Here is a 135,808-nt window from a genome sequence, read left to right on the forward strand (position 1 = left end):
ACCATAATTTATGGATGTTTTTAAAATTAAAATAAAGATCAAATAAAAATAATAAAAATAAAAAGATGTGTGTAATTGTCAACCGAGAGCATCTCAACGAGGGTTGAACAAAGGAAGGAGATGACCTCTTTACAAAGTAGGGTCCAAGCACCACAGAATGTCCCAAGAGTGCTTACACATCCATCCACCACCTTCTCCATTTGCATTTGCATTGCCTTTACTTGTAATGTCAACTTATACAAGATCTTAATTATTCTATTGTTGGCATGGATCGATGTTCAATTTAAACGAGCTAAACTTGAGTTGAGGTAATCCTAGCTTGAGTTCATATCAAATGAGTCGTTAAAAAATTTTCGACAGAGTCATTTTTTCTAATAAATTTTCATTTTCTACCATGATTTTTCAATTTCTTTAATGATTTTTTTCTTTGATATCACCTCTAATGCTTTCTAACAGCTTTTTTAATGATTAACGATCAGTTTGAGTCAGATTTTCTAAATTTAAGCGGATCTTTATTCTAATTCAATAATTTGAATCCATCCCGTAATTAATTATTTATTGTCTACTTAATTTTTAATTTAAAATTATTTAGTCATATTAAAATATATATATTTATATGAATAAATTCATAAAAAACGCTAAAAGTATAAAATTTTTCTTCGTATCTAACACTTTTCGAAGGATTCTCCGATGACTTACTATCAACTCAAATTGATTTTCTAAAATTGAATTAAACTCAAATTGATTTCCTTTCTAAACTTGAATATAATTATTTACTTCATTTATATTTCAAAATCACCATTACAAAAATATAATAAAAAATTTGAGGGGGATAGACAGCCCCCACTCATAGTGTACAAGATCTTTAATGAACAGAGTTTGAAACTATCACCGGACTTTTAATGAACATGTGGAAGACTGCGTCTAACCAGTAACCAGACCCCTTGTGAAGTTAGTTTGGTTTGGTTCATTAGAATCTCAGATACTTGTCGTTGACCAAGAAAGTCTCTGTGTTGGACAAGATCACATTGCCACCCCCAAGTATATAAATGTTATGGTCCCTCAGTAGTTTGCAAAACTAACACTTAAACCACTAAACTATGAATTTTCCACAAAACATATGTACCACAAAAGTCATTTGCATGATCCATGACCATGATTGTGGTGGTCAATGATAAAGAAAGTCATTGCCTATATCATTTTATAATTAGTAGATGCGTGAATGAATTCTGATATTTTCTACCGTCTAAGATAAATTATATGCAAAAAAAGATAAAATGATTAGTTTATTTCATCAATTAAAAAATCTATATTCACGATATATTGTAAGTCTGACATTATGTTCATTCTCTTCTTAATTTCAGCTTCATGTTAACAAAGGAAGATTTCATTGTCTGAGATCATGCCCTGCCTACTCTTTTCTCTGATAAATTCAAATGTATAGCCAATTTTCTTCAAAGAACAATACCCAGGCTATAAAGATCGAGGGATAAGCAAAAGTGTGTATGCAACTGTTTAGGTGAAGAAGAAAATTCAGGGATCAAGTGAAAACAAAGCAGGACACACATCTATTCCCCCTAAGAGGAATTAGGAGCTAACTGCAGAAAAACTATAAAGGGTAAAGTGCTTCTCTCAAGGCCTAGAGCTTGAAGTCTAAGAAAGATTTTAAATTTGCTGAATAAGTATCATAAATAGTAAATCAACTACCTTTAACTGTTTTATCTCTTTTGTTTTTCTTTGACTTTCTCCTCCTCTTTGTGCTAATCCTTTGTACTTATAAGATATAGAGTTAAAATTGCTTTCAAATAATAGATCTAAAAAGCCCTGCCATTAGATATTGGATCAGATTTAAATGAATCTTTTGAGAATTTGGTGAAGAACTCTTTTTATACTAAATGATAAAAAAGAAACTAGAATATGATAGCAATAGAAAATGTAAGAATAGAATAACAAAGAAAATGGATTCTCATTCATAACAAATATTTCATGTAAGAAGGATGAATAAGCTAGTTTATTTAGCTCCACATTCCTTATTCTATAGATTTACTTTGAGTGTTTATAATTCAAATACAGTTCATACGATTTTATTCATATTTTAATTGAATTAAAATCTAATAATTATATTCTATAAAAAAGCTATTTTTTGGGTAGGCAGAGGGACTAGAAAAACCATATTATTGATGTCAAAAAGATCTGCAATGCTGTAATCCGCAATTTTGAGCACAGGTAAGATTAGTTGTTGCTATTGAAACTAGTTGCTATCCATAATTAATCCAGCTGATATATGCCTAACAAAGGCAAACCCTTTTAATCCCACTAAATACCATTCTACTCTTCACCCACCGATGACAATCCGCCCTTGCAGCGTCAACATTGTCAGTGCTAATTTTTGGGGAGATGTTATTAGTTTCCTATATCTGTGGGCTTTCCGGTTAGTTTGTACAAGATTAGGGGTTTAGAAAACTGTCCCTTTCGCTTTATGCTGTGCATGCTTTTGCTGGGCCCAAAAGAGGCGCAGCACACCAGCTTCTCTTTCTATCTGCTTGTGTCGCTGCACTTGAAAAGATACAAGTGAGATTTAATCTTGTATTATGTATAAAATTTTATATTTATTTATATATAAATTCATGTTGAAAAAAGTACACAAAAGTAGGCACTTAAAGTAAGATATTCATTCAACAATCTTGTCTCTCGTAATCTTCATTCCGTTTGACTCTTATCTTGACATGGGATGGGACCATCTTCCAAAATAAATGGTGTCGTATGGTTTTTGGTTAAAAATGGTGGATAGAGAAGGTTTCATGTTGTGGGTTCGAGAGTAAAGTTGTGAAACGTCATTAATGGAGAAATGGGTTCTTGCTCTTTTCCTGGTTTGGCTGATTCTGCTGGTGCATCCTTTGTCAAAGATCGCTGCTAACACGGAAGGTCCTCACTTTTCTTACTTTGTGCAATCGTTTTGATCTCTTGTTATTATAATTGTTGGGTTTGTTTGAAGAAATTTGTGTAATTTTAGAGTTTTTTTTTTCTGTTATTGATGATGAGTCTTAGCCGATAAATTTATTGATTCTTGGTTTTTGGTATTGTATGAAGAGATTGATTGATATAAATGTTAATTTGGACGGTGATTATGGCTTAGATTTTCTTGTTATTTTACATATATGGTCTTCACTTTTACCTTACTCTATGCTATAATGAGTCTGTTTAGGTGATGGAGAATTTGGTTATTTTTGTTATATCGTGCATTGATCTGGTATTTTCAACAAATTAAGCTTGTAGAAACTTAGATGATGAAGTTGTAATGGAGGGAGCTAGCTTTAATGTCTGGGATATTGATAAAGAGAATATATGTATGTACTAAAAGTCAGAATCATTTATTGTTATGAGAGTTTCATTTTGTTTTATTGCACATCTATTCTGCGTTTTGTCATTTTTACTGTTTCTCGTTTTGTGTTTGATTGCTGCTTTTGCGTTTGATTGATGGAAATTCTTTTGGCTTGTCAAGATTCTATTCTGAACTTATTATCTATTGCTTTGGATATGGTAAAACTGCCTACTTCATAGAATATAAGCTCATTTGAGTAATTGTTGCTTTTTGTATGAACAGGTGATGCTTTGCACAACCTTCGCTCTAATTTGCTAGATCCTAACAATGTCCTGCAGAGTTGGGACCCTACGCTTGTCAACCCATGCACTTGGTTTCATGTTACATGTAACAATGAAAACAGCGTTATAAGAGTGTAAGCAACTCCATTAATTAATATCTCTTTTATGACCACATGTGAGTGCCAAGAAGTTCCTCAAATCTCTTTTTGTCTTTGTTAGTGATCTTGGAAATGCAGCATTATCTGGTGAACTGGTCCCAGATCTTGGCCAGCTTAAAAATTTACAGTACCTGTAAGTCATTATTAGTTGATAAATCATGGATTTGCTTAGATGGGCTATTCCTGCATTCCTTTCTGCTCTTTATGATTGCATCACTATTTGTTACATTGACTTAACCGTAGCTGATGGAGTGGGTTCTTTTTATAACCTCAGTTGATCTTTTCATCTTTATGTGGCCAGTTGTTGTTATTTCAAAACTAAGTGGTGTACCAAAGCTAATACTTTCCTTCTATGGATTGTTACAAATATTTACATGACAGGGAACTTTATAGTAATAACATAACTGGGCAAATTCCTAGTGCTCTTGGGAATCTAACAAGTTTGGTGAGCTTGGATCTTTACTTGAATAGTTTCACTGGTCCCATTCCAGATTCATTGGGCAAGCTGATGAAACTGCGTTTCCTGTATGATCACTTTCCCTTATATTAAGATTATTGTTTAGTTAAGGTCATTCCTTTTCTTTGTTTAGTTCTTTATTCTAAGTTTATTGTTATCTCAGTGGCTCTAACTTTATGCACAAGTATGCAGCATACATATAGATATGTACTAATTGTTTTATGTTGTTAAGAAGATCAGTAAAAGTGAAATGTCAATCATGTCTTGGTAATTTGGCTGTGAGACTACTATTATAAAATTCACACTACATTTTGGATATGTTGAGTATGTGATTATAAATCATTTCCAACATTTTTGACTAAGAGTTTGATCTTGTTAGCCTGATTAAAGTGAGTTAATGCAAAAGGAAAGAGAACAAAATGAAATTTGTCAATGAATTTGGCAATTCAATATTGTGGTTAGAGAAGCCCGTGAGTTCATCAGAACAAGAACTATATAAATATATTGATCTTTTCCATTACTGTAATTTAAATAAAATCTAGTCTTTTGTTGAGTAATAGATTCCAAATTTTAGTAGACCACCATATCATGTAAAATATCTCTATGCATTAATTGACAGCAAGGAAAGAGTTTGAGTTTGTGAGCCTTAGATTAATTTAAAGGTCAATATTGATTTTTTACAGGTTAATTTTGGCAAAACTTTCACAACTAGCTGATAAATTCATCCTACTTACTGGAAATATATAGCTTGCACTTCCATGTACTGACCTGCTAATCTGGACTTGCTGGTTCTTCTTTACAAGGATAGTTTGCATTTCAATGTATGTTTGGAAATTACTTGTGTTTTCTTGGGCATTCTGGATCATATCAATATTATAGAACCTTGCATCCAAAAGCAGAAGTTTTGTAGATGTTCAACTGGATGATCCTTAACTTGCTAATATTCCTTACAAAATTGTTGCACTTAATCTTTATTTTATTTTATTTTTCTTTTTGGTGTATATGCTTGCTTGCACTTGTATGTATATGTGCTAAATCTGCTATTAATAAATAATCCTTGTTCATATTATAACTTAAACTTTTTTCGGATGTCTGTGTATGGATAGCCGGCTTAACAATAACAGCCTATCAGGCCCAATACCTCTATCTTTGATAAATATTACAGCCCTTCAAGTCTTGTGAGTGCCCGAGTAATATATTTTCTCTGTTATTCTTATTCCTTTTTGCCATCAGAATTTTTCTATGATGATGTGACATTCATTTTCCAATGTTGGCTGCAGAGACTTATCAAACAATCGCCTATCAGGGCCTGTTCCAGACAATGGCTCATTTTCACTTTTTACTCCCATCAGGTTTTTCATTGATAAAGGCTATAAGCAGTATTGTTGTTTTATTTATAGTTTTGTTTTCCTTGGATGAATGGTGCAGTGATGAAATAATGGCTTGTTTACCATTGCAGTTTTGCGAATAACATAGATCTGTGTGGCCCTGTTACTGGGAAGCCTTGCCCTGGATCTCCACCGTTTGCTCCACCACCTCCATTTGTTCCAACTGCAACAGTTTCTTCTCCAGGTAGTTGCTCATACCACTGGTGACCTAAGTTTGCTATTATTGTTCTTTTTAAGATTATCATTTTTCAATATAAAATGCTGTTATGAAAGTAGATACTGTGTTGTTAGCATCTGACCTGGTAATGTAACTTCTCTTTTAGTTACATTACATATTCTCAGTTTTGCATTAAAAAATAATAATAAATGGCATTAAAGTTTAAACGTGCTTGAGAGAGTAGTGTATTTGCTTTCTGCTCAAACTTACATGTTAGGGCCAATTTCATTTTCACAAACATGCATTAGAGGACTGAACTTCATTGTTCAATGTCATTTCAGGCAAAAATAGTCCGACTGCAGCAATTGCTGGAGGAGTGGCTGCTGGTGCTGCTTTACTTTTTGCTGCTCCAGCTGTTGGTTTTGCATATTGGCGGCGAAGAAAACCACAAGAATTTTTCTTTGATGTACCTGGTTAGTGTCAAATCTCTGTAAGGAATTCACCTTGATGTTTGATTGGATTGCATTTTTACTTGGTGCATGTTTTCTCAGCTGAAGAAGATCCAGAAGTCCATTTAGGGCAGCTGAAAAGATTTTCTTTACGAGAATTACAAGTTGCAACCGATACTTTTAGCAACAAGAACATCCTGGGTAGAGGTGGATTTGGTAAGGTGTACAAGGGTCGCTTGGCTGATGGCACATTGGTGGCAGTGAAAAGACTTAAAGAAGAGCGGACACCCGGTGGAGAGTTACAATTTCAAACGGAAGTGGAGATGATTAGCATGGCAGTGCATCGGAATCTCCTGCGTCTACGTGGTTTCTGTATGACCCCAACTGAGCGACTGCTTGTTTATCCATACATGGCAAATGGAAGTGTTGCATCATGCCTAAGAGGTATTGTTAGTTCTTACTATATTTGCTTTGTGTTACTTAATATTTCAACTCTAGCTCAGTTGACTTTTCTATAATTGGTGAATTCATGATGTTGTTGTTATGTTCCTGCAGAGCGGCCACCATCAGAGCCACCCCTTGACTGGTCAACTAGGAAGAGAATTGCAATTGGTTCTGCAAGGGGTCTTTCATATTTACATGATCATTGCGATCCAAAGATCATTCATCGAGATGTGAAAGCTGCAAATATATTGTTGGATGAAGAGTTTGAGGCTGTTGTTGGTGATTTTGGTTTGGCTAAACTTATGGATTACAAAGATACTCATGTCACTACTGCTGTACGTGGCACCATCGGGCACATCGCCCCTGAGTATCTGTCCACGGGGAAGTCATCAGAGAAAACTGATGTTTTTGGTTATGGTATTATGCTTTTAGAGCTAATCACTGGGCAGAGAGCGTTTGATCTTGCTAGGCTTGCAAATGATGACGATGTTATGCTGCTTGATTGGGTGAGAACTTTATGCATTAACTCAGATCATTTTTCCATTACACAAATCGTAAAGTATCTTGCTTTTTACAGCAAATTTTTGTCATACTTGATTTGACATGTGTCTGAATAATTGTCAGGTTAAAGGGCTCCTAAAAGAGAAAAAATTGGACATGCTTGTTGATCCCGACCTGCAGAACAACTATGTTGAAACTGAAGTTGAGCAGCTCATTCAAGTAGCACTTCTTTGCACACAAGGCTCCCCGATGGATCGACCTAAGATGTCTGAGGTTGTCAGAATGCTTGAAGGTGATGGCTTAGCAGAAAAATGGGACGAGTGGCAAAAGGCAGAGGTAATTAACCATGACCTTGAACTTGCCCCGCCTGGAAATTCTGATTGGATCGTCCACTCTACCGACAAACTTCATCCTTTCGAGTTATCAGGTCCAAGATAACCTTATAGTTTGATCAGGTACTTGTCATTCATTCTTCTGTAAGTTTGTCATATAAACAGCTTATCACTAATCATGCATATAAATCCTTTCAGGGTTTAATTCAATTTAATGCTTATCATTGAACAATCTAATGAAATAACTTCATTTGTGACCTGAAAGAAGTTGCTTATTTTGGTTTTCACATAACTTGTCCAATCAAATGATAGTTAAATTTCACATTATAGTACATTATATGTCTTAAAACTCTTTTAATAGTGTAGACTAATGTTTTTAGACCCCAATTGGGTGGTGGTTCGGTTAAAGGGTCAATCCATGGGTCGATCGATTGGCTAGTGACATCTCTATGATTTAACCAAAATTTTATAATGGATTTTAGTTTTGCGATGTTAGCATAATGGTTGAACAATCCTAATATTGAAACATAGTTTGAAACTATTTATCATGTTCAACCTCAGGGTAATTCAATCTAATGGTTAAAATGTGTTTTGATCACGACTTAAACTACATTTAACACCGATTCTTGATTGGATTAGTTGGATTAATAGTAAACTTAATAGTTCGTGTCATCAAGTCATGTTTTTGTTGTGTTTGTTTAGATTTCAAGTCAAAGATCTTTAATTCCAATTTGACCCCAAATTCAAACGTGTCAAAAATTTTTAACTTTAACTTAATCTTTTAATATTTAGGTCGATCCAACACAACTTAAATTGACTTAAAATTATTTACTGTTTTCACTATCATAAGTATTTTTAGCGTTTTAATTCTTTTACCAAACTTTTTCAACCTATTATTAATAAAAACACATAGTATATTGTTTTGTATTATTTACAAATGGTTCAAAATTATCTGTCAAAACATTTGAAACACGTCAATGCGAAGTTTGTCATCCTCGACATGTTTTTTATGTCCAACATTAGTGAGGTGAACCATTTTTCTTACCATCCAAATTACTCTTTTACTAATAAATAAGAAAATAAAATATTTATATAAAAATCAAGAATAATATAAGTAATTACAATTATATAAAGATATAACTCTATACAATCGATAATAATTTTTAACTGTTGTTAATATTATCTTTTAATATTTCTATAATTTATCTTTATCAAATTCTATTAAAGTAATATTTTTCTATATATTCAAATCAATTTGAATTACTTTCATATCAACATTAATACTATTTGATTTAGTTTCTAATTGTGTCAGGTTGATCTAAATTAAATTTTGTGTTAAAATATTCAACCATAACTCGAGCTAAAATCTTTACTGAATATATATAATTGTAATTATTCATATTATTTTTTATTTTTATATAAATATTTTATTTTATTATTTAGAAGTGAGAACGAGATTTGGTTAATAAGATTATTAATGTGTTTTGAAGGTCTTGATATGTAATTTTTAGACTATTTATAAATTTGATAAAATATTATATTATATATTTTTATTAAAGTAGCTTAGAATAATTTGGTAAAAAAATTAAGACATTAAAAACACTTAAAAGAGTTTAAATAGTAGACAATTTCGAGTCAATTTGGGTTGTATTAGGTTAGCTTAAACATTAAAAAGTTTCATTAAGGTTGAAAATTTTTTACATAATTTTAATTCAAATTGAGTTATAGTTAGAGGTCTTTGACTTGAAACTTATACTAACACAATATGAATATGATCCGATAATATAAGGTGTTAGACTTAACCCTAAGCAAGTGATGCGAAAAAAATGACAATCAGTAAATTTCATTCTCTAAACGAGAAATATTAATCTGTTAATCGAGACCCAAACTATCACTTTAAAAAATGATCACTTTTGGAATAGATGCTTTTCCAGAAGAAATGTTTGGATTCAAGCTTTTATCATAATTAATAAAATTCTAATTTATCTAATATAATAATTATAAATTCGATTATTATATTTCAGACTATATCCGTTTGACCAACTCAGGCAAGGGTCCGGCTAAAAAAAATTAGCAATGATTTGTTTATATTATTCAAAAATATTTAGAATTTTATTGAAGATTAAAATAATAGAAAAAAGCGAAGTAAGGGTATTTTTGGAATTTAGAAATACAAGTAAGCCCAAAAGTGTCCAAAAAATTCTCAACGAAGACAAAACTCACTTTGTGGTCAAGACAACTCCAAAAGCTTGTCAACCAATGACAGCCCTTAATCCTACCCCACACTCATCTCCAAAGCGCCACGTGTCCTTCTAACCACCACCCCTTTCCCTCCTTTTATTTATTTTCTGATTTTTCATTTCTATTTTGCTCACTCAATTGTCTTCTTCTACCTCTCCTTCTTCCTCCTCACTCTCACACCACAAACTCACAAACCCACTTTGCATTCTCTGTGAAAATCACCATCAATGAAAGATAGGGCTAGGGTTTCATAAATTTCACATCTTTAAGCAAAAAAAAAAAAATTAATAATGGCTTCTTGTTCTGCTTCTTTGGCTTTGCCAGAACTTAGCTTTTCACTATCAAAACCCTCTTCAATTCGCCGTATTTATGTCTCAAAACTCTCTCTGTGTAGACCTTCTTGGGGTGGAAGTTGTATAAGGTATCAAAGATTGAACCTCGGTGGTTATAGAGCTAGAATTCAAGCTGTCAAAGAGGAGAATATTGTGGTTGAGGAGAAGAGAGAGGATGAACTAGTCGAGGACTTGAAGGGCTTGGAATTCAATGGAAATGGAAATGGGGCTGCTACCAGAAGATATGATTTAAATAGTAGTTTAAATGGGTACTCAAATGGGAGTCTAGTGAAGTATGTGAATGGGAATGGACTGGCAGTGGATGCGGAAGTGGTGGGAGAATTTGAAGAGGGAGAGTTGGTGGATGAGTTGAAGGAGAAGATGAAGGAGGATGAGAGGAAGAAGAAGGTGGAGGAGATTGGGAAAGAAGAGGCTTGGTTTAAGAAAAGTGGGCTAGAGAAACAGATTGAGGTATACATATTTTTTGTTGTGAATTGTTACATTATGTTGAAGCTAATTATGCATTGTTTTTGTGTGTTGAAGTAACCTAGATGAATAACTTAGTTCCTGCAGTCGAAGGATTTGATAACAATGTACTTGATCAACTTTGTTATCATTAAATTCAAATGCTTAAGTTAATTGGAAATTAACAAAATAAAAAGGAAACATGAGAATTGCTCCGAGTGTCTTCTGATGGCTTTTAGTTAGGTAGTGTGTAGAAGATAACAATGCGTTTTATATCAGTTTAGTGGAACACTATCTTATGCCAATGCATATTGCAGGTTTCTGTTGCACCTGGCGGTCGTTGGAGTAGATTCAAAACCTACTCAACAATACAAAGGACCATGGAAATATGGGGATTTGTTCTGACATTTATCTTTAAAGCATGGTTAAACAATCTGAAATTTACCTATCGGGGTTAGTCAGTTCTTGTAGATTGAGCTTTAGTTATCATTATAATGTAACTTGACTTGACTTAGATTGAATGCTTTCAATATTGAACAATGTAATGACTTCTCTATTGGCTAAAGAACATCTCTAAGTTTATTGTCCATGTACATATGTCTATTGGTTGAATGAAAAGAGAGGATTATCTTGATATTCTGTTGTCACTTCTGGTACTCTGTACTTAATTGTATGAATATTTTTGTACACAGGAGGAATGACTGAGGAGAAGAAAACCCTTAGGAGGAAGAGCCTCGCCAAGTGGTTAAAGGAAAGTATTTTGAGATTGGGTCCTACATTTATCAAAATTGGCCAGCAGTTTTCAACAAGGGTGGACATCCTTGCTCAAGAATATGTCGATCAGTTGTCTGAACTTCAGGTTAACTTTCTTTGTTTTTAACTGCAAACTTATAATGCTCCTTGAGACTGCTTACTTCTTTCAATTGTTGTATAACTCTACTACTCAAATGTCAACTATAACTTTTTTCAGCATGATCCTTCAGATGAGTTGTATGTTATTTATCTCTTCCCTGACAGAAAAGAAAATAGCTAAATATTTTCTGTTCAGCTTTCATAAGACTGGCCTGTTGGCCTACATTTTAGATTCACCAGATATAATGAATTGTCATTCATTAGAAATGTAATATTAAATGTTGCTATTCTGTGGTAATATTCAAATTTAAAAGTTCTTAAAATAGTATTGTCTTTCGTCAACATGTGTTATCTTTGAAGTAAGTAATAGCCTGAAACCACGGAATATCATTGGATGGAGGTGCCCAAGGTAACTAGTTCCAGATAATTAGTGTTGAAGAAAGTTTGTTCTTTTTTGTGCTACCAATAACAAAGCTTTTTTGCTAGCATAAAAGCCTGCAATCTAGGAAAGAAGAAAGACACTTGGAAAGTAGACTGAAAAAGCTACTATATTTGTCATGGCAAGTAGTGCTAAAATATAAGATTGTTTTTACTTTGATAAGTATTAATTCTAGATTGCACCAAATTTATTTTCCTGAAGGTGAAATGATAATCTCTGAATTAAAGCTACCAAGCACAGAAAAGAAACAAAATTCACTGATTTTGGATATGATTTTGCTTCATTGTCATGTTGTTAGTAAGAAGATACAACAGGATACAATTCATTTCAGGATAATTAAAATACATATTCTTGAAAGGAGATAATTATGTTGAGACTTATTCTTTTGAGTGTACATTTTGTTACTTAAAACATGTCAATAAAAAAAAAAAAAAAGGTTTTAAGCCAAAAGATTTTCATTGCTAATCATTTTTTTATCCTTTAATTCCCCTTTCTAATTTAGGACTGATATTACTTTTTTAGCTTTGTGAATTGAGCTTCACTTTTTGTTGTTTGTCTTCTTTCTCTAAGAGGCTATGTGTATATTTGGTTTAATGCCTGTCTGTCTAAAATTATTGATGCTTAAAGCCCGTAATAAATTACTGACTTTATGCAGGATCAAGTTCCTCCTTTCCCTTCAGAGACTGCTGTATCTATAGTTGAAGAAGAGCTTGGAGCTCCCGTGGATGATATATTTGATCGTTTTGATTTTGAACCAATAGCTGCTGCTAGTCTTGGTAACTTTGATTTCCCCTTGTATGCTTTCTGATTGGGAAAATTCTTGAATGTGACTGCAATCAGATTAAGTGTTCTGAAGTTTTGTAATCATCAATTGAAGTAGCCAAATATTTTTCTTTCTTCTCCAGGTCAAGTGCACCGGGCAAGATTGAAGGGACAGGAAGTTGTTGTTAAAGTGCAAAGGCCTGGTCTCAAGGATCTCTTTGATATTGATCTTAAAAACCTGAGGGTAATTTATTTACTAGTTTAGAACTCTATCTCTATGGTCATCCCTTCATCATTAATGTACTTTCTGGCACTTCAAAGTTGGAACTTAAGTTCTGGCATATAATGACACAGACCCTTGTTGTATATATTTTACTAACAGGTAATAGCTGAATATCTTCAAAAGGTTGACCCAAAGTCAGATGGTGCAAAGAGGGATTGGGTTGCTATTTATGATGAATGTGCAAGTGTGTTATATCAGGTAGGATTTCCAATCAATTGCCTTGACACTGTGAAGATAAAAGAAATAGAAAATTAAAGGTTATCTACTTTTGTACTTATGAAAGTCTAGTGTCTACAATAACTGAAGCTTTCCACTTAGCTTTCGTAGGGAGTTTATTCTTTTTACGTTTTTAATGAGTTTTTCCTATAATATATTATGGTCGAGTTATATTAGAAGATTGTTAGGCTGGCCATGCTTCAAGAAATGACATGTTGATAATGGTCAGTTCTATCTGAAATGAGAATGCTTACATGCAAGAACTGTTAAATTGAAAAGTCAGGAGTAGTTTTCCATAGTTTAGTGTGATGAAAGTAGGTGGAACCCTCTCATGATTAAAATAATTTTGCCCATTTATTGCTTGAAGTTATGAGTACTTCAGTTTCTATTAGTGAGCTGAAAAACATGTAAATAGATAAGCCCTTAATGTTAGTGATAGCTAATAGAAACTAAACATTTCCCAGGAGATTGATTACACCAAGGAAGCTGAGAATGCAGAACATTTCGCTACTAATTTCAAAGACACGGATTACATAAAAGTCCCAACCATAATGTGGGAGTGCACCACCGCGCAGGTTTAAGCTTTGGAAATATTCTCTTTCATTAATTCTTTTTGAGCTCTCATACAATATTTCATTGATTTTTTTTTTTTTTGTATCTCCCTGTAGGTTCTGACAATGGAGTATGTCCCGGGGATCAAAATAAACAAGATACAAGCTTTAGATCAATTAGGTGTTGATCGGAAAAGGTTAAGACAATATCGAAAATATTTCTGTGTGTTATACTATCATTTTACTCTATACATGCTTTCAGCGGTACTCTTCAAATTGAGAGAAAAGAGTTAACGTTCTTGTCACTTGTAATGGTCTGCAGGTTGGGTAGATATGCTGTTGAATCTTACTTGGAACAAATCTTATCTCATGGTTTTTTCCATGCTGACCCTGTGAGTTTCCACTGCTTGCCTGTTATTTTTGGTGCTAAATAAATCTGTAACTGTTATCTGACAGTTTACTTTTGTCATAAATTTGTGGAATTAGAAAATGAAGCCTGAACTCATAGCAGAATACTCACACTGCACAATAATTTTGAGCAAACCATTTGACCCCTTAAGTAAAAATAATACTATTCATATTTGAACATGCCCCTTTATGTGCAAGACTGTAACCCCAGATACAATCACAGACACATATCCGACTTACTATAATCTGTTATACATATGATCATTAGAATAAAAGAGCACCAAGTCAGCTTGGCTTTAATACCATGTTAAGTTTTAGGTCAGAAATAAATAATGATGCAAGTAAATGGATTTTCTGCTGCGAACTTGCTGTGTACTCCTTGTTTCATGATTACATAATGGTCTGATTCACACTGTTGCGTGACATGGCCATTTTATTTATCTTTTTCTCCACATCATACAGCATCCTGGAAACATAGCAGTAGATGATGTGAATGGTGGAAGATTGATCTTTTATGACTTTGGCATGATGGGAAGGTGCTCTCTAGACTTGGTGTTGATTTGTTGGGACAATTTTTTTAGTTAATTTTCTCTGAAGTTTTGTGTGCTGACTTTGATTTGCAAATGTAATTTCTTTCATGGCACCATGCAGTATTAGTCCAAACATTAGAGGAGGTCTTTTGGAAACCTTCTATGGAGTTTATGAGAAGGATGCAGATAAGGTGATTATCTCCCTGTATTATTTGTTCTGCAAGTCAGCCTTTATTTACGTCCCTACGGAAACTTTTACCGTAATGCAGGTCCTTCAAGCAATGATTCAAATGGGTGTTCTTGTGCCTACTGGAGATGTGACAGCTGTAAGAAGAACAGCTCAGTTCTTCCTAAACAGGTGCTCTCATTGGAGATTGAAAAAGTTTTCATGTTCTTTTCAAATGCTCCATCTGTTTTTAGTTATTGCCTCATGAAAATTATTATAAAAGAAGCTTTTATGCTAATGATAATATTCAAAATAGTTCACATAATTGTTGAGAGAATTTGTTAGATAAAGATTAAATACTTATCCCCTCTTTTCATTTTTTCCAAGAAATAATATCAAAGTTATGCTCAGGGAGGTTTTAGCACTTATTTTATATTTTAGCCTCTCTTAACAACAATCTTATTCTTAGCCTATGGCTTATCAAGAGGCTGCCAGTTAACCTGTACTTCAATCTTCCTATGATTGAATGTGATATTATAACTTGTGCTGCTATAAAATGTCACAGCTATGCATAGATCCCCTTTTTCCTTGGTTTGATTGGACGATTTTGGTCCTGCAACTTTGTTCCATTTGAACCCAATTTTATAAACAAATTAAACTGAGAAGAAAGAGCCAACATACACAATACAGCAGCTCCTTTCTTTCAGTCAAGAATTTCTGTGTTCATGAAATTCATAATCGAAATATTGCAGCTTTGAAGAACGCCTTGCTGCGCAAAGGAGAGAGAGAGAAATGGCAACAGCAGAACTTGGATTCAAAAAGCAACTGACCAAAGAGGAAAAGATAGAGAAAAAGAAGCAACGTCTTGCTGCTATTGGTAATTGACTAGTGTGACTTGTATGTTAAAAAAAAAATAGTATGAAAAATTATCAAGCCTTATGAAGACCAGATTGTTTCTTGTTGGTGTTAAGATTGTTGGAGTAGGTAAGTAACTAATTTGTCAGATTACAGTCTGTCCATTACATATGAAGAAGATTAGTTATTGTAAATTAATTTCATAAATGTGCTAAAAGCTATAAACAGACCGGCATTAAATTCATAAATGATGACTGCACATATGTACGATTAGCTTGGTGATGTGTTACTAAATTGTGTTGTCTTCCTCAGTTTAGTTTTCTTTTCTGAATTTTGAGATACTCAACCTCATTGTTAAGGATCAGTTGATCATGAAATATATGTTGATAGTATACAACCTCTAGGTCTGTAGATCTCTTCGATGTGAGGTTGGTTGGCGCTACTTGCTACTCACAGCTTAGTTGCAATCTGCAGGGGAAGATTTGTTAGCCATTGCAGCAGATCAACCTTTCCGATTTCCAGCTACATTCACATTTGTTGTAAGAGCGTTTTCAGGTGTTGTATGAACCTATGTGGATTTGTTGACATTTGTTGACTGCTTTATTCAACAATAATCTCAGAATAGTAACTTTCCTTGTTACAGTATTGGATGGCATTGGGAAGGGTCTTGATCCTCGGTTTGATATTACTGAAATTGCAAAACCGTGAGTGTTCAAGATGACACTGTTCTTTCTAATTCTTTTCATTTGAACTTCTATAAACTTCTCCAGCCTTATTTTCTTGGGTTTATCTGAAATAAATTGCTTCTTTTTGTAGCTATGCGTTAGAATTGCTGAAATTTCGTGAAGCTGGTGTTGAAGTTATCTTAAAGGCAAAACATCTCTGCCTCTACTGTTATTCGATATACTGTTAAATAAGGTTCTGTTTTCATTATCTATCATCTAAACATTACAGGATTTCAGAAACAGATGGGACCGGCAATCCCGTGCATTCTACAATTTATTTAGACAGGCTGATAGAGTTGAAAAGCTTGCAGAGACTATCCAGCGATTGGTAGGGTTTGGTATTACTTTCTGCACTTTTAGTTTAAATGGTTTATATTAGTTGTGTTGTCAATGTGAAGCTTAAGTTGATTTCACCAACTTCTTTGAACAATATTTATAGGAGCAAGGTGATTTGAAGCTTCGAGTTCGAACCTTGGAGTCTGAAAGAGCATTTCAACGCGTTGCAGCTGTTCAGAAGACTGTGGGGAGCGTAAGTCCCAGCTCATTGTATTTGATTAACTTATTCATTTGTTATGAGCCAAAATAACATATCTATGATTATTTCTTTGACTGTTCAACAGGCTGTAGCTGCTGGAAGCCTGGTTAACCTTGCAACAATTTTGTATCTCAATTCTATTCGAGTAAGCTATCCATTTTAACTTCTGATATTATGCATTGTTTTGCCTCTTTGGCTTTTCATCCGTACCTAACATTCAATTTTTTTGGTTTTCTACTGCAGACGCCAGCCATTGTAGCATATACTGTCTGTGCGTTCTTCAGTTTCCAAGTTCTCATCGGAATCATAAAGGTCAAAAAATTAGACGAACGGGAAAAATTCATTACAGGCACTGCTTAGCCATTTGGTTAGTAAATCTCCTTGTGTCTTGTAGTCATGCATCACCCTGGAAACATGAAGCATTTTTACAGATTTTAATGCTTTCTGCAGACTCACAGCCAGCTGCAATAATGGAAGTTCATCTCATCCCACACTCTGGTTACAACGAAACTTCACAGCCTCTAAAAAAGAAATAAAGATGAGATCTAAATACGTTCCTCAACATTAAACCAGGGCAGAACCTCTGAACCTGGATATGCGTTTGAAGGGTTAAACACGACAAAACTAGGAACTTTTGTTATTGAAATAGAGTGAATTCTTGAAATGTAGTAAATGAGTGTCTTAAGGCCTTAGTGTAGAGTTTTATATATCTAACAATCCTGTGGCCAGGTTTGGCAAAATTTGTGTAGCCACACCCATTGTTATTCTGCAAAATGAGTTGTCCATGAACTCTGTATAATGTTGTAATAGGTTTTTTTTCCTTTTTCTCTTTCTGTAAAATCTCTTTGTTAGAAATCCAATTTCCATTAAAAATAGAAGCCAATTACAGATGTTTTAACTACAATCTGTCATGGGCTTTGGAGGTTCGGTACAGCAGGACTGCTTGTCCGACACTCCGAGTAAATCTACGCCCTTTCATAAGCTTAAAGTCACTAGCTTCGTATTGTCTTGCAATCATATAATAATATATATAAATGTATATTTATTTATGTATTTAAATAGATACGTGTAGTATTGTTGCTTTTATTTAAAATTAAGGATGATGATCCTATCGACTACAAAAGTTGTGTCCTTTAAGTTAGTATTAATTGCCAAACCACCCACAAAATTGATGAAGCAATTCTTGAACTTTAGCATCAGAATTATTGATCTACAAAAGAATAATTAACAAGAAAATTGAATAATGCTAAGCACATAAGTCAAATAAATATTAATAAAGAAAAATATAAATTAATTATTGATTAATCAGATTCCACAAGTCATTTTCAATTGTAATACAAATTAATTATTAATTGATTAATTATTATAAAATAATCTCTTACACACAAATCATGTTCACATATGGATCGAATATATATGTTTTCGAATGTTATGGCATAAATTCATGGGCAGATATGATGGACTAAAAATTAGACCTGACAAACAAGTGAGTCGGGTCAAATGTGGGTCAGACTAGTACGAATGAAGGTAAAATGTGTACAAGTCAAAAACAAATCGAGTTATATGGGTAATACTTTTTAAAACCTATATATGATACTGTAGATACAGGTCAACCCATGGGTTACCCATTAATATCAATTTTTCACTATTTTTCTTTTGTTTTTATTATTTTAATATATTCATTTCGTAGTTTTTACTATATTTATTTTCAACTACGTAAGTATTTCTTAAAAGAATAAAAATTTATCTTAAATTATAAAAATATTTTTTATATATTTGAAGAATTTTAGCATTCAACGTGAAATAAATATGTATAATAAAGTGTTTAATGCTCATATTCTTTAAATTTGTTTTCAACACAATAAATTCTTTAATTTTAGGATGAATTTAAGTTTATTTCATGTCAAAAGAAGAGAAAATATATAAAATTTGTATTGGGTGTGTTGCAAATTTGATGTTAAAGAGAAAAAAAATGAATAGGAAAGAAAAATGGGTGCCCTGCGAGCATACTTGATCAATCGGCAAAAATTTATTATCTATAGGTACAAGTCTAAAACAGTTACTGATCCAAAAATCTAAAATTTATGCCTATTTTTAAGCAAGTTATCCACGAGTTATACAAGCAACCACCCATTTTGTCAAGCCTACGAAACATTGGATACTAAATGCATTGAAAATTTTGTGTGAGAGGTCTCCCAATTTGATCAAAATGAATCTTTTACGATCCCATTAAAAAATTCTATTAGGGTTATCTTGGCTCCCTAAAGTTTAAGATAATATTAGAAAAATCGTCAATAATCGCCCATCAAATTTGAAAAATTCATGCCTCTACAATTTTCTTCTCTTTAACTATGAAATCCAGTGGTCAAAATCTAGAGAATCACAAGATGAAAGAAATGATCTTTTATATATATATATATATATATTTATTTATTTATTTATTTATTTATTTATATTTTTAAAGTCATTTACCGTAATTTAACCACCAAATCTAATGGTCGAAATTAACATGATCAAAAAAGTTAAGTGTTGATTTTATGAAATGTGAGAGGGGACACATGATAGTTTCTAATGTTTATGAGGTTTTATTGATTATTTCCTAAACTAAGAAGCCATTTGAGCTCGACTTGGCTAGTCATGGCTCTAATGCTCCAAAAGTCAAGCCAATTGACCCAATTAAGAAGATAATCAACAAACAATAAAACTATATACTCTTAAAATTAGTATCAAATTAGGTACTAACGATGATATATTGTTATACAATTAAATAATTTTAAATTAAATATAAAATAATAACTAATCATATAGTTATAAATCATTGTTGATACATAGATTAATGATATTCATTATAAGTGTACATAATATTACTTATTATCAAATTGTTAATCCTTATGATTTACAAAATCCAAGGACGACAAGGGTAATTTTGAAATTTTAACAAAGTTTAGGGCTTAAAAATAACGTTAATCTTTTTAGAAATTAAAAGATAACCCAGTTACCGTATCGATATGATAATTGGTTTTAAATCAAAGAATTTAAAAAATTGAATTTTTGTAATAAATTGTGGTACATATGTAGAATCAACATTCTCAATAATTTTGAGAATTTTCAAAACTATATATTATAAATAATATGTATTAAATAGTATCGAATTAAATTAGAATATCTTGATCCCTTTATAAAAATATGAACTTCCACATTAGAAAGTGACTTAAAGTTTGTTTAAACATAAATAATTAATTAAACATAAAAGCATAATATTTATTTATATTATAATCTGTTTGGTCCACATGTTTGGATAGGTTTCCTTGAATCAGCTTTTTAAAGTTTATTACTTTCCATTTGGACCCCTCTACCAAACACCACCTTAGCTGGCATTTGGGTGATTTTCTATCATAATTCTTCCGCGTATTTATCTTTTATTATTTATATTATTTTATTTTATTTATAAAAAAATAAAAAAATTTAATAATATTTTATTATCGATAATGATGTAATAAATAATATAAAGATAATCTGGTTACTACCTCTATCTTAGATATTAAAATATTATCAGGTAATATTGATTTTATTATAATTATATCTTTATTTATTAATTTTTAGGATAAAAATAATTTCATTTTCAATTAATATAACAAATAATATAAAAAATATTTTAAAATAATTATACCAAGGGCATTTAAATTAAATAATATACAAGTGTTTTTTTATTACCTCTAATCAAATACAATAATTATTTATACCTACTCGTTTTTACCTAATAATTTATACCCATTAATTATCAAAATAATCTATCTTCCAAGTAATCTTTTAATTTTGGTAATAAAATATTTCTCAAACCAAACGCCCCCTTAAATATTTATTTATTTATATATTATGAATAATATTAGATGTACAATATTTTTATATTAATGAGTACAAACAAATTGATGTGTCATTATGTAATTAAATAATATAATTATTTATTTTATATTTAATTTAAAATAACTCAATACTTTTGTCTGTTTATGAGTAATTTTTTATTTTTTTGATAATTTATTTTTTATTACTATTATTATGTTTTTAGTAACATAACGAATAATATATAAGGGTGAGATAATCTTATTATCATATCTATGTTAAGTGTTAAAATATGACAAAAGTAATATTAATTTTTTAATAATTTTATTTTTTATTTATAAAAAAAAATATAAAAATACACCTCTTCAATTAAAATAACAATTAATATAAATAATATTTAAAAAAATATTAATAAAAAGATGACAATTTGAAAACAATAATTTAATTATTTGACAACTTACAAAAAAATCCTAATATATTATTAATATAGGGAATATTAAAAAAAAATAATTTTTAAAGATATTTAAATAAAATAATTTTTTAATAATTTTTTAATATTATTAATAAAATATAAATTAAACCAAACACAACGAACTAGTATTGATATTATGATACCCGGTCAACGTACTCAAAGCACTTTTGAAATTGAAACTATAACATTAAATTATTCACTAATTAATCAAATATTATATATTTTCGACCATTTGGATAATATTAGGAGAGTCTATTTTGTTGTGATTAAATAAAGTAATAAAGTTATTAAATGTTAAACACATCTCTTTAATGTTATTTGGCATGAGCTTTGTAATCAGGGCTGGATTCGAGTCCGACTCGAGCTCGGCTAAGGCCGGCTCGTTTCAGGCTTGAGTTCGATTCGATTCGATTTGATTCGTTTTTCGTTATCAAAACGACATCGTTTTTAATATATATTGATCAAAACGACGTCGTTTTGTATAAAAAATTTTTAAAAAAAATCTACTGAGTCAGCTCGAGCTCGGCCAAGCCCGGCTCATTTTGGGCTCGACCAAGCTGAGCTCAAACTGGCTCAGCTCGAGTCCAACCCTATTTGTAATGTGCAAGGAATACACGTATTATATTTTTTATTATTTATGACAAACAAATATAAAATACAAAACAGTACAACATAAATAGTTCGGAGTTTCCGGTTTAAACTGAATTTCTTTTGCATCATTACTCATATTTTTTATTATTTAAACTTTTAAAAGTTTAAAATTTTATTTTCAAATCTCTAATTTGTTCTACCTTATATAAAACTATACAGTAAGATTATAAATTCGTGCTACCTAAGACTGTATATATACATGTACATATATGAAATACGGATATAGAGATAAGGAACAACATTAACTCACCAAATTGTTGGCAGAATTGTGAGCACCAAGCACAAGTTCCTGGGCAATATCCTCTTTGCCACCATGAAAAAGAAGAAACATGAAGAGGAGGAGGAAGAAGAAGAAGACAAGAGCCAGAAAGTGAAAGAAATTATTTGGACCTCTCATAATTCTGTTGAAGCTATCAAGTTTCTTTCATTGCACAATCTCCATATTGAAAGTAGAAATAAGATAAATATTATATTAAATTATAAGTTTATTTGTATGAGAGAAATAATGAGAGTTTTAAGCTCTCTTTTGACCTGTCTCCTGATTCCTTGGCAATGAGCTCATGCCTCTAGAAAATGGGTTGGCTAATTTGGTGTTTTATAGCTCAAAAAATATTAGATAAATAGAATAATTTTTAATTAATTAAGTAATTAATTATTTAAAATATAAATTATTTATTTGTATGATAGAGGGACAATGGAGTTGTAACATGTTTGGTCTACAGTACAATTGATTGTTCACATGACTTAGAGCGACCGGTTTGATCAAGATTTAATAATAAATTTGATTTAACTATGGTTAAAATTTTTTTTAGTTATCAACTCAATTGACCCAAGGTTAAATCAACCACTAGGATGAAGCAGTTTGATCATCATGCTGATGTTATCACGATTAAATTTTTTTGAAAAAAATTAATTTAGGCATGTTATATATAATTGTTATACAACTAGTCAACTTGCAAACCAACCCGATGATTCCTCGTCTAAAAACAATGCACTTGTCCTTGTCAAATTTTGACTAAATCTTCTTTTAAGAGTTGTGTCTTGTACTTATCCAAAGTCATCTACTTCAACTTTATTTATAAGATTCTTACGTATGGTCATTGTCGTAATCTATTGTAACCATGATGAGTTTGATTTAGTTAATATTTTATTATTAAAACTAAAACATTGCCATATATATTGATTATTTTAAAAAATATTGTCATGTTTGGATAAACTAATATGTATAAATAATTAATATATTTAGTTTTTAATAATTAAAAAAATCTTAAAATATTATTATACTTAAATATTTTTAATATGTTAATATAAATTTATTAAGTTAGAATAAAATTGTAACAAAATTAAAATTATTTTAGTATTTTTTTAATAACAAAAGAGAAGATGATAATCAAATAAATCCATATATGACTTAACATATTAGTTTAATAATAAAATATTATTATAATATTCTATTAACTGACTAATTAAACAAGATAATATCAGTAATAAAAAATATAATTCCGAATTAATTTCCTATTCTCCAAACCAAACACACCCCACATGTTATTATAATGTTATTGTAACACAAATTTTTGTATATAAATTTTTATTTATTGATTCAATATAATCTAATAAACTTAAAATAAAAGTTACAAATAGTTAAATTCAAGCGTAAGTTGACATTTTTTGACGAACAACATTATGTATATATATTTTTTGTATACAATTTATATATATGGATAATGTATCATCATGTGTAGAGATGATAATTTCGGTTCGAATTTAGAGGCTTCGACCCTAATGGGGATGAGATTCTTTGATAAAAATGGGGAAGATGACGAGGACGAAAAAAATCCTCACAATCGAGAGATTGGGATACATGTGTCTCATCCCTATCCTCATTTTTTTATATTAATATATTTACTTAAAATACTAACATATCATTTTAGTTTTAGATTATTTATGTTTTTCAAATTTATATTATACATATTAAAACAGTTAATATATAATATTTGTAACATTTGAAATAGTGAGTTGATTTTAATTTTAGTTAATTTTGTTATTTAATATATTTATGTTGTATTTAAAGTATATGAAAGAGGGGATTCCCGTAGATAAAGGGAGGAGTTTTTTTCCCAAGAGGATGGGGAAAGAATTTTTTTTTTGCTAGAAAGGGATGAAAAATCTTTGTCATCCCCGTAACGAGGATAGGACTGAGATCCCCTCCTCGCCCCTTCCCATTGCCATCCCTAATCATGTGATTAGAGGTTACTTTATTTTTAATTCAAAATCATCTAATTACATGATAACATATTATCTATATATCAAAATTATGTATAAAAAATATGTACATATAATTTTATTGTTATTTTATATGGTTCATTACATCATTTATATCAAGATTTTTAATATAAATTTTTTATTCAACTAAATATTTGTAACTAATTGCTAATTAGAAGGTGGAAAAAGGTAAAATAGAGCATATTTTGATTATTATTGAATTAAAATGGAAAATATTCTACATTGAAAATGGTTTTCCATATAATGAAATTTTATTTATTTATATTTCTCCACTAATTAAAAAAATATCAAAATTTTCTTCGAGATTATATCTCTTAACATGCCTTATAGGCTACATAGATAGATCTACCTTTATTTATGTATTTTAAAAATTAAATATTAATTTTTTTATTTTTTATACATTATTAATTCATTATAATCTCATTCGCTCCGATGTGTAACTTTAATCTAGAGACAATGGCTCTAAACTTATAACGATTACGGCCTATTATAAATTAATATTAAATATTTACTTATTAACCTTAATGTCGACGTGATAACATTAATTTTATTAATTATAAGTTGATTGTTAATATCATAATATTTTTATTTAGATTTAAAATTAAATAAGGTAAAAAATGTAATCTAACTTTAAAATAGAGTAAAAATTTAAAAAAAAAAAAACGTTTTATTTGGAAAATTAAACTTTAAATATTTTTCTCAAAAGAAATGCCTTTAAAATGTTTTGAAAAAAGTCCATTGCCAATCATACACCTGCGGACGCACACACTGCCACGTATGTAGTTGGTTGGAAGTTTATTGGGCCCCAAAGAGCACCAACCAAACCCAATATGAAGCCCACAAAATTTTAATAAGGAAATAATTAAAAAAATAAATAATTTTAAATTTTGAATGGTTGATAAGATTGTATTTGAAAGCTGTTTTTGAAAATATTTCAATGAAAAAACATGTTTAAAATTATATTTTATCTCATGTCCAAAACCAAAAATTAGAATATTAAAAATCATGGTGTATTATATGTAAATCTGGCTAGAATCGATAATATCCAACTTAAATTTACTCGAGTTATATATAGATTTATTGGAAGATTGTTGATAAAATAAATAATATTACCAATATTAGAGAATTAAATTATCGAAAAGATAAATTTATATTTGATTGTTATTATAAATACGAAAAAAGTTAGGGTTTAAGAGAAAAATTGTAATTGGAATTATAGAAATTGCTCCCAAAGGGAAAAGATGAATGATGTTACGTAAGTGGAGTGGAAAGTGAAAAAAATGAATGAGACACAAACTTTTGGCTGAATAAGAAAGTTTGCAATGAATTGAAAAGAAAGGCAAATACCTAACAAAGCAAACGAGACTTCATAATCACCTACTATTTTGACCCTAGAGTCTCATGAATTTAATTCAAAAGGGACTTAAAATTGACTTAAACTTAAATTAAATCTATAATATCTCGTTTGAGTTTAAACTTATTCTAAGTTAATGGAAAGTATTATCGGAAAATAATTTATAAAATAAACAATATTGTCAAATAGTAAAACGATGTCGTCAAAATGATGAATAGACTCATCAGATAGACAACCAAGTTGAGTAGTAATATAACTTACGCAAGCTTAGATCAAACTCTCTAACTATGAAAGACTTTTGAGAAAGACAAGAAAAACTTTATTAATAGCAAAAAAACGAGGAGACAAAAAATATTGCGTTACTTGTCCCTCGGGAGTACTAATGGATACAAATGAATTGACATGTTCTCATATGATTAAGAAATATAATTATTTATATTATTTCTAATTCAAAATCACTCAATCACACGATAATACATAAATTTACTTATATTTGATCATATTTAATAGTTTGTACATAAAATATTGTTGATAGAATACAATCATAAAGGTATTCACAGTACTAAGTTTTTGAATGTGAGCTCGAAATCAAATTCAAGTTGCACATATGATATGAGGTTTATATGAATTATGAATGAGCAGGGTTACTTCGAGGGGTTTGCTAACTTGGTGGTCAAGTTCTATCTTAAAAAAGTGGTTGAATTTTATTAAATAAGGTTCTTCGTTACGAAAAAAAATTTAAATATAAATTGAAAACAAAGTAACCAAAAAAGTACATTTGAAGAGATACAAAATTTCAAAAATTACGATAAATAAAAGCATATATGGGCCTCCAACTGTAAATACCATAATTAATTCGAAATTACCTTAAAAAATCTTTTGATTATTAATTTGTTATTATAGTTGAACCGTCCTGTGCATCTTCCCTTGGAAGGCATACAAGGCCAACTAACGGCGTTAGTTGAGCTATGTTATGGTACAAGTACGCCCATCATAGTAGATCTATACTTGAATAACGGGTACAAGGTCAAAGAAGATTGATGCGGAAAGTGATTGACACCCATGAGGTTTGGAATTTTGGAGGTTTGTTCATATTATATTGAATGAAATTATGCCAATAAAATTAATTATAATACGGTAGTTTATAATAGAGTGATGTGTTTATTTATTTATTTTTCTTGTTATAAAATCATTAGATACGATAAAATAGATAAATTATCTTAAAACTTATAGACAACCTACTTAAAAACAAGTATAAGTTTGAGATTTTTGAATCTGTATCAGTTTTAAGCTCATATCCATAGATAATGAGTTTTTGTTGGTGGGTTGAGTATATCCACAAGTACCCTTAGGTCATTTGTTATTTTTTTTCTTTTTTTCTATTTTTTTCTTCGTCAACATCAAACTTACAACATACTTAACATAAATTTAATATATTTTTCTTTTTTTAAATATGAAATAAACTCAAATCCACCCTAAAATTAAAAAATTTATTGTGTTAAAAAACAAATTTAAAGAATATGAGTACTAAACACTTTGTTATAAATATTTATTTTATATTTAATGTTAAATTTTTTTTAATTTATAGAAAATATTTTTATAATTTGAGGTAAATTTTCGTTCTCATAGAATATTTATGTACTTGATGAGAAAAATATTGAAAATTACAAAATAAATATATTAAAATAATATAAACAAAAGAGAAACAGTGAAAAATTAATATTAGCGAGTATCCCATAGGTCGACCTGTGCTTGCAGGGTTGGTTACGAGTTTTGGAAATCATGATTTGTATAACTCAACCTGTTTTGTGTTTTACCCTTACTCTTATCGATCCAACTCACTTATTTGCCAGGTCTAAAAATCACCATACTAATGTTATATTGAATTTGTTTGTGCATGTAGTAGTACTCGAGTACTTAGTTATGTATCCAATTGATATATCTATCATATGAGTAAATAATTTTGAATTAAATATAAAGAAATATACAATCATATAATGATATATTATCACTTAATCACATGATGATATATCATTTGAGTACCTATTTAGATAATCAAAACTAGATATACATAACAGTAGTCAACAAAAAAAAAATTCACATATCTTATTGGTTCTTAGTTTGGGGATACTTTTATTAAATTTAAAATATATAAGAGTTGACTGCTTTTGAAACAAATTTGAGGTGCTGTTTGATTTTTACAACTTCTAAAGGTGTTTGGGTTTCATTTGTTAATATTAAAAGTATAGGTAGTTGACTTAATTCATAGAAACGTTGATGGTGTTAAAAGCATTCCAACTTTTGGGGTGCAATTAAAATTATTTCAACTAGTTTTAGACATAAATATTTTTATCAAATTTTATAGTATAATTAGGGTAATTTACTTTACTATTTCAAAATTAAAATACAGCCTAAATACTAAAAAATTAAAAAAATTTATATCCAAAAACCAAAAACTTTTTACATTAAATAAATAAATAATAAGATTGAACAATATTACATTATCTTCCTATTTAAAGTAAAAAAGGAGTCTTTTTGTTTTTTCTTTTTTTAATGATAGAAACCCCCGCTTGATTTTGTCAGATAAGCAAATTGTAAGGTATAATGATTGAACTTATAATCACTATACTAGATAAATTAAAGGCTATTTATCGTGATACATCGTTAATCAACTATAAAAAGTTTTATTAATGCGATGATATAATTATCCGAATATAGTATAAGCAAGTTATGATGAAATAATGATGAAGAGAAGGATAACAAAGCCCTTTCAATTCGGCATTAAAACCTATAAGAGAGACAAGGGCTAGGGATCCTTATGTGTTTTATCCAATCTCGTGTTAAAACTTAATAAAGGAAAAATATTCTTTGCTCTCTCTCTCTAAAACCTTCTTGTCTTACTGGTTTATTGTTTGTGTTTCTTACACACGAACATTTTTTATTGAAATTTCATCACAGTTCTCGTATAATATCTATGAATTGTTACATCATCCAGGCAATGGAAGTTCCCAAAAGATGTAGTGCTCGTTAAAGATTTATGTAAGAATCATATTGATTCTAGAAATATTTTTAAACTAATAATTACCCAACAAATTTATGTTCATTTACAATCCGCATTGATTTGGGTACTAAAAAAAATTTATTACTATTTTGCCGATTATTATTTTATTTTAAATTTTAAATTATTTAATCATATAATAATACATCATCATTATACAAAAAAGAACTTTAGTCTTGATGTGAGAAAGCCAAATTTTGGTCGCAAGAGCACCTTGAACACAAGAAAATCAGTTAACCTCTTGCACTAATTAATAAGACTTAAGTGCATGAGAGCTCAATAAGAAAATAAACCTAATTCATTCAAACGTTCAAAAAATTATTAAGTTTATAAAAAGTGAATTTAAACTAAATTAAATCTAAATAAAAACCAATTTGAACTTGATTTAAATAAAAAATAATAATAATGCTAAGAAGAAAAAGATTCATTCGTGGAAAAAAAAAATCTAGTTTGACAATATTGATAAACACATAACTTGAGCAAAATTGTCGATGCCTTTATAATTTAAGAGCTTATATATTATTTAATTAATTTTTTATTATCTTTTCAAGTGATTTGAGATACCTTTATATATCCAATATATTTTTTATATTTTATTATTATAAAATTTACTTAAAAATATTATAATTGAGTTAAAATTTTAATTTAAATTCGACTCATTCTGGATTAGATCCACAGCCTTACAAGATGGAAATTTCCATGGATGCAAGAAAACAAGTTAGCCTGTCAAGCTCATGTACTGCGTCACAAAGAGCTGATAATCATTAACCAATCAGACAAGAGACAGGTTCTAAAATTCCCCCTCAATGGTAAGTTTTGGTTGAACACAGTGAATGCAAGAAATATCGGCAAACGCCGTCAAATGAAGCCGCCATCATCATCATGATTCTCACAGCTTAACCTTAAGCTTACTCCAACCTGAACCCATCTTTTCTTCTACAGTGAAATGAAAAGTAAAACCAAAAACAAACAAAACGACACAGCACAATACACATTCTCTCTCACTAACACGACGAAACATACATAAAATACTACTAATCTTGTCCTTTAGAGAGTGTAGTTACTCGTACAAAACGCACAAAACTCAAAACCAAACCCCAAAGTGCACTATTCTTATTCTTCTTCTTCTTCTTCTTTTGAGTTTTTGTTGTTAGGGCTGGCATATGAATCTTTAGTGTTGTCTGTAATTTCTTTGTATTATGACTCACTCTTCTTTGATATCTTTCTTCTTGTTGGTCTTCTTGTTCTTGTGTGTGGTTTCCAGTTCTCGGGGCTCCGAACTGGAAACTGGATCTCTGCTTGAGTTCAAGAAAGGAATTAGCGATGACCCACTTGGGAAAATCATCGCTACATGGAAGCTTTCTTCTCTATCCGACTCGGATTCTTGCCCTGACTCGTGGACGGGGGTGACCTGTGATCCCACTTCCGGTTCTGTCATTTCGATTGATTTGAGCCAGATGGGTTTGACGGGGGACCTGAAATTCAACACTTTGTTGAACCTGAAAGGGTTGCAGAATCTTTCTCTTGCTGGGAATAATTTTTCGGGTCGGTTGGTACCCGCATTGGGATCCATGACTTCGCTGAAGTACTTGGATCTGTCAAGGAATAGTTTTATTGGTCCGATCCCGCGGCGGATCATGGATTTGTGGAGTTTGAATTATTTGAATTTGTCTAGGAATAAATTTGAGGGATGGTTGCCGAGGAGTTTCAGGAATTTACAGCAGCTGAGGGTGTTGGATTTGCATTCAAACCAGTTGAAGGGTGATATTGGAGAAGTGTTTAGTGGGTTGAGGAATGTTGAGGTCGTTGACTTTAGTGTGAACAAGTTTTATGGAGGTTTAGGAGGGGTGAGTGTGGAGAATGTTTCAGGGATTGTAAACACAATGAAAGCTATGAACTTGAGTCATAATGGGTTGGATGGGATGTTTTTTCAGAGAGACGTGATGGGTTTGTTTAAGAGTTTGGAGGTTTTGGATTTGAGCGGAAATGCAATTTCCGGTGAGTTGCCTGCTGGTTCATTTGGGGATTTGATGAATTTGAAATTCTTGAGGTTGGGGAATAATCAGTTGTTTGGGATGGTTCCTGAGGAATTGTTGCAGAGTGTGACTCCAATTCAGGAATTGGATCTCAGCGGCAATGGATTCACAGGTAATGATTTGAAATGAAATTTCAATTTGTTTTTTTTTCTTATTTGTTTATATGGATATGGGATATGTTCCGATGTTGAATTTGCTTAGAGTTATTTTATTATACAGAATTCATTTCTGGCTGCAATAGGAATGTTTAATTAAGTTAGCATGAAAGGATGTTGATGATTGGGATCCAAAATTTAGCTTGTTCTAGTTTTTGCCATGTTAAAGTGGTTGTTATGTTAACCCATTTTTTACATTTTGAAACTTAATTTGGAACAATTTGGAGACACATTTTTGTGGATGTCGATGTTTATGATTGAAGACTCGGAGAAATTCGATACAGTAGTATAGATCATTAACATGTAAATAACTTTACAGAATAATTGAAGTTTAGAGAAAAGTGTGTTACACGATAATTAGCATTTTTGGCCTTTGGATCATCTGACTGTCTTATAGGCAATCCTTCTTGTGATGTTGACAATATGGAGGATTATTAACAACTTCTGGTGCTTATTAAAATTCATTATTTGAAAATTTAAAATTTTCAGACATTGGATTGCCGAAGAAATTATGTTCCATGGGTAGATTTATGACACAGAGGCCTGTATGCTGTGCAGAAGTATAGAAAATCATTTTTGTGATACATATTGGCCTTTCAGTGTGTTGTTATTAGGTCTAATTTAGTGGAGATAGTGTTCTGTGGGAGAGAGTTGATTCAGGAGAACTTGGAGTAGCAAAAGGCTTTTAGTATAGACACTTCTAATAATTTGCTTTTTCTTTTTGGCGGTTGAGTTGATTATTTGCATTCTAGGCCACGTAAACATCTAGGCTCAAATAACTGCTGGGTGGATATAAGAGTCACCTTGTAGAAATTGCATAATTCTGAGTTCAAGCTTCGTTCACTTTAGTTTTTGCTTTCAAAGATTTCCATAGCAAACTTATTTATAATAGTTTTATTTTGGGTAAGTAAATGTAGTATTTATAATAGTTTCATTATCATTTTGGTTAATGATAAAATCATTTAACTGTCACTTTCCAGTTGCATTTAGTTATTTTGATTATTTGCATAGTGAATTGGAGGCGACTTTCATTTGTCATGTCTTGACTGTAATTTATTTTCCATTCTTATGTACAGGTTCTATTCCTGCGATTAATTCCACAACTTTGAATGTTTTGAACCTATCATTAAACAATTTATCAGGCTCTTTGCCATCTTCTTTAAGAAGCTGTAAAACACTGGATTTGAGTGGAAATATGATCTCTGGTGACATATCTGTTATGAAGAATTGGGAAACCAGTTTGGACTTTCTTGATTTAAGTTCAAACAAGTTATCAGGAAGCTTACCAAACTTGACTTCTCAGTTTGAAGGATTAAATACACTCAATCTCAGGAATAACTTGCTAGTTGGTAACTTGCCTTCTCTGCTGGAAACCTCTCCAGGATTGGTTGCTGTTGACATAAGTTCAAATAGATTTAGTGGGTCAATTCCTGGTAGTTTTTTCACCTCAAGTAACTTGGTAAGCCTGAATCTTTCTAGCAATCAGTTTGTGGGGCCTATTCCACTTCCAGCATCCAGTGAAAGTGAATTGTTTGTTCTACCTACTTATCCTTTAATGGAGTCTCTTGACCTCTCTGATAATTCCTTTGAAGGAGTCTTGCCTTCGGACATAAGTAACTTAGGAAGACTTACATTACTGAATCTTGCAAACAATAACCTCTCGGGACAGCTACCTACTGCATTGGGCAAGCTTAGTGACTTGGAGCATCTTGATTTATCTGGAAACAAATTCAATGGTCATATCCCTGATAATCTTTCATCTAGACTGGTTGAGTTTAATGTATCAAATAATGATCTGTCAGGCTCGATTCCAAACAATTTGAGGAACTTCCCTCTGTCTTGTTTCCGTCCTGGTAATCACTTGTTAATCATCCCAGGTGACATGCCATCAACAAATGATAATTCAGGTCAGAGTACTTCTGTAGCAAAACATCATAGTTCGAAGAACAGTATTAGAGTAGCAATCATTGTTGCCTCGGTAGGAGCTGCATTGATGATTGTTTTTGTTTTACTGGCCTATCATCGGGCACAACTGCAAGAATTTCATGGTAGAACAAAATTTAGTGGCCAAACTGTAGGGAAAGACATTAAGGAAGGAAGATTACCTTCCCTTTTCAATTATCACTCAAATGTTCAGCGCCCACCAACTTCCTTGAGCTTTTCAAATGATCACTTGCTTACTTCAAAGTCAAAATCATTATCTGGGCCACAAGAATTTGCAAATGAAATAACTGAGCAAACTGAGGGAGTGGCAGTTGGTTCGGCATCTGTGATTCCTAATTTGATGGATATTCATCCTGCAACATCTGGAAGGAAGTCCTCCCCAGGCTCTCCATTGTCTTCTTCTCCTCGTTTTATTGAAGCATATGAACAGCCTGTGAAGCTGGATGTGTACTCACCAGATCGGTTGGCTGGAGAACTGTTCTCCCTGGATGCTTCACTAGCGTTCACTGCTGAAGAATTATCTCGTGCTCCAGCTGAAGTTCTTGGCAGAAGCAGTCATGGAACTCTATACAAAGCTACACTGGATAATGGACATATGTTGACTGTGAAATGGCTCCGGGTGGGACTGGTCAAACATAAGAAAGAATTTGCTAAAGAAGTTAAAAAGATAGGATCTATGAGGCATCCGAACATTGTTCCACTGCGAGCATACTATTGGGGACCCAGGGAACAAGAGAGGCTTCTTCTAGCAGACTATACCCAGGGAGATAGCTTGTCGCTACATCTTTATGGTAAGAACTCTTTATGAACTAATATTTTTGCCTTTTCTTTATCCTTTCCTGCCAAGTTTCTGAGTCACATTTTGAGTACACTACAATTGCTTCATGTAAATCCTGAACGGGTCTTGAATGATTCTTCTTGGTCTTTATACAAGTACTTCAGTACAGTCTTTCCTCTAATAGTGAAGTTTCCATTTGTCTGATGTGATCCAGGTTTCTGACAAGCCTTGAGATTGTTGATAATCAGCCGTTTTATCTTGACTTTCATGATAAGTACTTTTTTGGTCAAAGGGGATTTGGTAGATTTAACTGAGATTTTCCTGTCATAGTTACTTTCTATTAACAGCCCCCATTTATGGACGACACTAAATTTATGCAGAAACTTGGTTTTCAGATGCAAAGTTGTTTCTGAGTAAAACCTACCAGGCCTATTGCTTCTCTCCCTTGCTCAACCATTGTGTATGCAGAAGTTTTTAAATTTGCAATTTGCTTTTCTCTACAGTCTTTTAGTATTTGATCTGTATATACATTAATGCAGAGAGTACTCCTCGAAGATACTCCCCCTTATCGTTCATTCAAAGGCTTAAAGTTGCTGTGGATGTGGCTCGAGGTTTGTTACATCTTCATGATAGAGGCTTGCCTCATGGAAACCTAAAGCCGACAAATATACTCCTGACAGGCCAAGATTACAATGTTCGTCTTACAGATTATGGTCTTCACCGCCTAATGACACCAGCTGGAATTGCCGAGCAGATATTGAATCTAGGAGCACTTGGATATCGAGCTCCAGAACTTGCTATTGCATCCAAACCATCCCCATCATTCAAGGCTGATGTGTATGCATTTGGAGTGATCCTAATGGAATTGCTAACCAAAAGAAGTGCTGGCGATATTATATCAGGCCAATCTGGAGCTGTCGATCTCACCGATTGGGTTCGGCTTTGTGATCAAGAAGGTCGGGGAATGGACTGCATTGACAGAGACATTGCAGGCGGGGAAGAACCCACAAAAGCAATGGATGATTTGCTCACCATATCGCTCAGGTGTATTCTCCCTGTAAATGAAAGGCCTAACATCAGACAAGTCTTTGATGATCTCTGTTCTATATCTTTATGAAATTTTGTAAATGTGTCTTGGAATCACTTTTTTCTTGTTCCTCGACCAAAATCTCGTTCTCTTCTTTTTTTCATCCTTTAATTCTTATTTCAATTAATTGGTTTCTAGCCTACAGAATTTGGGCTAATCATCACAATTTTTCACTGAAATATTTCGTGTAAAGGAACAACTCCATTGATTATTTGACAGTGTTTGAGTTTGATCATCATCTTCAATTCGAAAGGATTGCAATTCTTTGTGTTTAGTTTGATGGCAAGAAATAGCTTTAGCTTTTTCAGCCTTCTTGTACTAGTTTGAGACATTCATGAAGATAGCAATGAAAAAGTGCCAAGGCCATTTGGTTTGAATGCTTTATTCCCATGCCTCAGCATTTCTGGTATTGAAACCAAATCCTCATAATTTTGGTGCATGCTGAATGGAATCTTGTACAGAACAAATTTCAATTGGTCTCTACATGTAAAGAAAAGTGTACTATTTGGACAGTAAATATTTCAGTCCTTTCCCCAAAGGGTAGTTGGAGTAGTGGATAGATTGAAGATTGAATTAATGTCGAAGTGTAAGTATCATCAGTATCTGAAATCTTTATATTTATATATTATAATTAATCAAATTATTACTTATTTTTTTAATGGATAGAATAAGATTTGGTTACTAAGAGTATTAACATTCTGGGTATGTAAGAAGCTCCAGCGTGCAAATCTTCCGCATGGTTCGCCAGTAAGATCCATAAGGAGAAAATGCCATGTTCCTTTGCTCATAAGCCATGTGCTTTAGAGTGTCAACAGGAGGCCTGCTGGCAAAGTTAAGATCATGAGTCTTCAAAAACTGTTCAGCAGCGTGAGGTGATGAAACTACAACAGTCGGAATCAAGCCTAAACGTAGAAAATGGTGGAGCCATCTTTTTTGGCAAGCTCATAGAAATCTCTTGGGGGAAACTTGCCTACCAAATGAAGGCTTCCGAAAATAGGGAACCCTTTTGGCCCTGGGGGCAACCTTTTAGTCTTTGAACTTGTTGCCCGTTTCAAAGATTGCAGAAAGAAGAAGAGAGCACAGAAGACTGCAAGTGATGTCCATGTCAAGGACATGATTACTATGCAATGGTTTTGCAGAGTGACAAGGAGGAGCTGGAGCTGCGGCTGCGAGAGCACTCGGTGGTTTGCTATTTAAAGAATGTCAAGGTTGGTTAACTGATTCTAACAACAATTATAATAAATTTTAGGCTTTTTTTTAATGAAAAAAATCTGTCTGAATTTTTCACATGAAGTATTTCTCTATATCCCAAGATCGCACGTAGACTCTGATCATATCTAAAAGATATCTTTGTATAATTGTTTAAGATCATTGTGGCGCATAACCCTTCAATAAGAGGTTAAGGGATGGAGGACATAGACATTATTTGTAATATTACAAGTGTGTATCTATTTGAGTATAAATAAATACATACTTAATGTATATCATTATATGATTGAGTATAATTTTATCCTTAATTTAAAATTATTTAATTATATAATAACATACAACAAATGTATACTCATTTATGTACTCATAGTTTTATTGTATTTATAATTATGTTGAGCCTAGAGACTCAAACTTTGATCAAATCCATAAAATCCAGCGTAAGCTTGTTCAAGTTCTTATATATTGTTGTGTCATCAGAGAGTTGTCAATGAGATAAATAATATTATTAGAAAGATAAATATTATTATGGGTATAATAAATAGTATCACCAACTAGATAAATAATGTCACTAGATGAACATAGGAGTTGATCTCAAGTCAAGTTATCATCTTAGTTTATATAAATAAGTTTATATAAATAAGTTTATACATTTTGTTTATATATGTAATATTATTCTTTTTTAAATTAATAAATAAAATTATATATACAAATAATTTATATAAACTTATTTGTATAATATGATATAATACTACGTATTGAATCTAGGAGCACTGGGATATCGAGCTTCAGAACTTGCTATTGCATCCAAACCAGCTCCATCATTCAAGGCTGACATGTATGCATTTGGAGTGATCCTAATGGAATTGTTAACCAGAGGAAGTGCTGGTGATATTATATCAGGCCAATCAGGAGCTGTCGATCTCACTGACTGGGTTTGGTGTTGTGATCAAGAAGGTCGGGGAATGGACTGCATCGATAGAGACATTGCAGGCGGGGAAGAACCCACAAAAGCATGGATGGTTTGCTCGTCATCTCACTTAGTTGTGTTCTCCCCGTATGAAAGGCCTAATGTCAAACAAGTCTTCAATGATCTCTATTCTATATCTTCATGAAATTTTGTAAACGTGTCCTGGAATCACCCTTTTCTTGTTCCTCGATCAAAATCTTGTTCTCTTCTTTATTTCATCCCTTAATTCTTCTTTTGACTAATTGGTTTCTAGCATGCTGAATTTGGGCTAATCATCACAATTTTTCACCGTAAAATTTCGTCAACTCCATTGATTATTTGACAGTGTTTGAGTTTGATCATCATCTTCAATTGGAAAGGATTGCAATTCTTTTGTGTCTAAAATGTGTTTATTTTGATAGCAAGAACTAGCTTTAGCCTTTTTAGTCATCTTGTACTATTAACGAAGATAGAAATGAAAAGTGCCAAGGCCATTTGGTTGAATGCTTTATTCCTATCCTTTCAAACCTAATCTTCATAACTTTGGTGCATGTTGAATTGAACTGGATCTTAAACAGAACAGATTCCAATTGGTGTCTCTACATGTAAAGAAATGTGTCCTATTTGCACTCTTCAATATTTCAATCTTTTGCCTTCAAGGTAGTTTAAATAACAAATGTGAGCATATGCGTGCAAAGGGTATACGTTCGAAGTTTGACATACTCATAACAATATTATACTCTTAATTTATCTAATAAAATGGATGTGAAATTGATATTTAAATGTGAGGTTTTCACCTATTTAGTATGATTACCCAAAGTCAATAATGGGTTTAGTAATCATTTTTTTATTTATTGTTGATATACAAGTTGTACTTAAAAAAAGGGGGGCAATATTTCTATTAAACTTTTTTCCGAACAAAAAACCCTAAAACACTTTACAATACCAATATTAGCCTTCCAAAGGTTAGTTGAGTGATAATGTTTCAATTTTTACTTGTTGGGATTAGATTCGAGTCAAATTATTCAAGTTCAACTTTGAATTTGAATTAAACAAATAGAGTTCAAACACGAGGATTGGATTTTATTTTATAAATGAGTTTAATTCAAATTCATCTGAACATTTAAGTCTTAGTTAACTCAAATCAAATCCAAAATTAAATTATTTTTTAAATGAATTTGAGTCTTAGTTTGTCAACCTTAAGACAATTTTAAACTAACGTTTTTACATTCAAATCAATCTTAAGTCAAAGTTTATTTTAACCCTAATCAAAATGCCTTTAAAAACAGCAGCAAACTTGAGGGTTTTATTTATAATTATTTTATTGGGTAAAATATTAAAAAAATAAACAATGAGAAAAACAACATAACAACACAAAAATGAGTATAACATTACATTACTAAAAATAATGGGTTAATCCTGTTTCTTCTTTTTCATTTTAGGCCAAATCGGATTAATTAATTGAATCAATTTAATCAAGATCTAGTAGTTAGTTTGGTTTGGGTTAATATTTAATATTTAATATTTAATTAGACATTTTATCAAATCAACTTTAGATTAAACTGATTGAATCATATTAGGTTGTAATCCAATGCAATTGAAAGCCACAATTTTGCCTGATCAGAAATATATACCATATGCCATTGAAACCACTAGTTGCACCAGCCCCTTGAAAGGGTCAATGCACAATTTTTTAATATTGTTTATTTAATAAAATACATGTTTTAATAGGTATAATCTTTTATCATCAAAACTTAAAATGTAAGATTATAGAAAAGGTGGATATTTGAAAATAAAGAAGAATAAATTGGAATGTTCTTTATTTTAAATTAATTATTAAATAAAAATAAATTTATAATAAAATTAATATTATTTAATAATCTTTTAATATAAAAGTTAAAAGATGATAATTAATTTATACCCTAAAAGATTTTTTTTTATTTATTAATTTTTTTATACCCTAAAAGATTAAATAACCTTTAACCTAACACAAAAGGGAAGGTTATTATTTTAATGCATGTTTTTAATTTTTTTTTAGTTGAAGAAATATTTCCCTTTATTAATAAAATAACCCTTTTTAGGTTATTTTTAAAGACCCTCTAAAATTTATTTTCTAAACCCAAAAAGATTCAAATTTTTCAAACAAACCCCTGAGCAAACCCCTTGAACCCCCTCCTCCCTCCCTGCAAAATCCCCACCAAAATGCAAACTCTCAACTCCTCCTTTCGTTTCCATTTTCGCCTGCACGTCAATTTCCCTCCCAAACCTCTCAAATTCGCCTCCATTTCAGCTCTTTTCTTCTTCTTCTCCTCCTCGCCCACAAAAAAACCCACAAACCCTTTTCTCCAAAATTACCTCGTTCAATCCTTTAATTTTCCCCCTGAAAGGGCCCTCTCCGTCTCCTCCCAGTACCACTACATCAAAACCCTCGAAAAGCCCCTCTCAGTTCTCCAATTTCTCCGCTCTCTCGGCCTCTCTGTACCCCACATTCGCTCCTCCGTTCGCGTGACTCCCAACATCCTCTTCTATGACGTGCCAAAGACGCTGAAGCCGAAAATCGACTTCTTTCGGCAACTGGGTCTGGTGGATTCTCACCATCTGGGTAAGTTTCTTTCCATAAATTCCAAGCTTTTGACTGTTAGTTTAGAGAGAAGGTTGATTCCTTGCATTGAAATTCTCAGGAAAATCTTGGTCGATGATAGGAATAATGGAGATTTAATTAGGGTTTTGAGGAGGTGTAATTGGGTTGCCGCAGCGGACCCCAATTGGAGATTGTTGAATAATGTTTCTTACTTTGAGAGTTGTGGCATTGTTGGTTCTCAACTGTCTATGTTGTTGAAGCGACAACCTAGGTTGTTTACTATGAAGGAAACTAAGGTTAAAGAGATTGTTCAAAGGGTTTTAGATATGGGGTTTTCAGTCGATTCAAGAATGTTGGTTCACGGGGTTTATACAATTAGTTGTATGAGTGTGGAGACTTTTGAGAGAAAGTTGAAACTTTTTAGGAGTTTTGGGTTTTCAGATAAGGAATGTATGGAGATTTTTAGGAAGGCACCTGCATTGCTTAGGGCATCCAGGGAGAAGTTGATATTAGGACTTGAGTTCTTTCTGAATGAGGCTGGAATTGAGAAGGGGGTGTTGATTCATAAACCAACGTGTTTGATGTATAGTATTGTGGATCGAGTTGTTCCTCGTTATAGAGTTTTGCAAATTGTGAATTCGAAGAGGTTGGTAAAGAAGGAGCCAAGTTTTCTTTATGTGTTGAGTTATTCTGAGCTAGAATTTGTTGAGAGATTTGTAGCGAGATTCCCGGATAACGCTGAGGAATTGCTTGTAGCTTACAAGGGTCATATGTTGGATTCTCCTTCATCTTCATCCGAGAAAGAGTGTTGATGCAAGTTTTACAATTTCATTTGGAGTTGATGTTGAAACTGGAGGTTTGTTGAATTGACTCAAAGAAATACTTTTGAGCCTTGAAAAAGAAGGATTTGACATGTATGCAAAATGTGGAAGTATTGATGATGTTCTAGAGCTCTTCCTTGCTATGCCTGAGAGGACTTTAGTCTCATGGACAACTATAATTGCAGGCTGTGCTTTGAATTGATGGAGAGTTCTCAGAAGCTTTGGACCTTTTCTGTGCGATGTTGGAATTGGGTTTGGAAGTCTACCACATAACATTTCTCACTGTTTTTCAAGCTTGTGCTCGAGCTGGTTTCCTTGAGAAAGGATGGGAGTTCTTCCTGGCTGGGCTCTACACACTGTCAGATTTTTAACTTCTCAATTGAATAAAGAAGTGTTCTTCCCACATTTAGATGAGATTTTGCAATATGAATAGCGAAGAAGAACTTTATTCTTTATATCATGCTATACAAATTTTTGATCGTGTCATCCTTTGAAATGCTTCAGTACATAGCAACAAGAAGTTTCAACATTAGTGCATTTGCTATGAATTTGTGGGCCAATATAAGCTCCACAAAGCCTAGAGCACTCATCATTTCGGCATATACATACATATATATATACATACATATATATATATATATATTTGTAACAATTTGGTTTAATAACATCCTCAAGCGATTTGCCTATGTGAGATTTGGCTAGAGTTCTTATATTCTTCCTCTTACTAGATTTGCCCCCCATCATTGTTCAAGAGGACATGTGAAATAACTTTGATTTCACTTGTAAAATTCTGGTCTAATAGTCCAACACATTTGTTAAAATATTATTTGCTTTGGACATACAATGCATTTCAATTTTGATAATTTAAGAATTCTTTCTCATGTTTTACCAATATGAGATTTGTTAAGAGTTGTTACAATATTTAAAACTTCAAATATTTTAGGGACAATTTAATCATAATAATTAACAAATATACCTTCACAGCAACAAGTTATATGGTTGGAACAATGGCTAGTAGTATTTTTCCGAATGTGTGCTTTGCAGAGCTTTGAGCATTCCCCTTCTGAGCAACTCATATGGGATTGCCTAAAATTGCAATCATAAGTCTGACCTTTAATCATCCTAGTTCCTAAAAACTTCAATCAAAATCAATTATAATATGTATATTTTTAATTTAAAGATAAAGAAAGAAAAATGGTGAGAGGGTTACCATAAGAGAAAAGGAGGAATATTACAAGTAATGAGAAACTTGGAGATGAACATGAACCCTTCATTTCTTCTTGTTTGTTTGAGGTTCAACAGAATCTCAATTAATAGCACTCAGGAATCAGGATTTTCTTGTAAGATGAGAGTTATTAACACCATTTGATCGTTGACACTTGGATCATTAGGAGGTATGAAGATGCATGCTGAATTTACCTCCTAAAGCATTAACTGAATGACTTAAAGATTAAGCCTTGTATCTAAAGGAGGGGATAGGGATCGGCCATGTTAATTGTTTCATTTTAAATTCAATCTTGTCCCGTCAATTCAATCAACATAAGAGTTTGAATTTGAAACCCTTGAACCAGTTTTAAGTCTCAGAGAGACCCAATACTATTTTTGGTATCAGAGTCCAACAACAATCTCACCAAAGGGAGCTTTCCAGGTCCATGTCATGGTCAAAACAACAAGAAAAATGACAAAATGAAACAATAAAAATCCTTCTTTTTGCATATGGAAATTATGTTTCAGGTAGAATGCTAGTTCAAGAATGCTTTTTATTAGCATAGGAAAGATATTATTCAGCAGAATGCAATTCTGAAATGCATGAAGAGTAGTTGGGAACATTATCAGAAATTACACAAACCAAATTAATATTTTTTCAGACGGTAAGTGGGAATGCCCACAAGATTATTTGCTCTATGCATTGCAAGGCCAAACACCTCAGTCATGTCCAATTCACTTGGCAACATTCCATTGGGAAGCTTCCAATCAAAGCAATGTAGAAGTTGTGCTAACACTAGCTTCAATACTATGAGTCCCAGTTGCATTCCAGGGCAGATTCGCCGGCCGGATCCAAATGAGAGAAGCTGAAAGTGGCGGCCACGAAGATCGATATCGCTCCCGACAAACCTTTCTGGGAAAAACTTCTCAGAATCAGTCCAGGCTTCGGAATCTCTTCCGATTGCCCATACATTTATGTAGACACGGGACTTTTTTGGTATGTAATAGCCATCTATGGTGCAATCTTCTGCGGATTCATAAGGGATTAGAGGTGATACAGGATGGAGCCTCAAGGCTTCCTTCATAATCATGTCTAAGTATTCCAGGTTCTCCAAATCTGATTCTTCAACCATCCTGTCTAATCCCACAACATTTTCTAACTCTTTTTGTGCTCTCTTCATCACCTCTGGATGCTTGAAAAGTTCCGAAAGTGTCCATCCAATGGCTAAAGCTGAAGGATCTACTGCAGCTACAAGCATATCCTGTTCATACTCATATCAAGGGAAAGAAAATTTGGAACACAAAATTAGGCAGTTGGACTCAAAACCATATTAGTAGAGATGACAATGGGGTGGGTAGGGACTGAATACCTTAATCCCTGTCCCCATCCCCGTATGAAAAACCTTTCTCCGTCCTTGGTACAGGAATGACGGAGAGTTCTCACCCCTTTTTTGTGGGAAAAATCCATCTCAATAGGTCTTATTCCCGCTAGAAAGATAATGAAATATTTATTTGATGTTAAACTTATTTGTAATAATTTAAAAGTTTGAAAAGTAATTCAATATATAAGAATTAAAAAAATATATAAAGGAGAAGAAGAAATGAAGAGAGGAGAGGACAAGTAGGGATATATTTAACCCTGTTCTTGTCCTGTCCTTAATTATGAGATTTTATTCATTTACATTCTAAATTTCATTAGGGATTCCCCTCCCTCTTAATCCGTTTTCATGGTCGAATTGTCGTCTCAAAATATTAGCATTGCTTACCAAGAGTATGGCTTTGACGTGGTCTCTTTCAATTTTGTGTTCAGTTTCTTGTGACCCCATGAAACTCAGCATTACATCAACGAAGTCCTTTGTTCTATTTTCATCCTTGGATTGAACATGCTCATCAATAACCTTTTCAAAGAAGTCATCGAACACCTTGGCAACAGCCTTGGCTCGCTTAGTCAGGCCCTGGAGATCAAGAGAAGCAATCCGAGGAATGTAATCACCCAGGTTAAAAATGGCTGCCAATTTCACCCCCTCTTGAAACACCAAGTTAAATCCTCTCTCATCGAACTCCACATCTGCATATTTCTTCCCAAACACCATTCTGCAAGTCAAGTCTGCACTGACAGACGTCACCTTGGCAGTAAGATCAACAGCAACACCCGCATCAGCAGCCTCTTTTATGCCCTCAATCATGAGCTCAAGCTCTTCCTTTCTCATGCCCTGGTTTGCAACAATCTTGTTCCTGCTGAGAAGCTCCAGCGTGCAAATCTTCCTCATGGTTCGCCAGTAAGATCCATAAGGAGAAAACGCCATGTTTCTTTGCCCATAAGCAATGTGCTTTAGAGTGTCAACAGGAGGCCTGCTGGCAAAGTTAAGATCATGAGTCTTCAAGAACTGTTCAGCAGCCTGAGGCGATGAAACTACAACAGTCGGAATCAAGCCTAAACGCAAGAACATGATGGAGCCATGTTTTTTGGCAAGCTCATAGAAATCTCTGGGGGGAAACTTGCCTACCAAATGAAGGCTTCCGAAAATAGGGAACCCTTTTGGCCCTGGAGGCAACCTTTTAGTCTTTGAACTTGTTGGCCGTTTCAAAGATTGCAGGAAGAAGAGAAGAGCAAAGAGGACTGCAAATAAGGTCCATGTCAAGGACATGATTATAATGCAAATGGTTTTGCAGAGTAATCAAGAGGAGGAGCTGCAGCCGAAAGAGTACTCAGTGGTTGCTATATATAGAATGTCAAGTGATTCTAATAACAATTATAATATAGTTTATACCTTTTTAAATGAAAAAAAATCTGTCTGAATTTTTCACGTACAGTATTTCCCAAGATATCGAGATCGCATGTGGGGTCTGATCATATCTAAAAGATATCTCTATACCATTGTTCAAAATTATTGCGGGACATAACCCTACAATAAGAGGTTAAAGGAGTGGAGTATGTAGACATTATTCGTAATTGTGTTGAGTCTAGAGTTAGCTCAAACTAGGTCGAATTTATAAAGTCCAATTTGAACTTTTTCAAGTTCTTATTTAGTGTCATCTAGAGGTTGTCAATAGGATAAATAATGTCATTAAAAAAGTCAACATTATGAGATATATAATATCACTGATTGATAAATAGTATCATTAGATGGATAAAAGAGCTAATCTTGAGTTGAGTTATCGAATTGAAACTCTAACTAGAGATCAATATGTTCGAATTGAAGATAGATTTGATCTAAGCTAACTTGGATGAGATCCACCCGTTGAGATTTGTTGTAAAATATCTTGCATGACTTAAGATTTTAACTATAAAAAACTTTTTTTTTCTAGTAATATTTCATGTATAACATATGAGTACTGATAGATTGATTTGTTATTATATAACTTGAATATTTTATAACACAAAATAACTTTTAAATAATTAAATCTTCAAATCACTTAATAACATATTAATCGATATACTATGAAATACAATTTATTCATTTCGATGATGAACAATTAATAATAATATTTGTTCAATTAGAATTAATAAAATTATATGTATATATTTTTTATATATAAATATATACACATGAATGTATTATTATATGGTTGAGTAATTTAAATTAAAAATAAAATAATATTCAATCACATGATGACATATCATATATATATATATATATAATATGTACACATAATTTATTTAACTAAAATAATATAATTAAATTATTTATGGTTAGGACAGTTTGTGGTTGTTAATACATTAATTTATTCAAACCCTTTTCTAGAATGTTAAAAAATAAGAGGTTGGAATAATGATATTACTAAAACTATGTGCTCTAATTAGATTTAAATATTCAGAAAATAATTATTTTTTAATTATAATATATTCAGAAAATATTTTCACCTGTTACACTATTTATATAAATAAATGATATAAATTTATCTTACTAACTGAGGTGACAACATATGATCAGATAATATAATTATTTATTTTTTCTTTTATCTTAAAATCACCAATTAAATATTATTGCTTCAGTTTATATAGATAAATTTATATAATTTATTTATATATATATAATTACTCTTTTTTAAATAAATAAAATTATGTGTATAAATAAATTATAAAGACTTATCTGTATAAATATTTTCTCTTACATCAAAATAATTTGTTTATACGTATAACATTATTCTTTCTAAATACAATATGAATTTTTTCACATTTCATCTAAGGTGGGAAAAATAAAAAAACTAAATATTTTCCCCTCAACTACTTAAAGTTGAACCAATAGTGGTGGAGAATCAAGCACACATTTATTTCATTTGATGAATTAAAAATATACCCAATAAAGAAATATAATTGAAATTATATATGTAAATGGCAGTTAATGGTTGAAAAATATTAATTTATAGGACTGCTTTTCTAGAATGTTATGTGTGATAGGCAGTCCAAGGGAGGAGCTGCCCCACTTGAGATTTCAAAATTCAATTTTTTTTTTTTTTTTTAAAAAGACCTCCATGGTTCTACCTAATCAATGAACAACTAATTCTCTTTATTTTACTTTTTCAACTTTTTATATTCTTATAATTTTAATTATTTGTTTTACATTATAATGCAATTTTATTTTCTTTATTTTATTACATTAAATTTCTATGAACTTATATGCATATTTTTTTTAAGAAAATAATTCTAAGACTTTTCTTCATGAAAAATAAATTTAATGAGCTATATTTCACCTTTCTATAATTGTTAGTGTTAAAACATGCACCAATGAAAAGTCTATCAAATAAAAGAGATTCGAGTATAAGAATATGAAAAAATAAAATACATAAATAAATGACAAATAATTTTTAAGTGATTTGATTGAAAAATTATGAAAATACATTCTCGACATTGCCATTAACTTAATAGAATAAGGTTACATTAAGAATGTTAGAGTGATTTTGACTGATTTTTCAATGATTTTTTCACTTATACAAGATATTAATTATTGTTTTCGATTTTCACAGCATCGATTACTTAATAATGAAAACAATTTTATTTTATTTTTTTATATTTACTATAATTAAATTTAATTATTGATATTGTTTAGAATACACGATAATTTTGAAAATTTCATGCTTTTTAGTATAAGAATGAAATAATATTTTATGTACAATTAATTAATTATTAAAAAGTATAAATAAATTGACGTATTATTATATAATTAATATATACCTAATCATATAATAAATATATATATATATATATTATTTTATTGATTTTTTTACTCCATCTCTTACTCAAGTATTATTAGATATATGTTTATAGTTTTAACTTCTTTGTTTTTTATTTTTAACAAAATCAAAACATTTCTTTGAAAAAGAAAAACTAATTTGAAAACCCACCACGGGTGGAAAATTTGGTTAAAGCGTACATGGAGTCATAAGACATACACTAATATATTCTGATATGTTTTTATTAAAGTAGGAGGTCTAATGACAATACCCAATTATAAATTATTATATCAATTTGTATAAATAAATTTGTTAAATTTATTTATACAAATAATTTTATTTATTTTCTAAAATCAAGGAAAAATCATCATTGATTTTCTAGATTTAATTTATTACATATACAAATGTTATCCCCTCCAACTATATAAAATAAAAAAAAAAGGTTCAAAGAGGTACCTTTACAGCTTATCCAATGACAAATTAAATATAAAAATTTAAAGGATTGTAATAAACAAAAAAACATTAATCACATTTTTGTAACTTACAAGTCTTTGATCACCATAAATTAATTACATACCATTCCCAAACTTTGCCCTTAACTATCCAATACTTTCACAACGCTTCTCTAACTTCTTATTTTAATCGTTGAACGTAAGTAAAATAATGTTATGTGTACATATTTTTTAATATATAATTTAATATATATAAGATTTGTTATCATGTGATTCAGTGTTATTTTATTCTTAATTTAAAATAACTCAATTTTCATACGATATATCATCTATGTACTCAGTTTTATATTTAAAAATGTGTGCACACACTTTAATTTAGAACTGACAATTTTTAGTATAATTCGTTAATCTGATTCAATACGACATGAAAAAATTTGGTATGAGTTGAGTTTTTTTTTTTTTTTTTACACAATTTATTTCGAGTTAACCCAATACAACTTGAAACTAAGTTGGGTATTGTTAGGGTTGACACGAGATATGAATGTTTAGAAAAATGCTATTTTAATAAAATTTGTTAGAGATAAATTAAAAAAAAGTTACATCTTTATATAGTTATAATTATTTATATTATTATTGATTTTTATTTAAATATTTAATTCTATTTTTCTGTAGTGAGAATGTAATTTGGTTAACAAAAGTATTGATGTATTTTAAAAATCTTAGTATTTAATTTTTAGATAATTTGTAAATAAAAAAAAATGCTATATTATGTACTTTGTTAATAATAATTTGGAATAGAAGAGTGAAAATAATATATATTTTTGTGTTAATTTGGATTGTGTCAAGTCAATTTGAATATTAAAATATTGGGTTAAAGTTAAAAAATTTTGATATAATTATAATTTAGATTGGCTTAAAGTTGAAAGTGTTTGATCTGAAATTTGAACTAATACGATATAAATATAAACTAACCTAAAAACCCATGGGTTTCAGGTCATACCCGATTCAGATCCATTTATCTCTAATTCATACGTCAAAATTTCAAAATTGGTTCGTCCTGGCTCCCGCCTTGCTTCTTCTGAACGACAGAGACACAAAGAGAGATCTGATCGGCCGGCGGAGAGAGGAACCACCGCTATTTCTCAAACAATTCGCTTCTGCCTACGGCGTCGTCTGAGGAAACGCATGATTGAGAATACCTGGTGTTACTTATCAAGCTTCATTCAAACTGGCTTAAATGGCGAAGCGAAGAGGGAGAAAACCGGTCAAGAAAGCGGTTTCAGCGGATGATTCACACGCCAAAGGCTCGAGAGAGCCCGAAATCGAAGACAAAGAAGCTGCGATTTTGCAGCAAGAAGGTGTGATTATGCGTGCTTTTGCGAATTCCTTCTTTTTTAAGTGCTAGGTCTTCTCTGTAGTTTAATCAAACTTTAATGGGGAAATATATAATTATAGTTTTGTTTAGTGAATAATGCCAGGTGGGTGTTTGCAAAATTTCGAACTTGAGTTCATTCTATGCTGCTCTTCAGTTTGGATTAGTCTTAAGTAATTACTTTTGAATCAGAAAAGTTTAAGCTTAATGATATTATGTTAAGTTACTGCTTCATTGATCCCCGAGTGGTTTGAACCAGAAGGAGTAATACTAGATGACCAAACCTATGTATTGATGGGTGCAAATAAATTGACGTGTCATTATATGATTTGGTGGTGTAATAAGTTTAATTCAAAATCACCCTATCATATAATGATACGTTAGTTTATTTATATTTGTTAATAATCAGTGTTTGTATGTAAACAAGTATTATTGGAACTGGAAATGTCCTTAATTTCATATTATGTAATTACTTTAACCAAAAAAAGCTGAAGTTTTATGATACCATGTTAAGCTACCATTTTGTTGATTTGAGTTCAAAATGTTGACTTGATGCAAGGCTGTTAAAAAGAAAAAAAAAAAAGGTATGATATAATAGAATGCTTCTCACTTCAGATATGCCCCTACATTATGGGAGTTAATGGAGTTTTTTGTTTTTGTTTTTTTAGACCCTGATTGAATATGGATTATGCCTTGATTCTCAGATTTTTCTGTTTTAACTTATTGAAATCAAGCTAATTTTTTTTGGTTATCTACTAGAGTTCCATTATTCTTATCACCATTTTGTTTCAGTTGAACGAGAAAGTGCTGCAGCTAGGGCTATTCGTGATGTGGAGATTGAACATACACTTACTGGTTTGCGTTTACTAAGATCATGTTTAAATGAGGAACAGTTGAAAACCCCTGTTTTGCAATTTTTCAAAGAAAATCTTCCAGACCTTTCAATTGTAAGAAACAAAGAAAATGGGCATTTTGAAGTGCAATGGAATGATAATGATGGTAATTCATGTATGTACAATGCTGATGGAAGAGATATACATACTTCCCTTCTGCAGAGGATGTCCATTGCTTATCCTTTTGGCTCTGCTGCTCCCTCTTTTGGTGGCTATGAGTTATCAACCAAATCAGGTAATGGTGAATTAACAATTCTCATTGATATTTGGAACTGGAATACGGATTGCTTTTGATTTGTCCGTGCTTGACATTGATATATGTTTTTGTGGCAGTTAAAACAAAGGTTCTAGGTGCTGAAAACCTGCAGATCAGAGACTTTGTATGTTCCTTCTTAATCCTTCTCAGAACTAGGATCATGACTCTAATCTCTTCAATTTCCTTAATATTTTAATCTAGAACAAAAATAGGTTTCCTTGACCAATTACTGATTTTTATGTTTTTATTGTTTTTCTTTATAGATATCTAATCAAAATCCCATTTTGTAGCATCATCCAAAGGCCCCACCACACTCGAGAATAAATATTTAAATAGCCTTTTTTCGTTGTAATATTCTAAATTTGCCATTTCTTTTTTCAGTTTCCGGAGGAGCCGAGTGATTCTCAGATGCTTGGAATGCATGATGCCTTTCGAACTCCTGGGGTTTGTAGTTTCTTTATGATGCCATTATTTCGTTGCACAGTTAACTTGGGAGATTAGTTCTTTTTTTATTTTCAGAACAAATTGAGGTCCAAGCAATCTAAGAGACACATCAAAACATGACAAGATTTCAAATTATAAAATGCTGTTTTGGGCCTTGCAAAATTGTTTGAACTGTATATAATAAGTCCCACTGAAACAAACTAACATATATGGGCAGAAACCTTATACTACTAATACTTTTTAAGTTAAACAAGTTATACACGTTTGCTGATTCTCAAAAGTAGGCATAGATTCAAGCTGAACTGACTTGAGTTCAATTGCTAGCTTGGCTTGTTCAAGCTTGAAACAAACAGCCATGACTCAAGCTTGAGTTATGGATATGTGATGTTGTAGAGTTCTAGCCATGGGGGAACTCCAGTTACTTTGCTTGATAGGCCCATGAGCTACTCATATATATAGATAAAATGACCTCGTTTTGCTTTGTGTTATGTTATGTATGCAGTGCAAAATAACATATTATATATATATATATATCTTACAATCAAAATGACTTTGTTTTGCTCTAAATTTATTGAGGTCAATTTCAAGAGCTCGTCTCAAATCTACCCCTACCTAAAATAAAATGATTTCATGATGATTAGCTCTTATTTGGCGGGGAAACATAATCCATAAATAAAGCTTGCATGTTTCAGACAATTTATGAGTGGTTGCAACTGTCTTTAGTTCACTGCTAAAAGCCTTGATATCATAAGCTTTGCTATGGATGATCCTAATAGCTTTTGAGGAATTATACCTGGTATCCAGAGGACAGTTCATTTGTTAATTGACTATAATGGTTGTTGCTATGGTTGCAGGCTACCAGCCAAAGGCTATCTATTGGAATGACCCCGAAAACTTTAAGGTTGCCTAAGCCTGGTGAGATGCTTCTTTCTGTTCATGGTTCACCTCTCGGTGTTTACAAGGAGGAGAACATGGAAGCAATACGGGGTAGGTATTTATATACCAGAATTTGTCTTTCTGAATAACCAAAGTAGTATTAGCTTCCCCCACTAAACAAAATGACAGAGGCCTTTATGTTTCATAGATAATTTGTGCTAGACAATACTATAACTGAGACGGTTTAATGCACCCCTGAAATTTGTTCCGCAGTTTTGTTCAGTTCTGATGCTGTGAATTCTTGATTGCAGAGTCAGACGAGGACTGACTGGCTTCGAGTTGTTCTCTTCTTGATCTTAGTTTATGACAAGCAATGGCTGCCCACTCAAAGCTGGTCTGAATGTCGTTGTATTATTGTAATTGAAATTGTATTTTTATTCTGAAGAGCCTATTATCTTTACACTGATTTTGACCTAAAACTAGTGTGTATCATATTAACAATCAGTTTAAGGACTTTTGTCCGTGATTTAGTAGATTCAGAAGAATTGTAGTTCTTTCGCCGCATGAATACAATTACACTATAGGCATGAAATTAATCTTCTAGATTTGGGGGGTTCAAACAAGCCAAATTGAGCTCAACTTGATGTTTCACCTCAAACAATGAGTTCGGGCATTGCCAGCTCAAGTTCGAACTCTAAAGTAAAAGTATGAGCTCCAATTTATCTTAAGAAATTATAGTTAAATTTTATAATAACAAATCCATACATATCTAATTTAAATGCATAAATAAATATATATTTGATATATGTCATCAAGTGATTATATATTTTGAATTAAAAAATAAAATAAAATATAATCAGATAATAACATATCATATATATACTAAAAAATGTGTACACATAGTATTGTTTTTAGATACTTTGCTTTGAGTACAAGCAACATGAACAAGTCAAAAAGGGAGCAACTCCTAAACAAGCAATAATGCATAGGCATTTCTGATGGAAAATTCGACAGATTCTGCGTTGAAGGCAAAGGATTTCTGGAAATATGATGTTACAACACAGTAATCAACAAGCAGAAACACAATTGTCCGTCAACACAAGATATTCATGTTATATCACATACGAGAACAGAAATGTGAAAAATTGGCTTCTCTATCCTGAATCCTGATCTTAAATATCCTGCGCCTGTGTATTTAGTAGAGAACTAAATGAACTAAACCCTTATCAGTTGGTTCATCAAACATGAAAATTAAAGTCAAGCATAAGAACTCGGTTGGCTGTGTTTAAAATTAAACCCAAATCTTGAACTGAAGCAATTTGATTTTCATCATTACAAAGATATACATACCAGATCATATGGAAGCAAACAATGCGCTCAACAGCCAAGTGATCAGGTGCTAACTTGCCCATCATTCCAGCGCTATATTTGCCTTGAATCTTAGAATCAGTAAAAGATCAGAAGAATGCTTGAATAAGAAAAAATCTCACATCGACCTATGTCTTTGCAAGAGTCCCTAATTTGCTCATATCAGTTTTAGCACTAGCTGATTCTGGACTAGCCATTTTAGATCCAAAAGTTTCCAAAGCCTCCAAGAAAAATCTTTTATTTGGGACTATACCATCTCCCTCCATCCGCTTTAGCAATTTTTGTACTAGATCTTTCATATTGGCTTTGGTATAGGCTTTGTAAAGAAGTCTATATGTTGACGAATCTGGAGTCACCTTCAAATCGCGCAGGTTGTCAAAAAGAGCATCTGCTTCCATAGGCAAACTGTTCATGCAGTAAACATCAAGCATGGCATTCAGTGTTGAAACTTTTATCCCCTTCCCTGACTTGATGAGCTCATCGAATATTTCTCTGGCCCTAGAAACACAGTCACAATATCCATACATTGTAATGAGACTCTCATATGTTATGAAGCTTGGTTTGTACTTCATATCAGCCATCTTTAGGAAAATGTCTTCAGCTTTCCCTCTAAGTCTTGCTTTCCCATAGTTAATGATCATTGAATTAAATGTAGGCAGTGTTGGATTCTCCTTGGAGTGCAACAAGCTCTTAAACACTTGTTCCATCTTGTCAAAAGCTTGCTTCTTCCCATATGAATCAATCAGCAAATTAAATGTAATAATATCTGGCTTACACCGAGCACGTTTCATGCGGGAAAGTATATCTTCCATTTCTCTGATCATCCCGTTTTTCCCATATGCATCCATCACACCATTGTAAGTATAAATATCAGGAGAAAGAAAACTCTCATCGAGTTCTTTGAACAAAGCATTAACTTGAGCAACATTTCGAGCTTGAGCAAAAGCTCTCAAAAGAATATTATATGTCACAATGCTAGGTTGACAACGTTCCATTCCCTTCATCTTCTCAAAATAACCAAGCGCTTTGGCTAATGCCTTTCCTTTATCCTGGGTGTGGAGGTGGGCTGTAATTAGAGCATTATAAACAGAAGTGTCAGGTCGGCACCCACTATTACGCATCTCAGAAAAGAGCCACATAGCCATCCTAGTTTGGCCTTTCTTTCCCATAACCGTTATCAACTTAGAATAAATGCCATTATCAGCAATGTACCAGCGTTGTTTTTGCATCCATCTGAATACCTGAAAGTTCAATATTTACAAACCACAAATGGTTCATTACATAAATTTAGAAATGGAAATGCCAGATTCATAATCTAAATATCTTTGCATTCACTTAAGTAGCTCATTTTTTCCAAACAGATTTATAAAATAACTCAAAATTATAAATTAACATCAGGGGATGACTGATACTACTGTGGAAAAGTTGCTGAACCGGTTATAATAGAAAATCAATGTTGCATATGAGAATGTACGTTACGAACACTACAGAAAAGACTATCAAAATCAACAATCCCAGGACCAGTACAGCGATATGATTCTCGATGCCGTAACCTTTCTTCCTATGATTTAGTATTAATGAGATTATCACACTTTGGAAATGTTACAACACCATAAATCCTAGTACCATTACCAGAAATAAAACTGATTTTCATATCCCAAGCCATATCTGGAGACTCGAATACAATGACGCGTTCTCCTGAGTGACATTTACATCTCACTGTTTCAAAATACTAATTCAATTTCAATCATGTAGCACAAATAACCAAAATTTTCTTAAACATTAAAACAAGCAGTGCAAGAAAACCGGAAAATATCAAACCACCCAGAAGCTGAAACTACAAAAGAAGTCATTTTAGTGCAAAAAAATCAAACCTCAAGGCATTGAAGCCATTTGTCAGCCTTCCCCAGCTCTTCAAAGAGAAGAAAACAATGTTCAGTTCTCACCATCGTCACATACTTGTTTAGCGTCTTCAACAACGGTGTTTTGTCACTGAAGCTCCTCATTATCTCTCTAACCAGCTCATGGGTTTCCGTTTCCTCGCTCGTCCGACCTGACAGTCTCCTGGGTCGCGTCGAAACGCAGGAGATTCGGGCCATAGGGAGCTTCCTGGAAGCAAGCCATGGAGGGGAAAAGGTGAAATTTTGAGAGGATTTTGGGGTGAATAAGGAGGAAGAAGTTAGAGAGGACAGTTGCAGAGAGGGACACGATGACGCTGATGATAAGTTCGGTGAGGGCATGGCTTTGGGTGCTGTTGGAGAGGCTCTGATTGGGGATTTTGTGAAGGAGAGAAATTAAGAATTGTGGAAATTGTGGGGTACTTCGAAAATAACAATAGTTATAGGGGATTGTAAGTAAATAACGAAACTCCCTTGATCTCTGAAGTCAACTGATCAAGTGCCATTACGGGTGTTGTATAATGATAAAAGTAACCTCTACTGATGAATAAAGTGTAAATTTAGTAAATAATAAAATGATATGTATATATTATAAATATATAAAATAATTATATAAATAATTTGTTAATAAATAATTAGATAATTTTAAATTACAAATAAAATAATATTTTATTATATATTTGAGTATTTATTTTATATACTTAAATATAAATGATGAAATACTGGTGAATAAAGAAATAATTAACATTTTTTAATAGACACAAATGACAAAAGTACCCATGATACAGGATGTAAGGGAAATGACAAAAGTACCTGTGACTACAGATAAACTAAAAAATTTAGGATCAAATGACAAAAACTCATGTTGTATGAATGAATTGAGAAAAGACGGGATTGGATCAATGTTTTCATACTTGGATTGAGCATTGGCCTGATCAAATGACCGGTTTGATTAGTTAGACTGGTGAAAGATTAAATAAATATTAAAAAATATTCAACTAAACATAATTATGACTTAGTGGTATATTGTAAATATTTCTTACTAGATGAACTTAATTCGAGTTAGATTTAATAGTTTATGTCTTTGGGTCGAGTCGTCTTAACTCAATAATTGATTTATTTATTCATTCGATGATACTATTTATCTAACCGTTAATATTGTTAATTATTCATACAGTTAACGATACTGTGAACTAGTTTTAATGAGCTTAAGCTTGCATTATATATTAAGACTTTGATTTGAGTTTAAACTGAAACTAAACTTGACTTGACTACAGTTGGATCCACCCCTATCGAACAAGATCCAAACTATATTTTGCGTTAAAAAACTTAATTCTAATATAATTTTTTCATATCGGGTTAATAAGTTGTGAAAAAAAAACATCAACCCTAATTCGAGTCTTAATAATTGCAAAACTTTTTACTATCAAACTTGCCAACTCATATTAAAACAATATATAACCAAACATAATTGTGATCTTTTGCAATTGGTGAGACTTGGCATGAGTTCCACACTTGCAAAGTTTTTCACTTTCTAGCTCGGCAAATTAAATAAAAAGTAGAACATACAATATACTTATCTAACTTCTCAACAAATTTAAAAAAAATTAAAATAATAAATAATTAAACAAAATTATACCTCAGTGATATGACACATAATCTTTGCAATTATTTGGATCTTAGTAATGGCAAAATTTTACAAAACCATATGCTGGCTTCACTATGGTGGTTTGATGATATTAATAGAACAGGTAAATCGTAACTCAGTGTGATTTGCTTGGTTCAAATTGATTTAGATGACATTGCACTTCTCAATCTTAAATAACAAAGGAGCATATTTTTGATTTTTTTTTTTTCCCACAAGGATTCTTCATGTCATGAAATAGCGTTTGGAAGATAGACTTCTCTCAACCCTCCTATTTAATGTGAACTAGAAATGAAGGAGGTCCAACTCACCTTTGCAAATTTCTATCTTTGTCTAATTATTTTCACTTATTTATTCTTTGAAAACATTACTTAATCACATGACACACTATATGTATAGTTAAAAGTGCATGTACACATAGAATAATATTATGTATATATACTTTTGATACAAAATTATGTTATAATATAATTGAATTATGTTGAATTAATGATAAAGTAAAATCTAATCATATGATGAAATATCTGTGTATGTACATAATTTTACTCTTTTTCTTTGATTAGATATTTCAGTTTAGGAATTATATGATTTGGTCTAATGCAATTATGGTTACTTTTTATTTATAATCTTTCATCCATTAATATCTATTTTGATTTTAAATTGAAAAATATCATACATGACCCATAAGTTTTTTATAGTTATGAAACGAATGATGACTTTTAAATAGATCCTTTACTAGATAGATATGAGGCTAGAGTTTAAATTCAACTTCTAATCCCTTGGCTAAATTCAATTTTCAATCTTTTTTTTTGAAATAACGATTTTTATTTACGAAAATGGATACTGATAGAGATGACAATTCAATTTGCAAAATTGGATCTTTGGCTTGTCCCTCTCCGATTGAGAAGGAGATTTTCTAATAAAGACGGGGATATGAATAAGGATGGAGATAACTAAAATTCTCATAATCAAGGATGAAAATAAATATATCTTCGATCTGTCATTTCTCTAGCCTATCCCCTCTCTTGTTTGTCCTCTCCCATACATATTTCATAAATCTTTATATATTAAATTATCTTTAAAAATTTTGAATTATTACAAATATGTTTTGACATTTAATAAATATTCTATTATTTTTCTAACAGGGATGAGAAGGGGAAGGAAAAGTAAATTTTCTCCATGAGGAGGAAATAAGGATTAACCATAATCCCCATATTGGAGATAAAACGAGAACATAAATTATGATATTTGATTCCTATTTGTTGTTACCATCTTTATATAATGAGTGAAAAAAATGAAAATTTCAAATTTAAAAAATGAAAAATTATAGTTTCCTCTAATTTTCATCAAGTTCTTATATAGAAAAAGAATAAGCAGTCGTTGCCAAGTTGGTCATTGTCTGAATGGGTCAATATCGGAGAAAAAAAGTGAATAATGCATTTGATAAAATATCCTAATATTAGATAAAAAATGGTTCTATAAGAAATTTGAGTTTTAATTGACAACACATGACAATGATATTTCAACTTTCTTATTTTTAAACAAGGCATGACAATAATGTTTCAACCTTTTTATTTTGGAAATGATAAAAAGGCTGAAATCATAGTCTAGCAAATTTATAAGAAAAAACATTAAAAATTGAAGGCTCAAAAATCAACTTGGCTTGATTTAACTACAATTCGTTTAGGTAAAACTCGAGCTAAGTTTGAACTAGGAGGATTAATTCATTTTTGAAACTAAGTTAAATTCAAATTGGAGTGAGTGTGGCTTGATCCACCTCACGAGCCATTAATTAATAATTTTTAATATGACTTATTAATTTAACTAAAACAAAAAAAAATTAAGTTATGGTTGAATTATTTAATATAAAACCTAATTCGAATCGTTTTCAAATCAATCCACAATTGAATCAAGTTGCGTTTAGGTTAACATAAAATCAACCCAAAATGATCAACATGCTTGACTCACCAACTTTCTGATATTTCGTAGAAGTTATGCTTTTTGAATCTTCTTTCATATTGCTTGTTAAAAAAGAATTGTAAACGACCTTTTGTCCCACATCTTTTGTTTAGAAGATTAGAATTGTGCTATTATTAGATCGGGTAATCCCAAATAGTGAGAGACAATGATGGAACAGGGAAAAGCTATAAAAGAGTGTACTAGAGTACTTTGGGATTCAATAATTGAAACAAGTTTCGTATTTTCCCCCTTTTGAAAAAACACACAATTGTTAGGAGTTCTGTGACTTTTCTCGGGCAAACAATCACATCATTAATTTGTAAGCAAGTTTGGATTAGACGAAATATTTATGTACATCTTAGTTTGTTCACAAAGTTTATAGTCTGTCCTTACACGACTCTTACTATTGCCCCCGTAGATTTTGAATCTTTTGACATAATCTTCATCCCTTACTAAGGGCTTCCGAACTTCCCTTAGAAAAAGAAGGTGTCAATTCAATATGTAATACGAAATGTTTAAAAAATTATATTGTATACCTGATTTTCTTGATCAATTATAGATGGGACCTTGTAGAAAATGTCACTTTCTTTCTTTGTCGGCTTTAATTTTAGATAAAGAGAATTAGGAAAAAAACAAAAAAAAGATTAGTAGGTTCCTAGAGAAGTCACAATATGTGGTTGGTTGCATTAATTTCTGGTTAAGATATATTAAGTAATTATTTAATCTAAGTTCAATGCCAACCGAGTCCGAATAAGGGTATGTTTAAATCCAAAAAATTTAGTTCAAGCTAACAATACGTAGTTGGGACCACTCCAGCCTGAGTTCTGATCGGTTCAAATTTAGTCTTCGAGTCCAGCCATCATTTAATAGAAATCATCGAGGGTACCTCAACAGAGAAAAGCATTGTGATAATGCAATTATGTGAGTGGTCATGATCGTTGAACTTATCTCCATTTTATCCTTTTCGTCTGTCTTAAATTGTCAATATTTGAATACTTCACAGGCACTGGTTCCATCTCTTTATTATGGTCTCTTAATTTGTCATCTCCATCGGAGAGAAGCAGCAAAGTTTTAGCCTTTAGAAATCAAAAGATTTGCAGCATAATCATGTCTTGGACTTGGACCTCACTTGCTCTTGTGGCCCTCTTCTTCTTCCTCCAAGCTTTGCTGTGGAAAAAAGATACAAAATCTAACCGATTGCCTCCAGGTCCAAGAGGGTTTCCCATTTTCGGAAGCCTTCATTTGTTAGGCAAGTTTCCTCACAGAGATTTTCAAAAACTTGCAAAAAAATATGGCCCCATCATGTTTATGCGCTTAGGCTTGATGCCAACAGTCGTAGTTTCATCACCTCAAGCTGCTGAACAGTTCCTGAAAACGCACGATCTTATTTTTGCCAGCAGGCCTGCTATTGAAGCTTCGAAGTATATTAGTTACGGGCATAAGAGTTTAGCCTTTTCTCCTTATGGGTCTTATTGGCGCACCGTCCGCAAGATGTGCACCTTGGAACTTCTTAGTATGGCTAAGATCAATGCTTTCCAGGCCATGAGAAAAGAAGAGCTTGATCTCTTGATTGAATATGTAAAAGAGGCTGCCGAAGATGGTGTTGCTGTTGATCTTACTGCAAAGGTGTCGTCTCTGACCGCTGACATGACTTGTCGAATGGTTTTTGGGAAGAAATATCTGGAGGAGGAGTTTCATGAGAAAGGGTTCAAGGCTGTGATCCAAGAGTCTTTGACATTGGCAGCCATTCCAAATTTGGGTGATTACATCCCCCAAATTGCTTCACTTGATCTCCAGGGGCTGAGAAAGCGGATGAAGGCGGTTTCCAAGGTGTTTGATGCCTTCTTTGAAAAGATTATTGATGAGCATGTTCTATCCAAGGATGAAAAGAGAACCAAAGATTTTGTTGATGTCATGTTGAGCTTCTTGGGATCAGAAGAAACCGAGTACAAAATTAATCGAGAGCATATCAAAGCCATAATCTTGGTATAGTTTAGTTTCTTTTATATTCTTGAAATATTTTAGTGTTTAAAATGCTTTAAAACTAGTACAAAACGTTGGAACGGTGTTTTAAAAGTATAAAGAAAATTTGACATATGATTATCTTTTTCTTATTTTTTATTAAATTAAAAATTGATTTTATATTTTATTGTATTTCAGAATTTCAAATTATAAATATGATTTTTATCCACTATTTTTTCCAACATCAAAAATTTCTTTCATTTTTAGTGTGTTAAAATTCATCTCTCCATATTTGACTTCTTTAATTGTTGGCCATCACTCAAAAAGTTAATTTCGTCAAATTTGATTTACATCAATTATTTAGTTATAGGTTGATAAAGTTGATTAAATGCACACCATATTATTGCTAAAGTTTTTTTTTTTCAAAGAAATATGCTTGCTGTATTTTTTTAAATAAAATTTGATATTTATAAAAAAAACTCCTATATTTTTTATATTTGTATGTTTCTTCACGTTTCTCTTCTCCATTTTTGAAAAAATACTTCCCCGAATTTCTACGTTTCCTTCTCAGTTCTGCATGTTTAAAGCTAATGATTGTATTCTTTTTGGCTGGATATGATCAGGATATGCTTACAGGTGCAATGGACACTTCAGCTACTGCCGTAGAGTGGGCACTTTCAGAACTCATGAAACATCCTGAAGAAATGAAGAAAGTACAGAAAGAACTGGAAACTGCCGTGGGACTGGACAGGATGTTTGAAGAATCAGATTTGGACAACCTGGAATACTTGGACATGGTTGTGAAAGAAACCCTCAGGCTCCATCCTGTAGGCCCTTTATTACTCCCCCATGAATCTGTGGAAGATTGCACAATAAATGGCTACCACATACCCAAGAAATCACGAGTTGTTATAAATGCATGGGCAATCGGAAGAGATCCAGAAGCCTGGACCGATCCTGAGAAGTTTTGGCCGGAAAGGTTTGTCAATAGTAACATTGATCTTCGTGGTCGAGACTTTCAGCTTATCCCATTTGGTTCCGGCCGCAGAGGGTGCCCTGGAATGCAATTGGGACTCACTGCGGTGAAGCAAGTGGTAGCACAGCTTGTGCATTGCTTTGATTGGGAGCTTCCGGATGGGATGCTGCCGAGTGAATTGGACATGAGTGAGGAGTTTGGTCTTGTGATTCCTAGAGCTAAGCATCTCTTGGCTGTTCCTACTTATCGTCTGAAAATAAATGATAATAGGCTCTGAAAAGGAGTAACATTATGAGGTTCTTAAATTCAGCTTAACTTCAATTTCTGAAACTGTTTTCATTTTTCTTATGTAATGCGATAATCCTGTGTTTACTTTGCATTAATCTAATAGAAAGATATAAGATATTCAAAGAAAACTGTTTATGCTACTTTGTTTTCCTTCTCAAGTCGCGACTTTTTTCCATTTTCAACCTACCGGATAAGTCTCTCTCCTGCACTTTGTTTATGCTTCCGCAGGATGAGAAACTCATGAAAGCTGTGATAGAGTGGATTTGATCCAAGTCAAACCTATAATAGTTTGAGCTTGGATAGAAACCATAATGTCCAACTGGTAGTCAATACCATCGGAGAGCTACTAGTGGGGACACGGGAGTAAGTAATATTATCAGCAAAATAAATAATGTTAGTAATGAATAAAATAGTCAATCTTGAGTTTTCAAGCTGAATGGACTAGCTGATCCACTCCTCCAGATAACTCCACCTTCATAAAACTTTCTCTACATAACTGATAGAAATCATGGTGGCATATGAGAATCAGATGACGGTGATCGATGATCCTTTCGAAATTCTGACTAAGATCAGGCCATCTCTTCAAATTATGGGCCATCATGTTCTTGAAAGCCTAGCTGGTGGAGCCATATGCCAATTTGTGGTCCAAGAACTAGATCTGGAAAGCTTGTGGGGGTTCGTGACCCTACAAAGGTGAATTTCTAGCTGGTTTTAAACTTTATTATACTTTTTGGCCATATGGCTAATTCCCACTCAAGGTTTGATAACAAGCCTAAATTTTATTTACTCCAAAATTAAAATTTTCAGACCAAACAATCAGGTGTAGGACCTGTCCCACTCAATTAAATGACCTATTGTCAGAATAAATTGTGAATAGTATTATAAGAGTGAAAATGTCATATTTTAAAATTTAACATATTGTTTTAACAAGCCTAATTGAGACACCCATTGTCAACATATTAATATAATTTTGATAGTTTAAAAAATGATAATTACACCCTTAACGAACATAACAAAACAAATTTAAAGCATAAATATTATATTATAAACTATTACAACTATAATTATATTTTAAAAATATGTGAGGTGAGTATACTATTTTTTAAACAAGTGGGAAAAATATCAATTTGCCTATAATAGGTTTTAAAAAAGATATTAACACCCCTGTATAGTGTATGTAAAATATAAGACCACAATAAACTAGTGGTTCAAACAATACAGAGAATTCAAATAATGGCAGCATACGACATTATTATAGTGCGATCAACATCATTCCACGGTCCAGGAAGACCAAACACCAGGAACATTATAGAAGTCCAGCAAAATAATCTATGCCAGGGAAGAAAATACAGAAAACATTGGATGACGGTCACCGGAAAATTCGTGTCCACTGACCAAGTTGCTAGCTAAATCATTACGTGTGTGTTCAGGATCAACCCCGTCTGAAAACACGATGAATAACATATTGTTAATAACTTGACGGGCAAAATCTAGAAGGATTTTATTTAAAAAAAAAAAAAGAACAATAACTTCTCTCTAAGATTTGGAGAGCACAGTAAACACCTTCTCTCACAAAGTGTCGAAAGATATTTTGGGAGAATACAACAAAAAGGAAAGAATGATGCTGTGATGGATTTGAAGAAATGAAGATGATATTTATAGGCAACCATGACCTGCAAAGAACAATATTATATGTACATCTTTTGAGCACATAAAATAAGTACACAGATGATATGTTATTATATGATTAGATATTACTTTATCATTAATTTAAAATTACTCAATTATATGATAATATATTATTTATGTGTTTATTTTGTATACCTAAAATATATACACATAACTTTATTATTTTGTCATAGTCTGTTTGTCACGGACCCATAAATAAACTTTGAAAGTCAATGTTAAATAACAATAAAATATAAGAAGTTAATAAAAAATAATAAAATTTTATAAATAATATTAATAGTTTACCTGTACTAAATTAAAAACATGCTTGTAAAATCTTTTGTCAAAGTTTACATGCAAGCCATGTGAAACTGGCTTTCACATTTCATTTCAACACATCAGCGAAAGAAAGCTACTTTAAAAATTCTTAAATAGAATAGAGAACAGCAGAGCATAGGGCATAAATCTAGATTCTGAAGGTGACATATCCTGAAACCATTGAATTATTATTATTTTTTTGGTAAGTAACCATTGAATTATTATGCAAGACACCACTACAACTATACATAATACCATGAACAATGTTATGTACATCCAGTTTTGAGTACTTAATTAGGTGTTCAGATAATATATCATCATATGTGTGAGTGATAAACTAACATTTAATAACATCATGACATATTATCTAAATATCTAATTAAATATTTAAAATTAAGTGTACATAGTTTGACTTTAATACAATAAATTAAGTGTACATATTTACAAATAAATTGTACAAACTTATCTGTAAACAATAAGGTGATAGTTTGTAATTGATCATTTTTTATCTCACTTTAAAATTATCTAATCAGATATTACTACATTAGATTGTCTAAATAAATTTGCACAATATATGCAGATAAGTTGAATCCAACTTACTAGTTTCTTCGTATTGGAGGCTTGTATATTTCTGAATGAGACGACCAAACCAATTATCCAACATTTCGAATGTTTTGCTTTCGTCCATTTCTTCATGTTTCACGCAGCAAAAGAAAAAGCACCTCAAGCAGGCATTTATAACATTAGGAAATCTCAAGTCTCTCTCCACTGTTGTAGCTGTTTTATCTTTGGCGTACAGCAATCTCACTCCACAGTTCTTCACTTTGCTTTTTTTCCTGCAGTTATTACTTCCATGCTCAACAAAGAACTCCATGTAGCCTTGCTATCCAAACTGGCTGTAAGCAATTCCAGGGCCATGATTTCATAGTCATATCCTAAGAATAAATGATCTCCTGATTCAATAGCCGCTTCCAGGGTAACATATTGAAGCCTTTGGCAGGCTATATCCCTTTGGCAGGTTATATACCTTTGGCAGGTTAATCCTTGACAGCGATGTTGTGTTTTCCTGTGCCAAGAAAATCATCAACTTCTAGCCTTATTAAACATATCATTTAGAGCAATGCGATGGGTATTTACTTTGAGTATATAAATGAGTCTACATTTACTATGTGTAATTATATAATTGAGTGTTATTTTATTTTAATTAACTCAAAACCACTCAATTATTTAATAACATATATTTGTATATTCAAGGTTGTCATGCATAATTTTATTATTTTATTTATACGGAAAGGAGGGATATAAACTTACTCCAGAGCTAAACCATAGATCTGCATTTCTCTCAATATTGGTCAGAGTGTCAGTCAGATTCAGTTTCAGATTGAAACAATTGATAAAGCTGTTTCCTCATTGAGAGTTCCCATGCTTAGGCATTGAGTTGGTAAGCCTGATACCGTTTCCAGTGATGTGCAGCCCTTTGCTTCTATACGTAGTGACTTATCTGGAAGCTGGGGTAAGGACTTCAGCTTCCGGCAATCGCTTAAACCAAGCTCATACAGCTTTGAGAGCTCTTTGATGCTCTCTGGAAGTGTCTCAAAATTGCTTCCACCAAGATATAAAAATGTCAGCGAGTGTAATTCACCAAGGTTTTCGGGTAACACTTCGATATAACAGTTCTCCAGATTTAGATGCTCCAGTTTGTGGCAGGCTGGCAACTGGGACAGTAGCGAAACCGGTGACTTTTGATGCCCACATCGCAGGAACGATAATTTCTTCAGGTTGTTCAAACAAGTTAGAGTCAATGAAGGTATATCTGTTATACCAATTCCCTCGACTTCAATTTCCTCCAGGGCCTTCAAATTCTTGAGGCCATCAGGCAATCTGTCGATTTTCGAAGAGCCCGAAAGATAAAGACATTGAAGAGATTTAAACTTACCAATGCTCTCTGGGAGACTCTTTAGTCTTAAACAATTTTTGAGACTCAATTTCAGGAGAGTGGATAGATGCACTAATGGCGGCAGTTCTTCAATTGCAGTTCCATCTAAATATAACACTTCTACACTACCAGGGATGTATGGAACCGTTTCAATCTTTGGACAATTGGAGAGAATAACTACTCGAAGATTTTCTGACCCACCAATACTCTCGGGGAGACTTTCCAGCTTCAAACAATTCTCAAGACTCAATATTTTTAAACTGGAAAGATGCTTCAATAAGGGCAATTCTTTCATTGCAGTTCCATCTCAATATCACTCTTCTACCGTCTCAGGGATATATGGAACTATTTTGAGATTTGAACAGTCGGAGAGGACAAGTTTTCGAAGACATTTCCAACTGGCGTTGATCTGAAGACTTTCAAAGCTTTTACATTGTTGTAGATTCAAGAGGACAAGCTTACTGAGACCACAGATAGACGAGAAACCCTCCTGCAAATTTGTACAACCTTGTAGAATCAAGCTCACAAGATTCAGCCGAATAATTAAACCAGCAAAGGTACCTTAGCTCAGAGAAGTCAGATTCCAGGTCTTCAAAACCATATACCTTGTTACCGCTGGTGAAGCCGTAGGCTTCCAGGAACCTCAGGTTATACATCTTCTGGAAAGCTTTTGGTTGTAAATGTATCTCTCTTGCTTTAGACATATCCAAACTTATGCTTTGAATAACATTTTACCCCTAAAAATAAAAAACACGTTGACAATATATTAGTTTGAACATTATAAGACATTTTACTCGTTGTTAATGCACAGAACTTTATTAAAAATATAAATAAAAAATTAGTGTTTCGACTCTCACCATATTTTTGGTTAAAACCGAAAAGATATTATTCTCACCCCACAACCGAGTACGTTTGCTGGGATCATCAACAGATTTTTGTCAAACAATTTCTCTGCCCATATCTTGAAGTAAATCATGCATTGTTATAATGTTGGATGGGGTAGTGATGAGAGACTTTTGAATGAGAACATTTATACAACTATGTGAGACAAAGCCACAAGAATCCAAGACCTCCTCCAAAAGATATCCTTCACAACCTCTAAAGAAACATGAAATATCTAAAAATACTTGTTGTTGTTTGTAATCTAACCCATCATAACTCACTTTGAAGACCCTTTGGATATCCTTATGAGGACTTTTCTTCAAGTTTTGTAAAACGCCTTCCCAATCTTGCTTTGTCCTCTTGAATAGAGAGGACCCTAAATTTTTAAGAGCTACTAGAACACCTTTAGCATATGCTACTGCCCTTGATGATAGCTTAGAATAATCTTCTGTTGGGCCGCTTTCTCCAAATGCATATTTGTTAAAAAGCTGAAAAGCTTCATCCCTAGACATTTCTTCCATCTTGATTATGTGTATGGGATCCACACCACATTTTATTAGAACTTGCCCATCCCTTGTTGTTATGATTATTCGACTTTCAGAGTCCAGGTAATCAAAATCCTCGATTAAACATTCCATTTGTTCTAACTTTGTCACATCATCGAAAACAATAAGAGCACAACCAAGCCTTCTTTTTTGTGAGGTGAATCCGATATTGGGATTTTTGTCCCCGAAAACTTTAGAACTAAGTCTTTGGCGCAAGTCATTTAAGCCCTCACTTTTCTCTGATTCTTCTCTAATATTCCGAATGAAGTAAGAAGTGTCAAACTTTTTAGCTATCTTTCTGAATATAGCACCAACAAGAGTTGTCTTGCCTACACCTCCAAGCTCCAAATTCCTAACTTGCGAACATTGGACGATAATAAATTTTTAATTTTCTCAATCTTTGAGTCCAACCCTACAAGGTTGTAGTTGTCAATTACCAAGTACTCATCATTCAGTTTCTTCAAAATATCCTCAACAATATCGTTTACAAGTGTTGATTCATCTCTTAAAAAAAAAAAATGAAACAATACTAAAAACAGATAAATAAAAAAGATTGTGTTAAATAAGTGATCAAAGATTTATGAAAAATGTATGGATAGAGTATTAAACTCCTCTATTGCCCTAAATTATATAATATAAGGTTGGCATATAACAAAGAACTGTCATGAAATGAACTAATGTATTTTCTTATTAAAAAAATTAATGTTCAATTGCTCCAAACTTTGGATTTAAACATAAATGATAATCACTAGCAAAACGTACGAATATAAATGAGATCTGCCAACTGATGAAGATCAGTGGTCAACTAATACAAAAGAAATGAAAATGCAGTTTCTTGTAAGGTCAAATAGTCAATATGATGAGTTTTATTATTACAATTTTAATAACAAAACGCAACGTATTGGTAGCAGATTATACAAGGATATGGATATCATTTGTATATATAATATTACTCTTATTTAATGTATTTTATTTTTTTAATTATATGTTAAAGATTATAATATTTTTCTTTCGGCAAAGGAATGCAATTGTTAGTAGGAAACTTTCTTTTTTAAATTAGAATTAGTTTTCCTATCGTTATTGGCCCTGATGAAGCCACTTATAGGCTAAGGTGGACCTAAGCTATCCCTCAATATTTCATACAATTTAATTACCCCACTCAAAAAATTATTTACAACAATATAGTGGTATATATGCTCCGAGTTGATGCAGTTTGAGAATTTTATCAAATTAAACTGAAAAAAATAATTTAAAAAATTTCTAAACCAAGCTAAATCATTTTAGATTTCAAACTAAATTAAACCAAATTAAAAAATATAGTTTGATTTAATTTGAATTATGGTTTAAACTGTAGTTATCAATAACGTACGATACATAATACGTATTTTACGATATGATATGATATGATATGATACAAGTGAAAAATCATATGTATCATAAGATATATCATATTAATATGATATAACAGATATATTTTACGATATAATATGTATTTCTGATATGAATTGATACACTATTTTAAAGAAAAAAAATATGCGATTTGTGTGTTTATAAAAAATTTACAAATGTTAAGATATTTTTCAAAATGATGATGTGTTAATAATAATTTTTTATTATTTTATTAATATTTTATTTTTTAAAATGTGCTTCATACAAAATGATACATAATATATGGTATAAAAAATTATAATTTATGGTTTGAAAATCGCCTAAACCATAACCCAATTTGAAAAAACGATTTGAAAAATTTTTAACTCAAACCAAACTATTTTACAAACCAAACCAAATTGAACTATAAGGTTTTATAGTTTGAATCAAATTATGCACACTCGTACAACAATATGCTAAATTCATATTTGACTTGATTCTGTACTATGGCCTAAAAGAAGCTACATGAAATTTTAGATTAGAAAACAAAATGCCAAATGACTATTTCCCACCTAAGGTCAGATGAAATGACATGATTCTCACCCCTTTAGGTTGAAAAAGTCAATTTCTCACGTATCTATCAAAATCAATTATTAATTTTTACTATTAAAAAGTATTTATTTTATTTTTTTTTCAAGTATTAAAATTGAAGTGTGTTGCGGGGGTGTCAATGTTAATTTTTAAAAATTCACTAAGGAAAAATGAATATCTTCCCTTCCTTATTCAAAAAATTATCATATTTATCTCATATATTTAAAGGGTGGGAATATATCACCTCATCAAATCTTGAGTGGGACACAGTCATTTGGCCTAGATAAAAAAACACATTTGATACAAACTTAATAAATTAAGGTTTTAATAAAGGATAAGTTCTTTATTACCTAATAAATAATATTCTATTTTTATAGGCTTTCCCGTGTCGGTGTGATTTCTTTTATCACGTATTCAGAAGATTATAATTGTATTGATAAAAAAAATATTAATATTATGATTATTAAAAAAAAAAAAAAACTATTTATCAATAAAGTAAAGGTTAAAGCAATGAAAAAAAAAAGGCTATTTGAGACTTGGGAGAATTTATCAATCAGCAAAGGAGAACAGTTTGAACTATAATAAAGACCACAGTGTTATCTGAAACATTATGATCTTATAAAATAAATAAAATAAATTGAATAAAACTAATATGGATAAACCGATTTTATTAACGTATCCATACAAATTGAGATTAAATTTATATGGAAAAGTCGATAAAATTTGTTTATATGTTCAATATTTCTCAAATAAAATAGCCAGAAGTGATAATAAATTAACCATTACCTAGTGTTATTTGAAACAAAGCCACCCTGGTTGCTTGTTTCCGTCAAAGCAGTCTTCCATCTTTGCGACAACCCTGGATCTTTAACCTTAAAACGATCTTCAAGCTGGGAAAATGCCTTTCCAAATTCTCCCTCTTGATGCCTTACATCTGATGGATCTACGCGATAAAAGATCGGAATTACAATCTGACCGTACTTGTTCTTGCATTCAAGGATCTTTTCAAGTTCTCTGAGACACCAGCTTGAAGAACCGTACCCTTCAGAGAAAATGATAACTGAGATCTTTGACTGTTCGATTGCAGTCAGAAGAGCTGGAGAATCTTCTTCTCCTCTGTTAAGTTTATAATCAGTGAAAGTATTAATGTTTTCCCGGTTGAAGGCATCATACCGTTGACTTGTAAAGTTTTTCCGAGTCTCCTCACCCCGGAAACTAAGAAAAACTTTGTACTTTAGTGTTGGAGCAGAAGAAGAAGAAGAAGAAGAAGAAGAAGAAAAAGAAGAAGAACAACGGGAAAAAGAAGAAGAACAGGAAAAAGAAGAACTGGAAGCCATTAAGTTCCAGTGATCAGAGGCACTGCACATGTAAGAGAGTAAATGAGTTTATACTTATATTCCATTCTCACAAAGTCTTTGATTGGTTTCTGTGCATTTCTACTTTCTATTTTATTTTTTCATCTCTTTTCCCGGAAGACACATGCCCTCCACAAAATTTTGAGGGCTAAAGTGAAAGTAACTTATTTCATCTATTGACACAAATCCAAACTCACCACCCATACAAATGGTCATTCTTTAAACATTTATTTGGTTATAATTTTTTAATTTTACAATTGAATAATTCTATCGATTGATATTAAGTGTACGAATAAAAATTTCATTCAACTTGATGGTGGACTGTTAGGCTAGTCACTTTGAAGTTTCCCAATTTGATGTTGGGACTTCACGGAGTGGAAATCTTATATAAACATGATTAAAGATTTTTTTCTATTATTACAGTAGAAAAAACAAGTTAATTATATTGATTGCATGATCCCAATTTAATATAAGACGACTGATTTTTCTTACAAATGAGATCAAACATGAAGATAATCTTATAGATACTCAATAGTTCAACTTCTAAGTAGAATTTACTAATTGTTTTTGAGTTATGGAAAATTTTGTTTTGATGTGAGTCTGATTGTTTTCCTTATAGATTGTCAACAAATAATCGTTTTTGAGTATTGATTTCTTTGATGAAAATTTGAAATTAGTAGTGAAATTTTGGATTAATGTAGAGAATTAATCAATCTTGGAATTCACTTTAAAAATGCAAAGATATTTTAGAACTCAAAAAATGATTTCTACCCCTACCTAAAATAAAACGACTTCGTGATGATTAGCTCTTATTGGCGGGGAAACATAATCCATAAAAAAAGCTCGCATGTTTCAGACAATTTATGAGTGGTTGCAACTGTCTTTAGTTCACTGCTGAAAGCCTTGATATCATAAGCTTTGCTATGGATGATCCTAATAGCTTTTGAGGAATCATATCTGGTATCCAGAGGACAGTTCATTTGTGAAGTGACTATAATGGTTGTTGCTATGGTTGCAGGCTACCAGCCAAAGGCTATCTATTGGAATGACCCCGAAAACTTTAAGGTTGCCTAAGCCTGGCGAGATGCTTCTTTCTGTTCATGGTTCACCTCTCGGTGTTTACAAGGAGGAGAACATGGAAGCAATACGGGGTAGGCATTTACATACCGGAATTTCTCTTTCTGAATAACCAAAGTAGCATTGGCTTCCCCCACTAAACAAAATGACAGAGGCCTTTTTGTTTCGTAGATAATTTGTGCGAGACAATAGTAAAACTGAGACAGTTTAATGTACCCCTGAAACTTGTTCTGCAGTTTGTTCAGTTCTGATGCTGTGAATTCTTGATTGCAGAGTCAGATGAGGATTGACTGGCTTCGAGCTGTTCTCTTCTTGATCTTAGTTTATGACAAGCAATGGCGGCCCACTCAAAGTGGGTCTGAATGTAGTTGTATTATTGTAATTGAAATTGTATTTTTATTCTGAAGAGCCTATTATCTTGACACTGATTTTGACCTAAAACTAGTGTGTATCATATTAACAATCAGTTTAGTAAATACAAAAGAATTGTAGTTCTTTCGCCGCATGAATACAATTACACTATAGGCATGAAATTAATCTTCTAGATTGGGGGTTCAAACATGCTGAATTGAGTTCAACTTGATGTTTCACCTCAAACAATGAGTTCCAGTGTTGTCAACTCAAGCTCGAACTCTAAAGTAAAAGTAAGAACTCTGGTTTGTCTCAAGAAATTATTGCTAAATTTTATAATAATAAAATTATATATATCTTTTTTGAATACATAAACAAATACACATTTAATATTTGTCATCAAGTGATCAAATATTTTGAATTAAAAAATAAAGTAATATATAATTATATAATGACACCTCATGTGTGTATTCAAAAGTGTATACTTTAGTTTGAGTACAAACAACATGAACATGTCAAAAAGGGAGCAACTCCTAAACAAGCAATAATGCATAAGCATTTCTGATAAAAAATTTCTGTCATATTCTGTGTTGAAGGCAAAGGATTTCTGGGAATATGATGTTACAACACAGTAATCAACAAGCAGAAACACAATTGTCGGTCGACACAAGATATTCGTGTTATATCATTCATACGAGAACAGAAATGTGAAAAATGTTAAATATTGAGGTTATTTTTGTATTTTACTTATTCAAGGCAGTTGAACTTTAGAATGTGTGATGATCCATAATTTTTGGTACTTTGCTCAGTCAAGTATGGTTTGCATTTAATGTAAGCATGACTTCATTGTTTTAGTGATGTTAAAAAAGCCTTGTATTATGAACGAAATAGAAGCAGAAAAATACAGCAGAAAATTCTCTCATATCTTCCTGTGTTTTTCAAGTTTTCCTTCACTTTACAACTCTGCTCCGGCGTAACTTTCTTAATCTGTCACTTGATCTTTTCTTCAGCATTTTAATACTCCTGATCTTCTTTCATTCTTATATTTGATAACAAAAAACTGGCTTCTCTATCCTGAATCCCGATCTTAAATATCCTGCGCCTGTGTATTTAGTAGAGAAGTAAATGAACTAAACATTTATCAGTTGGTTTATCAAACATGAAAATGAAAGTAAAGCATAAGAACTTGGTTTTATTTCTAGCTAGTAGATGGCTGTGTTTAAAATTAAACCCAAATCTTGAACTGAAGCAATTTGATTTTCATCATTACAAAGATATACATACCAGATCATATGGAAACAAACAATGCGCTCAACAGCTAAGTGATCAGGTGCTAACTTGCCCATCATTCCAACGCTATATTTGCCTTGAATCTTAGAATCAGTAAAAGATCAGAATACTTGAATAAGAAAAAATCTCACATCGACCTATGTCTTTTCAAGAGTCCCTAGTTTGCTCACATCATTTTAGCACTAGCTGATTCTGGACTAGCCATTTTAGACCCGAAAGTTTCCAAAGCCTCCAAGAAAAATCTTTTATTTGGGACTATACCATCTCTCTCCATCCGCTTTAGCAATTTTTGTACTAGATATTTCATATTGACTTTGGTGTAGGCTTTGTAAAGAAGTCTATATGTTGACAAATCTGGAGTCACCTTCAAATCGTGCAGGTTGTCAAAAAGTGCATCTGCTTCCACAGGCAAACTGTTCATGCCGTAAACATCAAGCATGGCTTTCAGTGTTGAAACTTTTATCCCCTTCCCTGACTTGATGAGCTCATCGAATATTTATCTGGCCCTAGAAACAGAGTCACAATATCCATACATTGTAATAAGACTCTCATATGTTATGAAGCTTCGTTTGTACTTCATATCAGCCATCTTTAGGAAAATGTCTTCAGCTTTCCCTCGAAGTCTTGCTTTCCCATAGTTAATGATCATTGAATTAAATGTTGGCAGTGTTGGATTCTCCCTGGAGTGCGACAAGCTCTTAAACACTTGTTCTATCTTGTCAAAAGCTTGCTTCTTCCCATATGAATCAATCAGCAAATTAAATGTAATAATATCTGGCTTACACCGAGCACGTTTCATGCGGGAAAGTATATCTTCCATTTCTCTGATCATCCCATTTTTCCTATATGCATCCATCACACCATTGTAAGTATAAATATCGGGAGAAAGAAAACTTTCATCAAGTTCTTTGAACAAAGCATTAACTTGAGCAACATTTCGGGCTTGAGCAAAAGCTCTCAAAAGAATATTATATGTCACAATGCTGGGTTGACAACGTTCCATTCCCTTCATCTTCTCAAAATAACCAAGCGCTTTGGCTAATGCCTTTCCTTTATCCCGAGTGTGGAGGTGGGCAGTAATTAGAGCATTATAAACAGAAGTGTCAGGTCGGCACCCACTATTACGCATCTCAGAAAAGAGCCACATAGCCATCCTAGTTTGGCCTTTCTTTCCCATAACTGTTATCAACTTAGAATAAATGCCATTATCAGCAATGTACCAGCGTTGTTTTTGCATCCATCTGAACACCTGAAAGTTCGATATTTATAAATGACAAATGGTTCATTACATAAGTTTACCTATGGAAATGCCAGATTAGTAATCTAAATATCTTTGCTTTCACTTAGTAACTCATTTTTTCCAAACAGATTAATACAATAACTCAAAATTATAAATCAACATCAGGGGATGACCGATATTACTGTGGAAAAGTTGCTGAACCGGTTATAGTACAAAATCAATGTTGCATACGAGAATGTCTGTTACAAACACGACACTAAAGACTATCAAAAGCGACAATCCCAGTACCAGTACAGCGATATGATTCCCAATGCCGTAACCTTTCTTCCCATGATTTAGTATTAATGAGATTATCATACTTTGGATATGTTACAACACCATAAATCCTAGTATCATTACCAGAAATGAATTGAGAAGAGACGGGATTGGATCAATGTTTTCATATACTTGGATTGAGCATTGGCCAAATCAAATGACCGGTTTGATAAGTTAGATTGGTGAGAGATTAAATAAATGTTAAAAATATTCAACAAGATATAATTGTGACTTAGTGGTATATTGTAAATATTTCATACTAGATGAACTTAATTCGAGTTAGATTTAATAGTTTATGTCTTTGAGTAGAGTCGTCTTAGCTCAATAATTGATTTATTTATTCATTCAGTAGCACTATTTATCTGACTACTAATATTATTAATTATTCATACAGTTAGCGATGCTGTGAATTAACTTTAATGAACTTAAGTTTGCATTGGATATTAAGACTTTGATTTGAGTTTGAAGTGACACTAAGCTTGACTAGACTACAGTTGAATCCACCCCTATTGAACATGACCCAAACTATATTTTGTGTTAAAAAACTTAATCCAAACCTAATTTTTTCATATCAGGTTAATAAGTTGTAAAAAAAAACATCAACACTAATTTGAGTCTTAACAATTGCAAAACTTTCTACTATTAAACTTGCCAACTCATATTAAAACAATATATAACCAAACATAATTTTGATCTTCTTGTACGGTGAATATCTTTTGCAATTGGTGAGATTTGGTATGAGTTCTACAGTTGCAAAGTTTTCACTTTCTAACTTGAAAAATTAAATAAAAAATAAAACATGCAATATACTTATCCAACTTCTAGATAAATTAAATAAAAATAAAAATAATATATAATTAAACAAAATTATACCTTAGTGATATGACACATAATCTTTGCAATTATTTGAATTTTAGTAAAGGCAAAATTTTACAAAACCATATGCTGACTTCACTATGATGGTTTGATCATATTAATAAAACAGGTAAATCATAACTCAATGTGATTTACTTGGTTCAAATTGATTTAGATGACACTGCACTTCTCAATCTTAAATAACAAAGGAGCATATTTTCGATTTTTTTTTTTCCCACAAGGATTCCTCATGTCATGAAATAGGGTTTGGAAGATAGACTTCTCTCAACCCTACTATTTAATGTGAACTAGAAATGAAGGAGGTCCAACTCACCTTTGCAAATTTCTATCTTTGTCTAATTATTTTTACTTATTTATTCTTTGAAAACATTACTCAATCACATGACACACTATATGTATAGTTAAAAGTGCATGCATACATAGAATAATATTATGTGTATGCATTTTTAATACAAAATTATATCATGATGTGATTGAGTGATGTTTAATTAATGATAAAATAAAATCTAATCTTATGATGAAATATCTATGTATGTACATATTTGTATATAAAAAATGTGTATACAAAATGTTGCTCTTGCACATAATTTTACTCTTTTCATTTGATTAGATATTTCAGTTTAGGAATTATATGATTTGGTGTAATGCTATTATGGTTACTTTTTAATTATAATCTTTCATCAATTAATATCTATTTTGATTTAAATTGAAAAATATCATACATGACCCATAAGGTTTTTATAGTTATGAAATGAATGATGACTTTTAAATAGATCCTTTACTAACTGATATAAGGCTAGAGTTTAAATTCTACTTCTAATCCCTTGGCCAAATTCATTTTTTAATCACTTTTTTTTTTGAAATAACAATTTTCATTTATGAAAATGGATATTGATAGAGATGACAATTTAATTTGCAAAATTGGATCTTTGGCTTATCCCTCTCCGAACGAGAAGAAGATTTTTTAATAAAGACAGGGATAAGAACAAGGATGAAGATGATTAAAATTCCCATAATCAGGGATGAGAATAAATATATCCTCGATCCGTCATTTCTTTAGCCTGTCCCCTCTCTTGTTTGTTCTCTCCCATATATATTTCATAAATCTTTACATATTAAATTATTTTTAAAAATTTTGAATTATTGCAAATATGTTTTGACACCTAATAATTATTCTATTATTTTTTTAGCGAGGATGAGGAGATGAAGGGAAAGTAAATTTTCTTCACAAGGAGAAAAATAAGGATTAACCATCATTCCCATATTAGAGAAAAGATGAGGACAAAAATTAAGGTATTTGACTCCTATTTGTTGTTACCATCTTTATATAATGAGGGAAAAAAATGAATTTTTTAAGTTTTAAAAATGAAATATTGTAGTTTCCTCTAGTTTTCATCAAGTTCTTATATAGAAAATGAATAAGCAGTCCTTGCCAAGTTGGTCATTGTCTTGAATGGGTCAATATAGGAGAAAAAAAAGTGAATAATGCATTTGATAAAATATTCTAATATTAGATAAAAAATGGTTCTATAAGAAATTTAATTTTTAATTGACAACACATGACAATAATATTTCAAGTTTTTTATTTTTCAACAAGGCATGACAATAATGTTTCAATTTTTTTATTTTGGAAATGATAAAAAGGCTGAAATCATAGACTAGCAAATTTATAAGAAAAATCATTAAAAATTGAAGGCTCAAAAATTAACCTGACTTGATTTAACTCAAATTCGTTTAGGTAAACCTCAAGCTAAGTTTGAACAAAAAGGGTTAGTTCATTTTTGAAACTAAGTTAAATTCGAATTGGAGTGAGTGTGGCTTGATCCACCTCATGACCCATTAATTAATAATTTTCAATATGACTTATTAATCTAACTAGAACAAAAAAAAATTAAGTTAGGGTTGAATTATTTAATATAAAACCTAATTCGAATTGTTTTCAAATTAATCCACAACTGAATCAAGTTGCATTTAGGTTAACATAAAATCAACCCAAAATGATCAACATGCTTGATTCACCAACTTTCCGATATTTTGTAGATGTTATGCCTTTTGAATCTTTTTCCATATTGCTTGTTTAAAAATAAAAAAATTGTAAACGACCTTTTGTCTCACATCTTTTGTTTAGAAGATTTGTATTGTGCTATTATTAGATCGGGTAATCCTAAATAGTGAGAGACAATTATAGAACAGGGAAAGGCTATAAAAGGGTGTAATAGAGTATTTTGGGATTCAATAATTGAAACAAGTTTCGTGTTTTCCCCCTATTAAAAAAACACACAGTTGTAAGGAGTTCTGTGACTTTTCTCGGCCAAAAAATCACATCATTAATTTGTAAGCAAGTTTGGATTAGACGAAATATTTATGTATATCTTAATTTGTTCACAAAGTTTAAAGTCTGACCTTACATGACTCTTACTATTGCGCCTGCAGATTTTGAATCTTTTGACATAATCTTCATCATTTACTAAGAACTTCCGAACTTCCATTAGAAAAAGGTGTCAATTCAATATGTAATACGAAATGTTTAAAAAATTATATTGTATACGTGATTCTCTTGATCAATTATAGATGGGACCTTGTAGAAAATGTCACTTTCTTTCTTTATCAACTTTAATTTTAGATAAAGAGAATTAGGAAAAAAACAAAAAAAGATTAGTAGGTTCCTAGGGAAGTCACAATATGTAGTTGGTTGCATTAATTTCTGGTTAAGATATATTAAGTAATTATTTAATCCAAGTTCAATGCCAACCGAGTCCGAATAAGGGTATGTTTAAATCCAAAAAATTGTTCAAGCTAACAATATGTAGTTGGGACTACTCCAGCCTGAGTTCTGACCCGTTCAAATTTAGTCCTCGGGTCCAGCCATCATTTAATAGAAATCATCGAGGGTACCTCAAAAGAGAAAAGCATTGTGATAATGCAATTATGTGAGTGGCCATGATCATTGAACTTATCTCCGTTTTATCCTTTTCGTCTGTCTTAAATACTTCACTGGCACCGGTTCCATCTATTTATTATGGTCTCTTAATTTGTCATCTCCATCGGAGAGAAGCAGCAAAGTTTTAGCCTTTTGAAATTAAAAGATTTCCAGCATAATCATGTCTTGGACTTGGACCTCACTTGCTCTTGTGGCCCTCTTCTTCTTCCTCCAAGCTTTGCTGTGGAAAAAGGATACAAAATCTAACCGATTACCTCCAGGTCCAAGAGGGTTTCCCATTTTCGGAAGCCTTCATTTGTTAGGCAAGTTTCCTCACAGAGATTTTCAAAAACTTGCAAAAAAATATGGCCCCATCATGTTTATGCGCTTAGGCTTGATGCCAACAGTCGTAGTTTCATCACCTCAAGCTGCTGAACAGTTCCTGAAAACACACGATCTTATTTTTGCCAGCAGGCCTGCTATTGAAGCTTCAAATTATATGAGTTATGGGCATAAGAGTTTAGCCTTTTCTCCTTATGGGTCTTATTGGCGCACCGTCCGCAAGATGTGCACCTTGGAACTTCTTAGTATGGCTAAGATCAATTCTTTCCAGGGCATGAGAAAAGAAGAGCTTGATCTCTTGATTGAATATGTAAAAGAGGCTGCCGAAGGTGGTGTTGCTGTTGATCTTACTGCAAAGGTGTCGTCTCTGACCGCTGACATGACTTGTCGAATGGTTTTTGGGAAGAAATATATGGAGGAGGAGTTTCATGAGAAAGGGTTCAAGGCCGTGATCCAAGAGGCTTTGACATTGGCAGCCATTCCAAATTTGGGTGATTACATCCCTCAAATTGCTTCACTTGATCTCCAGGGGCTGAGAAAGCGGATGAAGGCGGTTTCCAAGGTGTTTGATGCCTTCTTTGAAAAGATTATTGATGAGCATGTTCGATCCAAGGATGAAAAGAGAACCAAAGATTTTGTTGATGTCATGTTGAGCTTCTTGGGATCAGAAGAAACCGAGTACAAAATTAATCGAGAGCATATCAAAGCCATAATCTTGGTATAGTTTAGTTTCTTTTATGTTCTTGAAATATTTTAGTTTTTAAAATGCTTTAAAACTAGTACAAAACGTTTGAGCGGTGTTTTAAAAGTATAAAGAAAATTTGACATATGATTATCTTTTTCTTATTTTTTATTAAATTAAAAATTGATTTTATATTTTATTCTATTTCAAAATTTCAAATTATAAATATGATTTTTGTCCACTGTTTTTTCCAACATCTAAAACTTCTTTCATCTTTAGTGTGTTTAAATTCATCTCTCCATATTTAACTTCTCTAATTGTTGGCCATTGCTCAAAAAATTAATTTCGTCAGATTTGATTTACATTAATTATTTGGTTATAGGTTGATAGAGTTGCTTAAATACACACCATATTATTACTAAAGTTTTATTTTTTTTAAAGAAATATGTTTGTTGTATTTTTTAAATAAAATTTGATATTTATAAAAAACTCTTATATGTTTTATATTTGTATGTTTCCTCACGTTTCTCTTCTCTATTTTTGAGAATATACTTCTCCGAATTTCCGCGTTTCCTTCTCAGTTCTGCATGTTTAAACCTAATGATTGTATTCTTTTTGGCTGGATATGATCAGGATATGCTTACAGCTGCAATGGACACTTCAGCTACTGCCGTAGAGTGGGCACTTTCAGAACTCATGAAACATCCTGAAGAAATGAAGAAAGTACAGAAAGAACTGGAAACTGCCGTGGGACTGGACAGGATGGTTGAAGAATCAGATTTGGACAACCTGGAATACTTGGACATGGTTGTGAAAGAAACCCTCAGGCTCCATCCTGTAGGCCCTTTATTACTCCCCCATGAATCTGTTGAAGATTGCACAATAAATGGCTACCACATACCCAAGAAATCACGAGTTGTTATAAATGCATGGGCAATCGGAAGAGATCCAGAAGCCTGGACTGATCCTGAGAAGTTTTGGCCGGAAAGGTTTGTCAGTAGTAACATTGATCTTCGCGGTCGAGACTTTCAGCTTATCCCATTTGGTTCCGGCCGCAGAGGGTGCCCTGGAATGCAGTTGGGTCTCACTGCGGTGAAGCAAGTGGTAGCACAGCTTGTGCATTGCTTTGATTGGGAGCTTCCGGATGGGATGCTGCCGAGTGAATTGGACATGAGTGAGGAGTTTGGTCTTGTGATTCCTAGAGCTAAGCATCTCTTGGCTGTTCCTACTTATCGTCTGAAAATAAATGATAATAAGCTCTGAAAAGGAGTAACATTATGAGGTTCTTAAATTCAGCTTAACTTCAATTTCTAAAACTGTTTTCATTTTTCTTATGTAATGCAATAATCCTGTGTTTACTTTGCATTAATCTAATAGAAAGATATAAGATATTCAGAGAAAACTGTTTATGCTCCTTTGTTTTCCTTCTCAAGTCGCGACTTTTTTCCATTTTCAACCTACCGGATAAGTCTCTCTCCTGCACTTTGTTTATGCTTCCGCAGGATGAGAAACTCATGAAAGCTGTGATAGAAGTGGATTTGATCCAAGTCAAACCTATAATAGTTTGAGCTTGGATAGAAACCATAATGTCCAACTGGTAGTCAATACCATCGGAAAGCTACTAGTGGGGACACAGGAGTAGGTAATATTATCAGCAAAATAAATAATGTTAGCAATGAATAAAATAGTCAATCTTGAGTTTTCAAGCTGAATGGACTAGCTTATCCACTCCTCCAGATAACTCCACCTTCATAAAACTTTCTCTACATAACTGATAGAAATCATGGTGGCATATGAGAATCAGATGATGGTGATCGATGATCCTTTCGAAATTCTGACTAAGATCAGGCCATCATGTTCTTGAAAGCCTAGCTGGTGGAGCCATATGCCAATTTGTGGTCCAAGAACTAGATCTGGGAAGCTTGTGGGGGTTCTTGACCCTACAAAGGTGAATTTCTAGCTGGTTGTGAACTTTATTATACTTTTTGGCCATATGGCTAATTCCCACTCAAGGTTTGATTACAAGCCTAAATTTTATTTACTCCAAAATTAAAATTTTCAGATCAAACAATCAGGTTTAGGACTTGTCCCGCTTAATTAAATGACCTATTGTCGGAATAAATTATAAATAGTAGAGTGAAAATGTCATCTTTTAAAATTTAACATATTGTTTTAACAAGCCTAATTGAGACGCCTGTTGTCCAAACTAAATTTGACAAAAATTTTTATTAAATTTAATAGTTAGGTGAGAAAATAGTTTTTAAATTTAAAAGTTAAGAATCATCATTTTATCGAACCTTAGAACATAGTCTTTTTGCCTATTTAATTTAATTTTGATAATTTAAAAAATGATAATTACACTTTTAAGAAACATAACAAAACAAATTTAAAGTAGAAATATTATATTACAAACTATTACAATTATAATTATAACTTAAAATAGGTGAGGTGAGTATACTGTTTTTTAAACAAGTAGGAAAAATATCAATTTGCCTATAATAGGTTCTAAAAAAGATATTAACACCCCTGTATAGTGTATGTAAAATATAAGACCACAATAAACTAGTGTTTCAAACAATACAGAGAATTCAAATAATGGCAGCATACAACATTATTATAGTGCGATCAACATCATTCCACGGTCCAGAAAAAACAAACACCAGCAACATTATAGAAGTCCAGCAAAATAATCTATGCCAGGGAAGAAAGTACAGAAAACATTGGATGACGGTCACCGGCAAATTCGTGTCCACCGACCAAGTTGCTAGCTAAATCATTACGTGTGTGTTCAAGATCAAGCCCGTCTGAAAGCACGATGAATAACATATTGTTAGGAACTTGATGAAATCAACTTGCAGCTTAATTTTGGAATAAGAAACAATAATAGGAAACATTGATGGGCAAAATCTAGGAGGATTTTATTTTGAAAAAAAAAAAAGAACAATAAGTTCTCTCTAAGATTCGGAGAGCACAGTAAACACCTTCTCTCACAAAGTGTCTAAAGATATTTTGGGAGAATACAACAAAAAGCAAAGACTGATGTTGTGATGGATTTGAAGAAACGAAGATGATATTTTTAGGCAACCATGACCTCCAAAGAGCAATATTACATGTACATATTTTGAGCACACAATTTTATGGATTATATTAATAATTTACCTATACTAAAATTAAAAACTTTTCAAAGCTAAGGAGAGTCAGCTGATCCCTTGACACCTACTCCTAAATTATTATCTCTCCAATGTTTTCTACTCAATTAATTACCGTACTACTTGTTTCCACCATCTAAATATAGTTTTTGGTAAACCAATATATTACCTTGCCTAAATTCATTGTTCAAAATTGTAGGCCAATTAATTACAATACATGCTTGTAAAATCTTTTGTCAAAGTTTACATGCAAGCCATGTGAAACTGGCTTTCACATTTCATTTCAACACATCAGCGAAAGAAAGCTACTTTAAAAATTCTTAAATAGAATAGAGAACAGCAGAGCATAGGGCATAAATCTAGATTCTGAAGGTGACATATCCTGAAACCATTGAATTATTATTATTTTTTTGGTAAGTAACCATTGAATTATTATGCAAGACACCACTACAACTATACATAATACCATGAACAATGTTATGTACATCCAGTTTTGAATACTTTATTAGGTGTTCAGATGATATATCATCATATGATTGAGTGATAAACTAATATAGATGATATATCATCATATGATTGAGTGATAAACTAACATTTAATAACATCATGACACATTATCTAAATATCTAATTGAATATTTAAAATTAAGTGTACATAGGTTGACTTTAATACAATAAAGAAAGTTCTAATAACTTTAGGAACAACATGTATAAAGCATGCACTAAAATATGAATAAAAACCTGAATTTAAACCTAAATGGATACTCATTATTAAGGTGCACGTGTGTACACATACACACATATATATAATATAATTTTGATGTTATGATCAAATTTTCGGTTCAGCTGGTTGGGCAAGAGATGCCCATATCTATATCCATATCTATGTACGTATAAACATATTAAAGCCCATGCATATTAAAATCCATCACCTTATATAATAAGCTCGCAAGGAGATTTCAAGCTCCAAGTTTCACTCAGGCCCTGGCCAGTCCATGCGCTTGCGATGCTGACGGTGTGCTAAAATTTTGCGCCCGATACACACTGAACTGTAAAATACAATGAATATTTACATCAATACGAGAATGCAAGATCAGTTTCCAAGCATTAAGACTTATGAATGAAAATACAACTATATTTACAAATAAATTGTACAAACTTATCTTTAAACAATAAGGTGATAGTTTGTAATTGATTACTTTTTATCTCACTTTAAAATTATCTAATCAGATATTACCACATTAGATTGTCTAAATAAATTTGCATAATATATGCAGATAAGTTGAATCCAACTTACTAGTCTCTTCGTATTGGAGGCTTGTATATTTCTGAATGAGAGGACCAAGTAGCCAACATTTCGAATGATTTGCTTTCGTCCATTTCTTCATGTTTCACGCAGCAAAAGAAAAAGCACCTCAAGCAGGCATTTATAACATCTGGAAATCTCAAGTCTCTCTCCACTGTTGTAGCTGTTTTATCTTTGGCGTACAGCAATCTCACGCCACAGTTCTTCACTTTGCTTTTTTTCCTGCAGTTATTACTTCCATGCTCAACAGAGAACTCCATGTAGCCTTGCTATCCAAACTGGCTGTAAGCAATTCCAGGGCCATGATTTCATAGTCATATCCTAAGAATAAATGATCTCCTGATTCAATAGCCTCTTCTGATTCAATAACTTCATGCCCTTCTTCATTAAACAAGCAGCCAGCTGAAACGATCTCCTCATTGACTACCAGAAAACAACGAACTTGCAAAGCTTCAGCCTCTTCGTAGTCCCGGAATGATGCAGCAGCGCAAAAAGCAAAACCAATTAAATCATCATTAAGCCAATCTGTTGGAAGCTCTATATAACCTGTCTGACTTGTAAAAGGAAACCAATCCGGAATTTCGCTTCCAGGGTACATATTGAAGCCTTTGGCAGGCTATATCCCTTTGGCAGGTTATATACCTTTGGCAGGTTAATCCTTGACAGCGATGTTGTGTTTTCCTGTGCCAAGAAAATCATCAACTTCTAGCCTTATTAAACATATCCTAAGAATCAAAACAAAAAATGAATTGGATATTCACGTGAGCTTATAGGAAATAATTTTAAAATTTTCAGAAGCTTGCAAATAATAACTTGACTTGCAGAGGAGAGATAATGCAATGATTTGTACAATAGTATTCATGTGAAGATCAATTTCATCTTTAGCATATATATATATATATATATATATATATATATATATATATATATATATATATATATATATATATATATATATATTCATTTTTAACACATCTATTTTAAACATATCATAAAAGAGAGATCTATATTTAACACAGATTTGCACGAAAAAAATTCAACGAGCAATCGGTCAACGAAATTTGTTAGATTTACAAAGGCAAAATAATGGTAAGACAATATGTGAGGTTTTCTTATAAAACAAAAGCATAAATGTATTGTATTGTATCAAAATTAATTCAACTTGAATTCTACATAAATCCATTCAGTTTAATTCTATATGAATTCAATTAAATAAATTAAAATATTGTTAAATATTGTAATTTTAATAATATTGTTAATTAACTAATTGTTGTAATTTTAAAAATGAAAAAAAAAAACCACAAAACTGATTTTGGCTGGGAAGGTTATTCAACCCCTTTAACCCCTTCAATTTTGCTTAACCCCTTTATTTGGTTTAAAGGGGTTGGCGACACCAACCCATTATTTTAAGGGGTTGGCCACCAACCCATTATTTTAAGTGCTCCCTTTTCCCAGTAGCTTTCCATTCTTTCCATTTCATGATTCAACAAGCAATTTTTTAATTAAATAAATATATATATATTTTGTTAGAAATATTTCTTGTTAAAATAAATATTCCTTGGTGTATAAACTGTGATATATATATAACTATTAATTTGTTAAGTGATAAATATTTCTTGTTAGTTTTTCAACATCTACTTGGTATATAAACCGTGATATATAAATAAATATATATATATATTTATTTGGTTAGAATAAATATTATTTTATTAGAATAAATATTATTTTGTTTAAATAAATATTACAATATTTTGGGATTCCAATTGCTTTTTAGGAAAGTATCGTGTAATGAATATAGTTAGTATTTATCCTGACAATTGTTAATACTAACCATAGATATTGTATATTGTACATTATTAGATTTATGAGACGATTCACAATCTATCACCTTATGTTTGTCTAGAAGCAAATGATTAAATCCCTCATATCCTGAAGTGGAAGACAAATGAACTATCGACTTGGGATGACATATCGAAACTTTGGAACATTCCTCTAGTAAGTTGCTCATTGGTTGATTTATGTTTTATTATTCACTCCATTATTTCATTCATTTTTATAAATTTCCTTCATGTTTCAGGAAGGGATTAAAGCTACATTCCGTCTGACTGGGACTAAACATAACTCTGAGTGGTACATCTAGGCTCTGGAGTTTATGGGAGAACAGACTCCGTCGACATCATCAGATGATGAGTCTACAGATTCTAACAATAATGATAATGCCTAGTCGATTCGTCTTGTTCCCTATCAGGCGACCTCTCAAGGGTCTTCACGGTCGTCAACTGCTAGGTCACAAGTCCCCTTTGTCCCTATGGCATCCCTACAAGTACAAGATTTCTCTCCTCATGTTCCTGGGATGTCTCGTGCTAGACAAACATCTCCTCCATGGTGTCATCCTCTCGTACTGCACACTCCCAAGAGTCATATAGGGCCTCTGCTAATATACATGTATCTCCTCCGCAGAGGTTTACTTCCTGCGCTTCCTATCCTCGAGAGTGCAAGAGGGACGAGACTACAAGACACTCAATTCATGGGACATTGTATAGTTATAAAACCATGGCGTCTCCTGTTGCATTCAACCCCTTCATTATAAGCATCACTTTAACTTCTGCTAACGTGTTGGCTCGAAATACCATACATGTCCTTATCAAATCCTGAGAATTCATCATCATCATCACCATCATCACCACCCTCATTATCTTCTACTTTGTAATCCTTATCGATATTGTCGTCATTATCATCATCAACACCATAATTCCCATCAAACTCTTGGAAACTTTATGGATGCGCCCACTCATCTGTCAGATAATTTTCTCTTTCTTTCTCATGAACATCTTCGACTTATTGATTGTCCCTTTTGCCAATTGGACTCTCGGTAACATAAAGTTTATGGTATCCTTGTGAACTTCTTGCTATAACCATCAAAAACTCCACATCATCATCGTCTACGATCTCTATTGGATCCACATCATCTAGGGTAAATACGCACACATTTGGTTGACTTCGATCGAGTCTTAGACGATAGCTAATTCTCGTAATGAATCCTTCAAAATCAACACTTGTGTCAATAGACATCCCTCTCTCATTCCCACCAACATATCTTGTCACATTGTCACCACCTTCAATCCATTAGCCCCCATAACGAATCTTAAATGCAGTTTTTTTCATCTTGACTAGGAATAACCCTAAAAACATAAAAACACCAATGTCTAGGCAAAGTTTGAAATGACTTTCAGAAAAGAACAGTAACTTTGAAATGAAGAGAATCACAGTTAGCTCACACAAACAACCTCGGGTGTGGAGAATGGAATGAAGGAATTGAGTAGAATGGAAGAAAACAGAAAAAAATTAAATTCGTGGGGTTGGCGACGCCAACCTGTTCTTCGTTTGAAAACTTTCCAGACTTGAATTTTTGTATTCTATTAAACAACATTAAATAATTAACATAACATGAAATAACAACATTAAACAACATGAAATTGAGTGGAATGGAAGGAGAAAAAACAATCTTAGGGGTTGGCGTCGCTAACTCAGGTTTGTTTTGCCAACCCATTTTTGGTCTGAAAATTTTTCAGAAATGAATTTTTGTGTTTTATAACCATCGATACAATATTAAACAACATTATAACAACTTTAAACAATAAAAATTGTATTAAATAGCAATATTAAACAACATGAAATTGAGTGGAATGGAAGAAAGTGGGAAAAATATCAGTACGGGTGTTGGTGACACCGAGCCCTACCACCAAGAGGTTGGTGTCGCCAACCCAGGTTGGTGACACCAACCCGTTCTTCGTCTGAAATTTTTTCAGACAAGAATTTTTGTATTTTTTAACCATCAATACAATATTATAACAACTTTAAACAATAAAAACAATATGAAATAACAATATTAAACAATCTAACAATCTAACTACATGAAATCATAATAAAATTAAATTTTACATGAAGTCATGAACATGAATCTGCCATACATTATTTGATTTTCAATTATTCATAAAGAAAACACATAACATATGAGCTTGAATCAAAACTGACCTGAATGTGGATGATTTTGCTATAAAATCTTTGCAACAAATGTTAATTATCTAAATAAATCTAACAATTTTCATCTCTCCTCCCTTGTGTCTAATTTGAATCCTTTATAATGGCTTTCTCACGGGTTCTATTGTTCAATCACATGTGTTCTCTATTGAAGAAGTGTTTTTCCCATGCTGCAGAGATTCCTTCCTCATTGGAAGGCTGAAGAAAAAAATTATCTCTTTCTGCATGCAGGAGTTACATCAATGAGGGTATTTTGGAAAAATGAAATACTATTGTAGTATTTTTATTTAGGTTTTGAGATGGGTGATATATATGTGTACACGGTTAAAAAAAAGGGTAAAAATTTTAATTTTCCCTAAAAAATTTAAGTACAAATGACAAAATCTCATGCTGCATGAATGAATTGAGAAAAGATGGGATTGGATCAACGTTTTCGTACTTGGATTGAGCATTGGCCAAATCAAATGATTGGTTTGATAAGTTAGATTGGTGAAAGATTAAATAAATGTTAAAAAATATTCAACTAGACATAATTGTGACTTAGTGGTATATTGTAAATATTCCATACTAGATGAACTTGATTCGGGTTAGACTTAATAGTTTATGCCTTTGAGTCGAGTCATCTTAGCTCAATAATTGATTTATTTATTCATTTGGTAACACTAGTTGTTAATATTATTAATTATTCATACAGTTAGTGATACTGTGAATTAACTTTAATGAGCTTAAGCTTGCATTGGACATTAAGACTTTGATTTGAGTTCGAAGTGACACTAAGCTTGACTTGATTATAGTTGGATCCACCCCTATTGAACATGACCCAAACTATATTTTGTGTTAAAAAACTTAATCCTAACCTAATTTTTTGATATCGGGTTAATAAGTTGTGAAGAAAAACATCAACACTAATTCAAGTTTTAATAATTGTAAAACTTTTTACTATCAAACTTGCCAACTCATAATAAAACAGTATATAAATAATTGTGATCTTGTTGTACGGTGAATATCTTTTGCAATTGGTGAGACTTGGCATGAGTTCTACAGTTGCAAAGTTTTTCACTTTCTAACTCGGCAAATTAAATAAAAAATAGAACATACAATATACTTATCCAACTTCTAGATAAATTAAATAAAAATAAAAATAATATATAATTAAACAAAATTATACCTTAGTGATATGACACATAATCTTTGCAATTATTTGAATTTTAGTAATGGCAAAATTTTACAAAACCGTATGTTGACTTCACTATGATGGTTTGATCATATTAATAAAACAGATAAATCGTAACTCAGTGTGATTTACTTGGTTCAAATTGATTTAGATGACATTGCACTTCTCAATCTTAAATAACAAAGGAGCATATTTTCGATTTTTTTTTTCCACAAGGATTCCTCATGTCATGAAATAGGGTTTGGAAGATAGACTTCTCTCAACCCTCCTATTTAATGTGAACTAGAAATGAAGGAGGTCCAACTCACCTTTGCAAATTTCTATCTTTGTCTAATTATTTTCACTTATTTATTCTTTGAAAACATTACTCAATCACATGACACACTAAATGTATAGTTAAAAGTGCATGTATACATAGAATAATATTATGTGTATGCACTTTTAATACAAAATTATGTCATGATGTGATTGAGTGATGTTGAATTAATGATAAAATAAAATCTAATCCTATGATCAAATCTCTATGTATGTACATATTTGTATATAAAAAATGTGTATACAAAATGTTTCTCTTGCACATAATTTTACTTTTTTCATTTGATTAGATATTTCAGTTTAGGAATTATATGATTTGGTCTAATGCTATTATGGTTACATTTTAATTATAATCTTTCATCAATTAATATCTATTTTGATTTTAAATTGAAAAATATCATACATGACCCACAAGGTTTTTATAGTTATGAAACGAATGATGACTTTTAAATAGATCCTTTACTAACTGATATAAGGCTAGAGTTTAAGTTCAACTTCTAATCCCTTGGCTAAATTCATTTTTTAATCACTTTTTTTTTTAAATAACAATTTTCATTTATGAAAGTGGATACTAATAGAGATGACAATTTAATTTGCAAAATTGGATATTTGGCTTATCCCTCTCCGAACAAGAAAAAGATTTTTTGATAAAGAGAGGGACATGAACAAGGATGGAGATGATTAAAATTTCCATAATCAGGGATGAGAATAAATATATCCTGGATCCGTCATTTCTTTATCCTGTCCCCTCTCTTGTTCGTCCTCTCCCATATATATTTCATAAATCTTTACATATTAAATTATTTTTAAAAATTTTCAATTATTACAAATATGTTTTAACACCTAATAATTATTATATTATTTTTCTAACGAGGATGAGGAGGTGAAGGGAAAGTAAATTTTCTTCACAAGGAGAAAATAAGGATTAACCATCATCCCCATTTTGAAGAAAAGATGAGGACAAAAATTAAGGTATTTGACTCCTATTTGTCGTTATCATCTTTATATAATGAGTGAAAAAAATGAATTTTTCAAATTTTAAAAATGAAAAATTTAGTTTCCTCTAGTTTTCATCAAGTTCTTATATAGAAAATGAATAAGCAGTCCTTGCCAAGTTGGTCATTGTCTTGAATGGGTCAATATAGGAGAAAAAAAAGTGAATAATGCATTTGATAAAATATTCTAATATTAGATAAAAAATGGTTCTATAAGAAATTTAATTTTTAATTGACAACACATGACAATAATATTTCAACTTTTTTATTTTTCAACAAGGCATGACAATAATGTTTCAATTTTTTTATTTTGGAAATGATAAAAAGGCTGAAATCATAGACTAGCAAATTTATAAGAAAAATCATTAAAAATTGAAGGCTCAAAAATCAACTTGACTTGATTTAACTCAAATTTGTTTAGGTAAACCTCAAGCTAAGTTTGAACCAAGAGGGTTAGTTCATTTTTTAAACTAAGTTAAATTCGAATTGGAGGAAGTGTGGCTTGATCCATCTCACGACCTATTTATTAATAATTTTCAATATGACTTATTAATCTAATTAGAACCGAAAAAAATTAAGTTAGGGTTGAATTATTTAATATAAAACCTAATTCGAATCGTTTTCAAATTAATCCACAACTGAATCAAGTTGCATTTAGGTTAACATAAAATCAACCCAAAATGATCAACATGCTTGACTCACCAACTTTCCAATATTTTGTAGATGTTATGCCTTTTGAATCTGTTTCTATATTGCTTGTTTAAAAAAAAAATTGTAAACGACCTTTTGTCTCACATCTTTTGTTTAGAAAATTTGTATTGTGCTATTATTAGATCGGGTAATCCTAAATAGTGAGAGACAATTATAGAACAGGGAAAGGCTATAAAAGAGTGTAATAGAGTATTTTGGGATTCAATAATTGAAACAAGTTTTGTGTTTTCCCCCTTTTAAAAAAACACACAGTTGTAAGCAAGTTTGGATTAGACGAAATATTTATGTATAATCTTAATTTGTTCACAAAGTTTATAGTCTGTCCTTACATGACTCTTACTATTGCGCCAGCAGATTTTGAATCTTTTGACATAATCTTCATCACTTGCTAAGAACTTCCGAACTTCCGTTAGATAAAGAAGGTGTCAATTCAATATGTAATACGAAATGTTTAAAAAATTATATTGTATACGTGATTTTTTTGATCAATTATAGATGGGACCTTGTAGAAAATGTCACTTTCTTTCTTTGTCAACTTTAATTTTAGATAAAGAGAATTAGGAAAAAAACAAAAAAAGATTAGTAGGTTCCTAGGGAAGTCACAATATGTAGTTGGTTGCATTAATTTATTATGGTCTCTTAATTTGTCATCTCCATCGGAGAGAAACAGCAAAGTTTTAGCCTTTTGAAATCAAAAGATTTCCAGCATAATCATGTCTTGGACTTGGACCTCACTTGCTCTTGTGGCCCTCTTCTTCTTCCTCCAAGCTTTGCTGTGGAAAAAAGATACAAAATCTAACCGATTGCCTCCAGGTCCAAGAGGGTTTCCCATTTTCGGAAGCCTTCATTTGTTAGGCAAGTTTCCTCACAGAGATTTTCAAAAACTTGCAGAAAAATATGGCCCCATAATGTTTATGCGCTTAGGCTTGATGCCAACAGTCGTAGTTTCATCACCTCAAGCTGCTGAACAGTTCCTGAAAACGCACGATCTTATTTTTGCCAGCAGGCCTGCTATTGAAGCTTCAAATTATGTTAGTTATGGGCATAAAAGTATCGCCTTTTCTCCTTATGGATCTTATTGGCGCACCGTCCGCAAGATGTGCACCTTGGAACTTCTTAGTACGGCTAAGATCAATGCTTTCCAGGGCATGAGAAAAGAAGAGCTTGATCTCTTGATTGAATATGTAAAAGAGGCTGCCGAAGATGGTGTTGCTGTTGATCTTACTGCAAAGGTGTCGTCTCTGACCGCTGACATGACTTGTCGAATGGTTTTTGGGAAGAAATATATGGAGGAGGAGTTCCATGAGAAAGGGTTCAAGGCTGTAATCCAAGAGGCTATGACATTGGCCGCCATTCCGAATTTGGGTGATTACATCCCTCAAATTGCTTCACTTGATCTCCAGGGGCTGAGAAGGCGGATGAAGGCGGTTTCCAAGGTGTTTGATGCCTTCTTTGAAAAGATTATTGATGAGCATGTTCTATCCAAGGATGAAAAGAGAACCAAAGATTTTGTTGATGTCATGTTGAGCTTCTTGGGATCAGAAGAAACTGAGTACAAAATTAATCGAGAGCATATCAAAGCCATAATCTTGGTATAGTTTTGTTTCTTTTATGTTCTTGAAACGTTTTAGTTTTTAAAATGCTTCAAAACTGGTATAAAAAGTTTGCACGGTGTTTTGAAAGTATAACAAAAATTTGACATACAATTTTTTTTTCTTATTTTTTATTAAATTAAAAATTGATTTTATGTTTTATTCTATTTCACAATTTCAAATTATAAATATGATTTTTGTCCACAGCTCTTTCCAACATCTAAAACTTTTTTTCATTTTTAGTGTGTTAAAATTCATCTTCCCATATTTAACTTCTCTAATTGTTGGCCATCGCTCAAAAAATTAATTTTGTCAAATTTGATTTACATTAATTATTTGGTTATAGATTGATAGGGTTGATTAAATACACACCATATTATTGCTAAAGTTTTTTTTTCTTTTAAAGAAATATGTTTGTTGTATTTTTTTTAATAAAATTTAATATTTATAAAAAAACTCCTATATTTTTTATATTTGTATGTTTCCTCACGTTTCTCTTCTCTATTTTTGAGAATATACTTCTCCGAATTTCCACGTTTCCTTCTCAGTTCTGCATGTTTAAACCTAATGATTGTATTCTTTTTGGCTGGATATGATCAGGATATGCTTACAGCTGCAGTGGACACTTCAGCTACTGCCGTAGAGTGGGCACTTTCAGAACTCATGAAACATCCTGAAGAAATGAAGAAAGTACAGAAAGAACTGGAAACTGCCGTGGAACTGGACAGGATGGTTGAAGAATCAGATTTGGACAACCTGGAATACTTGGACATGGTTGTGAAAGAAACCCTCAGGCTCCATCCTGTAGGCCCTTTATTACTCCCCCATGAATCTGTTGAAGATTGCACAATAAATAGCTACCACATACCCAAGAAATCACGAGTTGTTATAAATGCATGGGCAATCGGAAGAGATCCAGAAGCCTGGACGGATCCTGAGATGTTTTGGCCGGAAAGGTTTGCCAGTAGTAACATTGATCTTCGCGGTCGAGACTTTCAGCTTATCCCATTTGGTTCCGGCCGCAGAGGGTGCCCTGGAATGCAATTGGGACTCACTGTGGTGAAGCAAGTGGTAGCACAGCTTGTGCATTGCTTTGATTGGGAGCTTCCGGATGGGATGCTGCCGAGTGAATTGGACATGAGTGAGGAGTTTGGTCTTGTGATTCCTAGAGCTAAGCATCTCTTGGCTGTTCCTACTTATCGTCTGAAAATAAATGATAATAGGCTCTGAAAAGGAGTAACATTATGAGGTTCTTAAATTCAGCTTAACTTCAATTTCTGAAACTGTTTTCATTTTTCTTATGTAATGCGATAATACTGCGTTTACTTTGCATTAATCTAATAGAAAGACATAAGATATTCAAGGAAAACTGTTTATGCTACTTTGTTTTCCTTCTCAAGTCGCGACTTTTTTCCATTTTCAACCTACCGGATAAGTCTCTCTCCTGCACTTTGTTTATGCTTCTGCAGGATGAGAAACTCATGAAAGCTGTGATAGAAGTGGATTTGATCCGAGTCAAACCCATAATAGTTTGACCTTGGATAGAAACCATAATGTCCAACTGGTAGTCAATACCATCGGAGAGCTACTAGTGGGGACACAGGAGTAAGTAATATTATCAGCGAAATAAATAATGTTAGTAATGAATAAAATAGCCAATCTTGAGTTTTCAAGCTGAATGGACTAACTTATCCACTCCTCCAGATAACTCCACCTTCATAAAACTTTCTCTACATAACTGATAGAAATCATGGTGGCATATGAGAATCAGATGATGGTTATCGATGATCCTTTCGAAATTCTGACTAAGATCAGGCCATCTCTTCAAATTATGGGCCATCATGTTCTTGAAAGCCTAGCTGGTGGAGCCATATGCCAATTTGTGGTCCAAGAACTAGAATCTGGAAAGTTTGTGGGGGTTCGTCACGCTACAAAGGAGAATTTCTAGCTGGTTTTTACCTTTATTATACTTTTTCGCCATATGACCAATTCCCACCCAAGGTTTGATAACATGGTATATTCCCACCTTATAATTATGAAAAAACCATTGTGTCACTCATCTATCAAAGTTTATAGTTAATTTTATGAGTCAAATGACATTTATGTCATTTTGTCCAAATAGTATGACAAGAGTGTAATTTATTGTTATTTTATCCCTGTAGATTAAACTATTACAACAATAACACTCCTGTTGGATATAACTGTTAAGTGTGAATTAAACCTATTGAACCAAGTCTAATTTGTGTAAGCTCGAGTTTCTATAAAAATTTCAGATTTAGGCTTTGAACATTCCTATTTGACTCTCATATTTTTTGTTCAGGTTTGATTCATCAAAATTTTTAAGGTTTCGGGTCTTTCTTTATAATTTAAAAAACCTTCGAAAACACCCATACAATTCCCTATAGATTTAAAAATTTAACAAATACACCCACATCGACAATTTATTTTCAGGCCCTATATCAAGCCTTGGGGTTGAACAATCTTTGTTCAAACTTTGAGGCTAATAATTAATAGATAAAGCTTTTGGTCTAGGCTCGCCCGAAGCCTAAATTTTATTTAATCCAAAACTAAAATTTTCAAACCAAACAATCGGGTTTAGGACTTGTCCAACTCAATTAACAGACCTATTGTCAGAATAAACAATGAATAGTATTATAGGAGTGAAAATGTCATATTTTAAAATTTAACATATTATTTTAACAAGCCTAATTGAGACACCTATTGTCAAAACTAAATTTGACAAATTGTTTTATTAAATTTAATAGGAAGGTCAGAAAATAGTATTTTAAATTTAAAAGTTAGGAATCGAGTTATTTCATCAAACCTTAGTTAGGAAATAGTCCTTTTGCCCATTTAATATAATTGCGATAGTTTAAAAAATTATAACTATATTCCCAATGAATATAACAAAACAAATTTAGAGTATAAATATTATATTATAAACTATTAAAACTATAATTATAATTTAAAAATATGTGAGGTGAGTATTATTTTTAAACAAGTAGGAAAAATATAAATTTGCCTATAATAGGTTCTAAAAAAGATTTTAACACCCCTGTATAGTGTATGCAAAATATAAGACCGCAATAAACTAGTGTTTCAAACAATACAGAGAATTCCACGGTCCAGAAAAAACAAACACCAGCAACATTATAGAAGTCAAGCAAAATAATCTATGCCAGGGGAGAAAATACCGAAAACATTGGATGACGGTCACCGGAAAATTCGTGTCCACTGACCAAGTTGCTAGCTAAATCATCACGCGTGTGTTCAAGATCAACCCCGTCTGAAAACATGATGAATTTGAAGAAATGAAGATGATATTTATAGGCAATCATGACCTGCAAAGAGCAATACTATATGTACATATTTTGAACACATAAAATAAGTACATAAATGTATGTTATTATCTGATTATATATTATTTTATTATTAATTTAAAATTGTTTAATTATATGATAACACATTATTTATATATTCATCTTATATATTTAAAATGTATACACATAACTTTATTATTTTGTCATAGTCTCTTTGTCACAGACCCATAAATAAACTTAGAGGGTTAATAAAAAATATAAGAGATTAATAAAAAATAATAAAATCTATGAAGGCCAATAAAAATTTTATAAATTATATTAATAGTTTACCTATACTAAATTAAAAACTTTTCAAAGCTTAGGGGAGTCAGTTGACCCCTTGACTCCTACTCCTAAATTATTATCACTCCAATGTTTTTTACTCAATTAATTACCGTACTACTTGTTTCCACCATTTAAATATAGTTTTTGGTAAACCAATATATTGCCTTGCCTAAATTCATTGTTCAAAATTGTATGGCCAATGAATTACAATACATGCCTCTAAAAGCTTTTGTCAAAGTTTACATGCAAGCCATGTGAAAGTGGCTTTCACATTTCATTTCAACACATCAGCGAAAGAAAGCCACTTTAAAAATTCTTAAATAGACATAGGGCATAAATCTAGATTTTGAAGGCGACATATCCTGAAACCATTGAATTATTATTATTTTTTTGGTAAGTAACCATTGAATTATTAGGCAAGACACCACTACAACTATACATAATACCATGAACAATGTTATAAACATCCAGTTTTGAGTACTCAATTAGATATTTAACTGATATATCATATATGATTGAGTGATAATATAACATTTAATAACATCATGACATATTATCTAGATATCTAATTGAATACTTAAAATTATATGTACATAATTTGACTTTAATATAGTAAAGAAAGTTCTAATAACTTTACTAACAACATGTATAAAGCATGCACTAAAATATGAAAAAAAACCTGAATTTAAACCTAAATGGATACTCATTATTAAGGTGCACGTGTGTACACACACACACACATAAAAAACAATTTTGATGTTATGATCAAATTTTCGGTTCAGCTGGTTGGGCAAGAGGTGCCCATATCTATGTCCATATCTATATACGTATAAACATATTAAAGCCAATGTATATTAAAATCCATCACCTTATATAATAAGCTTGCAAGGAGATTTCAAGCTCCAAGTTTCATTCAGGGTCTGGCCAGTCCCTGCGCTTCCGATGCTGATGGTGTGCTAAAATTTTGCTGCCCATATACAATGAACTGTAAAATACAATGAATATTTACATCAGTACGAGAATGCAAGATCAGTTTTCAAGCATTAAGACTTATGAATAAAAATACAACTGTATTTAAAAATAAATTGTACAAACTTATCTGTGAACAATAAGGTAATAATTTGTTATTGATTGCTTTTAATCTTCACTTTAAAATTTTCTAATCAGATACTACCACGTTAGATTATCTAAATAAATTTATACAATATATGCAGATAAGTTGAATCCAACTAACTAGTCTCTTCGTATTGGAGGCTTGTATATTTCTGAATGAGAGGACCAAGTATCCAACATTTCAAATGTTTAGCTTTCGTCCATTTCTTCATGTTTCACGCAGCAAAAGAGAAAGCACCTCAAGCAGGCATTTATAACATTAGGAAATCTCAAGTCTCTCTCCACTGTTGTAGCTGTTTTATCTTTGGCGTACAGCAATCTGACTCCGCAGTTCTTCACTTCGCTTTTTTTCCTGCAGTTATTACTTCCATGCTCAACAAAGAACTCCATGTAGCCCTTGCTATCCAAACTGGCTGTAAGCAATTCCAGGGCCATGATTTCATAGTCATATCCTAAGAATAAATGATCTCCTGATTCAATAGCCTCTTCTGATTCAATAACTTCATGCCCTTCTTCATTAAACAAGCAGCTAGCTGAAACGATCTCCTCATTGACTACCAGAAAACAACGAACTTGCAAAGCTTCAGCCTCTTCGTAGTCCCGGAATGATGCAACAGCGCAAAAAGCAAAACAAATTAAATCATCATTAAGCCAATCTGTTGGAAGCTCTATATAACCTGTCTGACTTGTAAAAGGAAACCAATCCGGAATTTCGCTTCCGGGGTAACATATTGAAGCCTTTGGCAGGCTATATCCCTTTGGCAGGTTATATATGTTGAATTAAACTTAATTTTCTATAAAAAACTTTTGGTTTTTTTTTTATTCAAAGTTCAATGTTCATAGCATAAGTTCATGTTCATACATGATTCATGTACAAGTTCAAGTTTATGTGCATATACAAGTTCAATGTTAGTAACACAAGTTCAATGTTAATAGCACAAGTTCAATGTTAGGTTCATGTTTTTAGGATTTTAAAAGTCATCTTTGTACCTATAAATACTCTAATTGTTTTGTATTTGGAATAGAGAAAAATAAAAGAATTATAAATCTTCCTCTCAAATAATTCTCTCACACAAAGCCTTTCCTTATAAAAGATTACCTCTCTTCTCCAACAATAAATCTTTGGCAGGTTAACCCTTGACAGCGATGTTGTGTTTTCCTGTGCCAAGAAAACCATCAACTTCTAGCCTAATTAAACATATTATTTAGAGCAATGCGATGTATATTCACTTTGAGTATATAAATGAGTCTATATTTAATGTGTATAATTATATAATTGAGTGTTATTTTATCTTAATTAATTCAAAATCACTCAATTATTTAATAACATATATTTGTATATTCAAGGTTGCCATGCATAATTTTATTATTTTATTTATACGGAAAGGAGAGATATAAACTTACTCCCGAGCTAAACCATAGATCTGCATTTCTCTCAATATTGGTCAGAGTGTCAGTCAGATTCAGTTCCAGATTGAAACAATTGATAAAGCTGATTTCCTCATTGTGAGTTCCCATGCTTAGGCATTGAGTTGGTAAGCCTGATACCGTTTCCAGTGATGTGCAGCCCTTTGCTTCCATACGTAGTGACTTATCTGGAAGCTGGGGTAAGGACTTCAGCTTCCGGCAATCGCTTAAACCAAGCTCATACAGCTTTGAGAGCTCTTTGATGCTCTCTGGAAGTGTCTCAAAATTGTTTCCACCAAGATATAAAAATGTCAGCGAGTGTAATTCACCAAGATTTTCTGGTAACACTTCGATATAACAGTCCTCCAGATTTAGATGCTTCAGTTTGTGGCAGGCTGGCAACTGGGACAGCAGCGAAACCGGTGACTTTTGATGCCCACATCGCAGGAACGATAATTTCTTCAGGTTGTTCAAACAAGTTAGAGTCAATGAAGGTATATCTGTTATACCAATTCCCTCGACTTCAATTTCCTCCACAGCCTTCAAATTCTTGAGGCCATCAGGCAATCTGTCGATTTTCGAACAGCCGGAAAGATAAAGACACTGGAGAGATTTAAACTTACCAATGCTCTCTGGGAGACTCTTTAGTCTTAAACAATTTTTGAGACTCAATTTCAGGAGAGTGGATAGATGCACTAATGGCAGCAGTTCTTCAATTGCGGTTCTATCTAAATATAACTCTTCTACACTACCAGGGATGTATGGAACCGTTTCGATCTTTGGACAATTGGAAAGAATAACTACTCGAAGATTTTCTGACCCACCAATGCTCTCGGGGAGACTTTCCAGCTTCAAACAATTCTCAAGACTCAATATTGTTAAACTGGAAAGATGCATCAATGAGGACAATTCTTTAATTGCAGTTCCATCTAAATATAGCTCTTCTACCGTCTCAGGGATATATGAAACTATTTTAAGATTTGAACACTCGGAGAGGACAAGTTTTCGAAGACATTTCCTACTGGGGTTGATCTGAAGACTTTCAAAGCTTTTACATTGTTGTAGATTCAAGAGGACAAGCTTACTGAGACCACAGATAGACGAGAAACCCTCCCGTAAATTTGTACAACCTTGTAGATTCAAGCTCACAAGATTTGGGCTTCTTGAGAGATTTGGCATTTCAACTAGATGCTCGCAGTTGCTAAGGTCGATATGTTTCAAATTATAAAGATCCTGCAACAAAACAACAAATTGAACAAATTAAAGAAATTATAATAGCAAATCAGAATGGCCAAATGACTATTTCCCACCCAAGGTTTGATGAACAGACGGATTCCCAAACGCACTCAAAAGTTAAATTTGTTATAAAAATTTGTTAAATTTTTTATGAAAATATTAAAGAGACAATAATGTCTTCTAGCTAGATAATACATGTATAGATAGAAGTGCAATGATATTTAACTATTTTTTGGGGTTAATTGTATTTTTTAAAAATTTAGGAAAATTATTGTAAAATTTTAGGGGGTTTTAAAATTCTAAAAAGTTTGAGGGTATATTTAAAATTTTGAAATTTAATATGCCCCTTACTAGTTTTAAAAAATTTAATTACACCTTCAATGAAATGAAATGAATGTAAAAAATTAGAGGTGTAAATGTTATATTAAAATTATTAGGATTATAAATACATTTTTAAAATATATGAGATGACTAGGACGATTTTTGAAACAAGATAGGGAAAATGTCCATTTGGCCATGAATAAGTTTTGAACTAAGACACTTACACCCTTACTTACATTTTCTATCATGATATTTGATTAAAATGACATAATACTCTTTTATCGTTAAAACTAATTATTCACTTAAACAGGTAGGTGATAAATTGGTTTTTCTAAATTTAAAAAGTGAGAATCATTATTTCATCAAACTTTGGGTGGGAAATAGACATTTGGCCTTTAAATATTACAATTTAAAGCACAAAATGGTAATATAAAAATTAACAAATATATACCTTGACACTAGTCCAAAGTCGTTTAACTCTACCACAAGTCATGTAGAGGGCAACAAGGTTTTTTGGATTAAAATTTCATGGCAGTGATTCAGCCGAATAATTAAAGCAGCAAAGGTACCTTAGCTTAAAGAAATCAGATTCCAGGTCTTCAAAACCATATACCTTGTTACCGCTGGTGAAGCCTTAGGCTTCCAGGAACCTCAAGTTATTCATCTTCTGGAAAGCTTTTGGTTGTAAATGTATCTCTCTTGCTTTAGACATATCCAAACTTATGCTTTGAATAGCATTTTTCCCCTAAAAATCAAAAACACGTTGACGATATATTAGTTTGAACATTATAAGACATTTTATTCATTGTTAGTGCATATAATTTTATTAAAAATATAAATAAAAAATTAGTGTTTTGACTCTCACCATATTTTTGGTCAAAACCGAAAAGATATCATTCTCATCCCACAAGCGACTATGTTTGCCGGGATCGCAAACGGATTCTTGTCGAACAATTTCTCTACCCATATCTTGAAATAAATCATGCATTGTTATAATGTTGGATGGGATAGTGATGAGAGACTTTTGAATGATAACATTTATACAACTATGTGAGACAAAGCCACAGGAATCCAAGACCTCCTCCAAAAGATATCTTTCACAACCTCTGAAGAAACATACGATATCTAAAAATATTTCTTGTTGTTTGTAATCTAACCCATCATAACTCACTTTGAAGACCCTTTGGATATCCTTATGAGGACTTTTCTTCAAGTTTTGTAAAACGCCTTCCCAATCTTGCCTTGTCCTCTTGAATAGAGAGGACCCTAAAATTTTAAGAGCTATTGGAACACCCCATATGTTACTGCCCTTGATGATAGCTCAGAATAATCTTCTGTTGGGCCGCTTTCTCCAAATGAATATTTGTTAAAAAGCTGAAAAGCTTCATCCCTAGACAATTCTTCCATCTTGATTATGTGTATGGGATCCACACCATATTTTATTAGAACTTGCTCATCCCTTGTTGTTATGATTATTCGACTTTCAGAGTCCGAGTAGTCAAAATCCTCCATTAAACATTCCATTTGTTCTAACTTTGTCACATCATCGAAAACAATAAGAGCACAGCCAAGCCTTCTTTTTTGCAAGGTGAATCTGATATTGGGATTTTTGTCCCCGAAAACTTTTGAACTAAGTCTTTGGCGCAAGTCATTTAAGCCTTCACTTTTCTTTGATTCTTCTCTAATGTTCCGAATGAAGTAAGAAGCTTCAAATTTTTTAGATATCTTTCTGAATATAGCACCAGCAAGAGTTGTCTTGCCTATACCTCTAATGTCCCAAATTCCTAACTTGCGAACATTGGACGATAATAAATTTTCAATTTTCTCAATTTTTGAGTCCAACCCTACAAGAATTTCCAAGTACTCATCATTCAATTTCTTCAAAATATCCTCAACAATATCGTTTACAAGTGCTGATTCATCTCTAAAAACAATAAATAAAACAATACTAAAAATCAGATAAATAAAAAAGATTGTATTAAATAAGTGAACAAAGATTTATGAAAAATGTATGGATAGAGTATTAAACTCCTCTATTGCCCTAAATTATATAATATAAGGTTGGCATATAACAAAGAACTGTCATGAAATGAACTAATATATTTTCTTATTAAAAAAATTAATGTTCAATTGCTCCAAACTTTGGATTTAAACATAAATGATAATCACTAGCAAAACGTACGAATATAAATGAGATCTGCCAACTGATGAAGATCAGTGGTCAACTATGCAGTTTCTTGTATGGTCAAATAGTCAATATGATGCGTTTTATTATTACAATTTTAATAACTAAACGCAACGTATTGGTAGCAGATCATACAAGGATATGGATATCATTTGTATATATAACATTACTCTTATTTAATGTATTTTATTTTTTTAATTATATGTTAAAGATTATAATATTTTCCTTTCGGCAAAGGAATGCAATTGTTAGTCGGAAACTTTTTTAAATTAGAATTAGTTTTCCTATTGTTATTGACCCTGATGAAGCCATTTATAGGCTAAGGTGGACCTAAGCTATCCCTCAATATTCCATACAATTTAATTACCCCACTCAAAAAATTATATACAACAATATAGTGGTATATATGCTCCGAGTTGATGCAATTTGCGAGTTTTTTCAAATTAAACTGAAAAAAACAATTTAAAGAATTTCTAAACCAAGCTAAATCATTTTAGGTTTCAAACTAAACCAAACCAAATTGAAAAATACAGTTTGGTTTGATTTGAATTACTGTTTAAACCATAGTTATCAATAACGTATGATACATGATACGTATTTTATGACATAATATAATACAAGTAAAAAACCATATGTATCATAAGATATATCACATTAATATGATATAACAAACATATCTTATGATATAATATATATTTCCGAAATGAAATGATACACTTTTTTAAAGAAAATAATGTGCGATTTGTGTGTTCATAAAAAATTTGCAAATGTTAAGGGTGTTTGTGATATTTTTCAAAATGATGATGTGCTAATAATAATTTTTTATTATTTTATTAATATATTTTTTTTTAAAATGTGCATCATACGAAACGATACATAATATATGGTATAAAAAATTATAGTTTGTGGTTTGAAAATCACCTAAACCATAACCCAATCTGAAAAAATAGTTTAAAAAAAATTTTCAACTCAAACCAAATAATTTTACAAACCAAACCAAATTGAATTATAAGGTTTTATAATTTGAATCAAATTATGCACACTCGTACAATAATATGCTAAATTCATATTTGACTTGATTTAGTACTATGGCCTAAAAGAAGCTACATGAAATTTTAGATTATAAAATAAAATGCCAAATGACTATTTCCCACCTAAGGTTAGATGAAATGACATTATTCTCACCCTTTAAGGTTGAAAAGTCAATTTCCCACATATCTGTCAAAATCAACTATTAATTTTTACAATTAAAAAGTATTTATTCTATTTTTTTTTCAAATATTAAAATTGAAGTGTGTTGTGGGGGTGTCAATGTTAATTTTTAAAAATTTACTAAGGATAAATGAATATCTTCCCTTTCTTATTCAAAAAATTATCATATTTACCTCATATATTTTGAAAATAAAATATAGCTTCAATAATTTATAATATGACATGTACATCCCTTATTTATTGTGTATTTTAGGGGTATAACTGTCAAAATTAAAACTATTGAGGGACTTATTAAAATTTTAAAAACTTAAAAAACAACCTATACTTCTATCAAATTTCAAAACTCTCTTAAAAAATTTATTAACACCTCTAATATTTTATAAATTATAATTTACTCCAAAACGTATGATTATGTATTATTAAGACTCCTATACATATATTTGTATCCATAATTTTTTTATTATTTTTAATTAAAATTAATTTAAATTAGGGTATAAAATTATTTAATAAAAATTGGGGAGTAATGTGTTATTTATCTTGATGGTTTTTTTGTCTTTAAAATAACTTTATAAAAAATGTTAATAAAATTTGTTAAAAAAATTTAACAGATGGGTGAAAAATTAACTTTTACAAATTTAATGGGGGGGACTAGTCACCTCATCAAATCTTGGGTGGGACACAGTCATTTGGCCTAGATAAAAAAACACATTTGATACAAACTTAATAAATTAAGGTTTTAATAAAAGATAAATTCTTTATTACCTAATAAATAATATTCTATTTTATAGGCTTTCCCATGTCAGTATGATTTCTTTTATTTGTCACGTATTCAGAAGATTTTAATTATATTGATAAAAAAAATATTAATATTATGATTATTAAAAAAAAAAAAACTATTTATCAATAAAGTAAGGGTAAAAGCAATGAAAAAAAGCTATTTGAGACTTGGAAGAATTTATCAATCAGCAAAGGAGAACAGTTTGATCTTATAAAATAAAGACCACAGTGTTATCTGAAACATTATGATCTTATAAAATAAATAAATTAAATTGAATAAAACTAACATGGATAAACCGATTTTATTAACGTATCCATACAAATTGAGATTAAATTTATATGGAAAAGTCGATAAAATTTGTTTATATGTTCAATATTTCTCAAATAAAATAGACAGAAGTGATAATAAATTAACCATTACCTAGTGTTATTTGAAACAAAGCCACCCAGATTGCTTGTTTCCGTCAAAGCAGTCTTCCATCTTTGCAACAACCCTGGATCTTTAACCTTAAAACGATCTTCAAGCTGGGAAAATGCCTTTCCAAATTCTCCCTCTTGATGGCTTACATCTGATGGATCTACGCGATAAAAGATCGGAATTACAATCTGACCGTACTTGTTCTTGCATTCAAGGATCTTTTCAAGTTCTTTGAGATACCAGCTCGAAGAACCGTACCCTTCAGAGAAAATGATAACTGAGATCTTTGACTGTTCGATTGCAGTAAGAAGAGCTGGAGAATCTTCTTCTCCTCTGTTAAGTTTATAATCAGTGAAAGTATTAATGTTTTCCCGGTTGAAGGCATCATACAGTTGACTTGTAAAGTTTTTCCGAGTCTCCTCACCCCGGAAACTAAGAAAAACTTTGTACTTTAGTGTTGGAGTAGAAGAAGAAAAAGAACAACGGGAAAAAGAAGAAGAACTGGAAGCCATTAAGTTCAGTGATCAGAGGCACTGCACATAGAAGAGAGTAAATGAGTTTATACTCATATTCCATTCTCACAAAGTCTTTGATTGGTTTCCGTGCATTTCTACTTTCTATTTTATTTTTTCATCTCTTTTCCCGGAAGACACATGCCCTCCGCAAAATTTTGAGGGCTAAAGTGAAAGTAACTTATTTCATCTATTGACACAAATCCAAACTCACCACCCATACAAATGGTCATTCTTTAAACATTTATTTTCTTATAATTTTTTAATTTTACAATTGAATAATTCTATTGATTGATATTAAATGTACGAATAAAAATTTCATTCAACTTGATGGTGGACTGTTAGGCTAGTCACTTTGAAGTTTCCCAATTTGATGTTGGGACTTCACGGAGTGGAAATCTTATATAAACATGATTAAAGATTTTTTTCTATTATTACAGTAGAAAAAACAAGTTAATTATATTGATTGCATGATCCCAATTTAATATGAGATGATTGATTTTTCCTACAAATGAGATCAAACATGAAGATAATCTTATAGATACTCAGTAGTTCAACTTTTAAGTAGAATTTACTAATTGTTTTTAAGTTATGAAAAATTTTGATTTGATGTGAGTCTAATTGTTTTCCTTGTAGATTGTCAACAGATAATTGCTTTTTGAGTATTGATTTCTATGATGAAAATTTGAAATTAGTAGTGAAATTTTGGATTAATGTAGAGAATTAATCAATCTTGGAATTCACTTTAAAAATGCAAAGATATTTTAGAACTCAAAAAGTGATTTCTACCCCTACCTAAAATAAAATGATTATGTGATGATTAGCTCTTATTGGCGGGGAAACATAATCCTAAATAAAGCTTGCATGTTTCAGACAATTTATGAGTGGTTGCAACTGTCTTTAGTTCATTGCTGAAAGCCTTGATATCATAAGCTTTGCTATGGATGATCCTAATAGCTTTTGAGGAATTATATCTGGTATCCAGAGGACAGTTCATTTGTGAAGTGACTATAATTGTTGTTGCTATGGTTGCAGGCTACCAGCCAAAGGCTATCTATTGGAAAGACCCCGAAAACTTTAAGGTTGCCTAAGCCTGGCGAGATGCGTCTTTCTGTTCATGGTTCACCTCTCGGTGTTTACAAGGAGGAGAACATGGAAGAAATACGGGGTAGGCATTTACATACCGGAATTTCTGTTTCTGAATAACCAAAGTAGCATTGGCTTCCCCCACTAAACAAAATGACAGGCCTTTTTGTTTCATAGATAATTTGTGCGAGACAATACTAAAACTGAGACAGTTTAATGTACCCCTGAAACTTGTTCTGCGGTTTGTTCAGTTCTGATGCTGTGAATTCTTGATTGCAGAGTCAGATGAGGATTGACTGGCTTCGAGCTGTTCTCTTCTTGATCTTAGTTTATGACAAGCAATGGCTGCCTACTCAAAGTTGGTCTGAATGTAGTTGTATTAATGTAATTGAAATTGTATTTTTATTCTGAAGAGCCTATTATCTTGACACAGATTTTGACCTAAAACTAGTGTGTATCATACTAACAATCAGTTTAAGGGTTTTTGTCAGTAATTTAGTAGATACAAAAGAATTGTAGTTCTTTCGCTGCACGAATACAATTACACTATAGGCATGTGATTAATCTTCTAGATTGGGGGTTCAAACATGCTGAATTGAGTTCAACTTGATGTTTCACCTCAAACAATGAGTTCCGGTGTTGTCAACTCAAGCTTGAACTCTAAAGTAAAAGTAAGAACTTTGGTTTGTCTCGAGAAATTATTGCTAAATTTTATAATAATAAAATTATATATATCTATTTTGAGTAAATAAATAAATACACATTTAATATTTGTTATCAAGTGATCAAATATTTTGAATTAAAAAATAAAGTAATATATAATTATATAATGACACTTTATGTGTGTACTCAAAATTGTATATATATACTATTATTCTAAAATACTTTAGTTTGAGTACAAACAACATGAAAATGTCAAAAAGGGAGCAACTCCTAAACAAGCAATAATGCGTAAGCATTTCTGACAAAAAATTTCTGACATATGCTGTGTTGAAGGCAAAGGATTTCTGGGAATATGATGTTACAACACAGTAATCAACAAGCAGAAACACAATTGTTGGTCGACACAAGATATTCGTGTTATATCATTCATACGAGAACAGAAATGTGAAAAACTGGCTTCTCTATCCTGAATCCCGATCTTAAATATCCTGCGCCTGTGTATTTAGTAGAGAAGTAAATGAACTAAACATTTATCAATTGGTTTATCAAACATGAAAATGAAAGTCAAGCATAAGAACTTGGTTTTATTTCTAGCTAGTAGATGGCTGTGTTTAAAATTAAACCCAAATCTTGAACTGAAGCAATTTGATTTTCATCATTACAAAGATATACATACCAGATCATATGGAAGCAAACAATGCACTCAACAGCCAAGTGATCAGGTGCTAGCCTGCCCATCATTCCAATGCTATATTTGCCTTGAATCTTAGAATCAGTAAAAGATCAGAAGAATGCTTGAATAAGAAAAAATCTCACATCGACCTATGTCTTTGCAAGAGTCCCTAATTTGCTCACATCAGTTTTAGCACTAGCTGATTCTGGACTAGCCATTTTAGACCCGAACGTTTCCAAAGCCTCCAAGAAAAATCTTTTATTTGGGACTATACCATCTCCCTCCATCCGCTTTAGCAATTTTTGTACTAGATCTTTCATATTGGCTTTGGTGTAGGCTTTGTAAAGAAGTCTATATGTTGACGAATCTGGAGTCACCTTCAAATCGCACAGGTTGTCAAAAAGTGCGTCTGCTTCCATAGGCAAACTGTTCATGCGGTAAACATCAAGCATGGCATTCAGTGTTGAAACTTTTATCCCCTTCCCTGACTTGATGAGCTCATCGAATATTTCTCTGGCCCTAGAAACAGAGTCACAATATCCATACATTGTAATGAGACTCTCATATGTTATGAAGCTTGGTTTGTACTTCATATCAGCCATCTTTAGGAAAATGTCTTCAGCTTTCCCTCTAAGTCTTGCTTTCCCATAGTTAATGATCATTGAATTAAATGTAGGCAGTGTTGGATTCTCCTTGGAGTGCAACAAGCTCTTAAACACTTGTTCCATCTTCTCAAAAGCTTGCTTCTTCCCATATGAATCAATCAGCAAATTAAATGTAATAATATCTGGCTTACACCGAGCATGTTTCATGCGGGAAAGTATATCTTCCATTTCTCTGATCATCCCATTTTTCCCATATGCATCCATCACACCATTGTAAGTATAAATATCAAGAGAAAGAAAACTTTCATCAAGTTCTTTGAACAAAGCATTAACTTGAGCAACATTTCGAGCTTGAGCAAAAGCTCTCAAAAGAATATTATATGTCACAATGCTGGGTTGACAACGTTCCATTCCCTTCATCTTCTCAAAATAACCTATCGCTTTGGCTAATGCCTTTCCTTTATCCCGGGTGCGGAGGTGGCTGTAATTAGAGCATTATAAACAGAAGTGTCAGGTCGGCACCCACTATTACGCATCTCAGAAAAGAGCCACATAGCCATCCTAGTTTGGCCTTTCTTTCCCATAACTGTTATCCACTTAGAATAAATGCCATTATCAGCAATGTACCAGCGTTGTTTTTGCATCCATCTGAACACCTGAAAGTTCAATATTTACAAACCACAAACGGTTCATTACATAAATTTAGCAATGGAAAAGCCAGATTCATAATCTAAATATCTTTGCTTTCACTTAAGCAACTCATTTTTTCCAAACAGATTTATACAATAACTCAAAATTATAAATTAACATCAGGGGATGACTGATACTACTGTGAAAAAGTTGCTGAACTGGCTATAGTAGAAAATCAATGTTGCATATGAGAATGTACGTTACGAACACTACACTAAAGACTATCAAAACCAACAATCCCAGGACCAGTACAGCGATATGATTCCCAACGCCGTAACCTTTCTTCCTATGATTTAGTATTAATGAGATTATCATACTTTGGAAATGTTACAACGCCATAAATCCTAGTACCATTACCAGAAAAAAAAACCGATTTTCATGTCCCAAGCCATATCTGGAGACTCGACTACAATGATGCGTTCTCCTAAGTGACATTTACACCTCACTGTTTCAAAATACTAATTCAATTTCAATCATGTAGCACAAATAACCAAAATTTTCTTAAACATTAAAACAAAAATCCACAAGAGCAGTGCAAGAAAACCGGAAAATATCAACAACCCAGAAGCTGAAACTACAAAAGAACTCATTTTAGTGCAAAAAAAATCAAACCTCAAGGCACTGAAGCCATTTGTCAGCCTTCCCCAGCTCTTCAAAGAGAAGAAAACCATGTTCAGTTCTCACCATCGTCACATACTTGTTTAGCGTCTTCAACAACGGTGTTTTGTCACTGAAGCTCTGTGACTTTATGATATATTGTAAATATTTCTTATTACATTAACTTAATTCGAGTTAGACGTAATAGTTTATATCTTTGGATCGAGTCGACTTAGCTCAATAATTGATTTATTTATTCATTCGATGATACTATTTATCCTACTATTAATATTATTAATTATTCATGTAGTTAGCGATACTATGAACTAGCTTTAATGAGCTTAAGCTTGCATTAGACATTAAGACTTTGATTTGAGTTCGAACTGACACTAAGCTTGACTTGACTACAGTCGGATCCACCCCTATCGAACAAGACCCAAACTATATTTCGTGTTAAAAAACTTAATCCTAATATAATTTTTTCATATGGGGTTAATAAGTTGTGAAAAAAAACATCAACCCTAATTCGAGTCTTAATAATTGCATAACTTTTTACTATCAAACTTGCCAATTCATATTAAAACAATATATAACCAAACATAATTGTGATCTTTTGCAATTGGTGAGACTTGGCATGACTTTGCAAAGTTTTTCACTTTCTAGCTCGGCAAATTAAATAAAAAATAGAACATACAATATACTTATCCAACTTCTCAACAAATTTTAAAAAAATTAAAATAATAAATAATTAAACAAAATTATACCTTAGTGATATGACACATAATCTTTGCAATTATTTGAATTTTAGTAATGGCAAAATTTTACAAGACCATTTGTTGACTTCACTATGATGGTTTGATCATATTAATAAAACAGGTAAATCGTAACTCAATGTGATTTACTTGGTTCAAATTGATTTAGATGACATTGCACTCTCAATCTTAAATAACAAAGGAGCATATTTTCGATTTTTTCTTTCCCACAAGGATTCCTCATGTCATGAAATAGGGTTTGGAAGATAGACTTCTCTCAACCCTACTATTTAATGTGAACTAGAAATGAAGGAGGTCCAACTCACCTTTGCAAATTTCTATCTTTGTTTAATTATTTTCACTTATTTATTCTTTGAAAACATTACTTAATCACATGATACACTATATGTATAGTTAAAAGTGCATGTACACATAGAATAATATTATGTATGTACACTTTTGATACAAAATTATGTCATAATATAATTGAATTATGTTAAATTAATGATAAAATAAAACTTAATCATATGATGAAATAACTGTGTATGTACATAATTTTACTCTTTTTCTTTGATTAGATATTTCAGTTTAGGAATTATATGATTTGGTCTAATGCAATTATGGTTACCTTTTAACTATAATCTTTCATCCATTAATATCTATTTTGATTTTAAATTGAAAAATATCATACATGACCCATAAGTTTTTTATAGTTATGAAACGGCTGATGACTTTTAAATAGATATGAGGCTAGAGTTTAAATTCAACTTCTAATCCCTTGGCTAAATTCAATTTTCAATCTCTTTTTTTTTTGAAATAACGATTTTCATTTACGAAAGCGGATACTGATAGAGATGACAATTCAATTTGCAAAATTGGATCTTTGGCTTGTCCCTCTCCGAATGAGAAGGAGATTTTCTGATAAAGACGGAGATATGAATAAGGATAAAGATAACTAAAATTCTCATAATCAAGGATAAAAATAAATATATCTTCGATCTGTCATTTCTCTAGCCTATCCCCTCTCTTGTTTGTCCTCTCCCATACATATTTAATAAATCTTTATATATTAAATTATCTTTATAAATTTTGAATTATTACAAATATGTTTTGACATTTAATAAATATTCTATTATTTTTCTAACAGGGATGAGAAGGGGAAGGAAATGTAAATTTTCTCCACGAGGAGGAAATAAGGATTAACCATAATCCCCATATTGGAGATAAAACGAGAACATAAATTATGATATTTGATTCATATTTGTTGTTACCATCTTTATACAATATGTGAAAAAAATGAAAATTTCAAATTTAAAAAATGAAAAATTATAGTTTCCTCTAATTTTCATCAAGTTCTTATATAGAAAAAGAATAAGCAGTCGTTGCCAAGTTGGTCATTGTCTGAATGGGTCAATATAGGAGAAAAAAAGTGAATAATGCATTTGATAACATATCCTAATATTAGATAAAAAATGGTTCTATAAGAAATTTGATTTTTAATTGACACACATGACAATAATATTTCAACTTTCTTATTTTTAAACAAGGCATGACAATAATGTTTCAACCTTTTTATTTTGGAAATGATAAAAAGGCTGAAATCATAGTCTAGCAAATTTATAAGAAAAATCATTAAAAATTGAACGCTCAAAAATCAACTTGGCTTGATTTAACGACAATTCATTTAGGTAAAACTCGAGCTAAGTTTGAATTAGGAGGGTTACTTCGTTTTTGAAACTAAGTTAAATTCGAATTGGAGTGAGTGCGGCTTAATCCACCTCACGAGCTATTAATTAATAATTTTCAATATGACTTATTAATCTAACTAGAATCGAAAAAAATTAAGTTAGGGTTGAATTATTTAATATAAAACCTAATTCGAATCATTTTCAAATTAATCCACAACTGAATCAAGTTGCGTTTAGGTTAACATAAAATCAACCCAAAATGATCAACATGCTTGACTCACCAACTTTCTGATATTTCGTAGAAGTTATGCCTTTTGAATCTTATTTCATATTGCTTGTTAAAAAAGAATTGTAAACGACCTTTTATCCCACATCTTTTGTTTAGAAGATTAGAATTGTGCTATTATTAGATCGGGTAATCCCAAATAGTGAGAGACAATGATAGAACAGGGAAAAGCTATAAAAGAGTGTACTAGAGTACTTTGGGATTCAATAATTGAAACAAGTTTCGTATTTTCCCCCTTTTGAAAAAACACACAATTGTTAGGAGTTCTGTGACTTTTCTCGGGCAAACAATCACATCATTAATTTGTAAGCAAGTTTGGATTAGACGAAATATTTATGTACATCTTAGTTTGTTCACAAAGTTTATAGTCTGTCCTTACACAACTCTTACTATTGCCCCCGTAGATTTTGAATCTTTTGACATAATCTTCATCCCTTACTAAGGGCTTCCGAACTTCCCGTAGAAAAAGAAGGTGCCAATTCAATATGTAATACGAAATGTTTAAAAAATTATATTGTATACCTGATTTTCTTGATCAATTATAGATGGGACCTTGTAGAAAATGTCACTTTCTTTCTTTGTCAGCTTTAATTTTAGATAAAGAGAATTAGGAAAAAAACAAAAAAAGATTAGTAGGTTCCTAGAGAAGTCACAATATGTGGTTGGTTGCATTAATTTCCGGTTAAGATATATTAAGTAATTATTTAATCTAAGTTCAATGCCAACCGAGTCCGAATAAGGGTATGTTTAAATCCAAAAAATTTAGTTCAAGCTAACAATACGTAGTTGGGACCACTCCAGCCTGAGTTCTGATCGGTTCAAATTTAGTCTTCGAGTCCAGCGATCATTTAATAGAAATCATCGAGGGTACCTCAACAGAGAAAAGCATTGTGATAATGCAATCTATGTGAGTGGTCATGATCGTTGAACTTATCTCCATTTTATCCTTTTCGTCTGTCTTAAATTGTCAATATTTGAATACTTCACAGACAACGGTTCCATCTATTTATTATGGTCTCTTAATTTGTCATCTCCATCGGAGAGAAACAGCAAAGTTTTAGCCTTTTGAAATCAAAAGATTTCCAGCATAATCATGTCTTGGACTTGGACCTCCCTTGCTCTTGTGGCCCTCTTCTTCTTCCTCCAAGCTTTGCTGTGGAAAAAAGATACAAAATCTAACCGATTGCCTCCAGGTCCAAGAGGGTTTCCCATTTTCGGAAGCCTTCATTTGTTAGGCAAGTTTCCTCACAGGGATTTTCAAAAACTTGCAAAAAAATATGGCCCCATCATGTTTATGCGCTTAGGCTTGATGCCAACAGTCGTAATTTCATCACCTCAAGCTGCTGAACAGTTCCTGAAAACGCACGATCTTATTTTTGCCAGCAGGCCTGCTATTGAAGCTTCAAATTATATTAGTTATGGGCATAAGAGTTTAGCCTTTTCTCCTTATGGGTCTTATTGGCGCACCGTCCGCAAGATGTGCACCTTGGAACTTCTTAGTATGGCTAAGATCAATGCTTTCCTGGCATGAGAAAAGAAGAGCTTGATCTCTTGATTGAATATGTAAAAGAGGCTGCCGAAGATGGTGTTGCTGTTGATCTTACTGCAAAGGTGTCGTCTCTGACCGCTGACATGACTTGTCGAATGGTTTTTGGGAAGAAATATATGGAGGAGGAGTTTCATGAGAAAGGGTTCAAGGCTGTGATCCAAGAGTTTTTGACATTGGCAGCCATTCCAAATTTGGGTGATTACATCCCTCAAATTGCTTCACTTTATCTCCAGGGGCTGAGAAAGCGGATGAAGGCGGTTTCCAAGGTGTTCGATGCCTTCTTTGAAAAGATTATTGATGAGCATGTTCGATCCAAGGATGAAAAGAGAACCAAAGATTTTGTTGATGTCATGTTGAGCTTCTTGGGATCAGAAGAAACCGAGTACAAAATTAGTTTTTTTTTATGTTCTTGAAACATTTTAGTTTTTAAAATACTTTAAAACTAGTACAAAACGTTTGAGTGGTGTTTTAAAACTATAAAGAAAATTTGACATATGATTATCTTTTTCTTATTTTTTATTAAATTAAAAATTGATTTTATATTTTATTCTATTTCATAATTTCAAATTATAAATACGATTTTTGTCCACTTTTTTTTCCAATCTCTAAAACTTTTTTCATTTATAGTGTGTTAAAATTCATCTCTCCATATTTGACTTTTCTAATTGTTGGCCATCGCTCAAAATGGTAATTTTGTCAAATTTGATTTACATTAATTATTTAGTTATAGGTTGATAAAGTTGATTAAATACACACCATATTATTGCTAAAGTTTTTTTTTTTCAAAGAAATATGCTTGCTGTATTTTTTTAAATAAAATTTGATATTTATAAAAAAACTCCTATATTTTTTATATTTGTATGTTTCCTCACGTTTCTCTTCTCTATTTTTGAGAATATACTTCTCCGAATTTCCACGTGTCCTTCTCAGTTCTGCATGTTTAAAGCTAATGATTGTATTCTTTTTGGCTGGATATGATCAGGATATGCTTACAGCTGCAATGGACACTTCAGCTACTGCCGTAGAGTGGGCACTTTCAGAACTCATGGAACATCCTGAAGAAATGAAGAAAGTACAGAAAGAACTGGAAACTGCCGTGGGACTGGACAGGATGTTTGAAGAATCAGATTTGGACAACCTGGAATACTTGGACATGGTTGTGAAAGAAACCCTCAGGCTCCATCCTGTAGGCCCTTTATTACTCCCCCATGAATCTGTGGAAGATTGCACAATAAATGGCTACCACATACCCAAGAAATCACGAGTTGTTATAAATGCATGGGCAATCGGAAGAGATCCAGAAGCCTGGACCGATCCTGAGAAGTTTTGGCCGGAAAGGTTTGTCAGTAGTAACATTGATCTTCGTGGTCGAGACTTTCAGCTTATCCCATTTGGTTCCGGCCGCAGAGGGTGCCCTGGAATGCAATTGGGACTCACTGCGGTGAAGCAAGTGGTAGCACAGCTTGTGCATTGCTTTGATTGGGAGCTTCCGGATGGGATGCTGCCGAGTGAATTGGACATGAGTGAGGAGTTTGGTCTTGTGATTCCTAGAGCTAAGCATCTCTTGGCTGTTCCTACTTATCGTCTGAAAATAAATGATAATAGGCTCTGAAAAGGAGTAACATTATGAGGTTCTTAAATTCAGCTTAACTTCAATTTCTGAAACTGTTTTCATTTTTCTTATGTAATGCAATAATCCTGTGTTTACTTTGTATTAATCTAATAGAAAGATATAAGATATTCAAAGAAAACTGTTTATGCTACTTTGTTTTCCTTCTCAAGTCGCGACTTTTTTCCATTTTCAACCTACCGGATAAGTCTCTCTCCTGCACTTTGTTTATGCTTCCGCAGGATGAGAAACTCATGAAAGCTGTGATAGAAGTGGATTTGATCCCAGTCAAACCTATAATAGTTTGAGCTTGGATAGAAACCATAATGTCCAACTGGTAGTCAATACCATCGGAGAGCTACTAGTGGGGACACAGGAGTAAGTAATATTATCAACAAAATAAATAATGTTAGTACTGAATAAAATAGTCAATCTTGAGTTTTCAAGCTGAATGGACTAGCTGATCCACTCCTCCAGATAACTCCACCTTCATAAAACTTTCTCTACATAACTGATAGAAATCATGGTGGCATATGAGAATCAGATGATGGTGATCGATGATCCTTTCGAAATTCTGACTAAGATCAGGCCATCTCTTCAAATTATGGGCCATCATGTTCTTGAAAGCCTAGCTGGTGGAGCCATATGCCAATTTGTGGTCCAAGAACTAGATCTGGAAAGCTTGTGGGGGTTCGTGACCCTACAAAGGTGAATTTCCAGCTGGTTTTGAACTTTATTATACTTTTTGGCCATATGGCTAATTCCCACTCAAGGTTTGATTTTCAGACCAAACAATTAGGTTTAGGACTTGTCCCACTCAATTAAATGACCTATTGTCAGAATAAATTGTGAATAGTATTATAAGAGTGAAAATGTCATATTTTAAAATTTAACATATTGCTTTAACAAGCCTAATTGAGACACCCATTGTCAAAACTAAATTTGACAAATTTTTTTATTAAATTTAATAGTTAGGTGAGAAAATAGTTTTTTTAAATTTAAAAGTTAAGAATCATCATTTTATCAAACCTTAGAAAATAGTCTTTCTGCCTATTTAATATAATTTTGATAGTTTAAAAAATGATAATTATACTTTTAAGGAACAAAACAAAACAAATTTAAAGTATAAATATATTATTTTACAAACTATTACAATTATAATTATATTTTAAAATAGGTGAAGTGAGTATACTGTTTTTTAAACAAGTAGGAAACATATCAATTTGCCTATAATAGGTTCTAAAAAAGATATTAACACCCTTGTATAGTGTATGTAAAATATAGGTAAATTTTAAAAAATAGCCAAAATGCCCTCCCATTAAGCCAAAATGCCCAAAATCACTGTTCCAAAAAAAAATGCCTATGCCTTTTTTTAAATACCAAAATTACCCTTCCCCTCATATTTATATAACTCTCCCACTCACTATGGGGGTTTTAATGAAATATTAGATAAATATGGGGGGTTTTTCGATATTTTACACTATAAAAGCATTTTGATATTTATGTATTTATTTAAAACTTTTTCTAAAATGACAAAATTATCCCTCCCTTCATTTATATAACTCTCCCTACTCACTATAGGTTTAAATGTAATTTAGGATAAATATGGGGGGTTTTTGGATATTTTACATTGTAAAGGCATTTTCATATTTATTTATATATTTCATTACTTTTTCTAAAATGTCAAAATTATCCTTCCCCTCATCTATATAAACTCTCCTCACTCATTTTATTTCCACACACTTCTCATATCACTCAAACATTCACTCTCACTTTCATTTTTTTTTCAACATCAATTAGTAGGGATTCGTTCGGGACGAAGGAAGTTCGTATTTTTGAATTCGACTCGAAAAAATACTATTCATCAAAAAAGGTATTTATGTCAATCTTATCCTAAAACTTTATTTTATTTGTTAAGTATAGTTTTTATGTCGTAATATGGGGGTTAAATGCAATATTTGACAAGTATGGGGGGTTAAATGTAATTTAGGATAAATATGGGGGGGTTTTGGATATTTTACATTGTAAAGGCATTTTCATATTTATTTATATATTTCATTACTTTTTCTAAAATGTCAAAAATATCCTTCCCCTCATCTATGTAAACCCTCTTCACTCATTTTATTTTCACACACTTCTCATATCACTCAAACATTCACTCTCACTTTCATTTTTTTTTCAACATCAATTAGTAGGGATTCGTTCAGACGAAGGAAGTTCGTATTTCTGAATTCGATTCGAAAAAATACTATTCATCAAAAAAAGGTATTTATATCAATCTTATCCTAAAACTTCATTTTATTTGTTAAGTATAGTTTTTATGTCGTAATATGGGGGTTAAATGTAATATTTGACAAGTATGGGGGGTTAAATGTAATTTAGGATAAATATGGGGGTTTTTTTTGGATATTTTACATTGTAAAGGCATTTTCATATTTATTTATATATTTCATTACTTTTTCTAAAATGTCAAAAATACCCTTCCCTTCATCTATATAAACCCTCCTCACTCATTTTATTTCCACACACTTTTCATATCACTCAAACACTCACTCTCACTTTCATTTTTTTTGTTAACATCAATTAGTAGGGATTCGTTCGGACGAAGGAAGTTCGGACGAATTAAACCCGTCCAAATGATCAACTAACTAGAAGTAATCCGTGGACACCTTCTTTCGTCGATCATTCCCTAACAAAACAATGTGAAGAATATACAACAAGGCCATCTTGACAGCGTTAATATCGTCATCCCCCCATGGCCTCGACAAGAAAATACGCTCTAAGTCATGATACTGCACTGTCGAAAAACCTCGAAAGTAAGTATCTCTGATCCTATGTCCGAAAGAGCGAGGCATATATGAAGAGACATCAGTCCGTCGACTAAACGATAGACCTGTCACTAGTGCAAACTCGAACGGACTAAATCTGACATCAACCCCACTAACCCTGAACCAAAACTCGTCTCTGGCAGAGGGTCGATGTAGCTGTCGGAGTAGAAACACATGAACCAACATCCCAGAGAATTTGGTTTCGGGTAAACGAAGGAGATACCCGAAACATGTCCTCTCAAATAGTCGTAGCTGATCTGGGGTCAATGTAGCAGTAATCTGAGATAATGCGGCACGCTGTGCACTACATATCGCCTCTGCCCGGAAGTGTCTGGTCTCGTCGGGGATTCGCAGCTCGCTGTCAACCCATCTTCTTTTGCGAGAAATATCCTGAGACAATGTAAAAAATTCGTTAGACATGAGTAAAAACAAATATGTAAACAAATGTATACATGGAAAAAACATAAAAAGATGAAAAATACCAAATAATCAAAAAGGAAATGACAAAACTTAAAAAACAAGATTTAACTGCCTGATAACGGAATTGAAATTTGAATTCTGAAAATTGAAAAACCCTAAAATGGGAACAATAAAAAAATCTTTCGAAAATCTGAAAAATACGAGTCCATATATCTAAAAACGGTGAAATCTGAAAAAATGAAACTGAAATTCGAATTCTAAAAGTTGAAAAACCCTAGAATGGAAATAATCAAAAAATCCTTCGAAAATTTGGAAAATACGAGTCCATATCTCGTAAAACGGTTAAATTCGAAAAAACGAAATTGAAATTCGAATTCTAAAAGTTGAAAAACCCTAGAACGGAAACAATCGGAAAATCCTTCGAAAATCTTAAAAATACGAGTTTATATCTCGTAAAACGGTTAAATTCGAAAAAACGAAATTGAAATTTGAATTCTAAAAATTGAAAAACTCTAGAATGGGAACAATCGAAAAATCCTTCAGAAATCTAAAAAATACGAGTCTATATCTCGTAAAACGGTGAAATCCAAAAAAACAGAATTAAAATTCGAATTCTAAAAGTTGAAAAACCCTAGAATGAGAACAATTGAAAAATCCTTCGGAAATCTTAAAAATACGAGTCCATATCTCGTAAAACGGTTAAATTCGAAAAAACGAAATTGAAATTCGAAATCTAAAAATTGAAAAACTCTAGAATGGGAACAATCGAAAAATCCTTCAAAAATCTGGAAAATACGAGTCCATATCTCGTAAAACGGTTAAATTCGAAAAAATGGAACTGAAATTCCAATTTTAAAAGCTGAAATAACCTAGAATGACAACAATCGAAAAATCCTTCAGAAATCTGAAAGATAAGAGTCCATATCTCGTAAAACGGTGAAATCTGAAAAAATGGAATTAAAATTCGAATTCTAAAAGTTGAAAAACCCTAGAATGGGAACAATCGAAAAATCCTTCGGAAATCTTAAAAATACGAGTCCATATCTCGTAAAACGGTTAAATTCGAAAAAACGAAATTGAAATTCGAAATCTAAAAATTGAAAAACTCTAGAATGGGAACAATCGAAAAATCCTTCAAAAATCTGGAAAATACGAGTCCATATCTCGTAAAACGGTTAAATTCGAAAAAATGGAACTGAAATTCCAATTTTAAAAGCTGAAATAACCTAGAATGACAACAATCGAAAAATCCTTCAGAAATCTGAAAGATAAGAGTCCATATCTCGTAAAACGGTGAAATCTGAAAAAATGGAATTAAAATTCGAATTCTAAAAGTTGAAAAACCCTAGAATGGGAACAATCGAAAAATCCTTCGGAAATCTTAAAAATACGAGTCCATATCTCGTAAAACGGTTAAATTCGAAAAAACGAAATTGAAATTCGAAATCTAAAAATTGAAAAACTCTAGAATGGGAACAATCGAAAAATCCTTCAAAAATCTGGAAAATACGAGTCCATATCTCGTAAAACGGTTAAATTCGAAAAAATGGAACTGAAATTCCAATTTTAAAAGCTGAAATAACCTAGAATGACAACAATCGAAAAATCCTTCAGAAATCTGAAAGATAAGAGTCCATATCTCGTAAAACGGTGAAATCTGAAAAAACGGAATTAAAATTCGAATTCTAAAAGTTGAAAAACCCTAGAATGGGAACAATCGAAAAATCCTTCAGAAATCTGAAAAATACGAGTCCATATCTCGTAAAACGATAAAATTTGAAAAAACAGAATTGAAATTCGAATTCTAAAAGTTGAAATACCCTAGAATGGCAAAAATCAAAAAATCCTTTGGAAATCTGAAAAATACGAGTCCATATCTCGTAAAACGGTGAAATCCGAAAAAACGGAATTGAAATTCGAATTCTAAAAGTTGAAAACCCTAGAACGGAAACAATCGAAAAATCCTTCGAAAATCTGAAAAATACGAGTCCATATCTCGTAAAACGGTTAAATTCAAAAAAACGAAATTGAAATTCGAATTCTAAAAGTTGAAAAACTCTAGAATGGGAACAATCGAAAAATCTTTCATAAATCTGGAAAATACGAGTCCATATCTCGTAAAACGGTTAAATTCGAAAAAATGGAATTGAAATTCCTATTTTAAAAGTTGAAATAATCTAGAATGACAACAATTGAAAAATCTTTCGGAAATCTGAAAGATAAGAGTTCATATCTCGTAAAACGGTGAAATCCAAAGAAACGGAATTGAAATTCGAATTCTAAAAGTTGAAAAACCCTAGAATGGAAACAATCGAAAAATCCTTCGAAAATATGAAAAATACAAGTCCATATCTCGTAAAACGGTTAAATTTGAAAAAACGAAATTGAAATTCGAATTCTTAAAGTTGAAAAACTCTAGAATGGGAACAATCGAAAAATCCTTCAGAAATCTGGAAAATACGAGTCCATATCTCGTAAAACGGTTAAATTCGAAAAAATGGAACTGAAATTCCAATTTTAAAAGTTGAAATAACCTAGAATGGCAACAATCGAAAAATCATTCAAAAATCTGAAAGATAAGAGTCTATATCTCGTAAAACGGTTAAATTCGAAAAACGAAATTGAAATTCGAATTCTAAAAGTTGAAAAACTCTAGAATGGGAACAATCGAAAAATCCTTCAGAAATCTGGAAAATAAGAGTCCATATCTCGTAAAACGGTTAAATTCGAAAAAATAGAACTGAAATTCCTATTTTAAAAGTTGAAATAACCTAGAATGGCAACAATCGAAAAATCCTTCAGAAATCTGAAAGATAAGAGTCCATATCTCGTAAAACGGTGAAATCCAAAGAAACGGAATTGAAATTTGAATTCTAAAAGTTGAAAAACCCTAGAATGGAAACAATCGAAAAATCCTTCGAAAATCTGAAAAATACAAGTCCATATCTCGTAAAACGGTTAAATTCGAAAAAACGAAATTCAAATTCAAATTCTTAAAGTTGAAAAACTCTAGAATGGGAACAATCGAAAAATCCTTCAGAAATCTGGAAAATACGAGTCCATATCTCGTAAAACGGTTAAATTCGAAAAAATGGAACTGAAATTCCAATTTTAAAAGTTGAAATAACCTAGAATGACAACAATCGAAAAATCCTTCGGAAATCTGAAAGATAAGAGTTCATATCTCGTAAAACGGTGAAATCCGAAAAAACGGAATTGAAATTCGAATTCTAAAAGTTGAAAAACCCTAGAATGAGAACAATTGAAAAATCCTTCGGAAATCTTAAAAATACGAGTCCATATCTCGTAAAACGGTTAAATTCGAAAAAACGAAATTGAAATTCGAAATCTAAAAATTGAAAAACTCTAGAATGGGAACAATCGAAAAATCCTTCAAAAATCTGGAAAATACGAGTCCATATCTCGTAAAACGGTTAAATTCGAAAAAATGGAACTGAAATTCCAATTTTAAAAGCTGAAATAACCTAGAATGACAACAATCGAAAAATCCTTCAGAAATCTGAATGATAAGAGTCCATATCTCGTAAAACGGTGAAATCTGAAAAAATGGAATTAAAATTCGAATTCTAAAAGTTGAAAAACCCTAGAATGGGAACAATCGAAAAATCCTTCGGAAATCTTAAAAATACGAGTCCATATCTCGTAAAACGGTTAAATTCGAAAAAACGAAATTGAAATTCGAAATCTAAAAATTGAAAAACTCTAGAATGGGAACAATCGAAAAATCCTTCAAAAATCTGGAAAATACGAGTCCATATCTCGTAAAACGGTTAAATTCGAAAAAATGGAACTGAAATTCCAATTTTAAAAGCTGAAATAACCTAGAATGACAACAATCGAAAAATTCTTCAGAAATCTGAAAGATAAGAGTCCATATCTCGTAAAACGGTGAAATCTGAAAAAACGGAATTAAAATTCGAATTCTAAAAGTTGAAAAACCCTAGAATGGGAACAATCGAAAAATCCTTCAGAAATCTGAAAAATACGAGTCCATATCTCGTAAAACGATAAAATTTGAAAAAACAGAATTGAAATTCGAATTCTAAAAGTTGAAATACCCTAGAATGGCAAAAATCAAAAAATCCTTTGGAAATCTGAAAAATACGAGTCCATATCTCGTAAAACGGTGAAATTCGAAAAAACGAAATTGAAATTCGAATTCTAAAAGTTGAAAAACCCTAGAACGGAAACAATCGGAAAATCCTTCGAAAATCTTAAAAATACGAGTTTATATCTCGTAAAACGGTTAAATTCGAAAAAACGAAATTGAAATTTGAATTCTAAAAATTGAAAAACTCTAGAATGGGAACAATCGAAAAATCCTTCAGAAATCTAAAAAATACGAGTCTATATCTCGTAAAACGGTGAAATCCAAAAAAACAGAATTAAAATTCGAATTCTAAAAGTTGAAAAACCCTAGAATGAGAACAATTGAAAAATCCTTCGGAAATCTTAAAAATACGAGTCCATATCTCGTAAAACGGTTAAATTCGAAAAAACGAAATTGAAATTCGAAATCTAAAAATTGAAAAACTCTAGAATGGGAACAATCGAAAAATCCTTCAAAAATCTGGAAAATACGAGTCCATATCTCGTAAAACGGTTAAATTCGAAAAAATGGAACTGAAATTCCAATTTTAAAAGCTGAAATAACCTAGAATGACAACAATCGAAAAATCCTTCAGAAATCTGAAAGATAAGAGTCCATATCTCGTAAAACGGTGAAATCTGAAAAAATGGAATTAAAATTCGAATTCTAAAAGTTGAAAAACCCTAGAATGGGAACAATCGAAAAATCCTTCGGAAATCTTAAAAATACGAGTCCATATCTCGTAAAACGGTTAAATTCGAAAAAACGAAATTGAAATTCGAAATCTAAAAATTGAAAAACTCTAGAATGGGAACAATCGAAAAATCCTTCAAAAATCTGGAAAATACGAGTCCATATCTCGTAAAACGGTTAAATTCGAAAAAATGGAACTGAAATTCCAATTTTAAAAGTTGAAATAACCTAGAATGACAACAATCGAAAAATCCTTCGGAAATCTGAAAGATAAGAGTTCATATCTCGTAAAACGGTGAAATCCGAAAAAACGGAATTGAAATTCGAATTCTAAAAGTTGAAAAACCCTAGAATGGGAACAATAAAAAAATCCTTCGAAAATCTGAAAAATACGAGTCCACATCTCGTAAAACGATGAAATTCGAAAAAACGGAATTGAAATTCGAATTCTAAAAGTTGAAAAACCCTAGAACAGAAAAAACGGATATAAAATTCGAAAACTACACAATCAAAAACCCTAGATAAGAAAAATCTCAATTTACCCCCTCATGAAAACTCAAATTCTAAAAGGTCCACTGTGTTCTAACGAATTTCCAAAGCTTCCCAATATTTTAAAAAAGCTACTTTACCCCCCTAAAAACAGCCAATCTTGGCTGAACGTGGGATGCGCGATTTTGACGTGGGAAACACTGTTCCCATGTCGGACTGCCGATCTCTTCGGCAGTCATTTTCGGCCAAATTTTGGTCGTTTCAACCTCCGATTTTCACATAAATCAAATCTACACGTTGTCTAACACAAAACCCCTCAATCAATTCAACAAAAACACCCAAGAATCAAAACATTTTAAGCATTATTCAAACCGTAAACCCTAAAATTTCAAACCAAAAAATCTCAATCAAATCTCAATAATATGAGCAATAACTTGATCCAAACAAGATTACGAGAGATATACTAACGTTCTTTGCCATTTGTGGGTGCCGGAAATCAAGAAAATCGACGGAAATCAGATCGCCCGTGGGATGAACGTGGTGACGTGAAAATGTTTTGAAATTTGAGAGAAATGCACAGTAAATTCGCTAATATTAACGTGGGAAATAGGAAATTTTTTTCTGTGTTATATATATGGACATTTTCGTAATTTCGCCAAACTCACGTTGACGTGATAAATTTCAAAAAACCCCCACGTGGGCTAAGGATCTCCCACGTCACCCCAATTGTTTTAAAAAGCTAAGTTACCCCCCTAAATTAGGCTGAACGTGGGATTATTGATTTTGACGTGGGAAACACTGTTCCCAGTCGGACTGCCGATCTCTTCGGCAGTCATTTTCGGCCAAATTTTGGTCGTTTTAGCCACCGATTTTCACATAAATCGAATCTACACGTTGTATAACACAAAACCCCTCAATTAATTCAACAAAAACAACCAAGAATCAAAACATTTTAAGCATTGTTCAAACCGTAAACCCTAAAATTTCAAACCGAAAAATCTCAATCAAATCTCAATAATATGAGCAATAACTTGATCCAAACAAGATTACGGGAGATGTGATAACATTATTTTCCATTTTCGGTTGCCGGAAAGCAAGAAAATCGGTGAAAATGACGTTCGCCGTTGGATTGCCATGGGATGCGTTAAAAATTCGAATTTTCTTTGAATTGTACAGTGAAAATTTGCTGTGTTTATATATGGGGGCATTTTCGTCATTTCACAAAACCTGGGCATTTTTGCTTAAACCTGAATTTTTTGGGCAATTTCGCTTAGACCCCTTTGATTTTGCCTAATTTTTAAAATTTCCCTAAAATATAAGACCACAATAAACTAGTGGTTCAAACAATACAGAGAATTCAAATAATGGCAGCATACGACATTATTATAGTGCGATCAACATCATTCCAAAGTCCAGAAAAACCAAACACCAGCAACATTATAGAAGTCCAGCAAAATAATCTATGCCAGGGAAGAAAATACAGAAAACATTGGATGACGGTCACCGGAAAATTCGTGTCCACGGACCAAGTTGCTAGCTAAATCATTACGTGTGTGTTCAGGATCAACCCCGTCTGAAAACACGATGAATAACATATTGTTAGGAACTTGACGGGCAAAATCTAGAAGGATTTTATTTTAAAAAAGAAAAAGAACAATAACTTCCCTATAAGATTTGGAGAGCACAGTAAACACCTTCTCTCACAAAGTGTCGAAAGATATTTTGGGATAATACAACAAAAAGGAAAGAATGATGCTGTGATGGATTTGAAGAAATGAAGATGATATTTATAGGCAACCATGACCTGCAAAGAACAATATTATATATACATCTTTTGAGCACATAAAATAAGTACACAGATGATATGCTATTATATGATTAGATATTACTTTATCATTAATTTAAAATTACTCAATTATATAATTATATAATAATATATTATTTATATGTTTATTTTATATACCTAAAATATATACACATAACTTTATTATTTTGTCATAGTCTCTTTGTCACGGACCCATAAATAAACTTTGAAGGTCAATGTTAAATAACAATAAATTATAAGAAGTTAATAAAAAATAATAAAATTTTATAAATAATATTAATAGTTTACCTACACTAAATTAAAAACTTTTCAAAGCTAAGGAGAGTCAGCTGATCCCTTGACACCTACTCCTAAATTATTATCTCTCCAATGTTTTCTACTCAATTAATTACCGTACTACTTGTTTCCACCATCTAAATATAGTTTTTGGTAAACCAATATATTACCTTGCCTAAATTCATTGTTCAAAATTGTAGGCCAATTAATTACAATACATGCTTGTAAAATCTTTTGTCAAAGTTTACATGCAAGCCATGTGAAACTGGCTTTCACATTTCATTTCAACACATCAGCGAAAGAAAGCTACTTTAAAAATTCTTAAATAGAATAGAGAACAGCAGAGCATAGGGCATAAATCTAGATTCTGAAGGTGACATATCCTGAAACCATTGAATTATTATTATTTTTTGGTAAGTAACCATTGAATTATTATGCAAGACACCACTACAACTATACATAATACCATGAACAATGTTATGTATATCCAGTTTTGAGTACTTAATTAAGTGTTCAGATAATATATCATTATATGATTGAGTGATAAACTAATATAGATGATATATCATCATATGATTGAGTGATAAACTAACATTTAATAACATCATGACACATTATCTAAATATCTAATTAAATATTTAAAATTAAGTGTACATAGTTTGACTTTAATACAATAAATTAAGTGTACATATTTACAAATAAATTGTACAAACTTATCTGTAAACAATAAGGTGATAGTTTGTAATTGATCATTTTTTATCTCACTTTAAAATTATCTAATCAGATATTACTACCAATGTTTTCAAAACCGAACCGGAATAAAAACCGTTTTAAGTACTGGTTTCGGTCAGACCGGTTAGACCGTTTGAATCGGTTGGTTGGACCGGAATTACAGTTTTACGTAAAAACCTAAAAATATTATATCTAATTATTAATTACATGTGTTTTACACAACAAATTTTATACTGTGTATATTTTTTAATTTTCATAATTAACAAAATATATACATTATTAAACATAAATCTAATAAGTAATAATAACTAATTTTGTATCAAAACAAAACATATACATTAAACAAATCCAATTATAATAACACATACACTATTAATTATTAAACACTCAAACAAATAAAACATCTAATATATGCATTAAAGTACATGTTTCCACTTCCCCATCTCCACCTATACCTACTACCAGAACGCCCATTAGTTAATGGTTTTCAAATACTAACTCGTTTGACTGAACCATGGTTCCTCCATGGTTTCAACTTTCAAGCTTGCAGTTGCATCATGAAAGTCAGTCAAACACAAGACAGAATCAATGTTGTCGGCGGCAATGCAGAAGATCTCACCACTACGCAGAAGATCTCACCACTATGCAGAAAAACTAGAGTAAAGATGTTGGCGGATTGACGACAACGTAGGACTGAAGCTAGAGCAAATTTTCTATTGGGCTTTTTTACAGTTGTGAACCGGATTGACCGCGAACCGCCAATGAACCACTGGTCCAACCGCGGTTCAATCCGAAAATTTAAAATGAACGGTTTTTTTCCTGTAAAAAATCGCTACAGTAACCGGTTCACGGTCCAGCCGGTTAAACCGGCCGGTCCGGTCCGGTTTTTAAAACCTTGATTACTACATTAGATTGTCTAAATAAATTTGCACAATATATGCAGATAAGTTGAATCCAACTTACTAGTTTCTTCGTATTGGAGGCTTGTATATTTCTGAATGAGACGACCAAACCAATTATCCAACATTTCGAATGTTTTGCTTTCGTCCATTTCTTCATGTTTCACGCAGCAAAAGAAAAAGCACCTCAAGCAGGCATTTATAACATTAGGAAATCTCAAGTCTCTCTCCACTGTTGTAGCTGTTTTATCTTTGGCGTACAGCAATCTCACCCCACAGTTCTTCACTTTGCTTTTTTTCCTGCAGTTATTACTTCCATGCTCAACAAAGAACTTCATGTAGCCTTGCTATCCAAACTGGCTGTAAGCAATTCCAGGGCCATGATTTCATAGTCATATCCTAAGAATAAATGATCTCCTGATTCAATAACTTCATGCCCTTCTTCATTAAACAAGCAGCCAGCTGAAAGGATGTCCTCATTGACTACCAGAAAACAACGAACTTGCAAAGCTTCAGCCTCTTCGTAGTCCCGGAATGATGCTACAGTGCAAAAAGCACAACCAGTTAAATCATCATTAAGCCAATCTGTTGGGAGCTCTATATAACCTGTCTGACTTGTAAAAGGAAACCAATCCGGAATTTCGCTTCCAGGGTAACATATTGAAGCCTTTGGCAGGCTATATCCCTTTGGCAGGTTATATACCTTTGGCAGGTTAATCCTTGACAGCGATGTTGTGTTTTCCTGTGCCAAGAAAATCATCAACTTCTAGCCTTATTAAACATATCATTTAGAGCAATGCGATGGGTATTTACTTTGAGTATATAAATGAGTCTACATTTACTATGTGTAATTATATAATTGAGTGTTATTTTATTTTAATTAACTCAAAACCACTCAATTATTTAATAACATATATTTGTATATTCAAGGTTGCCATGCATAATTTTATTATTTTATTTATACGGAAAGGAGGGATATAAACTTACTCTAGAGCTAAACCATAGATCTGCATTTCTCTCAATATTGGTCAGAGTGTCAGTCAGATTCAGTTTCAGATTGAAACAATTGATAAAGCTGTTTCCTCATTGTGAGTTCCCATGCTTAGGCATTGAGTTGGTAAGCCTGATACCGTTTCCAGTGATGTGCAGCCCTTTGCTTCTATACGTAGTGACTTATCTGGAAGCTGGGGTAAGGACTTCAGCTTCCGGCAATCGCTTAAACCAAGCTCATACAGCTTTGAGATTCTTTGATGCTCTCTGGAAGTGTCTCAAAATTGCTTCCACCAAGATATAAAAATGTCAGCGAGTGTAATTCACCAAGGTTTTCGGGTAACACTTCGATATAACAGTTCTCCAGATTTAGATGCTCCAGTTTGTGGCAGGCTGGCAACTGGGACAGTAGCGAAACCGGTGACTTTTGATGCCCACATCGCAGGAACGATAATTTCTTCAGGTTGTTCAAACAAGTTAGAGTCAATGAAGGTATATCTGTTATACCAATTCCCTCGACTTCAATTTCCTCCAGGGCCTTCAAATTCTTGAGGCCATCAGGCAATCTGTCGATTTTCGAAGAGCCGGAAAGATAAAGACATTGAAGAGATTTAAACTTACCAATGCTCTCTGGGAGACTCTTTAGTCTTAAACAATTTTTGAGACTCAATTTCAGGAGAGTGGATAGATGCACTAATGGCGGCAGTTCTTCAATTGCAGTTCCATCTAAATATAACACTTCTACACTACCAGGGATGTATGGAACCGTTTCAATCTTTGGACAATTGGAGAGAATAACTACTCGAAGATTTTCTGACCCACCAATACTCTCGGGGAGACTTTCCAGCTTCAAACAATTCTCAAGACTCAATATTTTTAAACTGGAAAGATGCTTCAATAAGGGCAATTCTTTCATTGCAGTTCCATCTCAATATCACTCTTCTACCGTCTCAGGGATATATGGAACTATTTTGAGATTTGAACAGTCGGAGAGGACAAGTTTTCGAAGACATTTCCAACTGGCGTTGATCTGAAGACTTTCAAAGCTTTTACATTGTTGTAGATTCAAGAGGACAAGCTTACTGAGACCACAGATAGACGAGAAACCCTCCTGCAAATTTGTACAACCTTGTAGAATCAAGCTCACAAGATTCAGCCGAATAATTAAACCAGCAAAGGTACCTTAGCTCAGAGAAGTCAGATTCCAGGTCTTCAAAACCATATACCTTGTTACCGCTGGTGAAGCCGTAGGCTTCCAGGAACCTCAGGTTATACATCTTCTGGAAAGCTTTTGGTTGTAAATGTATCTCTCTTGCTTTAGACATATCCAAACTTATGCTTTGAATAACATTTTACCCCTAAAAATAAAAAACACGTTGACAATATATTAGTTTGAACATTATAAGACATTTTACTCGTTGTTAATGCACAGAACTTTATTAAAAATATAAATAAAAAATTAGTGTTTCGACTCTCACCATATTTTTGGTTAAAACCGAAAAGATATTATTCTCACCCCACAACCGAGTACGTTTGCTGGGATCATCAACAGATTTTTGTCAAACAATTTCTCTGCCCATATCTTGAAGTAAATCATGCATTGTTATAATGTTGGATGGGGTAGTGATGAGAGACTTTTGAATGAGAACATTTATACAACTATGTGAGACAAAGCCACAAGAATCCAAGACCTCCTCCAAAAGATATCCTTCACAACCTCTAAAGAAACATGAAATATCTAAAAATACTTGTTGTTGTTTGCAATCTAACCCATCATAACTCACTTTGAAGACCCTTTGGATATCCTTATGAGGACTTTTCTTCAAGTTTTGTAAAACGCCTTCCCAATCTTGCTTTGTCCTCTTGAATAGAGAGGACCCTAAATTTTTAAGAGCTACTAGAACACCTTTAGCATATGCTACTGCCCTTGATGATAGCTTAGAATAATCTTCTGTTGGGCCGCTTTCTCCAAATGCATATTTGTTAAAAAGCTGAAAAGCTTCATCCCTAGACATTTCTTCCATCTTGATTATGTGTATGGGATCCACACCACATTTTATTAGAACTTGCCCATCCCTTGTTGTTATGATTATTCGACTTTAAGAGTCCAGGTAATCAAAATCCTCGATTAAACATTCCATTTGTTCTAACTTTGTCACATCATCGAAAACAATAAGAGCACAACCAAGCCTTCTTTTTTGTGAGGCGAATCCGATATTGGAATTTTTGTCCCCGAAAACTTTAGAACTAAGTCTTTGGCGCAAGTCATTTAAGCCCTCACTTTTCTCTCATTCTTCTCTAATATTCCGAATGAAGTAAGAAGTGTCAAACTTTTTAGCTATCTTTCTGAATATAGCACCAACAAGAGTTGTCTTGCCTACACCTCCAATGCCCCAAATTCCTAACTTGCGAACATTGGACGATAATAAATTTTTAATTTTCTCAATCTTTGAGTCCAACCCTACAAGGTTGTAGTTGTCAATTACCAAGTACTCATCATTCAGTTTCTTCAAAATATCCTCAACAATATCGTTTACAAGTGTTGATTCATCTCTAAAAAAAAAAAATGAAACAATACTAAAAACAGATAAATAAAAAAGATTGTGTTAAATAAGTGATCAAAGATTTATGAAAAATGTATGGATAGAGTATTAAACTCCTCTATTGCCCTAAATTATATAATATAAGGTTGGCATATAACAAAGAACTGTCATGAAATGAACTAATGTATTTTCTTATTAAAAAAATTAATGTTCAATTGCTCCAAACTTTGGATTTAAACATAAATGATAATCACTAGCAAAACGTACGAATATAAATGAGATCTGCCAACTGATGAAGATCAGTGGTCAACTAATACAAAAGAAATGAAAATGCAGTTTCTTGTAAGGTCAAATAGTCAATATGATGAGTTTTATTATTACAATTTTAATAACAAAACGCAACGTATTGGTAGCAGATTATACAAGGATATGGATATCATTTGTATATATAATATTACTCTTATTTAATGTATTTTATTTTTTTAATTATATGTTAAAGATTATAATATTTTTCTTTCGGCAAAGGAATGCAATTGTTAGTAGGAAACTTTCTTTTTTAAATTAGAATTAGTTTTCCTATCGTTATTGGACCTAAGCCACTTATAGGCTAAGGTGGACCTAAGCTATCCCTCAATATTTCATACAATTTAATTACCCCACTCAAAAAATTATTTACAACAATATAGTGGTATATATGCTCCGAGTTGATGCAGTTTGAGAATTTTTTCAAATTAAACTGAAAAAAATAATTTAAAAAATTTCTAAACCAAGCTAAATCATTTTAGATTTCAAACTAAATTAAACCAAATTGAAAAATACAGTTTGATTTAATTTAAATTATGGTTTAAACTGTAGTTATCAATAAGGTACGATACATGATACGTATTTTACGATATGATATGATATGATCTAATACAAGTGAAAAATCATATGTATCATAAGATATATCATATTAATATGATATAACAAATATATTTTACGATATAATATGTATTTCTGATATGAATTGATACACTATTTTAAAGAAAAAAAATATGCGATTTGTGTGTTCATAAAAAATTTACAAATGTTAAGATATTTTTCAAAATGATGATGTGTTAATAATAATTTTTTATTATTTTATTAATATTTTATTTTTTAAAATGTGCTTCATACAAAACGATACATAATATATGGTATAAAAAATTATAATTTATGGTTTGAAAATCGCCTAAACCATAACCCAATTTGAAAAAACGATTTGAAAATTTTTTAACTCAAACCAAACTATTTTACAAACCAAACTAAATTGAACTATAAGGTTTTATAGTTTGAATCAAATTATGCACACTCGAACAACAATATGCTAAATTCATATTTGACTTGATTCAGTACTATGGCCTAAAAGAAGCTACATGAAATTTTAGATTAGAAAACAAAATGCCAAATGACTATTTCCCACCTAAGGTCAGATGAAATGACATGATTCTCACCCCTTTAGGTTGAAAAAGTCAATTTCCCACGTATCTATCAAAATCAATTATTAATTTTTACTATTAAAAAGTATTTATTCTTTTTTTTTTCAAATATTAAAATTGAAGTGTGTTGTGGCGGTGTCAATGTTAATTTTTAAAAATTCACTAAGGAAAAATGAATATCTTCCCTTCCTTATTCAAAAAATTATCATATTTATCTCATATATTTAAAGGGTGGGAATATATCACCTCATCAAATCTTGAGTGGGACACAGTCATTTGGCCTAGATAAAAAAACACATTTGATACAAACTTAATAAATTAAGGTTTTAATAAAGGATAAGTTCTTTATTACCTAATAAATAATATTCTATTTTTATAGGCTTTCCCGTGTCGGTGTGATTTCTTTTATCACGTATTCAGAAGATTATAATTGTATTGATAAAAAAAATATTAATATTATGATTATTAAAAAAAAAAAACTATTTATCAATAAAGTAAAGGTTAAAGCAATGGAAAAAAAAAAGCTATTTGAGACTTGGAAGAATTTATCAATCAGCAAAGGAGAACAGTTTGAACTATAATAAAGACCACAGTGTTATTGAAACATTATGATCTTATAAAATAAATAAAATAAATTGAATAAAACTAATATGGATAAACCGATTTTATTAACGTATCCATACAAATTGAGATTAAATTTATATGGAAAAGTCGATAAAATTTGTTTATATGTTCAATATTTCTCAAATAAAATAGCCAGAAGTGATAATAAATTAACCATTACCTAGTGTTATTTGAAACAAAGCCACCCTGGTTGCTTGTTTCCGTCAAAGCAGTCTTCCATCTTTGCGACAACCCTGGATCTTTAACCTTAAAACGATCTTCAAGCTGGGAAAATGCCTTTCCAAATTCTCCCTCTTGATGCCTTACATCTGATGGATCTACGCGATAAAAGATCGGAATTACAATCTGACCGTACTTGTTCTTGCATTCAAGGATCTTTTCAAGTTCTCTGAGACACCAGCTTGAAGAACCGTACCCTTCAGAGAAAATGATAACTGAGATCTTTGACTGTTCGATTGCAGTCAGAAGAGCTGGAGAATCTTCTTCTCCTCTGTTAAGTTTATAATCAGTGAAAGTATTAATGTTTTCCCGCTTGAAGGCATCATACCGTTGACTTGTAAAGTTTTTCCGAGTCTCCTCACCCCGGAAACTAAGAAAAACTTTGTACTTTAGTGTTGGAGCAGAAGAAGAAGAAGAAGAAGAAGAAGAAGAAAAAGAAGAAGAACAACGGGAAAAAGAAGAAGAACAGGAAAAAGAAGAACTGGAAGCCATTAAGTTCCAGTGATCAGAGGCACTGCACATGTAAGAGAGTAAATGAGTTTATACTTATATTCCATTCTCACAAAGTCTTTGATTGGTTTCTGTGCATTTCTACTTTCTATTTTATTTTTTCATCTCTTTTCCCGGAAGACACATGCCCTCCACAAAATTTTGAGGGCTAAAGTGAAAGTAACTTATTTTATCTATTGACACAAATCCAAACTCACCACCCATACAAATGGTCATTCTTTAAACATTTATTTGGTTATAATTTTTTAATTTTACAATTGAATAATTCTATCGATTGATATTAAGTGTACGAATAAAAATTTCATTCAACTTGATCGTGGACTGTTAGGCTAGTCACTTTGAAGTTTCCCAATTTGATGTTCGGACTTCACCGGGTGGAAATCTTATATAAACATGATAAAGATTTTTTTCTATTATTACAGTAGAAAAAACAAGTTAATTATATTGATTGCATGATCCCAATTTAATATGAGACGACTGATTTTTCTTACAAATGAGATCAAACATGAAGATAATCTTATAGATACTCAATAGTTCAACTTCTAAGTAGAATTTACTAATTGTTTTTGAGTTATGAAAAATTTTGATTTGATGTAAGTCTGATTGTTTTCTTTATAGATTGTCAACAGATAATCGTTTTTGAGTATTGATTTCTATGATGAAAATTTGAAATGAGTAGTGAAATTTTGGATTAATGTAGAGAATTAATCAATCTTGGAATTCACTTTAAAAATGCAAAGATATTTTAGAACTCAAAAAATGATTTCTACCCCTACCTAAAATAAAACGACTTCGTGATGATTAGCTCTTATTGGCGGGGAAACATAATCCATAAATAAAGCTTGCATGTTTCAGACAATTTATGAGTGGTTGCAACTGTCTTTAGTTCACTGCTGAAAGCCTTGATATCATAAGCTTTGCTATGGATGATCCTAATAGCTTTTGAGGAATCATATCTGGTATCCAGAGGACAGTTCATTTGTGAAGTGACTATAATGGTTGTTGCTATGGTTGCAGGCTACCAGCCAAAGGCTATCTATTGGAATGACCCCGAAAACTTTAAGGTTGCCTAAGCCTGGCGAGATGCTTCTTTCTGTTCATGGTTCACCTCTCGGTGTTTACAAGGAGGAGAACATGGAAGCAATACGGCGTAGGCATTTACATACCGGAATTTCTCTTTCTGAATAACCAAAGTAGCATTGGCTTCCCCCACTAAACAAAATGACACAGGCCTTTTTGTTTCGTAGATAATTTGTGCGAGACAATAGTAAAACTGAGACAGTTTAATGTACCCCTGAAACTTGTTCTGCAGTTTGTTCAGTTCTGATGCTGTGAATTCTTGATTGCAGAGTCAGATGAGGATTAACTGGCTTCGAGCTGTTCTCTTCTTGATCTTAGTTTATGACAAGCAATGGCTGCCCACTCAAAGTGGGTCTGAATGTAGTTGTATTATTGTAATTGAAATTGTATTTTTATTCTGAAGAGCCTATTATCTTGACACTGATTTTCACCTAAAACTAGTGTGTATCATATTAACAATCAGTTTAGTAAATACAAAAGAATTGTAGTTCTTTCGCCGCACGAATACAATTACACTATAGGCATGAAATTAATCTTCTAGATTGGGGGTTCAAACATGCTGAATTGAGTTCAACTTGATGTTTCACCTCAAACAATGAGTTCCGGTGTTGTCAACTCAAGCTTGAACTCTAAAGTAAAAGTAAGAACTCTGGTTTGTCTCAAGAAATTATTGCTAAATTTTATAATAATAAAATTATATATATCTTTTTTGAATACACAAACAAATACGTATTTAATATTTGTCATCAAGTGATCAAATATTTTGAATTAAAAAATAAAATAATATATAATTATATAATGACACTTTATTTGTGTATTCAAAAATGTATACTTTAGTTTGAGTACAAACAACATGAACATGTAAAAAAGGGAGCAACTCCTAAACAAGCAATAATGCATAAGCATTTCGGATAAAAAATTTCTGTCATATTCTGTGTTGAAGGCAAAGGATTTCTGGGAATATGATGTTACAACACAGTAATCAACAAGCAGAAACACAATTGTCTGTCGACACAAGATATTCGTGTTATATCATTCATACGAGAACAGAAATGTGAAAAACTGGCTTCTCTATCCTGAATCCCCTGCACCTGTGTATTTAGTAGAGAAGTAAATGAACTAAACATTTATCAGTTGGTTTATCAAACATGAAAATGAAAGTAAAGCATAAGAACTTGGTTTTATTTCTAGCTAGTAGATGGCTGTGTTTAAAATTA

The 135,808-nt window shown here is 32.0% G+C and overlaps 14 protein-coding genes and 2 pseudogenes across 18 annotated transcripts; 9 read left to right on the forward strand and 7 right to left on the reverse strand.

Moving 5' to 3' along the window:
• Positions 1-1,343: 1,343 nt before the first annotated feature.
• LOC123198783 (somatic embryogenesis receptor kinase 2-like) lies at positions 1,344-7,821 on the forward strand. Of its 2 annotated transcripts, XM_044613554.1 has the most exons (12): positions 1,344-1,618; positions 2,797-2,925; positions 3,605-3,737; positions 3,823-3,894; positions 4,143-4,286; positions 5,325-5,396; positions 5,499-5,570; positions 5,678-5,790; positions 6,105-6,236; positions 6,315-6,656; positions 6,768-7,162; positions 7,281-7,821. In XM_044613554.1, exons 2-12 carry the CDS (start codon positions 2,841-2,843, stop codon positions 7,593-7,595), a joined length of 1,875 nt encoding a protein of 624 aa, XP_044469489.1. In that variant the 5' UTR covers positions 1,344-1,618; positions 2,797-2,840; the 3' UTR covers positions 7,596-7,821. The 2 variants fall into 2 exon arrangements, with proteins under 2 accessions (XP_044469489.1, XP_044469490.1); XM_044613555.1 differs by lacking the exons at positions 1,344-1,618; positions 4,143-4,286 and having other exon boundaries at positions 1,968-2,925.
• Positions 7,822-9,850: 2,029 nt separating this feature from the next.
• On the forward strand, positions 9,851-17,674 carry LOC123198784 (protein ACTIVITY OF BC1 COMPLEX KINASE 8, chloroplastic). The gene is made up of 21 exons (XM_044613556.1): positions 9,851-10,533; positions 10,845-10,980; positions 11,220-11,386; positions 12,474-12,594; positions 12,724-12,824; positions 12,963-13,061; positions 13,544-13,654; positions 13,748-13,827; positions 13,953-14,022; positions 14,501-14,574; positions 14,690-14,759; positions 14,838-14,926; positions 15,487-15,611; positions 16,064-16,144; positions 16,233-16,293; positions 16,406-16,460; positions 16,544-16,642; positions 16,754-16,843; positions 16,935-16,994; positions 17,093-17,216; positions 17,300-17,674. The coding sequence occupies exons 1-20, from the start codon at positions 10,021-10,023 to the stop codon at positions 17,207-17,209; spliced, it is 2,319 nt and encodes a 772-aa protein (XP_044469491.1). The 5' UTR covers positions 9,851-10,020; the 3' UTR covers positions 17,210-17,216; positions 17,300-17,674.
• An 11,813-nt stretch (positions 17,675-29,487) lies between these two features.
• LOC123199424 (probable inactive receptor kinase At5g10020) lies at positions 29,488-34,781 on the forward strand. Of its 2 annotated transcripts, XR_006498372.1 has the most exons (4): positions 29,488-30,655; positions 31,775-33,433; positions 33,635-33,880; positions 33,960-34,299. XR_006498372.1 is itself a non-coding variant. In XM_044614426.1 (3 exons), the coding sequence occupies exons 1-3, from the start codon at positions 29,707-29,709 to the stop codon at positions 34,535-34,537; spliced, it is 3,186 nt and encodes a 1,061-aa protein (XP_044470361.1). In that variant the 5' UTR covers positions 29,504-29,706; the 3' UTR covers positions 34,538-34,781. The 2 variants fall into 2 exon arrangements, 1 of the variants encoding a protein (XP_044470361.1); XM_044614426.1 differs by lacking the exon at positions 33,635-33,880 and having other exon boundaries at positions 29,504-30,655; positions 33,960-34,781.
• Positions 34,782-38,864: 4,083 nt separating this feature from the next.
• Positions 38,865-40,055, forward strand: LOC123198952. The gene has a single exon (XM_044613756.1). It carries the CDS (start codon positions 38,865-38,867, stop codon positions 40,053-40,055), a length of 1,191 nt encoding a protein of 396 aa, XP_044469691.1.
• Positions 40,056-41,810: 1,755 nt separating this feature from the next.
• LOC123199699 (cytochrome P450 71AU50-like) lies at positions 41,811-43,972 on the reverse strand. Its single transcript, XM_044614742.1, has 2 exons — positions 43,037-43,972; positions 41,811-42,532 (listed from the first exon to the last, which is right to left on the reverse strand). The coding sequence occupies exons 1-2, from the start codon at positions 43,916-43,918 to the stop codon at positions 41,918-41,920; spliced, it is 1,497 nt and encodes a 498-aa protein (XP_044470677.1). The 5' UTR covers positions 43,919-43,972; the 3' UTR covers positions 41,811-41,917.
• A 3,943-nt stretch (positions 43,973-47,915) lies between these two features.
• On the forward strand, positions 47,916-51,274 carry LOC123198907. Its single transcript, XM_044613712.1, has 6 exons — positions 47,916-48,255; positions 49,062-49,397; positions 49,496-49,542; positions 49,800-49,862; positions 50,717-50,849; positions 51,050-51,274. Exons 1-6 carry the CDS (start codon positions 48,135-48,137, stop codon positions 51,064-51,066), a joined length of 717 nt encoding a protein of 238 aa, XP_044469647.1. The 5' UTR covers positions 47,916-48,134; the 3' UTR covers positions 51,067-51,274.
• Positions 51,275-51,591: 317 nt separating this feature from the next.
• On the reverse strand, positions 51,592-54,383 carry LOC123198505 (pentatricopeptide repeat-containing protein At4g39620, chloroplastic-like). Of its 3 annotated transcripts, none has more exons than XR_006498043.1 (3): positions 53,981-54,383; positions 52,089-53,347; positions 51,592-51,777 (listed from the first exon to the last, which is right to left on the reverse strand). XR_006498043.1 is itself a non-coding variant. In XM_044613189.1 (2 exons), exons 1-2 carry the CDS (start codon positions 54,344-54,346, stop codon positions 52,235-52,237), a joined length of 1,479 nt encoding a protein of 492 aa, XP_044469124.1. In that variant the 5' UTR covers positions 54,347-54,383; the 3' UTR covers positions 52,019-52,234. The 3 variants fall into 3 exon arrangements, 1 of the variants encoding a protein (XP_044469124.1); XR_006498042.1 differs by having other exon boundaries at positions 51,592-51,925; XM_044613189.1 differs by lacking the exon at positions 51,592-51,777 and having other exon boundaries at positions 52,019-53,347.
• A 4,028-nt stretch (positions 54,384-58,411) lies between these two features.
• Positions 58,412-60,956, forward strand: LOC123198835 (cytochrome P450 71AU50-like). The gene is made up of 2 exons (XM_044613622.1): positions 58,412-59,594; positions 60,194-60,956. The coding sequence occupies exons 1-2, from the start codon at positions 58,716-58,718 to the stop codon at positions 60,821-60,823; spliced, it is 1,509 nt and encodes a 502-aa protein (XP_044469557.1). The 5' UTR covers positions 58,412-58,715; the 3' UTR covers positions 60,824-60,956.
• Positions 60,957-65,694: 4,738 nt separating this feature from the next.
• Positions 65,695-69,576, reverse strand: LOC123198953 (disease resistance protein RPV1-like). Its single transcript, XM_044613757.1, has 4 exons — positions 69,551-69,576; positions 68,929-69,258; positions 66,595-66,687; positions 65,695-66,481 (listed from the first exon to the last, which is right to left on the reverse strand). The coding sequence occupies exons 1-4, from the start codon at positions 69,574-69,576 to the stop codon at positions 65,695-65,697; spliced, it is 1,236 nt and encodes a 411-aa protein (XP_044469692.1).
• A 2,363-nt stretch (positions 69,577-71,939) lies between these two features.
• LOC123198954 (pentatricopeptide repeat-containing protein At4g39620, chloroplastic-like) lies at positions 71,940-73,392 on the reverse strand. The gene is made up of 4 exons (XM_044613758.1): positions 72,749-73,392; positions 72,386-72,628; positions 72,210-72,281; positions 71,940-72,027 (listed from the first exon to the last, which is right to left on the reverse strand). The coding sequence occupies exons 1-4, from the start codon at positions 73,390-73,392 to the stop codon at positions 71,940-71,942; spliced, it is 1,047 nt and encodes a 348-aa protein (XP_044469693.1).
• Positions 73,393-77,672: 4,280 nt separating this feature from the next.
• LOC123199274 (cytochrome P450 71AU50-like) lies at positions 77,673-80,003 on the forward strand. Its single transcript, XM_044614173.1, has 2 exons — positions 77,673-78,626; positions 79,224-80,003. The coding sequence occupies exons 1-2, from the start codon at positions 77,748-77,750 to the stop codon at positions 79,851-79,853; spliced, it is 1,509 nt and encodes a 502-aa protein (XP_044470108.1). The 5' UTR covers positions 77,673-77,747; the 3' UTR covers positions 79,854-80,003.
• Positions 80,004-90,910: 10,907 nt separating this feature from the next.
• Positions 90,911-93,235, forward strand: LOC123199275 (cytochrome P450 71AU50-like). Its single transcript, XM_044614174.1, has 2 exons — positions 90,911-91,872; positions 92,473-93,235. The coding sequence occupies exons 1-2, from the start codon at positions 90,994-90,996 to the stop codon at positions 93,100-93,102; spliced, it is 1,509 nt and encodes a 502-aa protein (XP_044470109.1). The 5' UTR covers positions 90,911-90,993; the 3' UTR covers positions 93,103-93,235.
• Positions 93,236-96,425: 3,190 nt separating this feature from the next.
• LOC123198955 (disease resistance protein RPP2B-like) lies at positions 96,426-98,933 on the reverse strand. Its single transcript, XM_044613760.1, has 3 exons — positions 98,034-98,933; positions 96,868-97,385; positions 96,426-96,501 (listed from the first exon to the last, which is right to left on the reverse strand). Exons 1-3 carry the CDS (start codon positions 98,931-98,933, stop codon positions 96,426-96,428), a joined length of 1,494 nt encoding a protein of 497 aa, XP_044469695.1.
• Positions 98,934-100,874: 1,941 nt separating this feature from the next.
• Positions 100,875-104,697, reverse strand: LOC123198956 (disease resistance protein RPV1-like). The gene is made up of 2 exons (XM_044613761.1): positions 104,189-104,697; positions 100,875-101,517 (listed from the first exon to the last, which is right to left on the reverse strand). Exons 1-2 carry the CDS (start codon positions 104,695-104,697, stop codon positions 100,875-100,877), a joined length of 1,152 nt encoding a protein of 383 aa, XP_044469696.1.
• A 2,307-nt stretch (positions 104,698-107,004) lies between these two features.
• Positions 107,005-112,656, reverse strand: LOC123198957 (annotated as a pseudogene).
• LOC123199276 lies at positions 112,621-115,049 on the forward strand (annotated as a pseudogene).
• The last annotated feature ends 20,759 nt before the right edge of the window (positions 115,050-135,808 follow it).

This window comes from Mangifera indica, chromosome 16, assembly GCF_011075055.1.
Source record: "Mangifera indica cultivar Alphonso chromosome 16, CATAS_Mindica_2.1, whole genome shotgun sequence".
Lineage (NCBI taxonomy): Eukaryota > Viridiplantae > Streptophyta > Magnoliopsida > Sapindales > Anacardiaceae > Mangifera > Mangifera indica.

Coding starts and splice junctions, on each gene's coding strand:
- LOC123198783 (XM_044613554.1), top strand. CDS start 2,841: ATGGAGAAATGGGTTCTTGCTCTTTTCCTGGTTTGGCTGATTCTGCTG. Junction 2,926..3,604: donor GATCGCTGCTAACACGGAAG/GTCCTCACTTTT, acceptor TTGTATGAACAG/GTGATGCTTTGCACAACCTT. Junction 5,397..5,498: donor ATTACAGCCCTTCAAGTCTT/GTGAGTGCCCGA, acceptor TGTTGGCTGCAG/AGACTTATCAAACAATCGCC.
- LOC123198784 (XM_044613556.1), top strand. CDS start 10,021: ATGGCTTCTTGTTCTGCTTCTTTGGCTTTGCCAGAACTTAGCTTTTCA. Junction 13,828..13,952: donor TTAGGTGTTGATCGGAAAAG/GTTAAGACAATA, acceptor AATGGTCTGCAG/GTTGGGTAGATATGCTGTTG. Junction 14,760..14,837: donor ATGAGAAGGATGCAGATAAG/GTGATTATCTCC, acceptor ACCGTAATGCAG/GTCCTTCAAGCAATGATTCA.
- LOC123199424 (XM_044614426.1), top strand. CDS start 29,707: ATGACTCACTCTTCTTTGATATCTTTCTTCTTGTTGGTCTTCTTGTTC. Junction 30,656..31,774: donor CAGCGGCAATGGATTCACAG/GTAATGATTTGA, acceptor TCTTATGTACAG/GTTCTATTCCTGCGATTAAT. Junction 33,434..33,959: donor CTTGTCGCTACATCTTTATG/GTAAGAACTCTT, acceptor ACATTAATGCAG/AGAGTACTCCTCGAAGATAC.
- LOC123198952 (XM_044613756.1), top strand. CDS start 38,865: ATGCAAACTCTCAACTCCTCCTTTCGTTTCCATTTTCGCCTGCACGTC.
- LOC123199699 (XM_044614742.1), bottom strand. CDS start 43,918: ATGTCCTTGACATGGACCTTATTTGCAGTCCTCTTTGCTCTTCTCTTC. Junction 42,533..43,036: donor ACGTCAAAGCCATACTCTTG/GTAAGCAATGCT, acceptor GAGTATGAACAG/GATATGCTTGTAGCTGCAGT.
- LOC123198907 (XM_044613712.1), top strand. CDS start 48,135: ATGGCGAAGCGAAGAGGGAGAAAACCGGTCAAGAAAGCGGTTTCAGCG. Junction 49,398..49,495: donor TGAGTTATCAACCAAATCAG/GTAATGGTGAAT, acceptor TTTTTGTGGCAG/TTAAAACAAAGGTTCTAGGT. Junction 49,863..50,716: donor ATGCCTTTCGAACTCCTGGG/GTTTGTAGTTTC, acceptor CTATGGTTGCAG/GCTACCAGCCAAAGGCTATC.
- LOC123198505 (XM_044613189.1), bottom strand. CDS start 54,346: ATGCCCTCACCGAACTTATCATCAGCGTCATCGTGTCCCTCTCTGCAA. Junction 53,348..53,980: donor AATGGCTTCAATGCCTTGAG/GTTTGATTTTTT, acceptor TTGAACTTTCAG/GTATTCAGATGGATGCAAAA.
- LOC123198835 (XM_044613622.1), top strand. CDS start 58,716: ATGTCTTGGACTTGGACCTCACTTGCTCTTGTGGCCCTCTTCTTCTTC. Junction 59,595..60,193: donor ATATCAAAGCCATAATCTTG/GTATAGTTTAGT, acceptor GGATATGATCAG/GATATGCTTACAGGTGCAAT.
- LOC123198953 (XM_044613757.1), bottom strand. CDS start 69,576: ATGCACAGAAACCAATCAAAGACTTT. Junction 69,259..69,550: donor AGAAACCAATCAAAGACTTT/GTGAGAATGGAA, acceptor TAAACTTAACAG/AGGAGAAGAAGATTCTCCAG. Junction 66,482..66,594: donor GACAACTACAACCTTGTAGG/GTTGGACTCAAA, acceptor TGCTATATTCAG/AAAGATAGCTAAAAAGTTTG.
- LOC123198954 (XM_044613758.1), bottom strand. CDS start 73,392: ATGGGAAAGAAAGGCCAAACTAGGATGGCTATGTGGCTCTTTTCTGAG. Junction 72,282..72,385: donor TCAGCTAGTGCTAAAATGAT/GTGAGCAAACTA, acceptor AGGCAAATATAG/CGTTGGAATGATGGGCAAGT. Junction 72,028..72,209: donor GTTTGTTTCCATATGATCTG/GTATGTATATCT, acceptor CTAAATACACAG/GCGCAGGATATTTAAGATCG.
- LOC123199274 (XM_044614173.1), top strand. CDS start 77,748: ATGTCTTGGACTTGGACCTCACTTGCTCTTGTGGCCCTCTTCTTCTTC. Junction 78,627..79,223: donor ATATCAAAGCCATAATCTTG/GTATAGTTTAGT, acceptor GGATATGATCAG/GATATGCTTACAGCTGCAAT.
- LOC123199275 (XM_044614174.1), top strand. CDS start 90,994: ATGTCTTGGACTTGGACCTCACTTGCTCTTGTGGCCCTCTTCTTCTTC. Junction 91,873..92,472: donor ATATCAAAGCCATAATCTTG/GTATAGTTTTGT, acceptor GGATATGATCAG/GATATGCTTACAGCTGCAGT.
- LOC123198955 (XM_044613760.1), bottom strand. CDS start 98,933: ATGCATCTTTCCAGTTTAACAATATTGAGTCTTGAGAATTGTTTGAAG. Junction 97,386..98,033: donor ATCTATGGTTTAGCTCGGGA/GTAAGTTTATAT, acceptor AACCTGCCAAAG/GGATATAGCCTGCCAAAGGC. Junction 96,502..96,867: donor GTTATAAATGCCTGCTTGAG/GTGCTTTCTCTT, acceptor TGTATTTTACAG/TTCATTGTATATGGGCAGCA.
- LOC123198956 (XM_044613761.1), bottom strand. CDS start 104,697: ATGGCTTCCAGTTCTTCTTCTTTTTCCCGTTGTTCTTTTTCTTCTTCT. Junction 101,518..104,188: donor TTTGTTTCAAATAACACTAG/GTAATGGTTAAT, acceptor TATTGTTTTTAG/AGATGAATCAGCACTTGTAA.